This window comes from Ranitomeya imitator, chromosome 1, assembly GCF_032444005.1.
Source record: "Ranitomeya imitator isolate aRanImi1 chromosome 1, aRanImi1.pri, whole genome shotgun sequence".
Taxonomy (NCBI): Eukaryota; Metazoa; Chordata; class Amphibia; order Anura; family Dendrobatidae; genus Ranitomeya; species Ranitomeya imitator.
The window spans coordinates 1,223,812,000-1,223,956,178 of record NC_091282.1 but is presented as its reverse complement, the minus strand read 5'-3'; the positions used below and the strand labels follow the sequence as shown (position 1 = coordinate 1,223,956,178).

The following is a 144,179-nucleotide window of genomic DNA, read 5'->3' as shown; positions in this document are numbered from 1 at the left end:
GCTGGCGTGGGTTCCTCATTCAAGCTTTGAAATGCCATCTGCCTGCAACACTGGTCTCAGTCCATTACCATACTAAAGGGTCTTCATTCAAGTAGGAAAAAGATGGGGGCCAGGAGTGCTCATGTCCCTGCAGACGTGTGACCAGGTGAATTCTGATATGAGACATAATGGAGTCAGCCATAGGACCAGGTTCGCACATAGGGAGTCCTGCCTATAAATGGTTTGTTGCTCCCATCTGCCCACATACAGATTACTATAACTTGGTGCGAACCTGGTACCCCTGGTCATTCCCCATTGCTGGGAGTAGTTGTGCACTTCATATTGGAAATAGTTGTGTGTCAATATGAAAGCATGCAGTCTAAAATAAAAGAGACTTGATCCTCAGGTAGTGATTCCTGCTTTTCTAAAAAGAATTTTGCTGCTTCACAGCCACTGTCATGCTGTATGATGGTGTACAGTGAGGTGATGTCAAGCGTACCCATGATATAGTGGTCTTTCCATTCTATTGTTTCCAGAATTCTGAGAATATGTGTGCCGTCTTTTAGATAAGATGTGAGCGTGGGGACCAGTTTCTGTAGACTGACCACATTACAGGCCCTCGCTTGTTACACTCTATTCCAAATTTAATTCTAATGCTTTTGGTGTCTGGTAGAATCCAGTTTCCTGACATTGATCATCCAGCTCCCCAAATCCTGTATTATATTCACCTTACAGCGGCTTCACCCGCTATGACAGTGGCTCCATCCTAAAGTGATTGGGAATATATATTCCACTATCTTGCTATCTATTTGGCACGAGGGAAGGACCTCCCGAATGTAGGAGTGAGAATTCTCCCAAATGTATGATACAGGGCCACCTGAGGGCCCTTACCAAACTCAGGTTCCACGGCACCAACTGGCGCTCTGCATATTGTCAGCGAGAGCCGCGTAATGACATGGTGATGAACATGGTGGTGGTGGTGGGCAAAGCCCAAAATTCAAATGGGCATGTTTGAAATGGCATTGTAAAGGGATGGGGAATTTGTATTCCACTATATTGCTAAATATTAGACATGAGGGAGGGAACTTCCAAATATAGGAGTGAGCGCCATCACATTCGTTAAAGTAAAAAATAAAGCCAAAGCACTCGGTGCAAACATATGCTAAAGGAGAGGTATATATATATATATTTTATTTATTTATTTTTTTTTTATTATTTATTTTGCACTATAAAAAAGTAATTGTGAATGAAATAATGATTATTAGCATTTTTCTCTTTAAAAATATTTTTGGTTTGGTTTGGTTGGTCTTTTTTACAATCCATAAAACAGGCGCATTAGTCTGACAACATTATTCCCAGATCCCGTATGTGAGTCAGGCATGCCGGCATCTTCTCCATGCTGTTCCCATTTAGTTTTATCTCTTTCCCATTGATTTCAGCATTATTCTCCGGCCCCCCGACCTGTTTGTTGGGTCCAGCTGTAAAAATATTTAACTTTCCCATTGACTTGTATTGGATTTGTTATTCAATATGAACACTCTAATATTAGAAAGTATTTTCCCAAATCCCAATATTTCAGTATTCGATTATTACTGTAAACTGCCTTTTTGCTTAAATATATTGTGACTTGTGAAGGTGTTTTGCCGACACATTAATCCGTCGCCCCCAATGTGTCTTCCAGATCAGTTATGGATCCACCGATCGCTCAGTTTCTGATAGACGCCTCTATCCACATGTTTTCAGTACAGTCCAAAATCACCACATCCATTATATGGCAATCACCAAACTTCTGAAGCATTTTGACTGGACCTGGGTTGGGATTTTGGTATCAGATGATGATAATGGAGAGAATGAACTGCAGACACTAACAAAACTCACGAGAGAACACGGGATCTGTGTGGCCTTCACCATAAAGCTTAAAATGGATAGAGATTTGTATAACATGTTAGCGATTCTTAAGCATCCAGAAGTCAGTATCATTATAATATGTGGGAGCTTCTCTTTTCTGGTTGATGTAATACAGGATTTTTCTTCTCTGTTTATTGGCAAAACTTTCATCTTTCCACCATTCTGGGTCTCCAGTTATTTAATTATACGAAAAGACTTTCCATTATTGAACGGAAGTCTAGTAGTGGACATTTCATCACAACCTTTTCCTGGTGTGGAAGACTTTGTGAAAAACTGCAGTGAAATTCCCAATGTAGTCCACGATGAGAAATTGTTGGCGATGTTATATGCGCTATCATATTATGAACATCAGGATTACTGCATTGGAGTAGATTGGCCCAATTATTATAATTTTGAGCACATAATTCTGCCAAGTTTAAGGCATTTCCTCTCCTCAGGGTTTTCTCCGAGATTATATTATGCAGTAGAAGTTCTGGCTAAAGCTCTACAGGAAATGTTCTTGTTCGTAAAAGACAAATATCAAGAAGAAAATTCCACAACCAGATTTCTACAATACACACGGAAGCTACAGCGCTTCCTCCAAATGATGAAGACTTCACCGGATCCATCGAAGCCTACATATTACTTCAATGAACAAGGGGAAGCTGTACATTCATACAAGATAACAAACTGGATATTTACTGATAATCCCGGTCATACGGATGTACAGAATATCGAAGTAGGACATTTTACCCCATGGGCGGTCAGTGGCCAAGAGCTTCACATGAACACCCAGTCTATAACATGGAAACATGCAGAGGTGAGAAGCATTATATTTAGTGATGAGCGAGGACTAAAATGCTCGGGTGCTCGTTTCTCGGGTCAAGCAGATTGGAATACTCGGGTACTCATCCAGAACAACGAGCCCAATGTACTGTATTTTCTGGCGTATAAGACTACTTTTTAACCCCTGAAAATCTTCTTAAAAGTCGAGTATCGTCTTATACGCCAGGTGTCGTCTTATAGGGCAGGTGCGGAGTAATCTGCGGTCGCCGCATATTGTGGGGGGAGCGGTCCCAATGACGAGGTGAGGGGGTGCCTCATCGGGAAGGTGTAAGTGAAGCAGAGGCAGAGAAGGAGATAATAGGATACAAGGGCGAGCCAGATGAGTGAAAGAGGAGTGTTTTTCTAGGCACAGCATCGCGCTCTCTCTTTTTTGCATACCCCTGGCATCCCAGACGCTGACAGTTTGCTTCACTTACACCTTCCCGGTGAGGCGCTCCCTCACCTCGTCATCAGGACCACTCCCCCCCCACTATATACGTCGACCGCAAATTGCTCCGCACCCACCCTATAAGACGACACCCGGCATATAAGACAACCCCCGACTTTTGAGAAGATTTTATATTTTAACTGGAAAAGTTGGGGGTCGTCTTATACGCCGGAAAATACTAAGTCTATGGGAGACCCGAGTATTTTTACCGCGATTCACCCCCCCGGGGTCCTTTTAAGGTCTAAAAACATCTGAAAATGATGGAAACACTGCTCCAATGACACAGGGACCTCATGGGGATCGCCCCTGGAAGCATTCCTGACTCCTAGTTCACAGCTTTAACCCCTTTACCCCCAAGGGTGGTTTGCACACTAATGACAGGGCCAATTTTTACAATTCTGACCACTGTCCCTTTATGAGGATATAACTCTGGAACGCTTCAACGGATCCTGGTGATTCTGACAAAATTTTCTCATGATGACATATTGTACTTCATGATAGTGGTAAAATTTCTTTGATATTACCTGCGTTTATTTGTGAAAAAAACAGACATTTGGCAAAAATGTACAAAATTTCGCAATTTTTCAAATTTGAATTTGTATGCAATTAAATCACAGAGATATGTCACACAAAATACTTAATAAGTAACATTTCCCACATGTCTACTTTACATCAGCATGATTTTGGAACCAAATTTTTTTTTGTTAGGGAGTTATAAGGGTTAAAAGTTGACCAGCAATTTCTCATTTTTACAACACCATTTTATTTTAGGGACCACATCTAATTTGAAGTCATTTTGAGGGGTCTATATGATAGAAAAAAACCAAGTGTGACACCATTCTAAAAACTGCACCCCTCAAGGTGCTCAAAACCACATTCAAGAAGTTTATTAACCCTTCAGGTGTTTCACAGGAATTTTTAAATAAAAATGAACATTTAACTTTTTTTCACAAAAAAATTTACTTCAGCTCCAATTTGCTTTATTTTACCAAGAGTAACAGGAGAAAATGGACCCGAAATTTGTTGTACAATTTGTCCTGAGTACACCGAGACCCCATATGTGGGGGTAAACCACTGTTTGGGCGCATGGCAGAGCTCGGAAGGGAAGGAGCGCCATTTGACTTTTCAATGCAAAATTGACAGGAATTGAGATGAGACGCCATGTTGCGTTTAGAGAGCCACTGATGTGCCTAAACATTGAAAACCCCCACAAGTGACACCATTTTCGAAAGTAGACCCCCTAAGGAACTTATCTAGATGTGTGGTGAGCACTTTGACCCACCAAGGGCTTCACAGAAATTTATAATGCAGAGCCGTAAAAATAAAACAAAAATTTTTTCCCACAAAAATTATTTTTAGCCCCCAATTTTGTATTTTCCCAAGGGTAACCAGAGAAATTGGACCCCAAAAGTTGTTGTCCTATTTGTCCTCAGTACGCTGATACCCCATATGTTGGGGTAAACCCCTGTTTGGGCACACGGGAGAGCTCGGGAGGGAAGGAGCACTGTTTTACTTTTTCAACGCAGAATTGGCTGGAATTGAGATCGGACGCCATGTCGCGTTTGGAGAGCCCCTGATGTGCCGAAACAGTGGAAACCCCCAATTGTAACTGAAACCCTAATCCAAACACACCCCTATCCCTAATCCCAACAGTAACCCTAACCACACCCCTAACCCTGACACACCCTTAACCCTAATCCCAACCCTACTGTAAATGTAATCTAAACCCTAACCGTAACTTTAGCCCCAACCAAAACTGTAGCCTTAACCCTAGCCCCAACCCTAGCACTAACCCTAGCCCTAACCCTAACCCTAGCCCTAACCCTAGCCCTAACCCTAGCCCTAACTCTAACCCTAGCCCAAACCCTAGCCCTAGCCCTAGCCCTAACCCTAACCCTAGCCCTAACCCTAACCCTAGCCCTAACCCTAGCCCTAGCCCTAAACCCTAGCCCTAAACCCTAGCCCAAACCCTAGCCCTAGCCCTAGCCCTAACCCTAACCCTAGCCCTAACCCTAACCCTAGCCCTAACCCTAGCCCTAACCCTAGCCCTAATGGGAAAATGGAAATAAATACATTTTTTTAATTTTTCCATAACTAAGGGGGTGATGAAGGGGGGTTTAATTTACTTTTATAGCGGGTTTTTTAGCGGATTTTTATGATTGGCAGCCGCCGTCACACACTGATAGACGCTTTTTATTGCAAAAAATATTTTTTGCGTTACCACATTTTGAGAGCTACAATTTTTCCATATTTTGGTCCACAGAGTCATGTGAGGTCTTGTTTTTTCTCTTACGGTGTTTACTGAAGGGGTTAACTAGTGGGCGAGTTTTATAGGTCGGGTCGTTACGGACGCGGCGATACTAAATATGTGTACTTTTATTCTTTTTTATTATTATTTAGATAAAGAAATGTATGTATGGGAATAATTTATATATATTTTTTTTCATTATTTAGGATTTTTTTTTTATTATTTTTTTTACACATTTGGAAAATATTTTTTTTTACTTTCTTACTTTGTCCCGGGGGGGACATCACAGATCACTGATCTGACAGTTTGCACAGCACTCTGTCAGATCACCGATCTGTCTCAGAACACTGCAGCCTTACCAAGCGCCTGCTCTGAGAAGGCACTTGGCAAGCCACCTCCCTCCCTGCAGGACCCGAATGCCGCGGCCATATTGGATCCGGGCCTGCTGCAGGGAGGTAAGGAGACACATCGTGTTGTTGCGGGGGTCTCAGGGAAGCCCGCAGGGAGCACCCTCCCTGCGCGATGCTTCCCTATACCGCCGACACACCGCGATCATGTTTGATCGTGGTGTGCCGGGGGTAAATGTGCCGGTGGCGGTCCGTGACCGCTCCTGGCACATAGTGCCGGATGTCAACGGCCGATCGCGTATGACGGTGGTCATACGGGCCCACCCCACCTCGACGGGATAGTATGTCATATGGCAGAAAGGGGTTAAAAAAGGTACCCCCATTGGGGAATTGTTTGGCAGCTCATGCACTCCATTTTAAGTCTCAGTGACCCACACAACTACATTGGGCTTACTTCTTAGCTCTGTGTCCTGCAATGTCTCTTGTTTAACTGCCACTAGATCACCAGGGTGAACGTGCTTTGTACTCTTATAGGCTGGTGAAGTTTGGGCAAGGGACCTGCGATGGCACTAGTCTATTTTTAAAAAAGGTACCCCCATTGGGGAATTGTTTGGCAGATCATGCACTGCATTACAAGTCTCAGAGACCCACACCACTACATTGGGCCTAATTCTTAACTTTGTCTCCTGCAATGTCTCTTCTCTAACTGCCACTAGATGACCAGGTTGAACGGTCTTTGTACTGATATAGGTCGGTGAAGTTTGGGCAAGGGGAGCTGTGATGGCAATATTATATTTTTAAAAAAGGTACCCTCCATTGATGAAACCACATCCTTGTTGGCAAAGACTTCATAACATTTGTGCACCTTAAAGAGCTCCCTTAGAAAGCTCCTTTTTGTGTTGCCTGGTTGCTCACATTGGACACAACACACTTCATATAAATTTGATAAAGCAATGCTGTTAGTTTGGCTCAGTAGTTCAGTACAAATATAGCTGTGTCCACTATATTAGTTTTTCTCCTTGAGAGCCATAACTTTGGTTGCCTTAAATCTCCAAATGGTGAATATACAAATGGTGAATTGTAAACAAAATTAAAATACTGTATACGGAATGCATTCAGACAATCACATAGCTGCATTTCTTTTTTTTTATAAATCTGTTTATTACATTTTTTAAGATCAACAAGACAAATAATCAGCAGTCACAAGAACCCAAGAACCCAAACCCTCCCCATCCCCTCCCCACATCCCCTTCTCTGCGTGAACTTAACAACCTAGTTAGGTTATGGAATAGGTGTATGACCACTTATCCGCTGTAATAGATACCATTGGGTATTTTCAAACTGAGCTCGCAATTTTCCCTAACCCCCAAAGGAAGAGACGGAATAAAGACCATGTGGTTAAAAATTTGCCGGACATCTTCTCCCTATTGGATAGCGCGTCCAACCACTCCATTTTGAAAAGAAACATAATCTTGGCATGTATTAGAGAGTGTGGCGGGACAATCGGGCTCAACCAGTGTTGCAATATGCTTTTCCTAGTAGGCGACGCCCAAATCATGAGTGTTGCTTTGATATGTTTAGGCAGCCTATGATGTGCTTCCTCCAAAATGTTAAAAATGGCCCACTGTGGTGTGAGCGTGAAGCTAATCCCACACAGTCTCTGCAAATCATCATGTATAGTACCCCATAGCTCTTGAATCTTTGAACAGCTCCAAAGATGATGATAAATGTCAGTGTTGCGTTTTTTGCATTTGGAGCAAGAATATATAGTAGAAGGAGACATCCGAGACTGCAGATGTGGGGTGATATAAGCCCTGTGTAGAATCAAAAGAGCCATGTCAGTGTAGCTGCTATATGTCAAGGTTTTCCTCAGCGCTGTAGTGGCATCAAGGAAATCTCTGGCACCTAGGCCTGGAAGGTCTTTTGACAAATTTGCTAATCCCGTGTCTCTCCCCTCCCATGACCATTTTTTATATAATATAGAGAATAAATACTACTTATAGATGCCGGTTGTGATCTTGTATTTCTGATAAACCTGTCTAAATTGTTCCTCCCTTCCCCCATCCTCCTGTCTGCAAGCATTTTTGTAAAAAAGCTACGTGCCTGAAGGAAAAGAAATGGATTATTATCAAATAATGGGAAACGCTGTGATTAGGGTTGAGCGAAACGGGTCGGCCACTTTCAGAAGTCGCCGACTTTTGGCAAAGTCGGGTTTCATGAAACCCGACCCGACCCCTGTGTGGGGTCGGCCATGAAGTCGGCGATCTTCTGAATCTGGTATCGGAATTCCGATCCCGAGTTCCGATATGTTTGCAATATCGGAAATCGGTATCGGAATTTATATTTAAGTGTAAAATAAAGAATTTAAATAAAAAATATCGCTATACTTACCCTCTGACGCGCCCTGGTACTAACCGGGAACCTTTCTTCCTTCGAATCAGCGCTTGCAGGACCTTGCGGTGACGTCGCGGTGACGTCGCGGCTTGTGATTGGTCGCGCGAGCGGTCACATGGGCGGCCGCGCGACCAATCACAAGCCGCGACGTCACCGCGACGTCACCGCAAGGTCCTGCAAGCGCTGATTCGAAGAAAGGAAGGGCGCGTCAGAGGGTAAGTATAGCGATATTTTTTATTTTAATTCTTTATTTTACACTTAAATATGGATCGCAGGGCCTGAAGGAGAGTTTCCGCTCCTTCAGACCCTGGGAACCATTGAAAACCCAATGCACTGCATTGGGTTTCGAGTTTCGGCCGACCCCGACCCCGACTTTTTTATAGGATCGGCCGATTTCACTCGACCCGACTTTTTCAAAAGTCGGGTCGAGTGAAATCGGCCGATCCTATAAAAGTAAAAGTCGCTCAACCCTAGCTGTGATGCTACGTCAAAGGAGAACACAGAGAAATTAAGGTCCATCAAATCTACTGCCTGCCTACATCCCTGATCAGCCCGAAGCCTATAGAGTAATGATGGAGTACCCCTTAGAAACCCAGGGTTACCAAGAAATGGTTGAAACGGGGAAAAACCAGCCCATAAATTACAAAGCCTTCTACAACGTCTCCAAGTCAGTATTGTTTGCCACACTGTCGGGTGTTCCTGTAGCTCCGTCGGAAGCCCTTCCCCACCCAGATGTAGCATTGCCGACAATGTGATATGCGGACATATCTGCTGCTCTAAACTAACAATAGCGAAATGAGAGACACCCCGTATCCAATTGATGGCATACCTAAAATTGGCTGCCAGGTTATACCTTCCTATGTCAGGGAAGTTAATTCCGCCCTCTGCCCTTGATGCCTGCAGTTTTATGAGACCTATGCGTGATCTGCCCACAACACCCCAGATAAACTTCCGAAATGCTGAAATTAGTAGACTAAGATCTGTCCTAGACAGCAAAAGAGGCAGAGTCTGAAAGGCATACAGCAACTTAGGAAAGGCTATCATTTTTATCAAGTGGCGTCGGCCTGAAAATGATAATGTAAAATGTTTCCACGAATGAAGTAGATTGACTACTGAGGATATTAGTGGTTTGTAATTGACTCTATAAAAAATGGACGGATCTGCCGGTAGCCGTATCCCCAAATATTCAATAGACTCCTGGCTCCAATGAAATGGGAATAAGGGATCTCGCACTCTCCCAGTCCTGAATATAGCCAGAGCCTCAGATTTATTGTAATTGACTTTGAAGCCAGAGCATCTGCCAAATTCCTCCAAAGTTTTCATGATGGCCGGAACTGCCTGGGTTGGATTAGCAATAAATAAAAGTATATCATCAACAAAAGCTGGGATTTTTATTGAGGTGGCTCCTACTTTAACGCCTTTGAACGCCATCTCAGTCTGCAGCGTTCTCAGGAGCGGGTCTAGCGCCAAATTAAATAACAGGGGAGACAATGGGCAGCCCTGACGCGTTCCTCGTTGGATTTCAAAAGGCCTAGATGGAGTATTGTTTACAGAGATCCTAGATATCGGGTTTTTATAAATTGTTTTAACGGCATCACTGAACCAAGGGCCAAGATTTCTAAATGTTAGCAGATCGTTCAAATAATCCCATGCCACTCAAACACCTTATCGGCATTGAGGCTAACCACAATAGTTTTCATGTGTTTATGCGTTCTACTGTAAGATATAGCTCCCAAAGTCGTTCTAATGTTATATGTAATCTATTTTCCATGTACAAATCCAGTTTGCTGGGGCATGATCAGATTTGGAATTATTTTTTGGAGTCTGTCGGCTAAAATTTTTGTAAGTATCTTAAAATCAGAGTTGAGTAATGATATTGGTCTATAAGCCCTCAACTTGCATGTGGTCCTTGCCCGGTTTTGGAAGAACAATAATAACAGCCTCGTTAAACCGATCAGGTAGACGACCACTTTTGACTATATTGTTGTATAAATCCCTGAGACGAGATGCCAAGGAGATTCCCAAAATGTTATAATATTCATTGCTGAACCCATCCGGGCCAGGTGCCTTGGAGATTTTTAGTTTGTTGATGACCTGTAGAATTTCCGTGGGGGTAATGGGAGAGCTAATGGCCTCCCTCTCTTCCTCCATAATTGTTGGTGCTAAATGGCTTTTTATAAAGTTCCCATTTTCCCCTCCCTCTTTTGGCTCTAATTTATACAACTCACCAAAGAATGACCTAAATTCGTTCACTATTTCCTCATTTCCTGTTAATATGGGACCATTACGTTGCTGTATTTTGTGTATTCTTACGGCCGTCCTAAATGGTGGCATAAGGGATGCTAGCCCCCTCCCTGGTTTGTTACCCCATTTAAAATATTTATGTTTTTGATAGTCTAAATTATGCATGGCCTTCTCATGCGCTACGGCGTCTGCTTCCTCTTTAGCCTCCAAAAATTTCTGTTTTGTTATTGGTGTTTTGTTTAATTTGAATTCTTTTTTAAGCTTGGGTTAGTAATTTTTGTGTTTCCAACGTTCGTTTCATTAATTCTTTTCTTTTATGACTAACATAGGAAATAATCTGACCCCTTAACACGACCTTAGAAGTCATCCAAAATAAATGTGCATCGTCGCAATGACTGCGGTTGTCGTTTTTGTAAACCTCCCACGACAGTCGGAGATATTTTTTTAAATCGTCCGACTGATATAGGTATGAGGGGAAATGCCATCTCTTCTCTCGGTGTATCGGGGCTACTAAGCTTGATGTAAATGATACTGGGGCGTGATCTGATATATGAATATTCTGTATGTCTGTCTGCAGTAGCAATGGCAATAGTGACGAGTGTAACAGCCAACAGTCTATCCTGGAGTGAGAGTCGTGCACATGGGAGTAATGAGAGTAATCCCTTTCTATCGGGTGCTGCATTCTCCAGACATCCACCAAGTCATGTTGTTCTGACAACGATTGAATACAGTTCCCCTGTAATGTTTGTTGTGTAGTCCGCAGTCTAGATCTATCCATAGAGGTATCACATAGGTTTCACACTTGTGTTTTTGTCTGCAGCGTTTTTTGCACAAAAAAACGCATGCGTTTTTTTCCCTATATTTAATTGAAAACGCATGCGTTTTTTTGTGTACGCGTTTGGTCGCGTTTTCAATTGCATGCGTTTTTTTACTGCATGCGTTCATTTTCAAAAATGCAACTTGTAGTATTTTTGAGAGGCTTTTTTTGGACACAAAAAAACGCATGCGTTTTCATGCGTTTTTTGGGGATAAAAAAACACATTGGAGTCAATGGGAACGCATGCGTTTTTTGTGCATGGGTTTGCATACGTTAAAAACGCATGCGTTTTTTTAACATAAAAACACACTGATAAACCACCCCACACCATAAAATTGATAAAGGGATCCTACCCCTAACCCTACCCCTAACCCTACCCCTAACCCTAACCCTACCCCTAACCCTACCTCTACCCCTAACCCTAATCCCTTTAAGGGTAGGGTTAGGGTTAGGGGTAGGGTTAGGGTTAGGATCCCTTTAGGGTTAGGGTTAGGGGTAGGGTTAGGATCCCTTTAGGGTTAGGGTTAGGATCCCTACCCCTAACCCTAACCCTAGCTCTTTCTGTTTATAGTGGGTTTTTTACTTTATTTTGATGATTGGCAGCTGTCACACATTTATCTGCATGCGTTTAAAAAACGCAAACGCATGAAAAAACGCATGTAAATGCGTCAAAACGCCGCGTTTTTTTCACCACATGCAAAAACGCATGCGTCAAAAAACGCAGCGTTTGCACGCGTTTACATGCGTTTTTTCACCATGCAAGTGTGAAACCAGCCATACCTCATTGAAGTCGCCTCCCATAACTACTCGAGATGTGTCCCACCCCGCCATGCTCTCCAATAATTTAGCTTGAAATTGTGCGTCAGGAGTATTAGGGGCGTAAATATAAACTAGACTAAAGCTCATCCCCTCTATCACAATTCTAACCAAGAGAAATCTCCCCTGTGGGTCTTCCAACGTATCAAGAACTTCAAAATTAAGACTATTATGAATTAGTATGGCCACTCCCCGCTGCTTTTTTGAATATGAAGCTTCAGCACATAGGGTGCACTTCCTACTATACAGAGACGGGTGATTATTTTTTATCCAGTGTGTTTCCTGTAGAAAAATAATATGGAAATTTTTTTTATGTAAAAGATTTAGTCCACTTTTCCTCTTAATTGGGGTATTTAACCCGTTAACATTCCACGAGCACCAGTGTAGAGAGCGAATTGTGGTATCCTTAGAATTAACCTGATCTGTCATCAACCCACACCCATACGTTTAAACATTTGACCAGTATTCATAAGCTGTGAGTGAGACTCCCACCCATCCCAGCGAGTGGGCGCGAGAGCTCCCGAATCAAAAGTATTATGTTTGTGCATGCAGAGACCCTGCCCCCGTCCCATCCCACTAACAGTTTAAAATTTGTAACTATAACATTTATGCTCATAAGCACAATGAGCAAACCAAAGAGAGTAAACATGCCTTTGATAGGCGAACATAAAGTAACATAAACATCGACATCACCGAAGACTAATAAACTGAATCAGCATCTTTTGTTCAAGTATTGCCAGGGTCAGTTTGTGACTGGGGATCCCCTTGAAGGAATTTCAGAGCCTTTACTGGGTTGTTGAAGCACCAATTTTTCCCCTACATGCTGAATCGCAGAACTGTAGGGTACTGCAGACCAAAGCAGATATTTTTGTCTACCAGAATTTTGCAGGCCGGGTTGAAAGCCTTTTGTCTAGCTGCCAGAGCAGCCAAATAGTCCTGGAACAGGAGAATTTTATTTTGTCATAGAACAAGGATCGTTGTTTCCTGTATGCTGATAGAATGCGTACATTGTCCTGGAAGTCAAGGACTCTAAAGATGACCGGTCTTGGTCTGTCTCCCTCATCTCCCCTTGGAGGACCCAGTCTATTGGCTCTTTCAATGGCCATTGCACCCGATGTAGGTGAAATACCTAGGGATTTTGGAAGCCTTTCTGATGTTATCTTGACCAGCTCTGATGAGGGGATTGATTCTGGAAGGCCTATGATTCTTAAGATATTACGGTGAGACCTATTTTCAAGGTTGTAACGGGGTCTACCAAGCTGGGGTACCTCTTTCAGTACCACCCCGTGTTTCAGGAGGTCCACTCTGCTTTTCCTAGATTCTGAATGAAGGAACGCTGGCAGGAATTTCTTGATTACATGAGAGCATATAAAATCTGACTGCTTCTCCACGTATTTCCAGTCTAAAGAACACCCTTTATTTACAGCACACAGAATATATAACACAGATACACAGGACAGGCCAATAGAAACAACAGGCCAGACATACATTACAATAGCCGCAGGGGGCCGAAGCCTGCTGGTATTTACTTGTGGGAATTACAAAGGTGGGGGAGGTCAGAAAGAGAATATCTTGTCCAGGGGCGCAGCCTGTGGACTGATGCATTTCAGATGGAAACTATTATACATACATATACTGCATAACATATTCTTGATGCTGGGGGTTCTGTAACAAAGGTCATCCACCTTGTCCAGTAGATCTGGGATATCTTTTTCTTTATTGTCCAGTTTCTCCTCAAGGGTCTTGGTAGAGTCTTCTAAATCTGAAATTCTTTGCTCAGCTTCCTCCAAACGTGATCCCTGAGCATTGACCTGTGAAACAATCATGTCCAAGGAAGTTTGGAAAGCTGCCAGCCGAGGCATTAAACGAGGCATTAAACGTTCTATGATAGCATTTGCAATAGATTGTGGGTTATCGCCATTGACATCAGGGTTTTTTGATGTTGGAGAGGTGCTTGTCAGGTTACGTGCAGAGCTTCTGCCAGAATTGGCATTTTTGTCCACAAATTTGTCCATGATAGGTCAGGTGCTTGTAATAATGAGCAGAGGTGTCGGTGATGTCGCATGAATTGCTGACTACATTAGTATTTGCTTCAGGTGGGTTCTAATTCAGAATCTGCTGCCACCCACAGTGTAGAGATGGTATTGTCCCCAGTGACTTGTAAAAGCTCCACAAAGTATATAAGACCAGGGTTCCACTGTTCCTCACCACTCAACTCCCCCACACTTTCTGTCTCACACCCCCTCAATTGTCAGTCTGCATTGTGGCAAGCCCAGGGAAGTAGCGCAGAGAGGTCAGCCGAACCCGGATTCACTATAGCTGGGCGCGCAGCTCCCAGGCAAGATGCGCCGGCCCCCTTCAGCTTCCTTCACTACCGCTGCCAGCGGCCAAAGGCCACCTCGTTCCTCCCCCGTCACTGCTCACCTTCCTCCTGTGTTTTCCGGGTAAGTATGTCTCCTCTGGTCTGTAGCTAGGTGTGCCTCCTTGTCCTTCTAGGGATCGCGTGGCGCGCCCTTCCCCCACCGACTCCTGCTTCAGAGGGCTTTGCTGCGTACGGCTCTGCTTATGGCGCTGCCTGTGCTGTGGGGCTCCGGAGTATCTGGAGAGCTGGATCCTCTGATGTGGATCCTTGTCCGGTCCTTATCCCGGCCTTTCGGTGTCTCAGCACGGGGGATGTTGATTTATAAATCCCCTGTGGCCTAGGAGCTCCTTTACCATGCGGCCATCAACAGACTCCGCCTCCCGGAACTAGCTGCATTTGTTGTAAAACATTTACAGATGGCAAACATGGCAAATAAAATTGCCAAATTCTCCTGTAAATAATTCTGCAAAGAGGGATCCATCATACTATTAAAAAATACTAGTGGATTTTCATGGGCCCATCCAGCATGTGGGTTCAAAGGCCTAATGGGGTGCGTATGACAATGCAGCAGGGCTCGCCTTGCTACGAATGTGTAAAACAAAGGAGTACAGGAGTACAAAATGCATATTGTTCAGTGGATTTTCATGGGCCCATCCAGTATGTGGGTTCAAAAGCTTATTGGGGTGCATAGGAATTGCTAGCAGGGCAGGCCTTGAATTCAATGCAACACTTTTTCAGGAGTCCCCCCTGTTCATCTTATGAAAGGGGTATTGTGGTGCATCGTAATTCTTTCCAGCCAAGCCACTCACAGCCTAGGCTACAAAAGCTTAGGAGACCCACAGTTTAATAGTTGCCCTTCAAGAAGATTAATGCCGCCTGATGCACCAGTAAAAATAGGCTCTGTCACTTTAAGAGTCCCTCCTTCATAAATGAAACAAGATAGGTCTGCTTATCCGTCACACACCGCATGGCCAGCTAGGGGTGTTACATGTTACCATGACATTTCCCAGTGAATGCATTTTTAGTGGTTGAAAGCAATGTTAAAGTTGAAAAACGTTTAAAAAATGCTGCGTCTGAGCTAAGCCTAAATGGGGAGGAAATTTTTGGTCTGGGGATAGATGGCCTTACAGGCAAGTCATTAACCTGCAAAGAATGTACCCTGACTAGTGTTGAGCATTCCGATACCGCAAGTATCGGGTATCGGCCGATATTTGCGGTATCGGAATTCCGATACTGAATTCCGATACTTCCCGCGTATCGGATACCGGAATCGGAAGTTCCCAGAATTCAAATTGAACGCAGCAGCCAATGAGGAATGAATGAAAGTGTGGGCACATCCTGTTTAGCATGGTGGGCATGTAAGTACTGGCAAGGCTGGGATTGGCTGCTGAAATGATGTCACTCTGCACTATAAAAAAGCGCTGCCGCCATTTTGCGCTCACTCTGCTGTGATTTCAGTTAGGGACAGGACGCTGTGTTCTAACTGAGGGCCAGTTGAGCTTGCTAATTGCTTTATTTTCCTTTCCAAAGGCTAATTTAGCAAAACGCTGTGTGTTCTTCACTGTTCACCTTGCTCTTGCCTTGCAGCGCTGTTTTAACAGCGTTCTGCAAGGTCTCTGTGTGTGTGTGTGTGTGCAGCTCACTCTGTAGTCTGTGTGCAGCCATATACCCGGTTGTATTCAGCTCAGGGGGGGTTCACACTGCCTCACACAGTTGTTCTTTTTTGCTCTTAGTGCAGCCTGCTGCACATTTTTTCTCAAATTTCCTATTAGTGTTTTTCCACCAGTCTCCAGCTCTATTGTGGAAAAACACTACATAGGATAACCTAGAGGGGGGTTTTTGGGCCTTGCAGCGCCGTTTACGGCTGTCTGCACGGTCTCCGTGTGAGCCCAGCTCGCCCTGTAGTCTGTGTGCAGCCATAGCCGGTTGGATTCAGCTCAGGGTTCGTTACTGGCTCATACCTTGAGAAAAATTTTCCTTTTTTTCAAATAGTGCAGCCTGTTTAAAATTTGAAAAAAAAAATTCCTATTAGTGTCTTTCCACTCGTATCCAGCTAAATAGTGGAAAAACACTATATAGGATAACCTAGAGGAGGGTTTTTTGGCCTTGCAGCGCCGTTTACGGCTGTCTGCACGGTCTCCGTGTGAGCCCAGCTCGCCCTGTAGTCTGTGTGCAGCCATAGCCGGTTGGATTCAGCTCAGGGTTCGTTACTGGCTCATACCTTGAGAAAAATTTTCCTTTTTTTCAAATAGTGCAGCCTGTTTAAAATCTGAAAAAAAAAATTCCTATTAGTGTCTTTCCACTCGTATCCAGCTAAATAGTGGAAAAACACTATATAGGATAACCGAGAGGAGGGTTTTTTGGCCTTGCAGCGCCGTTTACGGCTGTCTGCACGGTCTCCGTGTGAGCCCAGCTCGCCCTGTAGTCTGTGTGCAGCCATAGCCGGTTGGATTCAGCTCAGGGTTCGTTACTGGCTCATACCTTGAGAAAAATTTTCCTTTTTTTCAAATAGTGCAGCCTGTTTAAAATTTGAAAAAAAAAATTCCTATTAGTGTCTTTCCACTCGTATCCAGCTAAATAGTGGAAAAACACTATATAGGATAACCTAGAGGAGGGTTTTTTGGCCTTGCAGCGCCGTTTACGGCTGTCTGCACGGTCTCTGTGTGAGCGCAGCTCGCCCTGTAGTCTGTGTGCAGCCATAGCCGGTTGGATTCAGCTCAGGGTGCGTTACTGCCTCATACCTTGAAAAACAATTTCCTTTTTTTCAAATAGTGCAGCCAGTTTAAAATTTGAAAAAAAAAATTCCTATTAGTGTCTTTCCACTCGTATCCAGCTAAATAGTGGAAAAACACTATATAGGATAACCGAGAGGAGGGTTTCTTGGCCTTGCAGCGCCGTTTACGGCTGTCTGCACGGTCTCCGTGTGATTTAAACTAGCTCTGTAGCCCGATCTGCACCAAAAAAAAGGTTAAGTTCACCAAACACAACTTACACTTGTGTAGGCCACATTTGAAAAATAATAAAGTTTAGTCCACAATTTACAACATTAGTGTTTCTTACACCTGTTAGGAGGAGCATTACAGGAATAAGCACACTAAGGCCTTAGTACTTTTCTGCTTATCTTTATCTGTCAACCAAGATGAAGAGGGCAGGGAGTAAGGCACGTGGGCGTGGGCGCGGAGCAGGGAGAGGAGCAGGGAGAGGACGTGGTGATTCTGTGCCTGCTGCGGGCGCCGGTGACTCGTCGTCACTCAGTTTCAGCAGGGAACAGTCCTTCATGCGCAGCTTTGTCGGAGAGCGCCGTGCACCGCTGCTGCGTGAAGACCAAATTGAAGCCGTTGTCGGGTGGATGGCAGCTAACGCCTCGGCATCGACTTCAGTTAGTGCCACATCCTCTCAGGCACAGAGCACTGGAGAGCAGCCATCTGTCTCTTCACCACCTGCCAAATTGGCCAGGCAGTCAGAGAGCCCAGGACAGGAGCCGTCTCTACTTCTGTTCTCTGAATCTCTTGGCTTGGAAACAGGGGGCCAGCCAAGCAGCATTGGAGAAATGGAAGAAGAGGCAGTGTGCAGTGATGCCCAACACCTTTTTCTCTCTGACTCTGAAGAGGCAGGTGGGCCAGTGCCTCCGGTGACCACAGCGCAGTACGCATCTGATGATGAAACTCAGGTGCCGCTTTCTCGTGCGTACTGTGCTGCTGAGACTACCCAGGAGGAGCAGTTGGTGGCAGAGGGTAGTGGAGATGATGAGGTCCTTGACCCATCGTGGCGTGAGGAACAGGAAGGTGGTGGGAGCAGCTCAGAGGAAGAGCTTCCTCTTACGGGCCAAAGAGGGAGAGGGAGGGGGAAGACTGCGGAGCCTGTAGCCTCCACTTTGGCACCCGTTAGGAGCCTGTCTCTTTCAAAAGCCAAAAAGGGCGCTCCCAAGACTTGCAGTGCCTGGTCCTTTTTTGACACAGTTGCAGATGACATTTGTTTTGTCAAATGCAAGCTGTGTCATCATAAAGTAAAAAGAGGGAAAAATGTCAGCAACCTCAATACCACAAATATGTGGAAACATGTGCGGACCAGGCACGCTGTGGAGTTACAGAAACACACTGAAGATGTAGGCCAACCAACAGCGGCAGCTACCACCTCTTCAGCTCGTGTTGCCTCTTCCTCCAGCTCACGCACAGCTGGTTTGGCTTCCTCCCAGAGACCTTGTGTAATTCCACCCACAGCACCACCTTCCCAGTCATCCTCACACTCCCAGTCTACTCTACAGCCATCGGTAGTACAGGCATGGGAGAAAAGGCGGGCATTCTCGGCCAACCACCCCCGAGCACAGGCTCTGAATGCAGGCATTGCCAAACTGTTGTCCCTGGAAATGCTCTCGTTCAGGCTGGTGGAGACTGACAGCTTCCGTGACTTGATGGCATTGGCAGTCCCACAGTACAAGGTGCCCAGCCGCTTTTACTTCAGCAGGCAGGCTGTCCCTGCCCTGCACAGGCATGTTGAGGCAAACATAAAACATGCGCTACTGAACGCCATCAGTAGCAAGGTCCACCTCACCACCGATGCGTGGACCAGTCAGCATGGACAGGGGCGATATGTTTCCCTCACTGCCCATTGGGTTAATGTTGTTGAGCCAGGTACAGATCGTGCGAGTGGCGCAGGACGTGTCCTGCCCACTCCAAGGATTGCAGGAATCCAGTCTGTACGCATCGACTCCTCCTCTTACACCAGTTCCTCTGATTCCTCTCTGCAGGATCCGTCACAGTCCACCCCCACATGGACCCGTGAACGTTTACCTATGACCGACATGAGCACAGCCGTGGCCAAACGTCAGCAGGCCGTCTTGAAACTAGTTTCATTGGGGCATCGAAGCCACACAGCGCAGGAGCTCTGGAATGCTATAAAGCAGGAGAGCGATGTGTGGTTACTGCCAGCGAATCTCCAGCCAGGCATGGTAGTGTGTGACAATGGCCGAAATCTGGTGGCAGCTTTGGCCCTTGGCAACCTCACTCACATCCCATGTCTGGCACATGTGCTCAATTTGGTTGTGCAGAGTTTTCTGAGGGACTATCCGGATCTTGATGCCCTGCTGCACAAGGTCCGCCTAGAGTGTGCTCACTTGCGGCGTTCCAGCTTGGCCAGATCCCGCATTGCTGCTCTGCAGCGCCGATTCCGCCTTCCGGAACACCGCATCATATGTGACCTACCTACCCGGTGGAATTCCACGTTACATATGTTGGAGCGGTTGTGTGAGCAGCAGCAAGCAGTTATGGAATACCAGCTGCATCAGGCGCAAAGAAGTCGCAGTCAGCGCCGATCAGACTTCACAACCACAGAGTGGGCCACTATGAAGGACGTCTGCCAGGTTTTGCGTCCTTTTGATTATTCCACGCGGATGGCAAGTGCAGATGATGCACTAGTCAGCATGACTGTCCCCCTTATCTGCCTGCTTCAGCAAACTTTGCAAGGGTTAAGGGATGATGTGGTGGAAGAGGTGGAGGATGAGGAGTCACCTTTTCCATCAGCTTCTGGAGAGTCAGCGCCACGTGGTTCCTCACAAAGGGGTACGCAGGGGCCAATTTGTGAGGAGGATGAGGAGGAGTCAATGGAGGAGGAAGAGCTCCGTCCAGAGGAGGGAGCGACACAATTGTCCAGTGGTCAGTGTGTACAGCGAGGGTGGGGTGATGACGAGCGGGCAGAGATCATGTCTCAAGCAGGGGACAGCGTTTCTGGGCCGGTTGGCACTCTGCAGCACATGGTGGATTTCATGCTGCAGTGCCTGAGAAACGACCGCCGCATCGACCACATTCTCAACATGCCTGATTATTGGGTGTTCACCCTCCTCGATCCTCGCTACCGGGACAACGTCCAAAACCTCATCCCTGCGTTGACCCGGGAGCGTAAATTGCGGGAGTACCACGACACACTGGTGAATTCCATCATCTTCTCCTGTCCAACTGAGAGGAGTGCTGCTAGTGCTTTACAAAGCAGCTCAGTGCGTCGAGGCAGTGGGGGAGGCTCTGCCCAAAGAGGGAGCAGAAGCAGTGCCTCTGCCCAAGGCAAGCCCAGTATGGCACAACTCTGGCACACTTTTGTGTGCCCGCCCCAAATGTCTACACCATCACCGGCGGCTCCAGTCAGCAGGAGGCAACGGTTCCGTCAGATGGTGACAGACTACATGGCTTGCCCTCTTACTGTACTCCCAGACGGCTCTTCCCCGTTCAAGTTTTGGGTCTCTAAGCTGGATACATGGCCAGAGCTAAGCCAGTATGCATTGGAGGTGCTGGCTTGCCCTGCGGCTAGTGTCTTATCGGAACGTGTCTTTAGTGCCGCAGGTGGTGTACTAACAGACCGTCGCATGCGACTATCCTCCGATAACGTTGACCGGCTTACTTTCCTGAAAATGAACCAGGCCTGGATCTCGCAGGAATTTGCCACTCCTCTGCCTGATTAAGTAATTGGGTGTCATCCAGGTCTCCTGCTGTGTTCATCTTTCTACCACCTGAACTGCTATTCCTGGGCTCCAACACCGCCAGTTGCGGCTCAGAAGTGCAGGCTGCACAGTAAAAACATACGACCCAGTGTTGTTGGGTTTCAGTAACGTCAGCTGATCCCCAGCTGTGTAGCCGGCAATGTGTCCTGCGACCGCCACGCTGGCACAACAACCTAAATGTAAGGGAACCTGTCCCCCCCCCCCCCGTCGTTTGTTACTGAAAGAGCCATCTTGTGCAGCAGTAATGCTGCACAAGGAAAAGGTAGCTCTTTTTTTTTAGCTCTTTGCACACGCAGAACTTAACACTTATAAAATGTGTTCACTGATACCGTTATACCGTCCCGGAGCTGGGACTTTCCTTCGTAATGTGACGCAGCACAGCCGTCATTCCTACCCCCTTGGTGCCATGCGCTGCCTCCTCAGCGTTGTTTTAAGCTGTCACGGAGCCTGCGCTGTTCTGTTATCCCTTGGGCATGCCCTATTTGCGCTGCCTGTCTTCTGACATAATTTGGTGTCAGGCTGGCTGCGCCTGTGCGGCCGCGGTGCCCGAGATCCCGCCTCGCAGTGTCTTCTGATTGAGTCACACTGCGGGCCTGGGATCCATGGGCATGCGCAGTGCATATCTTCCCCTCGGGCTCTCGCTCATTTCCCTCCGCCTTCTTTAGACTGTGCGCCGTCAGCTGATCCCTAGCATGCCACGGCCGTGACACCGCACAGTCTGAAGAAGAGGGAAGGAGGGGAGTGAGAGTCGAGGTTATGCACTGTGCATGCCCATGGTTCCAAGGCCCGCAGTGGGATTACGTTAGATGAGACTGCGAGGTGGGATCTGGAGCAGCGTGGACGCACAGGCACTGACAGCCTGACACCAAATTATGTCAGAAGACAGGCAGCGCTAATTGGGCATGGCCAAGGGCTAACAGAACAGCGCAGGCTCCGTGGCAGCTTAAAACAACGCTGAGGAGGCAGCGCACGGCATCAAGGGGATAGGAATGACAGCTGTGCTGTGTCCCATTACGAAGGAAATTCGCACCTCCGGAACGGTTTAACGGTATAAAGGGACACATTTTTAGTGTTTACTTCGGTGTTTGCAAGGAGCATAATTAAAAGAGCAACCTTTTCCTTTTGCATCCTTAGTGCTGCACAACATGGCTCTTTCAGCTACAAACGTCTTGGGGGGGGGGGGTTAAAGGTTTCCTTTCAACTTGCTCCAATCAGGCTTCGGCCTACACTCTGTTCCTCTGCTCCTCCTGCTGTCCCTGGGCTCTAACACCGCCAGTTGGTGCCTGGAAGTGCTGTGTGCACAGTCAACAGTCGCTCCTCTGTTATTGGGGTTCAGTAACGTCAGCTGATCCCCAGCTGTGTGTGCGGCAATACCTCCAATCTGCTCCTCCTGCTGTCCCTGGGCTCTAACACCGCCAGTTGGTGCCTGGAAGTGCTGTGTGCACAGTCAACAGTCGCTCCTCTGTTATTGGGGTTCAGTAACGTCAGCTGATCCCCAGCTGTGTGTGCGGCAATACCTCCAATCTGCTCCTCCTGCTGTCCCTGGGCTCTAACACCGCCAGTTGGTGCCTGGAAGTGCTGTGTGCACAGTCAACAGTCGCTCCTCTGTTATTGGGGTTCAGTAACGTCAGCTGATCCCCAGCTGTGTATCCGGCAACGTGTCATGCGACCGCCACGCTGGCACAACTAAAATGTAAGGGGACCTGTCCCCCCCCCCCCCCTAGGCGTTTGTTACTGAAAGAGCCACCATGTGCAGCACTAATACTGCACAAGGGAAAGGTCGCTCTTGAAATTATGCTCCTTGCAAACGCTGAACTACACACTCATGTAATGTGTCCCCTCACACCGTCCAACCGTCCTGGAGGTGGGACTTTCCTTTGTAATGTGACGCAGCACAGCCGTCATTGCTACCCCCTTGGCACCGTGCGCTGCCTCCTTAGCGTTGTTTGATTCCGTCATGGACCCTGCGCTGTTATGTTATCCCTTGGCCATGCACAGTTTGCGCTGCCCGTCCTCTGACATCATTTGTTGTCGTCCTGGCTGCGCCTGTGCGTCCACGCTGCCCGAAATCACACCTCGCAGTGTCGTCTAATGTGATCCCACAGTGGGCCTGGTATCCATGGCCATGCGCAGTGCATATACTAGCCTCTCACTCCCCTTCTTCACGCTTCTTCAGACTAGGCGGCGTCAGCTGATCCCTAATAGCATGCCACGGCCGTGACGCCGCACAGTCTGAAGAAGCAGGAAGGAGGTGAGTGAGAGGCGATGATATGCACTGCGCATGCCCATGGATCCCTGGCCCGCAGTGGGACTACATTAGATGACACTGCAAGGTTGGATCTCGGGCAGCTTGGACGCACAGGCACTGCCAGCCTGACACCTACATGATGTCAGAAGACGGGCACCGCTAACTGTGCATGGCCAAGGGATAACATTACAGTGCGGGCTCCGTGACAGAACCAAACAACGTTGAGGAGGTGGTGCCCGGCACCAAGGGGGTTGGAATGACGGCTGTGCTGTGTCACATTACAAAGGAAAGTCCCACTTCCGGGATGGTTTGACGGTGTGAGGGGACACATTATATGAGTGTGTACTTCAGCGTTTGCAAGGAGCATAATTTTCGGAGCCACCATTTTCCATGTGCAGTATTACTGCTGTACAAGATGGCTCTTTCAGCAACAAATGCCTGGGGGGGGGGGTTAAAGGTTCCCTTTCAACTTGCTCCACTGCAGGCTTCGGCCTACACTCTGCTCCTCTTTGATTCCCTGGGTTTCAACACTGTCAGTTGCCACCTGGAAGTGTTGTCTACACAGAAAAAAACACTAGGTGATGTGTCAGTGGGGTTCAGCACCGCCAGCTGTTCCCCTGCTGTGTAGTCGGCAACGTGTCCAGCACAAGCCACGCTGGCACAACAGAACAAAAGCTGCCACCAGTGCAGGCTTCGGCCTACACTCTGCTCCTCTCCTCCTCCTGCTGACCCTGGGCTCAAACACCGCTAGTTTTTGCCCGGAAGTGCTAGCTGCACAGAGAAAAACACCAGCCAATGTGTTAGTGGGGTTCAGCAACGCCAGCTGTTCCCCTGCTGTGTAGCCGGCAACGTGACCTGCAAACGCCATGCAGGCACAGGAACTGAAATTAAAAGGGAACCTGGCCCCACCCCCCCAGGTGTTTCTATGTATAACAGCCACCTTGTACAGCAGTACTGCTGCATTTGTACAAGGTGGCTGACTTTTTCTCCTTGCCCACGTGGAACTCAACACGTACAAAATGTGTCTCATTGAGACCATTCCACTGTCCCTGAGGTGTGACTTTCCTTTGTAATGATACGCAGCACCCCCCTTGGTAGCGTTTCCCGTCTTTTGTCATCATGGTTAGCTGGCTGCGCCTGTGCATCCGCCCTGCTAGAAACAACGCCCCTCGTTGTCATATTTATTTTGTCAGCGAGGGTGTGGTTTATGGGCACGAGCAGTGCATATGTTCACCTGTCTTAACTCATCTCCTTCCGCCTTCTTCAGACTGTGCGGCCTCCTGGCCGTGGTAGGCGATAAGGGATCAGCTGAGGCCGCCCAGTCTGGAGCAGGTGTAAGGACATGTGTAAGCGGCAAACCTATTTACTGCACAAGGCCACGAATCCCAGCCACGCAGTGTGATTTTTTGAAAACACACTGTGGGTCTGGGATTCATGTCCATCGCTAACCGCAACGGCCGACATGAAATGAGGTCAGAAGACAGGAAGCGCTCACAGCGCATGGCCAAGGGATCACAATAGCGCAGACTCCTGTACAGCAAATAACAACGCTCAGGAATCTGCGCCCAGTACCTAGGTGCAAATTTTGACACCTGTGCTGCGTCTCGTTAAAAAGACAAGTCACGCCTCCACAACTGTTTGACAGTATAATGGGCTAAATAGTGTACGTGTTTTAGTCAGCGTGTGCAAGGAGCAAAACAAATAGAGCAACCTTTTACTTGTGCAGCATTAATGCTGCACAAGGTGTGGCTCTTGTACCTTGCAACACCTGAGGGGGGGGTTAAAGGTAACCTTTGAAATTGGTTCAACTAGGCTTCGGCCTACACTCTGCTCCTCTACTCCTCCTGCTGACCCTGGGCTCAAACACCGCTAGTTTTTGCCCGGAAATGCTAGCTGCACAGAGAAAAACACCAGCCAATGTGTTAGTGGGGTTCAGCACCGCCAGCTGTTCCCCTGCTGTGTAGTCGGCAACGTGTCCAGCACAAGCCACGCTGGCACAACCGACCAAAAGCTGCCACCAGTGCAGGCTTCGGCCTACACTTTGCTCCTCTCCTCCTCCTGCTGACCCTGGGCTCAAACAACGCCAGTTTCTGCCCGGACATGCTAGCTGCACAGAGAAAAACACCAGCCAATGTGTTAGTGGGGTTCAGCACCGCCAGCTGTTCCCCTGCTGTGTAGTCGGCAACGTGTCCAGCACAAGCCACGCTGGCACAACCGACCAAAAGCTGCCACCAGTGCAGGCTTCGGCCTACACTTTGCTCCTCTCCTCCTCCTGCTGACCCTGGGCTCAAACAACGCCAGTTTCTGCCCGGACATGCTAGCTGCACAGAGAAAAACACCAGCCAATGTGTTAGTGGGGTTCAGCACCGCCTGCTGTTCCCCCGCTGTGTAGCCGGCATCGTGTCCAGCACAAGCCACGCTGGCACAACCGACCAAAAGCTGCCACCAGTGCAGGCTTCGGCCTACACTTTGCTCCTCTCCTCCTCCTCCTGCTGACCCTGGGCTCTAACACCGCTAGTTTTTGCCCGGACATGCAATCTGCACAGAGAAAAACACCAGTCAATGTGTCAGTGGGGTTCAGCAACGCCAGCTGTTCCCCTGCTGTGTAGCTTGCAACGTGACCTGCAAACGCCACGCAGGCACATGAACTGAAATTGAAGGGAGCCTGCCCCCCACCCACAGGTGTTTCTATGTATATCAGCCACCTTGTACAGCAGTACTGCTGCATTTGTACGAGGTGGCTGACTTTTTCTCCTTGCCCACGTGGAACTCAACACGTACAAAATGTGTCTCATTAGAGACCATTACAATGTCCCTGAGGTGTGACTTTCCTTTGTAATGACACGCAGCACCACCCTTGTTAGCGCTGCCCGTCTTTTGACATCATTGGTTAGCTGGCTGCGCCTGTGCATCTCCCCTGCTCGAAACAACGGCCCTCGGTGTCTTATTTTTTTGGACAGCGAGGGTGTGATTGATGGGCATGTGCAGTGCATATGTTTGCCTGTGTTCACTCATCTCCTTCCGCCTTCTTCAGACTGGGTGTCCTCATGGCCGCGGCAGGCGATAAGGGATCAGATGAGGCCGCCCAGTCTGAAGCAGGTGTAAGGACATGTGTGAGCGGCAAACATATTTAGTGCACCAGGGCACGAATCCCAGCACCGCAGTGTGATTTTTTAAAAACACACTGTGGGTCTGGGATTCATGTCCATCGCTAACCGCAACGGCCGACATGAAATGAGGTCAGAAGACAGGAAGCGCTCACAGCGCATGGCCAAGGGATCACAATAGCGCAGACTCCTGTACAGCAAATAACAACGCTCAGGAATCTGCGCCCAGTACCTAGGTGCAAATTTTGACACCTGTGCTGCGTCTCGTTAAAAAGACAAGTCACGCCTCCACAACTGTTTGACAGTATAATGGGCTAAATAGTGTACGTGTTTTAGTCAGCGTGTGCAAGGAGCAAAACAAATAGAGCAACCTTTTACTTGTGCAGCATTAATGCTGCACAAGGTGTGGCTCTTGTACCTTGCAACACCTGAGGGGGGGGTTAAAGGTAACCTTTGAAATTGGTTCAACTAGGCTTCGGCCTACACTCTGCTCCTCTACTCCTCCTGCTGACCCTGGGCTCAAACACCGCTAGTTTTTGCCCGGAAATGCTAGCTGCACAGAGAAAAACACCAGCCAATGTGTTAGTGGGGTTCAGCACCGCCAGCTGTTCCCCTGCTGTGTAGTCGGCAACGTGTCCAGCACAAGCCACGCTGGCACAACCGACCAAAAGCTGCCACCAGTGCAGGCTTCGGCCTACACTTTGCTCCTCTCCTCCTCCTGCTGACCCTGGGCTCAAACAACGCCAGTTTCTGCCCGGACATGCTAGCTGCACAGAGAAAAACACCAGCCAATGTGTTAGTGGGGTTCAGCACCGCCTGCTGTTCCCCCGCTGTGTAGCCGGCATCGTGTCCAGCACAAGCCACGCTGGCACAACCGACCAAAAGCTGCCACCAGTGCAGGCTTCGGCCTACACTTTGCTCCTCTCCTCCTCCTGCTGACCCTGGGCTCAAACAACGCCAGTTTCTGCCCGGACATGCTAGCTGCACAGAGAAAAACACCAGCCAATGTGTTAGTGTGGTTCAGCACCGCCAGCTGTTCCCCCGCTGTGTAGCCGGCATCGTGTCCAGCACAAGCCACGCTGGCACAACCGACCAAAAGCTGCCACCAGTGCAGGCTTCGGCCTACACTTTGCTCCTCTCCTCCTCCTCCTGCTGACCCTGGGCTCTAACACCGCTAGTTTTTGCCCGGACATGCAATCTGCACAGAGAAAAACACCAGTCAATGTGTCAGTGGGGTTCAGCAACGCCAGCTGTTCCCCTGCTGTGTAGCTTGCAACGTGACCTGCAAACGCCACGCAGGCACATGAACTGAAATTGAAGGGAGCCTGCCCCCCACCCCCCCAGGTGTTTCTATGTATAACAGCCACCTTGTACAGCAGTACTGCTGCATTTGTACAAGGTGGCTGACTTTTTCTCCTTGCCCACGTGGAACTCAACAAGTACAAAATGTGTCTCATTACAGACCATTACAATGTCCCTGAGGTGTGACTTTCCTTTTTAATGACACGCAGCACCCCCATTGTTAGCGCTGCCCGTCTCCTGACATCATTGGTTGGCTGGCTGTGCCTGTGCGTCCCCCCTGCCCGACACAACGCCCCCCGTTGTCTCATATATTTTGACTGCGAGGGTGTGATTGATGGGCACGAGCAGTGCATATGTTCCCCTGTTTTCACTCCCCTCCTTCCGCCTTCTTCTGACTGTGCGGCCTCATGGCCGCGGCATGCGATAAGGGATCAGCTGAGGCCGCCCAGTCTGAAGCAGGTGTAAGGACATGTGTGAGCGGCGAACATATTTACTGCACAAGGCCACGAATCCCAGCACCGCAGTGTGACTTTAGGAAAAGCCACTGTGGGTCTGGGATTTATGGCCATCGTTAACCGCACCGGCCAACATGAAATGAGGTCATGAGACGGCCTGCACTAACAGGGTATTGCCAAGGGATAACACAAGAGCGCAGACTCCTGTACAGCAAATAACAACGCTCAGGAATCTGCGCCCAGTACCTAGGTGCAAATTTTGACACCTGTGCTGCGTCTCGTTAAAAAGACAAGTCACGCCTCCACAACTGTTTGACAGTATAATGGGCTAAATAGTGTACGTGTTTAATTCAGCGTGTGCAAGGAGCAAAATTAAATAGAGCAACCTTTGACTTGTGCATCATTAATGCTGTTCAAGGTGTGGCTCTTGTACCTTGCAACACCTGAGGGGGGGGTTAAAGGTAACCTTTGAAATTGGTTCAACTAGGCTTCGGCCTACACTCTGCTCCTCTACTCCTCCTGCTGACCCTGGGCTCAAACACCGCTAGTTTTTGCCCGGAAATGCTAGCTGCACAGAGAAAAACACCAGCCAATGTGTTAGTGGGGTTCAGCACCGCCAGCTGTTCCCCTGCTGTGTAGTCGGCAACGTGTCCAGCACAAGCCACGCTGGCACAACAGAACAAAAGCTGCCACCAGTGCAGGCTTCGGCCTACACTTTGCTCCTCTCCTCCTCCTGCTGACCCTGGGCTCAAACAACGCCAGTTTCTGCCCGGACATGCTAGCTGCACAGAGAAAAACACCAGCCAATGTGTTAGTGTGGTTCAGCACCGCCAGCTGTTCCCCCGCTGTGTAGCCGGCATCGTGTCCAGCACAAGCCACGCTGGCACAACCGACCAAAAGCTGCCACCAGTGCAGGCTTCGGCCTACACTTTGCTCCTCTCCTCCTCCTCCTGCTGACCCTGGGCTCTAACACCGCTAGTTTTTGCCCGGACATGCAATCTGCACAGAGAAAAACACCAGTCAATGTGTCAGTGGGGTTCAGCAACGCCAGCTGTTCCCCTGCTGTGTAGCTTGCAACGTGACCTGCAAACGCCACGCAGGCACATGAACTGAAATTGAAGGGAGCCTGGCCACCACCCCCAGGTGTTTCTATGTATAACAGCCACCTTGTACAGCAGTACTGCTGCATTTGTACAAGGTGGCTGACGTTTTCTCCTTGCCCACGTGGAACTCAACACGTACAAAATGTGTCTCTTTGAGACCATTCCACTGTCCCTGAGGTGTGACTTTCCTTTCTAATGATACGCAGCACCCCCCTTGGTAGCGCTTCCCGTCTTCTGACATCATTGGTTGGCTACTTGCGCCTGTTCGTCCGCCCTGCCTGAATAAAATGCTCCTCGTTGTCTTAATTATTTTGACTGCGAGGGTGTGATTGATGGGCACGAGCAGTGCATATCTTCGCCTGTCTTAACTCATCTCCTTCCGCCTTCTTCAGACTGTGCAGCCTCATGGCCGCGGCATGCGAGAAGGGATCAGCAGAGGCCGCCCAGTCTGAAGCAGGTGTAAGGACGTGTGTGAGCGGCCAAAATATTTACTGCTCAAGGCCACGAATCCCAGCACCGCAGTGTGGCTTTATGAAAAGACACTGTGGGTCTGGGATTTATGGCCATCGTTAACCGCACCGGCCAACATGAAATGAGGTCATAAGATGGGCAGCGCTAACAGGGCATTGCCAAGGGATAACACAAGAGCGCAGACTCCTGTACAGCAAATAACAACGCTCAGGAAGCTGCGCCAAGCACCAAGGCGTTATTTTGGACACCTGTGCTGCGTCTCATCAAAAAACCAAGTCACGCATCCACTACAGTTTTACTGTAGAATGGGGTAAATTGTGTATGTCTTTCATTCAGCGTGTGCAAGTAGACAAATTAATAGAGCAACCTTTCACTTGTGCAGCATTAATACTGCACAAGGTGTGTCTCTTGTACTTTGTAACACCTGAGGGGGGGGTTAAAGGTTTCCTTTGAAATTGGTTCAACTAGGCTTCGGCCTACACTCTGCTCCTCTCCTCCTCCTCCTGCTTCAACACGGGCTCTAACATCGCAAGTTTTTGCCCGCAAGTGCTAGCTGCACAGATAAAAACACACGCCATTGTGTTAGTGGGGTTCAGTAACGCCAGCTGTTCCCCCAGTGTGTAGCCGGCAAAGTGTCCTGCAAACGCAACGCAGACACAAAGCTGCCTCCAGTGCAGGCTTCGGCCTACACTCATCTCCCCCTGCTTACCCTTTGCTCCAACACCGCTAGTTGGGGCTCTAGGAAGACAATCTTTAATAGGCAAGGCAACGCATCCGGGTTCCAGCACCGCCAGCTGGTTCTCGGCAGTGTTCTTGTCACAGGTACTCCCTCGTGCCAAGCCTGGTTTCAGCACCGTCAGCTGTTTCCGGGTTGTGTCAACTTCACTGAGACGCCTATGCTTGCCCCGTCGTGGGGCGGTCGAGTTAGCCAACTCCAGGGTGCCTCCAGTTTAGGAGCTTCCTATGTGGGCTGCGTGAACTGGTAGTCAAGGCTGGTTCTGTAGTGCCAGTAGGCCCAGCTCCCCCTGTAGGACTGTTGGGGTTCGGTAACTGCGGCTGCCTCGCGGCCTAGCTGTTCTCTCCTCTCCTGTGGGCCTTGGGGTCCACCACCTGGTTCCAGCACCGTCAGCTGGTTCCGGGCCGAGCCTTTGGCTAAGGTGCCTCCTCCTGGGTATCCGAGTTCCGCCAACGCCAGGCGGTCCTTGGTAGTGCTTTTAAGCGCGGGCACCTACAGCTTAGTAACCGGGTTCCAGCACCGTCAGCTGGTCCTCGGTCGTGCCATTGGCTCTTGCACACTGGGGCAACGCATCCGAGTTCCAGCACCGCCAGCTGGTTCTCGGCAGTGTTCTTGTCACAGGTACTCCCTCGTGCCAAGCCTGGTTTCAGCACCGTCAGCTGTTTCCGGGTTGTGTCAACTTCACTGAGACGCCTATGCTTGCCCCGTCGTGGGGCGGTCGAGTTAGCCAACTCCAGGGTGCCTCCAGTTTAGGAGCTTCCTATGTGGGCTGCGTGAACTGGTAGTCAAGGCTGGTTCTGTAGTGCCAGTAGGCCCAGCTCCCCCTGTAGGACTGTTGGGGTTCGGTAACTGCGGCTGCCTCGCGGCCTAGCTGTTCTCTCCTCTCCTGTGGGCCTTGGGGTCCACCACCTGGTTCCAGCACCGTCAGCTGGTTCCGGGCCGAGCCTTTGGCTAAGGTGCCTCCTCCTGGGTATCCGAGTTCCGCCAACGCCAGGCGGTCCTTGGTAGTGCTTTTAAGCGCGGGCACCTACAGCTTAGTAACCGGGTTCCAGCACCGTCAGCTGGTCCTCGGTCGTGCCATTGGCTCTTGCACACTGGGGCAACGCATCCGAGTTCCAGCACCGCCAGCTGGTTCTCGGCAGTGTTCTTGTCACAGGTACTCCCTCGTGCCAAGCCTGGTTTCAGCACCGTCAGCTGTTTCCGGGTTGTGTCAACTTCACTGAGACGCCTATGCTTGCCCCGTCGTGGGGCGGTCGAGTTAGCCAACTCCAGGGTGCCTCCAGTTTAGGAGCTTCCTATGTGGGCTGCGTGAACTGGTAGTCAAGGCTGGTTCTGTAGTGCCAGTAGGCCCAGCTCCCCCTGTAGGACTGTTGGGGTTCGGTAACTGCGGCTGCCTCGCGGCCTAGCTGTTCTCTCCTCTCCTGTGGGCCTTGGGGTCCACCACCTGGTTCCAGCACCGTCAGCTGGTTCCGGGCCGAGCCTTTGGCTAAGGTGCCTCCTCCTGGGTATCCGAGTTCCGCCAACGCCAGGCGGTCCTTGGTAGTGCTTTTAAGCGCGGGCACCTACAGCTTAGTAACCGGGTTCCAGCACCGTCAGCTGGTCCTCGGTCGTGCCATTGGCTCTTGCACACTGGGGCAACGCATCCGGGTTCCAGCACCGCCAGCTGGTTCTCGGCAGTGTTCTTGTCACAGGTACTCCCTCGTGCCAAGCCTGGTTTCAGCACCGTCAGCTGTTTCCGGGTTGTGTCAACTTCACTGAGACGCCTATGCTTGCCCCGTCGTGGGGCGGTCGAGTTAGCCAACTCCAGGGTGCCTCCAGTTTAGGAGCTTCCTATGTGGGCTGCGTGAACTGGTAGTCAAGGCTGGTTCTGTAGTGCCAGTAGGCCCAGCTCCCCCTGTAGGACTGTTGGGGTTCGGTAACTGCGGCTGCCTCGCGGCCTAGCTGTTCTCTCCTCTCCTGTGGGCCTTGGGGTCCACCACCTGGTTCCAGCACCGTCAGCTGGTTCCGGGCCGAGCCTTTGGCTAAGGTGCCTCCTCCTGGGTATCCGAGTTCCGCCAACGCCAGGCGGTCCTTGGTAGTGCTTTTAAGCGCGGGCACCTACAGCTTAGTAACCGGGTTCCAGCACCGTCAGCTGGTCCTCGGTCGTGCCATTGGCTCTTGCACACTGGGGCAACGCATCCGAGTTCCAGCACCGCCAGCTGGTTCTCGGCAGTGTTCTTGTCACAGGTACTCCCTCGTGCCAAGCCTGGTTTCAGCACCGTCAGCTGTTTCCGGGTTGTGTCAACTTCACTGAGACGCCTATGCTTGCCCCGTCGTGGGGCGGTCGAGTTAGCCAACTCCAGGGTGCCTCCAGTTTAGGAGCTTCCTATGTGGGCTGCGTGAACTGGTAGTCAAGGCTGGTTCTGTAGTGCCAGTAGGCCCAGCTCCCCCTGTAGGACTGTTGGGGTTCGGTAACTGCGGCTGCCTCGCGGCCTAGCTGTTCTCTCCTCTCCTGTGGGCCTTGGGGTCCACCACCTGGTTCCAGCACCGTCAGCTGGTTCCGGGCCGAGCCTTTGGCTAAGGTGCCTCCTCCTGGGTATCCGAGTTCCGCCAACGCCAGGCGGTCCTTGGTAGTGCTTTTAAGCGCGGGCACCTACAGCTTAGTAACCGGGTTCCAGCACCGTCAGCTGGTCCTCGGTCGTGCCATTGGCTCTTGCACACTGGGGCAACGCATCCGAGTTCCAGCACCGCCAGCTGGTTCTCGGCAGTGTTCTTGTCACAGGTACTCCCTCGTGCCAAGCCTGGTTTCAGCACCGTCAGCTGTTTCCGGGTTGTGTCAACTTCACTGAGACGCCTATGCTTGCCCCGTCGTGGGGCGGTCGAGTTAGCCAACTCCAGGGTGCCTCCAGTTTAGGAGCTTCCTATGTGGGCTGCGTGAACTGGTAGTCAAGGCTGGTTCTGTAGTGCCAGTAGGCCCAGCTCCCCCTGTAGGACTGTTGGGGTTCGGTAACTGCGGCTGCCTCGCGGCCTAGCTGTTCTCTCCTCTCCTGTGGGCCTTGGGGTCCACCACCTGGTTCCAGCACCGTCAGCTGGTTCCGGGCCGAGCCTTTGGCTAAGGTGCCTCCTCCTGGGTATCCGAGTTCCGCCAACGCCAGGCGGTCCTTGGTAGTGCTTTTAAGCGCGGGCACCTACAGCTTAGTAACCGGGTTCCAGCACCGTCAGCTGGTCCTCGGTCGTGCCATTGGCTCTTGCACACTGGGGCAACGCATCCGGGTTCCAGCACCGCCAGTTGGTTCTCGGCAGTGTTCTTGTCACAGGTACTCCCTCGTGCCAAGCCTGGTTTCAGCACCGTCAGCTGTTTCCGGGTTGTGTCAACTTCACTGAGACGCCTATGCTTGCCCCGTCGTGGGGCGGTCGAGTTAGCCAACTCCAGGGTGCCTCCAGTTTAGGAGCTTCCTATGTGGGCTGCGTGAACTGGTAGTCAAGGCTGGTTCTGTAGTGCCAGTAGGCCCAGCTCCCCCTGTAGGACTGTTGGGGTTCGGTAACTGCGGCTGCCTCGCGGCCTAGCTGTTCTCTCCTCTCCTGTGGGCCTTGGGGTCCACCACCTGGTTCCAGCACCGTCAGCTGGTTCCGGGCCGAGCCTTTGGCTAAGGTGCCTCCTCCTGGGTATCCGAGTTCCGCCAACGCCAGGCGGTCCTTGGTAGTGCTTTTAAGCGCGGGCACCTACAGCTTAGTAACCGGGTTCCAGCACCGTCAGCTGGTCCTCGGTCGTGCCATTGGCTCTTGCACACTGGGGCAACGCATCCGAGTTCCAGCACCACCAGCTGGTTCTCGGCAGTGTTCTTGTCACAGGTACTCCCTCGTGCCAAGCCTGGTTTCAGCACCGTCAGCTGTTTCCGGGTTGTGTCAACTTCACTGAGACGCCTATGCTTGCCCCGTCGTGGGGCGGTCGAGTTAGCCAACTCCAGGGTGCCTCCAGTTTAGGAGCTTCCTATGTGGGCTGCGTGAACTGGTAGTCAAGGCTGGTTCTGTAGTGCCAGTAGGCCCAGCTCCCCCTGTAGGACTGTTGGGGTTCGGTAACTGCGGCTGCCTCGCGGCCTAGCTGTTCTCTCCTCTCCTGTGGGCCTTGGGGTCCACCACCTGGTTCCAGCACCGTCAGCTGGTTCCGGGCCGAGCCTTTGGCTAAGGTGCCTCCTCCTGGGTATCCGAGTTCCGCCAACGCCAGGCGGTCCTTGGTAGTGCTTTTAAGCGCGGGCACCTACAGCTTAGTAACCGGGTTCCAGCACCGTCAGCTGGTCCTCGGTCGTGCCATTGGCTCTTGCACACTGGGGCAACGCATCCGAGTTCCAGCACCGCCAGCTGGTTCTCGGCAGTGTTCTTGTCACAGGTACTCCCTCGTGCCAAGCCTGGTTTCAGCACCGTCAGCTGTTTCCGGGTTGTGTCAACTTCACTGAGACGCCTATGCTTGCCCCGTCGTGGGGCGGTCGAGTTAGCCAACTCCAGGGTGCCTCCAGTTTAGGAGCTTCCTATGTGGGCTGCGTGAACTGGTAGTCAAGGCTGGTTCTGTAGTGCCAGTAGGCCCAGCTCCCCCTGTAGGACTGTTGGGGTTCGGTAACTGCGGCTGCCTCGCGGCCTAGCTGTTCTCTCCTCTCCTGTGGGCCTTCGGGTCCACCACCTGGTTCCAGCACCGTCAGCTGGTTCCGGGCCGAGCCTTTGGCTAAGGTGCCTCCTCCTGGGTATCCGAGTTCCGCCAACGCCAGGCGGTCCTTGGTAGTGCTTTTAAGCGCGGGCACCTACAGCTTAGTAACCGGGTTCCAGCACCGTCAGCTGGTCCTCGGTCGTGCCATTGGCTCTTGCACACTGGGGCAACGCATCCGGGTTCCAGCACCGCCAGCTGGTTCTCGGCAGTGTTCTTGTCACAGGTACTCCCTCGTGCCAAGCCTGGTTTCAGCACCGTCAGCTGTTTCCGGGTTGTGTCAACTTCACTGAGACGCCTATGCTTGCCCCGTCGTGGGGCGGTCGAGTTAGCCAACTCCAGGGTGCCTCCAGTTTAGGAGCTTCCTATGTGGGCTGCGTGAACTGGTAGTCAAGGCTGGTTCTGTAGTGCCAGTAGGCCCAGCTCCCCCTGTAGGACTGTTGGGGTTCGGTAACTGCGGCTGCCTCGCGGCCTAGCTGTTCTCTCCTCTCCTGTGGGCCTTGGGGTCCACCACCTGGTTCCAGCACCGTCAGCTGGTTCCGGGCCGAGCCTTTGGCTAAGGTGCCTCCTCCTGGGTATCCGAGTTCCGCCAACGCCAGGCGGTCCTTGGTAGTGCTTTTAAGCGCGGGCACCTACAGCTTAGTAACCGGGTTCCAGCACCGTCAGCTGGTCCTCGGTCGTGCCATTGGCTCTTGCACACTGGGGCAACGCATCCGAGTTCCAGCACCGCCAGCTGGTTCTCGGCAGTGTTCTTGTCACAGGTACTCCCTCGTGCCAAGCCTGGTTTCAGCACCGTCAGCTGTTTCCGGGTTGTGTCAACTTCACTGAGACGCCTATGCTTGCCCCGTCGTGGGGCGGTCGAGTTAGCCAACTCCAGGGTGCCTCCAGTTTAGGAGCTTCCTATGTGGGCTGCGTGAACTGGTAGTCAAGGCTGGTTCTGTAGTGCCAGTAGGCCCAGCTCCCCCTGTAGGACTGTTGGGGTTCGGTAACTGCGGCTGCCTCGCGGCCTAGCTGTTCTCTCCTCTCCTGTGGGCCTTCGGGTCCACCACCTGGTTCCAGCACCGTCAGCTGGTTCCGGGCCGAGCCTTTGGCTAAGGTGCCTCCTCCTGGGTATCCGAGTTCCGCCAACGCCAGGCGGTCCTTGGTAGTGCTTTTAAGCGCGGGCACCTACAGCTTAGTAACCGGGTTCCAGCACCGTCAGCTGGTCCTCGGTCGTGCCATTGGCTCTTGCACACTGGGGCAACGCATCCGAGTTCCAGCACCGCCAGCTGGTTCTCGGCAGTGTTCTTGTCACAGGTACTCCCTCGTGCCAAGCCTGGTTTCAGCACCGTCAGCTGTTTCCGGGTTGTGTCAACTTCACTGAGACGCCTATGCTTGCCCCGTCGTGGGGCGGTCGAGTTAGCCAACTCCAGGGTGCCTCCAGTTTAGGAGCTTCCTATGTGGGCTGCGTGAACTGGTAGTCAAGGCTGGTTCTGTAGTGCCAGTAGGCCCAGCTCCCCCTGTAGGACTGTTGGGGTTCGGTAACTGCGGCTGCCTCGCGGCCTAGCTGTTCTCTCCTCTCCTGTGGGCCTTCGGGTCCACCACCTGGTTCCAGCACCGTCAGCTGGTTCTCGGCAGTGTCTTTTGCTCTTGTACCTTCTGCTCCCCATCCTGGTTCCAGTACCGTCAGCTGGTTCCGGGCAGAGCCTTTGGCTTAGGTGCCTCCTTCTGGGTATCCAAGTTCCACCAATGTCAGGTGGTCCTTGGTAGTGCTTTCAGGCACGGGTACCTCCTGCTTAGTAACCGGGTTCCAGTAACGTCAGCTGGTCCTTGGTAGTTCCATTGGCTCTTGGACATTCGGCTACCCATCCGGGTTCCAGTACCGTCAGCTGGTTCTCGGCAGTGTCTTTTGCTCTTGTACCTTCTGCTCCCCATCCTGGTTCCAGTAACGTCATCTGGTTCCGGGCAGAGCCTTTGGCTTAGGTGCCTCCTTCTGGGTATCCGAGTTCCGCCAACGTCAGGCGGTCCTTGGTAGTGCTTTTTAGCACGGGTACCTCCTGCTTAGTAACCGGGTTCCAGTAACGTCAGCTGGTCCTCGGTAGTTCCATAGGCTCTTGAACCTTCGGGTAGCCATCCGAGTTCCAGTTCCATCAGCTGGTTCTTGGCATTTTCTCAGCCTTCTTGTACCTTCTGCTACATTTCCAAGTTGAAGACCCTAACGTCGACAACCCGGAAGACCACCCCGATGACGACGACCCGGAAGACCACCCCGATGACGACGACGACGACGACGGCGGAGACGACGACGGCTGAGACGACGACGGCGGAGATGACGACACTGGAGACGAAGACCCTGGAGACGACAACATGGAAGACCGAGAAGCAGAAGAACAAGAGGCTGCAGAACAAAGAGCAGAAGAACATTAAGCATAAGACTTAATATCAGAGCAAAAGATATTATCTAAATTATATGCAGAAGAAGACTAAGCAGTGTATGGGGGTGAGTCCGTTCCTCCTCGTGGTGCCCCTGGATAAAGCCTGATGCTGCAGGCCAAACTGAACGCGGACAAATGTAACTTTTGTGACTGGCAGAACGGAAGGTGTAATCTTCCAACTTTTATAGATAACAACTACGGGAATGCCTGTCACAAATGAGAATATGATGAAGAAGTAGAATAGGAAGAATAATAACAGTGGAATAAAAAGAATATGTAGAATAGGAAGAATAATAATAGTTGAAGAAAATGAATATGAAGAATGTAATAAAAAAAAAAATAGGTAGAAGATGAAGAAGAAGATGAATAAGGTGAAGAAGTTGATGTCAAGGATGCTGATGATGATGAAGATGAAAGTGTGGGAAAAGAAAAAAAAAAAAAAGAAAAAAAAGAAGGGGAAGGGCGTGGAATAGTGAAACATCAATATCTGACAAAATAAAAAAAATTTACATACTCAATATCTTTTTCAATCCGAACTTCTTTAAAAAAAAAAAAAAAACATGCTATTCTATTTGATTGGACTAATCCTCATTGCCTTTAATGTCTCCGCCACCTCCCCCATACATCCTACATTATTCTTAGTTGTTTTCCTTCAGGTAGAATGAACCTACAAGGAAAGAAAGGGTTTATTTTAATTCCGATATTTTGGTCCCATTGACTTGCATTGGGATCGGGTATCGGTATCGGCGATATCCGATATTTTTTGAATATCGGCCGATCCAAACCGATACCGATACTTTCCGATATCGGAAGGTATCGCTCAACACTAACCCTGACATATTTCCCAGCAAAACCCGTTTTGGTTTTGTTTTAATGTGTTTTTTGTGGCATCGGGAAAAATGGCATAAATCTCGGAAAAAATTGATTAAAGCTGTGAACTAGAAGTCAGGAATGCTTCCAGGGGCGATCCCCATGATGTGCCTGTGTCATTTGAGCAGTGTTTCCATCATTTTCAGAAGTTTTAGACCTTAAAAGGACCCCCGGGGGGATCGCGGTAAAAATACTCGGGTCTCCCATAGACTTACATTGGGCTCATTGTTCTGGCCGAGTACCCGAGTATTCCAATCTGCTCGACAAGAGCAACGAGCACCCGAGCATTTTAGTGCTCGCTCATCACTAGTGTTGAGCGATACCTTACGATATCCAAAAGTATCGGTATCGGATTGGATCGGCCGATATTCAAAAAATATCGGATATCGCCGATGCCGATACCCGATACCAATGCAAGTCAATGGGACCAAAATATCGGAATTAAAATAAACCCTTTCTTTCCTTGTAGGTTCATTCTATATGAAGGAAAACAACTAAGAATAATGTAGGATGTATTGGGGGAGGTGGAGGAGACATTAAAGGCACAGAGGTTTAGCCCAATCAAATAGAATAGCAGGAATTAAGTTTTTATTTCAAGACGTTCGGAGTTACAAAGATATTGACTATGTTAAGATTTTTTATATTTTGTCAGATATTGATGTTTCACTAATTCCATGCTCTTCACCTTCTTTTTTACTTCTCCGACTCTTTCTTCTTCATGATCCGAAGCAGCAGCATCTTTTACATCAACTTCTTCTTCACCTTCTTCATCTTCTTCTTCATCTTCTATCTATTATTCTTTTTTGTTACATTCTTCATATTCTTTTTATTCAACTATTATTCTTCTTCATATTCTACTTCTTCATCGTATTCTTATTTGTGACAGGCATTCCTGTAGTTGTTATCTATAAAAGTTTGAAGATTACACCTTCCGTTCTGCCTGTCACAAAAGAGTTACAACAGGATTTGTCCGCGTTCAGTTAGGCCTGCAGCAGCAGGCTTTTTCCAGGGGCACCACGAGGAGGAACGGACTCACCCCCATACACTGCTTAGTCTTCTTCTGCTCATAATTCAGATAATATCTTTTGCTCTGATGTTTAGTCTTATGCTTAATGTTCTTCTGCTCTTTGTTCTGCAGCTTCTTGTTCTTTTTCTTCTTGGACTTCATCGTCTCCAGGGTCGTCGTCTCCAGGATCGTCGTCTCCGGGGTTGTCGTCATCTTTGGGGTGTTCTTCAGGGTCATCGTCATCTTAGGGGTGGTCTTCAGGGTTGTCTCTAGGGTCTTGAACTTGGAAATGTAGCAGAAGGTACAAGAAGGCTGAGGAAATGTCGAGAACCAGCTGACGGTACGGGAACCCGGATGGCTACCCGAAGGTCCAAGAGCCAATGGAACTACCGAGGACCAGCTAATGGTACTGGAACCCAGTTACTAAGCAGGAGGTACCCGTGCCAGAAAGCACTACGAAGGACCACCTGATGTTGTTGGAACTCGGATACCCAGAAGGAGGCACCTAAGCCAAAGGCTCTGCCCAGAACCAGCTGACAGTACTGGAACCAGGATGGGGAGCAGAAGGTATAAGAGCCAAAGACACTGCCGAGAACCAGCTGACGGTACTGAAACCCGGATGGGTAGCCGAAGGTACAATAGCCAATGGAACTACCGAGGACCAGCTGATGTTACTGGAACCCGGTTACTAAGCAGGAGGTACCCGTGCCAGAAAGCACTACCAAGGACCACCTGACGTTGGTGGAACTCGGATACCCAGAAGGAGGCACGTAAGCCAAAGGCTCTGCCCAGAACCAGCTGACGGTACTGAAACCAGGATGGGGAGCAGAAGGTACAAGAGCAAAAGACACTGCCGAGAACCAGCTGACGGTACTGGAACCCGGATGGGTAGCAGAAGGCAAAAGAGCCAATGGAACAACCGAGGACCAGCTGACGGTACAGGAACCTGGTTACTGAGCAGGAGGTACCCTGCCAGAAAGCACTACCAAGGACCACCTGACGTTGTTGGAACTCGGATACCCAGAAGGAGGCACCTAAGCCAAAGGCTCTGCCTGGAACCAGCTGATGGTACTGGAACCAGGGGGACCTATTCAAAATTGTCTTCCTAAGAACCAGCTAATGGTGCTGGAACTCAGATAGGTAGAAGGTCCACAGGAAAAACAAAAGTTGCTAGGCCGCGAGCCGGCCGTGGTTACCGAAAATCCACAGTCCTACAGGGGGAGCTTGTCCTATTGGCACTACCGAACCAGCCTTGATTGCCAGTTCCCGCATCCAACATAGGAAGCACCTAAACTGCAGGCACCATGGAGTCGGCTAACCTGACCTCAACCTGACAGGACAACTTATTGGAGGCCAAGTGTTGTGATAGGCAATTCAGGAACACAATGTGCATAGCGATCAGAGCACATACAGTGATCTGACAATAACCCAAAATAATAGAACGAGCTCTGAGACGTGGAAACTCTGCAGACCGCAATCCCTGATCCTCTCCAAACACAACTAGAGGCAGCTGTGGATTGCGCCTAACGCTACCTATGCAACTCGGCACAGCCTGAGAAACTAACTAGCCTGAAGATAGAAAAATAAGCCTACCTTGCCTCAGAGAAATACCCCAAAGGAAAAGGCAGCCCCCCACATATAATGACTGTGAGTAAGATGAAAAGACAAATGTAGGGATGAAATAGATTCAGCAAAGTGAGGCCCGATATTCTAGACAGAACGAGGATAGGAAAGATAACTTTGCGGTCTACACAAAACCCTAAAGAAAACCACGCAAAGGGGGCAAAAAGACCCTCTGTACCGAACTAACGGCACGGAGGTACACCCCTTGCGTCCCTGAGACGAGCGGTGGACACCGCGTCTGCTGGCAGCTTCATACACCTCTTCTCGCCTATCCAGTACTGGCCACACATATTCGGCTTTAACTTAAGACGCTGCTACTTTTAGTGCCCCATGACTGTATGGTCTCACATTCTACACAATAGTACGTTTACTGATGAAGGTCCATTGTTCAGGACCGAAACGTTTGGGTACTACTACAATAAATTAAGCACTAAAAGCATCCAGTTGAGTGCTAGGTTCTTTTTATTCAACTCCTGAAAAGCCTCCACAGCAGCAGAAGACCAATTGACCAAATCAGCACCCTTCTTGGTCAAATCGGTCAATGGTTTGGCAACACTAGAAAAATTGCAGATGAAGCGACGATAAAAATTAGCAAAGCCCAGGAACTTTTGCAGACTTTTCAGAGATGTCAGCTGAGTCCAATCATGGATGGCTTGGACCTTAACCGGATCCATCTCGATAGTAGAAGGGGAAAAGATGAACCCCAAAAATGAAACCTTCTGCACACCAAAGAGACACTTTGATCCCTTCACAAACAAAGAATTAGCACGCAGGACCTGAAAAACCGTTCTGACCTGCTTCACATGAGACTCCCAATCATCCGAGAAGATCAAAATGTCATCCAAGTACACAATCAGGAATTTATCCAGGTAGTCACGGAAGATGTCATGCATAAAGGATTGAAACACTGATGGAGCATTGGCAAGTCCGAACGGCATCACTAGATACTCAAAATGACCCTCGGGCGTATTAAATGCAGTTTTCCATTCATCGCCTTGCCTGATTCTCACCAGATTATACGCACCACGAAGATCTATCTTAGTGAACCAACTAGCCCCCTTAATCCAAGCAAACAAATCAGATAACAATGGCAAGGGGTACTGAAATTTAGCAGTGATCTTATTAAGAAGGCGATAATCTATACACGGTCTCAGCGAACCATCCTTCTTGGCTACAAAAAAGAACCCTGCTCCTAATGGCGACGATGACGGGCGAATATGCCCCTTCTCCAGAGATTCCTTCACATAACTGCGCATAGCGTTGTGCTCAGGCACGGATAAATTAAACAGTCGACCTTTTGGGAATTTACTACCAGGAATCAAATTGATAGCACAATCACAATCCCTATGCGGAGGTAGGGCATCGGACTTTGGCTCATCAAATACATCCCGGTAATCAGACAAGAACTCTGGAACCTCAGAAGGGGTGGATGACGAAATTGACAGAAATGGAACATCACCATGTACCCCCTGACAACCCCAGCTGGACACCAACATGGAATTCCAATCCAATACTGGATTATGGGCTTGTAGCCATGGCAACCCCAACACGACCACATCATGCAGATTATGCAACACCAGAAAGCGAATAACCTCCTGATGTGCAGGAGCCATGCACATGGTCAGCTGGGTCCAGTATTGAGGCTTATTCTTGGCCAAAGGTGTAGCATCAATTCCTCTCAATGGAATAGGACACTGCAAGGGCTCCAAGAAAAACCCACAACGTTTAGCATAATCCAAGTCCATCAAATTCAGGGCAGCGCCTGAATCCACAAACGCCATGACAGAATACGACGACAAGGAGCATATCAAGGTAACGGACAGAAGAAATTTTGACTGTACAGTACCAATGGCGGCAGACCTAGCGAACCGCTTAGTGCACTTTGGACAATCAGAGATAGCATGAGTGGAATCACCACAGTAGAAACACAGCCCATTCAGACGTCTGTGTTCTTGCCGTTCAACTCTGGTCATAGTCCTATCGCACTGCATAGGCTCAGGTTTAATCTCAGGTAATACCGCCAAATGGTGCACAGATTTACGCTCACGAAAGCGTCGACCGATCTGAATGGCCAAAGACATAGACTCATTCAAACCAGCGGGCATAGGAAATCCCACCATGACATCCTTAATGGCTTCAGAGAGACCCTTTCTGAAAATGGCTGCAAGCGCAGATTCATTCCATTGAGTGAGCACGGACCATTTTCTAAATTTCTGGCAATATAGCTCTATCTCATCCTGAGCCTGACAAAGAGCCAGCAAATTCTTTTCTGCCTGATCTACTGAATTAGGCTCATCGTACAGCAATCCAAGCGCCAGGAAAAACGCATCGATATTACTTAATGCAGGATCTCCTGACGCAAGAGAAAATGCCCAGTCCTGAGGGTCGCCACGCAAAAAAGAAATGACGATCCTAACCTGTTGCGCTGGGTCACCAGAAGAGCGAGGTTTCAAAGCCAGTAACAGTTTACAATTATTCTTGAAACTCAGAAATTTAGTTCTATCTCCAAAAAACAAATCTGGAATAGGAATTCTCGGTTCTAACAAAGAATTCTGAACCACAAAATTTTGAATATCTTGAAATCTTGCCGTGAGCTGATCTAACATAGTAACATAGTAACATAGTTAGTAAGGCCGAAAAAAGACATTTGTCCATCCAGTTCAGCCTATATTCCATCATAATAAATACCCAGATCTACGTCCTTCTACAGAACCTAATAATTGTATGATACAATATTGTTCTGCTCCAGGAAGACATCCAGGCCTCTCTTGAACCCCTCGACTGAGTTCGCCATCACCACCTCCTCAGGCAAGCAATTCCAGATTCTCACTGCCCTAACAGTAAAGAATCCTCTTCTATGTTGGTGGAAAAACCTTCTCTCCTCCAGACGCAAAGAATGCCCCCTTGTGCCCGTCACCTTCCTTGGTATAAACAGATCCTCAGCGAGATATTTGTATTGTCCCCTTATATACTTATACATGGTTATTAGATCGCCCCTCAGTCGTCTTTTTTCTAGACTAAATAATCCTAATTTCGCTAATCTATCTGGGTATTGTAGTTCTCCCATCCCCTTTATTAATTTTGTTGCCCTCCTTTGTACTCTCTCTAGTTCCATTATATCCTTCCTGAGCACCGGTGCCCAAAACTGGACACAGTACTCCATATGCGGTCTAACTAGGGATTTGTACAGAGGCAGTATAATGCTCTCATCATGTGTATCCAGACCTCTTTTAATGCACCCCATGATCCTGTTTGCCTTGGCAGCTGCTGCCTGGCACTGGCTGCTCCAGGTAAGTTTATCATTAACTAGGATCCCCAAGTCCTTCTCCCTGTCAGATTTACCCAGTGGTTTCCCGTTCAGTGTGTAATGGTGATATTGATTCCCTCTTCCCATGTGTATAACCTTACATTTATCATTGTTAAACCTCATCTGCCACCTTTCAGCCCAAGTCTACACATGAAGACAGACCTGTAATGTCCATTGTAACACCTGTGTCCTGAAGCACCCAAATGTCTAGGGGAAAAAAAAGACAAATCACAGTGCAAAGGAAAAAAATGGTCTCAGAACTTCTTTTTTCCCTCTATTGAGAATCATTAGCACTTTTGGCTTCCTGTACTGTTGTGATAGGCAATTCTGGAACACAATGTGCATAGCGATCAGAGCACATACAGTGATCTGACAATAACCCAAAATAATAGAACGAGCTCTGAGACGTGGAAACTCTGCAGACCGCAATCCCTGATCCTCTCCAAACACAACTAGAGGCAGCTGTGGATTGCGCCTAACGCTACCTATGCAACTCGGCACAGCCTGAGAAACTAACTAGCCTGAAGATAGAAAAATAAGCATACCTTGTCTCAGAGAAATACCCCAAAGGAAAAGGCAGCCCCCCACATATAATGACTGTGAGTAAGATGAAAAGACAAACGTAGGGATGAAATAGATTCAGCAAAGTGAGGCCCGATATTCTAGACAGAACGAGGATAGGAAAGATAACTTTGCGGTCTATACAAAACCCTAAGAAAAACCACGCAAAGGGGGCAAAAAGACCCTCCGTACCGAACTAACGGCACGGCGGTACACCCCTTGCGTCCCAGAGCTTCCAGCAAAACAAATAGACAAGCTGGACAGAAAAAATAGCAACAAATAGCAAAGAAGCACTTAGCTATGCAGAGCAGCAGGCCACAGGAATGATCCAGAGATACACAAGTCCAACACTGAAACATTGACAGGAAGCATGGATCAAAGCATTAGGTGGAGTTAAGTAGAGAAGCAGCTAACGAGCTCACCAGATCACCTGAGGGAGGAAACTCAGAAGCTGCAGTACCACTTTCCTCCACAAACGGAAGCTCCCAGAGAGAATCAGCCGAAGTACCACTTGTGACCACAGGAGTGAACTCTGCCACAGAATTCACAACAGCCAAGTGACCTTGACACTACCCGGAAACAGCTGGCGTGCTGGAATCAGGCTGTGCAGGAGGGAGTACCTGTGCCAAAGACACTTTTGAGCAGCAACTAGCGGTGTCGGAGCCCAGGGACAGCAGGAGGAGCAGGGTAGAGTTATTGCCGCAACACAGCAGGGGCACAGCTGGTGTTACTGAACCCCACTAACACAGGAGCGAGTGTTTTTTTCTGTGCAGACAGCACTTCCGAGCAGCAACTAACGGTGTTGGAGCGCAGGGACAGCAGGAGGAGCAGAGTGTAGGCCGAAGCCTGCACTCAAGGCAGTTTTAAATCTGTTGTTCTGTCAGCGTGGCGGTCGCAGGACACATTGCCGGATACACAGCTGGGGATCAGCTGACGTTACTGAAACCCAATAACAAGGCAGCAAGTGTTGACTGTGCAAACAGCACTTACGGGCAGCAACCAGCGGTGTTGGAGCCCAGGGTCAGCAGGAGGAGCAGAGTTTATGCCGAAGCCTGCACTCGAGGCAGTTTAATATCTGTTGTTGTGTCAGCGTGGCATTAGCAGGACACATTGCCAGATACACAGCAGGGGAGCAGCTGACGTTACTGAACCCCACTAACACAGGAGCAAATGTTTTTCACTGTGCAAACAGCAATTCTGGGAAGCAACTGGCAGTGTTGGACCCAGGAAATGCAGGAGGAGCAGAGTGTAGGCCGAGGCCTAATTGAAGCAAGTTGAAATGGAACCTTTAACCCCCCCCCCACAGGCGTTAGAAACTGAAAGAACCACCTTGTGCAACACTAAGGCTGCACAAGGAAAAGGTGGCTCTTTTAATTATGCTCCTTGCAAATGCTGAACTAAACACATAAAATGTGTCCCCTGATACCGTGAAACCGCCCCTGAGGTGGGACTTTCCTTCATAATGAGACGCAACACAGCCGTCATTCCTACCCCCTTGGCGCAGTGCGCCGCCTCCTCAGCATTGTTTGAATCTGTCCCGGAGCCTGCGCTGTTATGTTCAACCTTGGCCATGCGCAGTTAGCGCTGTCCGTCTTCTGACATCATTTGGTGTTAGGCTGACTCTGCCTGTGCGGCTGCGCTGCCCGAGAACCCGCCGCGCAGTGTTTTCTGATTTAATCACACTGCAGGCCTGGGATTCATGGGCATGCGCAGTGCATACCTTCGACTCTCACTCATCTCCTTCTGGCTTCTTCATACTGTGCGTCGTCACAGTCGTGGCATGTGATTAGGGATCAGCTGATGCCGCACAGTCTGAAGAAGGCAGAAGGAGATGAGTGAGCGGCGAAGGTATGCACTGCGCAAGGCCATGAATCCCAGGCCCGCAGTGGGATTAAATCAAAAGACACTGAGCTGCTTTGTAAAGCACTAGCAGCACTGCTCTCAGTTGGACTGGAGAAGATGATGGAATTCACCAGTGTGTCTTGGTACTCCCGCATTTTACACTCCTGGTTCAACGGTGTTATGAGGCTTTGTAAGTTGTCCCGGTAGCGAGGATCTATGAGGGTGTACACCCAATAATCAGCTGTGTTCAGAATGTGGGCGATGCGGCGGTCCTTTCTCAGGCCAACTGGCCAAGAAATGCTATCCCCTGCTTGAGGCTGATCTCTGCCAGCTCTGCATCACCACACCCTCGCTCTACACACTGACTACTGGAGAATTGTGTAACTCCCTCCTCTGGACCGATGTCTTCCTCCTCCATTGACTCCTCCTCATCCTCCTCACAAAGTGTCCCCTGCCTAGGCCTTTGTGAGGAACCACGTAGCGCTGACTGTCCAGTAGCTGATGGAATTGGTGACTCCGCATCCTCCACCTCTTCCACAACATCATCACTTACCGCTTGCAGTGTTTGTTGAAGCAGGCAGATAAGGGGGACAGTCATGCTGACTAGTGCATCATCTGCACTCACCATCCGTGTGGAATCATCAAAGGAACGCAAAACCTGGCAGACGTCCTCCATAGTGGCCCACTCAGTGGCTGTGAAGTCTGAACAGCGCACAGTGCGACTTTTTTGCGCCTGATGCAGCTGGTACTCCATTACTGCTTGCTGCTGCTCACACAACCGCTCCAACATATGTAACGTGGAATTCCACCTGGTAGGTAGGTCACATATGATGCAATGATCTGGAAGGCGGAATCGGCGCTGCAGAGCTGCAATGTGCGATCTTGCCATGCTGGAACACCGCAAGTGAGCACACTCTAGGCGGACCTTGTGCAGCAGTGCATCAAGATCTGGATAGTACCTCAAAAAACTCTGCACGACCAAGTTGAGCACATGTGTCAGACATGGGATGTGAGTGAGGTTGCCTAGGCCCAGAGATGCCACCAGATTTCGGCCATTGTCAAACCACACATTGCTCTCCTGCTTGATGGCATTCCAGAGCTCCTGCGCTGTGTGGCTTCGATTCCCCAAAGAAATTAATTTCAATACGGTCTGTTGATGTTTGGCCACGGCTGTGCTCATATCGGTCGTAACAGGTAAACGTTCACGGGTCCATGTGGAGGTGGACTGTGATGGCTCCTGCAGTGATGATTCTGAGGAACTTGAGTATGAGGAGGAGTCAATGCGTACAGACTGGATTCCTGCAATCCTTGGAGTTGGCAGAACACGTCCTGCGCCACTCGCACGATTTGTACTTGGCTCAACAACATTAACCCAATGGGCAGTGAGGGAAAGGTATCGCCCCTGTCCATGGTGACTGGTCCATGCATCGGTGGTGAGGTGGACCTTGCTACTGACGGCGTTCACTAGCGCGTGTTTTACGTGAAAACGTGTTTTTCAATATGTGGTCTGTATTTTGTAAAACATTTTAAAACAAAAAATTATGTATACAGCATGGGTAGCAGACTAAGGCTGGTTTCACATTTGCGTTTTTTGCCGCTGCATTTTAGCGCAAAAAAGCATGCATTTTTTTTCCATAATTAACATTAAAAACGCATGCGTTTTGCCGTGTTTTGACGACGCATGCGTCGTTTCTATGCTTGCGTTTTGTTGCGGAAATGCAACATGTAGTAAATTCTAGCGGCGTTTTTTTGCTGCAAAAAAACGCATGCTTTTTTTGCAGCAAAAAAACGTATTGCTGTCTATGTAAATGAATGCGTTTATAAGCACATACGTTTGCTTACATTTTTAAATGATTCAATAGAAAAACACAAGAATACACACTGATAAGCCACCCCCTAACCCTAACCCTAAAGGGATCCTAACCCTAACCATAACCCTAGGGATCCTAACCCTATCCCTAACCCTAGGGATCCTAACCCTAATCCTAACCCTAGCTATTTCTGTTTATAGTGGGTTTTCTAGTTGATTATGATGATTGGCAGCTGTCACACACTTCTCATCATGCGTTTCAAAAACGTAAACGCAGGAAAAAACGCATGTAAACGCGTCAAAACGCCACTTTTTTTACCACATGCAAAAACGCATGCGTCTAAAAAACGCAGCGTTTGCACGCATTTACATGCGTTTTTTCACCACCTGCGTTTGCGTTTAAAACGCTGCATTTTTAAACGCAAATGTGAAACTAGCCTTAAAGAATGCAATGTATGCCTGCAAAGAAAGAATGTTGACACCACAGATACACCTTGCATCTGACGACGATAACAGACTGATCCAAATGTGGCCTTGATTTTTTGGGAACAACAAAATTGTGTCAATAAGTAGGCTATGACAATAACATAAAAAATTTGGAGTACTAAAATTGCACAATATTTAGCTCAATGATATGTGATGCATGTGGTGTACAAATCACAGTGTTAAATATAAGAACTGTAGCTAAATATTTTTTTACCAGCTAAAGATTTTTTACACAAGAAATGTTCACCAAAAATATTGTAAGACACGCCAAAACAAAATATAGTACACCAAAAAAAAAGGCCAGAATTTTATGCGCACTCACATCTGATGCCTAGGATTGTTAGATTTTAATGCTCTTGTATTAAAATTATCAGGCTGTAGATTGCAGTGTGATCAAGCAAATAAATGCAGACAAAAATGGGGCTCTGGATTTATTTGTACTAAAATTTGCAGCTATAAGGTGGCAAAGAAAAATAAAAAATCCTGGCCACGGATACCTGCAGCTAGGTATATATAAAATACTCAGCAGCAGACAGTAATGGAGCCATTTGATGTATGCAGGGAGATCTATAGACTCACAAGCAGTGGTTGCATGCCTTGCAGTGATGTGGATATGTTAACATAGGCTCCTCTGGCTACCTAGCACAATGATCTATATACCCACGAAATTGCCCTAAAGAGTACTGTTGGTTTATCAGGATTTGTGGATTGAACACCAGTAGACCCACACTAAATGATAAAAGAACAAATCTGACCCTATCTCAGTGGTAGCTCTCCCTATACTGAGTCCGGAGCAGAATGCGCCAAGCAGGGCGGTGCCAGGTCTCTTATAGACCTGATGCCTCTGTGCGGCCAGCCAATCACTATAATAACATAACAAAGATGGCTGCCGTATTACAGTGAATGGCAGACAATTACTCGATGCTCATTGGCGCTGTAAAGAACGCCAAAATTGCAGGGAGGAGACACAATCTCCTGCCTAATCATTCCCCGAGTACACCGAGCACAGTGATACTCGGGCAAGTACAGAGTAGTGGCGAGCACGTTCGCTCATCAGTGATCACTAGCGGTGGATGACGAGACGCGGAGGAAGACCTCATTAAAAACTAGGCCCTATGTAAAGGAGTGTCTCTCCTAGACTTGTAATGCCCATACATGAAGTGCATGGGCAAACATTTCCCCATGGGTGTGCATTTAAAAAAATATATTTATGGGCATCATAGACTCCCTTGCCCAAAAATTGAATGGCTGTAGCAGCACAGAACACATTCACCATGGTGTTCTAGTGGGGGAGAATGATAACATTTCCCCATGGGGGGTACATTTAAAAAATATATATTTTAAGGGCAGCATAGACACCCTTGCACAAACAACGAGTGACTTTTGCATCACGGAATACGTTCACCCTGGTGTTCTTATGTTTGTGGATGATGAGGATAAGGAAGAGGATAACACCAAACAGACAACATCAGGAAGCATATACCCATGTGTCATTGTGAAGGGGTGCATGAGAATACACCTCCAGAAAAAAGACAATGTATTTCACTGATTTCACTTGGTGGTGTACAGTCGTCTTGCCTAATCCAGCCCTTGTTCATTTTTATAAGGGTCAGACTGTCACATTTTCTGTTGACAGGTGGATGCACTTATCTGTTCTAATTCCACCAGCGGCACTAAAAACCATTCTGACAGAACGCTAGCAGCAGGGCAGGGCAAGGTGTAGAGAGCCAGTTCATGCCACGTGTCCAACTTGGATGGCCAATAATTAAAAGGCACAGAGCAATCCCGGAGGACGTATGTACAATCTGCAATGTACTCCCACAGCATCTTCCCAAACATTGCACTTCTTGTGACAGCACCCCTTGCATCTGTGCTGGCACGATGGGAGGGTCTGAAAAAACTGTCCTAGAACTTTGCTATTGCTCCCAAGCCTGAGCTAGATTGTACTTCTATTTCTTTTGCTTGGACTCCTTGGTTGTACAACAAACTCAAACATCTGCTGCCAGTGTATTTTAAGTAATTCCCCTACAAGGGCCCTCTGGCACTGCAACATTTTAGTACACCTATCTGCCTCTGGAAGAAGATATCGAAAGTTCTCCTTGTAGCATGGGTCTAGAAGTGTGACCAACCAGTAATGAGTGTCACTGAAAATTTTAATAATGCGAGGGCCACAGAAAACGTAGGGCAACATTTAGTCAACCATGCGTGCCAGATTGCTTACAGGCAAGACTTCTGTGTCGTCACCAACAGGATGACTGATCATACTGTCCGTCTCCTCCTCCCTGTCCTCAGGCCATCCCCGCTGAACAGCTGTGCTTGTAGTACCGTCTATAGCGCATGAAAGTAGCTCCCGTTCCTCCTCCTCCTCCTCCTCATTGTCCATCAATTCACGTTGGGACAACATGAAGCTGGGCTGAGTGTTATCACCCTGTATGGTTCCTTGCTCCATGTCCTCTTGCTCTGCCTGCAATGCATCCTCTTTCATTGTGAGCAGAGAGGTTTTCAGAATGCAGAGAAGTGGGATTGTGATGCTAATTATGGCATCATTGCCGCTCACCATCTTGGTGCCGTCATCAAAGTTTTGGAGGATGGTACATATGTCTGACATCCATGTCCACTCCTGAGGTCTTATGTGTGGAGTTTGAACGGAATATCGATGGCCTTGTTGATGCTGGTAGTCAACAACTGCCCTCTTCTGCTCACAAATAAAAAAAACGGATAGTGGGTGGACAGTTGGATCCAGGATGCAAGAGAAGGCAGGAACCCTCCCCTATCCCTTAAATAACCATACACCACCAAAAAGCCCAGTTAACCCCTTCACTCCCACCCTCTAGATTGTCATGCGGCCCGTCCACCCTGCGGCACCTTCATTGTCTCATTTATCAGCATTCAGTCTTTGCCCCTCCGGTAATGTTCTCCTCTGTTTCTCAGGTCCCAGTATCCCGCTGCTCAGATCCCTGCTCACCTGGAAGCTGGAAAAAGGCGAAACCGACAATTCACACCTGCTGCTATGACTGCATCCCGTGTTCAGAAGGCGAGATCTCCAATATAAGCGGTATGTACAGTCTGACGGGTGTAACCGGCGTTCTGCACTTTCTTATAGGAGATGGACTCCACATCGACCACATTCACACAGGAAGATGGACTTTGCATCAACCACATTCACACAGTGCAGAGCAGGATTGGTGTGCAGGATTTCAGTACTAGCACTGTCTGCAGCGATCACTGCCCAACACTGTCTGCAGTGGTCACTGTTCACTGCCACCATCACCGCCCAGCAGTATCTCGAGCAGTCACCATCTAGCTCTGTCTGCAGCAGTCACTGCCTAGCACTATCTGCAGCGGCCCCCCCCCAGTTTCTTCCAAGGGGGGACTGGAGTGCCTGCAAATTTAGGTCAAGGCGGCCCTTGCATTCAATGCATAAGGAAACAGTATGGCAGGACCAACTGAAGAGTGTGAAGTGGGTTTTCCTGTGGCCATCCAGTATAGGGGTTCAAAGGCTTATTGGGGTGCATATGACTTGGTAGCAGGGCAGGCCTTGCATTCAATGCAACATTTTTTCAGGAAGCCCACCTGTACCTCTCGTGAAAGGGGCATTGGGGTGTGTTTTAATTCTTGGCAGCCCAGCCACTCACTGCATAGGCAGTAACAGCATAGGAGACCCACTGTTTAATAATGGCCCTCTAAGAAGATTAATGCCGCCTGATGCCCCTCTAAAAATAGGCTTTGTGACTTTAAGAGTTCCTCCTTCAGAAAATAAACAAGATGTGTCTCCTTATGTGTCACACACCACATGGCCAGCTAGGGTTGTTAAATGTTACAATGACATTTCCCAGTGAATGCATTTGTATTAGTTGAAAGCAATGTTAAACTTGAAAATACATAAAAAAACAATGCGTGTGAACATAGCCCAAGTGGTGGAGGAACATTTCGGTCTGGGGTTAATTATTTTGACTTCTATACAAGTCATTACTAGGGTTGAGCGACTTTTAGTTTTTTAGGGTCGAGTCGGGTTTCGCGAAACCCGACTATCTCAAAAGTCGAGTTGAGTGGAATTGGCCGATTATCGCGAAAAGTCGGGGATCGACCGAAACACGAAACCCAATGCAAGTCAATGGGGGAGCATAGTCAGCAGTGAGTGGAGGCCAGGAAAACATGTACAGTGCTCATTTTAATGGCAAAAACATACATTCTTGTTACTGAAGCTTGTCAATCTTAATTTACCTTAGGTAAGGCATTGGAAATTGGGGATCATTTGGCTAAAGTTGTGGGGGGTAGGGCTGGTTCAAGTATTTAGTGGGCCCAGGAAATCTGGACCACATCACGGCAGTGGAGCAGGGCGAGGTAAGTATTTCAACTTTGCAAGTGCTGTGATCCTGAGCAAGCAGGGGGGGCCCACTCGTTGGCATTGGCACTGGCACAGGGCCCCTCAAAGTACGGCGGTGTGTTTGCACGGCGGGGGCGCCTCCCACCGGCAGCGACACTTTTGCATACTATGAGGGGCCCTGTGCCAGTGACGTCGCCAACGAGTATTCCTCCCCCTACCTGATGAAGGAACCTGCACTTTCATCTGCACCTTCCTCTTTGTCCCCGTGTAAGGTGGTATGGTATGTGGGAAGAGGAACCTGACTTTCAGCAGGGTCACAATCTTGCTGTGTAGCGTGCACGAGGAATGTTGCGTTATGGGTCAATGTACCAGCAGACTCATCTATCACTGGCTGGGCAATGGGCAGGATGACGAGGAAACACAGATATAGGCCCAAAGAATAAAGTGGGCTAAATGCAGTTCAAAATTGGTAACAGGACTAACCAGGGGGCATTGCAGTGGAGGACAACTGGAATGAGAGGCTGACACAGAGAGTAGGCCCAAATCAGTAAGTAGTCTAAATGAAGTTCAAAATTGGTAGCAGAAGTAAACAGGCGGCACTGGTTTGTTCAGTGGAGGAGAACATCAAGGAGCGGCAGACACCGATAGTAGGCCCCAACCCAACTAGTAGGCCAAATGCAGTCTAACATTAACAACTACTTAACAAGAGCCTGAAGATAGAAGTTCAGGAAAGGCAACCAGGAGAACACCTTGGAGCGGCAGACACTGTTAGTAGGCCCCAACCAAACTAGTAGCCCCACTGCAGTTTTAAAATTCCGATTGGCTGAAAACCTGATAATTGCAGGTCATTTTGTTAAAGAGGACAGCTGTATTGAGTGGCACAGCCAGACACTGCAAGTAGGCCTTACACCACAAAGTTGGCTCGACGCAGGTTTATAAAAGGTTACATGGGTACACGGTCTTCATTGGTGTGCTCAGTGGAGGACAATTGGAAGGAGGGTGTTGTGAATTCTGTGGCAGAGCTCCCTCCTGTGGTCACAAGTGGTACTTCGGCTGGTTCTCTCTGTGAGCTTCCGTTGGTGGAGGAAAGTGGTATTGCGGCTTCTGTGTTTCCTTCCTCAGGTGATGTGATGAAGTTGTTAGGTGCTGCTCTATTTAACTCCACCTAGTGCTTTGATCCTGGCCTCCAGTCAATGTTCTAGTATTGGACCTGTTTCCTCCTGGATCGTTCCTGTGGCCTGCTGCTCTGCATAGCTAAGTTCCTCTTTGCTATTTTATTGCTGTTTTTTTCTGTCCAGCTTGTCAATTTGTTTTTTTCTGCTTGCTGGTAAGCTCTGGGACGCAGAGGGTGTACCTCCGTGCCGTTGGTTCGGTGCGGAGGGTCTTTTTGCCCCCTTTGCGTGGTTTTTGTGGGGTTTTATGTTGACCGCAAAGTTACCTTTCCTGTCCTCGCTCTGTTCAGAAAGTTGGGCCTCACTTTGCTGAATCTATTTCATCTCTACGTTTGTCTTTTCATCTTAACTCACAGTCATTGTGTGTGGGGGCTGCCTTTTCCTTTGGGGTATTTCTCTGAGGCAAGGTAGGCTTGTTTTCTATCTTCAGGCTGGCTGGTTTCTCGGGCCGTGCCAAGTTGCATGGGGAGCGTTGGGCGCGGTCCACGGCTGCCTTTAGTGTGTTGGAGAGGATTGGGGATTGCGGTCAGCAGAGTTCCCACGTCTCAGAGCTCGTTCTTGTTTTTTGGGTTATTGCCAGGTCACTGTATGTGCGCTGACCTCTATGTCCATTGGGGTACTGAATTACCTTTCATAACAGGAGGGACCGCAGAAAGACTTAGTAGGCCTAAAATAACAAAATAGGCTCTATGCAGCTTCTATTATGTGGCAACCTGGAGAACACCTTGGAGCGGGAGACATCGTCTCTTCAAGCAAGACCCAACTTGTAGGCCTAATGCAGTGTTGTTTCAACAACTATTTACGAGAGCTAGAAGATAGAAGCTATGGAGAGGCAACCTGGAGAACACCATGGAGAGGCAACCTGAAGAACACCTTGGAGCGGCAGACACCGTCTCTACAACCCAGACCCAACTTGTAGGCCTAATGCAGTGTTGTTTCAACAACTACTTAACAAGAGCATGAAGATTGAAGCTATGGAGAGGCAACTTGGAGAACACCTTGGAGCGGGAGACACCGTCTCTACAACCCAGACCCAACTTGTAGGCCTAATGCAATGTTGTTTCAACAACTACTTAACAAGAGCATGAAGATTGAAGCTATGGAGAGGCAACCTGGAGAACACCTTGGAGCGGGAGACACCGTCTCTACAACCCAGACCCAACTTGTAGGCCTAATGCAGTGTTGTTTCAACAACTACTTAACAAGAACATGAAGATTGAAGCTATGGAGAGGCAACCTGGAGAACACCTTGGAGTGGCAGACACCGTCTCTACAACCCAGACCCAACTTGTAGGCCTAATGCAGTGTTGTTTCAACAACTACTTAACAATAGCTTCAAGATAGAAGCGAAGGAGAGGCAACAGAGAGAACACCTTGGAGCAGAAGACTCAGTATGTAGACCACAACTAAACTTGTGGCCCCAATGCAGTTTCTATAATTCTTACAAGCTGAAAATTCGCCATTTTTTTTTTAGAGGAGGACAGCTTTATTAAGTGGCGCAGACAGACATTGCTAGTAGGCCTTACACCACAAAGTAGGCTCACTGCAGGATGACAAAAAGTTACATGGGTACACGGTCGGCATTGGTGTGCTCAGCGGAGGACAAATGGAAGGAGGGACCGCAGACAGACTTAGTAGGCTTAAAATAAAAAAAAATAGGCTCAAGGCAGTTTCAATTATCTTGCAGGGGTACACAGGCAGCATTGGTGTGTTCAGCGGAGGACAATTGGAAGGAGGGACCACAGACAGACTTATTAGGCCTAAAATAACAAAAAATAGGCTCAAGGCAGTTTGAATTATCTTGCAGAGGTACACAGGCAGCATTGGTGTGGTCAGCGGAGGACGATTGGAAGGAGTGTCTGACACAGTTAGTACTCCCAAAAAATAAATAAATGTTAATGTCTCGCAAAACAATAAAACCAAAAAACAAAAGGGTGGCATACTTAGGTACAGGGGTGGGCTCCTCTGCTGAGTTTCAAACATGGTAATTTGGCGCTAAGTATTTACTGGTGTCAATATAGGACACTGACCCTGACTGTTTTAACTAGCATCATACATGTCAACAAATTGGTATTGTCAGTGCCAGGATGTCAGCACATAGACTAAACATTGGTGGAGCTGTGAGAGATAATTTTGCAAGTGGTAGAGCACTGTTTGATCTGGGGGGGGAACTCTCTTGTGGCCGGCGGTTCAGGCCCAGGGCCCCTCATGTTACAATGGTGTGTCTGACATTGGATGCGCGCCACCACCACCAGAGACACTTTATTGTACTATGAGGTACCCAGTTGCAGTGCCGTTGACCAAAAGCGGGCACACCCACCTCTTCAGACAAACGGCACTCTCACGGGTGCTTGCGCCAAGTGGCGTGACCACGGCCCCATGGGGGGAGTTAGCCCATTTAGGGAAGTGTAAACATGTTGTATACTGGACAAACAGCTGCTGCAAATTAAGAGATTGGAACAGTCAGTAAGACGAGTCCACAAACAAGACCTTTTTATAGGAAAGCTAGGTGTCAGCCGGGAAAGGTGGGGCAAAATAATTCGAAATCCATGAGTGGTTCATTTTAATGAAGGTTAGATTATCAACATTTTGGGTAGCCAGACGAGTCCTTTTTTTGGTCAATAATGAACAAGCAGCACTGAATACTCTTTCTGATAGCACACTAGCTGCTGGGCAAGCAAGCTCCTGCAATGCATATTCTGCCAATTCAGGCCAGGTGTCTATTTTGGAAGCCTAGTAATCAAATGGTAATGACGGTTGAGGGAGAACATCGATAAGGGATGAAAAATAGTTAGTAACCATACTGGACAAATGTCTCCTGTCACTTTGAATTGATGCTGCAGTACCTGTCCTGTCTGCGGTCATGGCGAATTCACTCCACAATCTGGTCAGAAAACCCCTCTGTCCAACGCCACTTCTGATTTGTGCAACTCTAACACCTCTGCTCTGTTGCCCCCTGCAGCTCGTGTGAGAACCATCACCGGCGCTGGGTGCTGGGAATGCCTGAATCAAACGGTCTACAAGACTTGCTTGTTTGGTTGCTAATATTTGTTCAAGGTTCTCATGTGGCATGATATTATGCAATTTGCCTTTATAGCGAGGATCAAGGAGGCATGCAAACCAGTAATCGTCATCGGTCATCATTTTAATAATGCGTGGGTCCCTTTTGAGGATACGTAAGGCATAATCCGCCATGTGGGCCAAAGTTACAGTTGTCAAATCTGCGGTTGTGCTGGGTTGAGGGGCAGTTTCAGGCAAATCTACGTCACTTGTCTCCCTAAAAAACCCTGAACCCGGCCTTGCAATGCCACCAGTTGCTATTGGCCCCGGAGAAGCTTCCTCATACAAAAAATACTCATCCCCATCATCCCCCTCATCCTCCTCCTCTTCGCCCGCTACCTCGTCCTGTAGACTGCCCTGACCAGACAATGGCTGACTGTCATCAAGGCTTTCCTCTTCCTCGGCTGCAGACGCCTGCTCCTTTATGTGCATCAAACTTTGCATCAGCAGACGCATTAGGGGGATGCTCATGCTTATTATGGCGTTGTCTGCACTAACCAGCCATGTGCATTCCTCAAAACACTGAAGGACTCGACACAGGTCTTGTACCTTCGACCACTGCACACCTGACAACTCCATGTCTGCCATCCAACTGCCTGCCCGCGTATGTGTATCCTCCCACAAATACAAAACAGCACGCCTCTGTTTGCACAGTCTCTGAAGCATGTGCAGTGTGGAGTTCCACCTTGTTGCAACGTCGATGATTAGGCGATGCTGGGGAAGGTTCAAAGACCGCTGATGGTTCTGCATACGGCTGGAGTGCACAGGCGAACGGCGGATATGTGAGCAAAGTCTGCGCACCTGGAGGATAACTTTTCAGGAAGCACTGCACCACCAGGTTTAAGGTGTGAGCCAGGCAAGGAATGTGTTTCAGTTGTGAAAGGGCTATGGCAGCCATAAAATTCCTTCCGTTATCACTCACTACCTTGCCTGCCTCAAGATGTACAGTGCCCAGCCATGACTGAGTTTCTTTCTGCAAGAACTCGGACAGAACTTCCGCGGTGTGTCTGTTGTCACCCAAACACTTCATTACCAATACAGCCTGCTGACGCTTGCCAGTAGCTGCCCCATAATGGGACAACTGGTGTGCAACAGTGGCAGCTGCGGATGGAGTGGTTGGGCGACTGCGGTCTGTGGACGAACTCTTGCTTCTGCAGGAGGACGAGGAGGAGGAGGACGGGGGGCAAACACCTACAGCCAACTGTTTCCTAGACCGTGGGCTAGGCAGAACTGTCCCAATATTGCTGTCCCCTGTGGACCCTCCATCCACCACATTAACCCAGTGAGCCGTGATGGACACGTAACGTCCCTGGCCATGCCTACTGGTCCATGCATCTGTTGTCAGGTGCACCTTTGTACTCACAGATTGCCTGAGTGCATGGACGATGCGGTCTTTTACATGCTGGTGGAGGGCTGGGATGGCTTTTCTCGAAAAGAAGTGTCGACTGGGTAGCTCGTAGCGTGGTTCTGCATAGTCCCTCAGGGCTTTGAAAGCTTCGCTTTCAACTAACCGGTAGGGCATCATCTCTAATGAGATTAGTCTAGCAATGTGGGCGTTCAAACCCTGTGTACGCGGATGCGAGGATGAGTACTTCCTTTTCCTATTGAGAGTCTCATGCAGGGTGAGCTGGACTGGAGAGCTGCAGATCATGGAACTAGCGGGGGTGTCGGTGGACATGGCAGACTGAGAGAGGGTTGGAGATGGTATTCTTGCTTGTGCCCTACATGCAGTGTTTCCTACTACGAAACTGGTGATTCCCTGACTGCTTTGGCCTGGCGACGAAATCGGCACATTTGCTGCAGGTGGTGCGGGAAATGGTGGGCTTACAGTGAGGGAAGGGATGTAGCGTTGCTGACTAGCTTCCTTGGCCGAGGGTGCTACAACCTTAAGGGACGTTTGGTAGTGAGTCCAGGCTTGCAAATGCATGGTGGTTAAATGTCTACGCATGCAACTTGTATTTAGATTCTGACCTCTGCTTAAGGTAGTTGAACATTTTTGACAGATGACTTTGCGCTGATCATTTGGATGTTGTTTAAAAAAATGCCAGACTGCACTCTTTCTACTATCAGATACCTTTTCAGGCATTGCAGACTGAGCTTCTTTAACCGGATATCCACGCTGTCCTACAACTGGTTTTGCCACGCGTTTTTGGCCAGATACGGGCCTGGCAGATGGAACCTGTTGCGATGTTGATGTCTTCTGCGGCTCCTCCTCCTCCGCTTCAGAGCTACTGCCGCCTGCACCCTGTTCCCCAATGGCTGCCAATCGGGGTCAACAACTGGGTCATCTATGACCTCCTCTTCTATCTCGTGTGCAGCTTCGTCTGTGTCACCGTGTAAGCCGGTGGTATAGCGTTCGTGACGGGGCACCATAGTCTCATCAGGGTCTGAATCTGGATCAGTACCCTGCGAGGGCAATGTTCTGGTCTGAGTCAAAGGAACAGCATAGTAATCTGGCTGTGGCTGTGCATCTGTGCACTCCATGTCTGATTCATCTTGTAATGGGCATGGCCTGTTAACTGTTTCACTTTCTAACCCAGGAACGGTATGTGTAAAGAGCTCCATGGAGTAACCCGTTGTGTCGCCTGACGCATCCTTCTCTATTGTTCTTGGTGAAGAAGACAAGGAAGCGACTTGTCCCTGACCGTGAACATCCACTAACAACGCACTGCTTTTACATTTAGCAGTTTCAGAAGAGGAGGCGAAAGAGCTAGAGGCTGAGTCAGCAAGGAAAGCCAAAACTTGTTCTTGCTGCTCCGGCTTTAAAAGCGGTTTTCCTACTCCCAGAAAAGAGAGCGTTCGAGGCCTTATGTAGCCAGATGATGAACCTGGCTCAACAACTCGAGACTTAGGTGCTATATTGCTTTTCCCACGACCACCTGATGCTCCACCACCACTACCATCATTACCAGCTGGCAATGACCGCCCACGGCCACGACCTCTTCCACCAGACTTCCTCATTGTTTGAAAAACATAACCAAACTAACGGTATTTGTTACTGTAAAACCAGTTACAAGGTGAACTCAAACTTCTGTTGGATTAATATATATTCCTTTATAGGAGGGGCAGACTGCAGGGAAAATCAGGCCCAATGTATAACAGTACACAGCTTCAGTGGCAGACAGATATGCCACTAACAGGAATGACGCTGATGCAGACACTAACAATTCAAATCTCCCCCTTTTTATTTTTTCTGGGAGAATATTGAAGAAATGTGGCCCACTCTCATACAGTATATGTTCTGTGGCACAAAATTTGAGACAGGTGGCACACACAGGAGTGGCACTGAAGCAGAAATGCCAATCTTAATCTCCCACTATTTTTTTTTTAAGGGAGAATTTAAAAGAAATCTGACCCAGTATTACACACTAGGTTTAATGTGGCACACAATTTGAGACAGGTGGCACACACAGGAGTGGCTCTGAAGCAGAAATGCCAATCTTAATCTGCACTCTTTTCTTCTTCAGGGAGACTAGTGAATAAATCTGGGCCACTGTTAGGACTGGCGGAACGCACCAAGAGAGATGTAATGGATGCGTTCGCAGTCCGGGGTCCACCGTGCAGTTGAAACCTGCTGCTAGGACATGACAGACGATTTGGCGGTACTCATAAGTATACACGCATGGGTTAAACCTCACCCAGCGTGAAGAAAGCGATCCTGTTGCGTCACAGGATCGCGGTACCGCACATAGGGCGCGAGCAAGTGGTCAGCGAACTAGACCCCAACAGGGATAGTAGTCCGATTAGACCCTTGCTGGCACTACACCACAACTGGGTGTGAAAAGTATATGCAATAGAGGCACCGAAGTGCGAACTGTGCCGTGCTGGCAGGCACCACTAAGTACCCAGACGTGGGTCAGGAAGCGCACACAGGTGCGTGGCGCCGCACTGGCGGTCACAGCAGAGGACGCTGACACGTGTGTGACACGTTGAGTGTTAAGTCGGGCGCTAGATAGCAGCCATACACCATACGCGAACAATCATACAGTAGGGTAGGGGTATTTAAAGAACGACTTGCACTCACAACAAACACACGTATAAAGTTGTACACTAGCACATGGCCGTGCGGTCATGCGCAGTTTATATAGCTGCAGGACAGGAAGCGGCCACAGAAACTTTGCCCTTCCAAGACCTGCCAAGAGGACCAATAGAATGCGCTGCAGAGTCTGAGCACATGACCCTCGATCTCCAACGGGAGATCTTGCCCTGGGCATGCTCAGTGTGCGCAGACAAGGACTTAGTCCCAGAGAAGTCCACTCGCTGCTGACCAGTATTGGCTTTAAAGGCAGAAGCTGGAGAAGCAGCAGTAACTCTTCTCACAGAGTCAGACTGAGCGAGACGCTGGGATCGACGTCCCTGCTGAGCAGGCTCCACTGCGGCTGGAGGAGAATGGGAGACCGCAGCGGAGACGGATCGAGATTCCCCCTGTGCAGCAGAGGAAACTCGACTCCTAACAGCCACTGTATTAGAGTATATTTTCTGTGGCAGAAAGTGGCTTGAAGAGATATAACGAAACAAACAAATAAACAGGGACTGTCCTACAATTACTATCTCCCTGCAGTAATCTCAGCAATGTATGGCAGGCAGCAATAACAAGGAGTGGACTGCTGCACAAAAAAGTCAACAGTGTGGACAAACAAACAAGGAAGCTGTGCAGAAAGGAAGGAGCAACAGGATTTGTGCTTTGAAAAAAGCAGTTGGTTTGCACAGCGGCGTACACACAGCAATGCAGCTATCAGGGAGCCTTCTAGGGCAGCCCAATGAGCTACAGCGCTGAGGAAAAAAAAATGTAGCCTCCACTGTCCCTGCAAACAAAAGGTGGTGTTGGACAGTGGAAATCGCTACAGCACAAGTGGTTTGGGGGTTAATGTACCCTGCCTAACGCTATCCCTGCTTCTGACGAAGCGGCAGCAACCTCTCCCTAAGCTCAGATCAGCAGCAGTAACATGGCGGTCGGCGGGAACGCCTCTTTGTGATGCCGCAGACAGCAAGCCAGTCACTGCAATGCCCTTCTCTAAGATGGTGGGGACTGAGACCTAAGTCATCACTGCATCCACCTTCATTGGCTGAGAAATGGCGCTATTTGCGTCATTGAAACGCGACTTTGGCGCGAAAGTCACGTACCGCATGGCTGACCCCAAACAGGGGTCGGGTTTCATGAAACCCGACTTTGCCAAAAGTCGGCGACTTATGAAAATGACCGACCCGTTTCGCTCAACCCTAGTCATTACCCTTGTAAGGATGTACCTTTGCATATTTCTCAGCAAAATCCATTTTGGTTTTGTTTTTGTATGTTTTTTGGTGCACCTGTAAAAAGGTGTGAAACTCTGACAACATTGCTCACAGCTGTGACCTAGAAGTCAAAAATGCTTCCAGGGGTGATCCCCATGATGTCCCTGTGTCATTTGAGCAGTGTTTTCATCATTTTCAGACATTTTTAGACCATAAAAGGACCCCCAAGGGGGATAGCAGTAAAAATACTTGTGTTTCTCATAGACTTACATTGAGCTCATTGCTCGGGTCGAGTACCCAAGTATCCCAATCTGCTTGACCCAAGCAACCAAGCATTTTAGTACTCGCTCATCACTAGTCATCGCTTAATTCTGTGAGCATGCAGCTTTTCTCTTCTTCTCTATCCATTGCGTATTAGCATGCTATTGCAGAACCCCTAACTCTAATATTGCTTAGTGGTGCCCTCCATATTCAATTCTCTTAAAGGATATTCCAGGTTGGGACAATCGGGTCACCTGGCCACATACCTCAAAAGACTGTCAGCTTTTTAAGCTTGGTTCCCGCCAAATGCGGGTTGCCACTGATGGGTATAGCTGGCTCTGAAAGACCCAAAAGTCGCAGCAGCTCGAATTCCAGTGTGCCATTGAAGAGTGAGACTGTACTTTGCATCATCTTGAATATTTACTGGGACAGTTCTATATGTTACTGTCTGTTGGTGGTCCAATAAACTATTGCCACACTGTTTTACCCTCACCCTGTGTTATCTGAGTAGTATTCTGCCCATGAGAAAGAAGTTTGTACATTAAGTGGGATGAGCCCTGGTCCATGCAGTCTTTTTAAAGACATCTGAGCCAGCGGACGAGAGCACCCACTGACCTTCATGTTGCCACCAGTGTTGAGCATTCCGATACTGCAAATATTGGGTGTCGGCCGATATTCGCGGTATCGGAATTCCAGTTTGATTTAATTCAGCCAATGAGGAATCCTAAGAAGTATGGGCACATCATGTTATGCATGTTTGGCATGTAAGTAAGGGCATGGCTATGATTGGCTGCTGAAATGATGTCATGATGCACTATAAAAGCCGCTGCCCCAATTTTGGGTTCACTCTGCTGTGAACTCAGTAAAGGAGAGGACGATGTGTTCTGACTGAGGGACAGTTTGAGATAGCGATTTGCTTCATTGTGCGTTACCCAAGCTATTTTAGCAACCGCTGTGTGAGAACCTTGTTTTTTCCTTGCAGCGCTGTTCACGGCTGTCGGCAAGGTGTCTGTATGTGAGTGCAGCTCACTCTGTAGTCTGTTCTGCAGCCACAGCTGGTTATAGTCAGCTCAGGGTGGTTCACTGCGTCATACTGTTCCATTGTCCTTTTTTCAATTAATGCTGCCTGCTGCTCATTTTTTCAGATTTATCCTATTAGTGGGTTTCCATCCATATCCTGCTAGATTGTGGAAAAACACTATATAGGAGTACATAGAGAAGCATTTTTTGGTCTTGCAGCGCTGTTCACGGCTGTCTGTAAGGTCTGTGTGCGAATGCAGCTCACGCTGTAGCCTGTTCTGCAGCAACAGCTGGTTTAGTCAGCTCAGCATGCGTCAAGGCCTCATACTGTTTCATTGTCCATTTTTTCAATTAGTGCTGCCTGCTGCACATTTTTTCAGATTTATCCTAGTAGTGGGTTTCCATCCGTATCCTGCTAGATTGTGGAAAAACACTATATAGGAGTACATAGAGGAGCTTTTTTTGGCCTTGCAGCGCCGATCACGGCAGTCTGCAAGGTCTCTGTGTGAGTTCAGCTCATGCTGTACTCTGTTCTGCGAAAAAAACAAAAAGTTAATAAAGTTCACCAAACACTGCACTTTACAGTTGTGTAGGCCACATTAGTTCATATTAAAGTGTAGTCCACACTTTATAAAATTAGTGTTTCTTATACCTGTTAGCAGTTGTTCAGGAATAAGCACACTAAGCCCTAAGTACTTTTCTGCCTATCTTTATCAGTCTACCAAAATAAAGACGGCAGGGAGTAAGGCACGTGGTCGTGGGCGTGGAGTTTCTGCAGGATGAGGACGTGGGGATTCTGTGCCTGCTGCGGGCACCGGTGACTCATCATCCCCCAGTTTTAGCAGGGAACAGTCCTTCATGCGCAGCTTTGTAGGAGCTCGCCGTACCCCACCGCTGCGGGACGAACAAATTGAAGCCGTTGTCGGATGGATGACAGCTAACGCATCGACTTCAATTAGTGCCACATCCTCTCAGGCACAGAGCACTGGAGAGCACCCATCTGTCTCTTCACCACCTGCCAAATTGCCCAGGCAGTCAGAGAGCCCAGGACAGGAGCCATCTCTACTTCTGTTCTCTGAATCTCTTGGCTTGGAAAGACGGGGCCAGCCAAGCAGCATTCGAGAAATGAAAGAAGAGGCAGTACGCAGTGATGCCGAACTGCTTTGTCTCTCTGAATCTAAAGAGGCGGGTGAGCCAGTGTCCGGTCAGCACACCTCAGTACGCATCTGATGATAAGATTCAGGTGCCACTTTCTGGTGCATACTGTGCTGCCGAGACTACCCAGGAGAAAAAGTTGTTGGAAGAGGGTAGTGTAGATGATGAGGTCCTTGACCCATCATGGCGTGAGGTACAGGAAGGTGGTGGGAGCAGCTCTGAAAAAGAGATTCCCCGAACGGCCGAAATGGAGGGAGAGGGAGGCGGAAGACTGTGTTGCCTGTAGCCTCCACTTCGGCACCCATTAGGAGCATGCCTCTTCCAAAAGCCAAAACGGGCGCTCCCAAGACTTGCAGTGCCTTTTTTGACACAGTTGCAGATGACATTTGCTTTGTCAAATGCAAGCTGTGTCATCAGAAAGTCAAAAGAGGGAAAAGTGTCAGAAACCTCAATACCACAAATATGTGGAAACATGTGCGGACCAAGCACATGGTGGAGTTACAAAAACACACTGAAGACCTAGGCCAACCTACAGCGCCACCTCCCACCTCTTCAGCTCATGTTGTAGCCTCTTCCTCCAGCTCACACACAGTTGGTTCGGCTTCCTCACGGGATCACCATGCAAGAACCTCTGGTACTGTTATACAGAGACCCAGTGTAATTCCACCCGCAGCACCACGTTTCCTGTCATGCTCACATTCCCAGCCCAGTCTACAGCCATCGGTAGCACAGGCATGGGAGAAAAGGCGGACATCTCGGCAAACCACCCCCAAACACAGGCTCTGAATGCTGGCATTGCAAAACTACTGTCACTTGAAATGCTGTCATTCAGGCTGGTGGAGACTGACATCCTGGCCCTGCAAAAGCATGTTGAGGGAAACCTTAAACATGTGCTACTAAACGCTGTCAGTAGCAAGGTCCACCTCACCATCGTTGCGTGGACAAGTTGCCATGGATAGGGACGATACCTTTCCCTCACTGCCCATTGGGTAAATGTTGTGGAGCCGGGTACAGATCTTGAGAGTGGTGCTGTATGTGTTCTGCCAACTCCAAGGATTGCAGGAATCCAGTCTGTACACATTGACTCCTCCTCATACTCCAGTTCCTCTAAATCAGCACTGCAGGAGCCGTTACAGTCCACCTCCACATGGACCCGTGAATGCTTACCTGTTACGACTGATATGAGCACAGCCATAGCCAAATGTTAACAGGCCGTATTGAAATTAATTTCTTTGGGGAATCAAAGCCACACTGCGCAGAAGCTCTGGAATGCCATCAAGCAGGAGAGCTACGGCTGGTTTGTGCCAGTGAATCTCCAGGCCAATTAGGCCTCAGCCTCTACTCTGCTTCTCCTGCATTCCCTGGACTCCAACACCGCCAGTTGCTGCTCAGAAGTGCCGTCTGCACAGTCAATAGTTGCTCCTCTGTTCTAGGGGTTCAGTAACGTCAGCTGATCCCCTGGTGTGTGTGCGGCAATGCCTCCACTCTGCTTCTCCTGCCTTCCCTGAGATTCAAAACCACCAGTTGCTGCTTGGAAGTGCAGTCTGCACAGTCAACACTTGCTGCCGTGTTATTGGGTTTCAGTAATGTCAGCTGATCCCTTGCTGTGTATCTGGCAATGCCTCCACTCTGCTTCTCCTGCATTCCCTGGGCTCCAACACTGCCAGTTGCTGCTCGGAAGTGCCGTCTGTACAGTCAACAGTTGCTCCTCTGTTATAGGGGTTCAGTAACGTCAGCTAATCCCCTGCTGTGTATCTGGCCATTGCTCCTGCTACCTCCACACTCACACTGCTTCAGATATTAAACTTGCTCCAATTAGGCCTCGGCCTACACCCTGATTGACCCTGGGCTCCAACACCGCTAGTTGCTGCTCGGAAGTGCCGTCTGCACAAAGAAAAATACTAGCTCCTGTGTTAGTGGGGTTCAGTAACATCAGCTGCTCCCCTGCTGTGTATCCGGCAATTGCTCCTGATTAGAGTTGAGCGACCTTGACCTTTTTAGAGTCGAGCCGGGTTTTGCAAAACCCGACTATGTCCAAAGTCGGGTCGAGTGAAATCGGCCGATTATGACGTAAAGTCGGGATCGACCGAAACACGAAACCCAATGCAAGTCAATGGGGCAGCATAGTCGGCAGTGAGTGGGGGCCAGGAAAACACCTAGAGTGCCCATTTTAATGTCAAAACCATCCATTCTTCTTAATGAAGCTTGTCAAGCGTAATTTACCTTATAATAATTGGAAGGCATTTGAAATTGGGGGTCATTTGGCTAAAGTTGTGGGGGGTAGGGCTGGTTCAAGTATTTAGTGGGCCCAGGAAATCTGGACCACGTCACAGCAGTGGAGCAGGGAGAGGTAAGTATTTCAACTTTGCAAGTGCTGTGAACCTGAGCAAGCAGGGGGGGCCCACTCGTTGGCATTGGCACTGGCACAGGGCCCCTCAAAGTACAGCGGTGTGTTTGCACGGCGGGGGCGCCTCCCACCGGCAGCAACACTTTTGCGTACTATGAGAGGCCCTGTGCCAGTGACGTCGCCAACTAGTATTCCTCCCCCCACCTGATGAAGGAACCTGCACTTTCATCTGCACCTTCCTCTTTGTCCCCGTGTAAGGTGGTATGGTATGCGGGAAGAGCAACCTGACTTTCAGCAGGGTCACAATGTTGTTGTGTAGCGTGCACGGGGAATGTTGCGTTATGGGTCAATGTACCAGCAGACTCATCTATCACTGGCTGGGCAATGGGCACGATGAAGTGGAAACACAGATATAGGCCCAAAGAAGAAAGTGGGCTAAATGCAGTTCAAAATTGGTAACACAGGAATAACCAGGGGGCATTGCAGTGGAGGACAACTGGAATGAGAGGCTGACACAGAGAGTAGGGCCAAATCAGTAAGTAGTCGAAATGCAGTTCAAAATTGGCAACCGTAGTAAACAGGCGGCACAGCTTTGTTCAGTGGAGGAGAACAGCAAGGAGTGGCAGACACCGATAGTAGGCCCCAACCCAACTAGTAGGCCAAATGCAGTCTAACATTAACAACTACTTAACGAGAGCCTGAAAATGGAATTTCAGGACAGGAAACCAGGAGAACAGCAAGGAGTGGCAGACACCGATAGTAGGCCCCAAACCAACTAGTACGCCAAATGCAGTTGTTCCATTTAACCACAATTTAATGAGAGCCTGAAGATAGAAGCTCAGGAAAGGCAACCTGGGGAACACCTTGGAGTGTAACACACCATCTCTCTCCACCCCATACCCATTTTTTAGGCCTAATGCAGCGTACTTTTCTACAACTACTAAACGAGAGCATGAAGATCGAAGCTCAGGAAAGGCAACCTGGTGAAAACCTTGGAGTGTAACACAACCTGTCTCTACACCCCATACCAAATTTGTAGGCCTAATGCAGCGTAGTTTCCACCAACTACTAAACGAGAGCCGGAAGATCGAAGCTCATGAAAGGCAACCCGGGGAACACCTTGGAGTGTAACACAACCTCTCTCTACACCACGAAAGGGCTGATTCTTAGGAAGGAAGGCTGTTGTAAATAAGCATTGCGCGTCCGAGGGTGATTATATTCTTATTAGGTATCTACTCACCCTCGGACGCGCCATGCTTCTTGATTTGTAATTAATGTTTATTTGCAATGTGCTTTTGACTTACTCAATTATTTTTTTAATTATTGATTTTATTAAATTAATAGTTTAACATCTTATTGGAAATAATTTAAAGGAGACGCGACAGGACAACACTCGGTGGATGCCATATCTGTGTTAACAACTCCAAAAAACTTTCAGTTAACTTCTTGCAGGAGAAAGTAATTGTAGCTGTTGGACCTTTTTAGAACAGTTCCAGATTTTTGTTGTGTGTTTGTTTTTATTGTTAAAATGTCTGCATTTGAGATCTCAACACGATCTTATTTTTTATAATCAAATTAATTTTTTTTATATTTAATGATGTTGGTTCAAGGGGTACACGGGCAGCAGTAGACAGGTCAGTGGAGGCCTAGTGGAAGGAGTGACGGCAGACAGGCATCAAAGGCCTAACATTGGGCTGGCTGTAGGCAAGTTAAAATTGGTTCCAGGGGAACACGGCCATCAGTGGCCTGGTCAGTGTAGTTGTAGTTGAAAGAACGGGACGCAGACAGGCTTCGAAGGCCTAACATAACAAACTTGGGCTGGCTGTAGGCACTTTTAAATTTGTTCCAGGGGTACATGGGCAGCAGTGTATGGTCAGTGGAAGTCTAGTGGAAGGAGTGACGGCAGACAGGCTTCGAAGGCCTAACATAACAAACTTGGGCTGGCTGTAGGCACTTTTAAATTGGTTCCAGGGGTACACGGGCAGCAGTGGTCTGGTCAGTGGAGGCCTAGTGGAAGGAGTGACGGCAGACAGGCATCAAAGGCCTAACATAATAACATTGGGCTGTTGGCAATTTAAAATTGGTTCCAGGGGTACACGGGCAACAGTGGTCTGGTCAGTGGAAGTCTAGTGGAAGGAGTGACGGCAGACAGGCTTCGAAGGCCTAACATAACAAACTTGGGCTGGCTGTAGGCACTTTTAAATTGGTTCCAGGGGTACACGGGCAGCAGTGGTCTGGTCAGTGGAAGTCTAGTGGAAGGAGTGACCGCAGACAGGCTTCGAAGGCCTAACATAACAAACTTGGGCTGACTGTAGGCACTTTTAAATTTGTTCCAGGGGTACATGGGCAGCAGTGTATGGTCAGTGGAAGTCTAGTGGAAGGAGTGACGGCAGACAGGCTTCGAAGGCCTAACATAACAAACTTGGGCTGGCTGTAGGCACTTTTAAATTGGTTCCAGGGGTACATGGGCAGCAGTGTATGGTCAGTGGAAGTCTAGTGGAAGGAGTGACGGCAGACAGGCTTCGAAGGCCTAACAGAACAAAATTGGGCTGACTGTAGGCACTTTTAAATTTGTTCCAGGGGTACATGGGCAGCAGTGTATGGTCAGTGGAAGTCTAGTGGAAGGAGTGACGGCAGACAGGCTTCGAAGGCCTAACATAACAAACTTGGGCTGGCTGTAGGCACTTTTAAATTGGTTCCAGGGGTACACGGGCAGCAGTGGTCTGGTCAGTGGAGGCCTAGTGGAAGGAGTGACGGCAGACAGGCATCAAAGGCCTAACATAATAACATTGGGCTGTTGGCAATTTAAAATTGGTTCCAGGGGTACACGGGCAACAGTGGTCTGGTCAGTGGAAGTCTAGTGGAAGGAGTGACGGCAGACAGGCTTCGAAGGCCTAACATAACAAACTTGGGCTGGCTGTAGGCACTTTTAAATTGGTTCCAGGGGTACACGGGCAGCAGTGGTCTGGTCAGTGGAAGTCTAGTGGAAGGAGTGACCGCAGACAGGCTTCGAAGGCCTAACATAACAAAATTGGGCTGGCTGTAGGCACTTTTAAATTGGTTCCAGGGGTACATGGGCAGCAGTGTATGGTCAGTGGAAGTCTAGTGGAAGGAGTGACGGCAGACAGGCTTCGAAGGCCTAACATAACAAACTTGGGCTGGCTGTAGGCACTTTTAAATTGGTTCCAGGGGTACACGGGCAGCAGTGGTCTGGTCAGTGGAAGTCTAGTGGAAGGAGTGACGGCAGACAGGCTTCGAAGGCCTAACATAACAAACTTGGGCTGGCTGTAGGCACTTTTAAATTGGTTCCAGGGGTACACGGGCAGCAGTGGTCTGGTCAGTGGAAGTCTAGTGGAAGGAGTGACCGCAGACAGGCTTCGAAGGCCTAACATAACAAAATTGGGCTGGCTGTAGGCACTTTTAAATTGGTTCCAGGGGTACATGGGCAGCAGTGTATGGTCAGTGGAAGTCTAGTGGAAGGAGTGACGGCAGACAGGCTTCGAAGGCCTAACATAACAAAATTGGGCTGACTGTAGGCACTTTTAAATTTGTTCCAGGGGTACACGGGCAGCAGTGGTCTGGTCAGTGGAAGTCTAGTGGAAGGAGTGACGGCAGACAGGCTTCGAAGGCCTAACATAACAAACTTGGGCTGGCTGTAGGCACTTTTAAATTGGTTCCAGGGGTACACGGGCAGCAGTGGTCTGGTCAGTGGAGGCCTAGTGGAAGGAGTGACGGCAGACAGGCATCAAAGGCCTAACATAATAACATTGGGCTGTTGGCAATTTAAAATTGGTTCCAGGGGTACACGGGCAACAGTGGTCTGGTCAGTGGAAGTCTAGTGGAAGGAGTGACGGCAGACAGGCTTCGAAGGCCTAACATAACAAACTTGGGCTGGCTGTAGGCACTTTTAAATTGGTTCCAGGGGTACACGGGCAGCAGTGGTCTGGTCAGTGGAAGTCTAGTGGAAGGAGTGACCGCAGACAGGCTTCGAAGGCCTAACATAACAAAATTGGGCTGGCTGTAGGCACTTTTAAATTGGTTCCAGGGGTACATGGGCAGCAGTGTATGGTCAGTGGAAGTCTAGTGGAAGGAGTGACGGCAGACAGGCTTCGAAGGCCTAACATAACAAACTTGGGCTGGCTGTAGGCACTTTTAAATTGGTTCCAGGGGTACACGGGCAGCAGTGGTCTGGTCAGTGGAAGTCTAGTGGAAGGAGTGACGGCAGACAGGCTTCGAAGGCCTAACATAACAAACTTGGGCTGGCTGTAGGCACTTTTAAATTGGTTCCAGGGGTACACGGGCAGCAGTGGTCTGGTCAGTGGAAGTCTAGTGGAAGGAGTGACCGCAGACAGGCTTCGAAGGCCTAACATAACAAAATTGGGCTGGCTGTAGGCACTTTTAAATTGGTTCCAGGGGTACATGGGCAGCAGTGTATGGTCAGTGGAAGTCTAGTGGAAGGAGTGACGGCAGACAGGCTTCGAAGGCCTAACATAACAAAATTGGGCTGACTGTAGGCACTTTTAAATTTGTTCCAGGGGTACATGGGCAGCAGTGTATGGTCAGTGGAAGTCTAGTGGAAGGAGTGACGGCAGACAGGCTTCGAAGGCCTAACATAACAAACTTGGGCTGGCTGTAGGCACTTTTAAATTGGTTCCAGGGGTACACGGGCAGCAGTGGTCTGGTCAGTGGAAGTCTAGTGGAAGGAGTGACCGCAGACAGGCTTCGAAGGCCTAACATAACAAAATTGGGCTGGCTGTAGGCACTTTTAAATTGGTTCCAGGGGTACATGGGCAGCAGTGTATGGTCAGTGGAAGTCTAGTGGAAGGAGTGACGGCAGACAGGCTTCGAAGGCCTAACATAACAAAATTGGGCTGACTGTAGGCACTTTTAAATTTGTTCCAGGGGTACATGGGCAGCAGTGTATGGTCAGTGGAAATCTAGTGGAAGGAGTGACGGCAGACAGGCTTCGAAGGCCTAACATAACAAACTTGGGCTGGCTGTAGGCACTTTTAAATTGGTTCCAGGGGTACACGGGCAGCAGTGGTCTGGTCAGTGGAGGCCTAGTGGAAGGAGTGACGGCAGACAGGCATCAAAGGCCTAACATAATAACATTGGGCTGTTGGCAATTTAAAATTGGTTCCAGGGGTACACGGGCAACAGTGGTCTGGTCAGTGGAAGTCTAGTGGAAGGAGTGACGGCAGACAGGCTTCGAAGGCCTAACATAACAAACTTGGGCTGGCTGTAGGCACTTTTAAATTGGTTCCAGGGGTACACGGGCAGCAGTGGTCTGGTCAGTGGAAGTCTAGTGGAAGGAGTGACCGCAGACAGGCTTCGAAGGCCTAACATAACAAAATTGGGCTGGCTGTAGGCACTTTTAAATTGGTTCCAGGGGTACATGGGCAGCAGTGTATGGTCAGTGGAAGTCTAGTGGAAGGAGTGACGGCAGACAGGCTTCGAAGGCCTAACATAACAAAATTGGGCTGACTGTAGGCACTTTTAAATTTGTTCCAGGGGTACATGGGCAGCAGTGTATGGTCAGTGGAAGTCTAGTGGAAGGAGTGACGGCAGACAGGCTTCGAAGGCCTAACATAACAAACTTGGGCTGGCTGTAGGCACTTTTAAATTGGTTCCAGGGGTACACGGGCAGCAGTGGTCTGGTCAGTGGAAGTCTAGTGGAAGGAGTGACCGCAGACAGGCTTCGAAGGCCTAACATAACAAAATTGGGCTGGCTGTAGGCACTTTTAAATTGGTTCCAGGGGTACATGGGCAGCAGTGTATGGTCAGTGGAAGTCTAGTGGAAGGAGTGACGGCAGACAGGCTTCGAAGGCCTAACATAACAAAATTGGGCTGACTGTAGGCACTTTTAAATTTGTTCCAGGGGTACATGGGCAGCAGTGTATGGTCAGTGGAAATCTAGTGGAAGGAGTGACGGCAGACAGGCTTCGAAGGCCTAACATAACAAACTTGGGCTGGCTGTAGGCACTTTTAAATTGGTTCCAGGGGTACACGGGCAGCAGTGGTCTGGTCAGTGGAGGCCTAGTGGAAGGAGTGACGGCAGACAGGCATCAAAGGCCTAACATAATAACATTGGGCTGTTGGCAATTTAAAATTGGTTCCAGGGGTACACGGGCAACAGTGGTCTGGTCAGTGGAAGTCTAGTGGAAGGAGTGACGGCAGACAGGCTTCGAAGGCCTAACATAACAAACTTGGGCTGGCTGTAGGCACTTTTAAATTGGTTCCAGGGGTACACGGGCAGCAGTGGTCTGGTCAGTGGAAGTCTAGTGGAAGGAGTGACCGCAGACAGGCTTCGAAGGCCTAACATAACAAAATTGGGCTGGCTGTAGGCACTTTTAAATTGGTTCCAGGGGTACATGGGCAGCAGTGTATGGTCAGTGGAAGTCTAGTGGAAGGAGTGACGGCAGACAGGCTTCGAAGGCCTAACATAACAAACTTGGGCTGGCTGTAGGCACTTTTAAATTGGTTCCAGGGGTACACGGGCAGCAGTGGTCTGGTCAGTGGAAGTCTAGTGGAAGGAGTGACGGCAGACAGGCTTCGAAGGCCTAACATAACAAACTTGGGCTGGCTGTAGGCACTTTTAAATTGGTTCCAGGGGTACACGGGCAGCAGTGGTCTGGTCAGTGGAAGTCTAGTGGAAGGAGTGACCGCAGACAGGCTTCGAAGGCCTAACATAACAAAATTGGGCTGGCTGTAGGCACTTTTAAATTGGTTCCAGGGGTACATGGGCAGCAGTGTATGGTCAGTGGAAGTCTAGTGGAAGGAGTGACGGCAGACAGGCTTCGAAGGCCTAACATAACAAAATTGGGCTGACTGTAGGCACTTTTAAATTTGTTCCAGGGGTACATGGGCAGCAGTGTATGGTCAGTGGAAGTCTAGTGGAAGGAGTGACGGCAGACAGGCTTCGAAGGCCTAACATAACAAACTTGGGCTGGCTGTAGGCACTTTTAAATTGGTTCCAGGGGTACACGGGCAGCAGTGGTCTGGTCAGTGGAGGCCTAGTGGAAGGAGTGACGGCAGACAGGCATCAAAGGCCTAACATAATAACATTGGGCTGTTGGCAATTTAAAATTGGTTCCAGGGGTACACGGGCAACAGTGGTCTGGTCAGTGGAAGTCTAGTGGAAGGAGTGACGGCAGACAGGCTTCGAAGGCCTAACATAACAAACTTGGGCTGGCTGTAGGCACTTTTAAATTGGTTCCAGGGGTACACGGGCAGCAGTGGTCTGGTCAGTGGAAGTCTAGTGGAAGGAGTGACCGCAGACAGGCTTCGAAGGCCTAACATAACAAAATTGGGCTGGCTGTAGGCACTTTTAAATTGGTTCCAGGGGTACATGGGCAGCAGTGTATGGTCAGTGGAAGTCTAGTGGAAGGAGTGACGGCAGACAGGCTTCGAAGGCCTAACATAACAAACTTGGGCTGGCTGTAGGCACTTTTAAATTGGTTCCAGGGGTACACGGGCAGCAGTGGTCTGGTCAGTGGAGGCCTAGTGGAAGGAGTGACGGCAGACAGGCATCAAAGGCCTAACATAATAACATTGGGCTGTTGGCAATTTAAAATTGGTTCCAGGGGTACACGGGCAACAGTGGTCTGGTCAGTGGAAGTCTAGTGGAAGGAGTGACGGCAGACAGGCTTCGAAGGCCTAACATAACAAACTTGGGCTGGCTGCAGGCACTTTTAAATTGGTTCCAGGGGTACATGGGCAGCAGTGTATGGTCAGTGGAAGTCTAGTGGAAGGAGTGACCGCAGACAGGCTTCGAAGGCCTAACATAACAAACTTGGGCTGGCTGTAGGCACTTTTAAATTGGTTCCAGGGGTACACGGGCAACAGTGGTCTGGTCAGTGGAAGTCTAGTGGAAGGAGTGACCGCAGACAGGCTTCGAAGGCCTAACATAACAAACTTGGGCTGGCTGTAGGCACTTTTAAATTGGTTCCAGGGGTACACGGGCACCAGTGGTCTGGTCAGTGGAAGTCTAGTGGAAGGAGTGACCGCAGACAGGCTTCGAAGGCCTAACATAACAAAATTGGGCTGGCTGTAGGCACTTTTAAATTGGTTCCAGGGGTACATGGGCAGCAGTGTATGGTCAGTGGAAGTCTAGTGGAAGGAGTGACGGCAGACAGGCTTCGAAGGCCTAACATAACAAAATTGGGCTGACTGTAGGCACTTTTAAATTTGTTCCAGGGGTACATGGGCAGCAGTGTATGGTCAGTGGAAGTCTAGTGGAAGGAGTGACGGCAGACAGGCTTCGAAGGCCTAACATAACAAACTTGGGCTGGCTGTAGGCACTTTTAAATTGGTTCCAGGGGTACACGGGCAGCAGTGGTCTGGTCAGTGGAAGTCTAGTGGAAGGAGTGACCGCAGACAGGCTTCGAAGGCCTAACATAACAAACTTGGGCTGGCTGTAGGCACTTTTAAATTGGTTCCAGGGGTACACGGGCACCAGTGGTCTGGTCAGTGGAAGTCTAGTGGAAGGAGTGACGGCAGACAGGCTTCGAAGGCCTAACATAACAAAATTGGGCTGGCTGTAGGCACTTTTAAATTGGTTCCAGGGGTACATGGGCAGCAGTGTATGGTCAGTGGAAGTCTAGTGGAAGGAGTGACGGCAGACAGGCTTCGAAGGCCTAACATAACAAAATTGGGCTGACTGTAGGCACTTTTAAATTGGTTCCAGGGTAACACGGCCAGCAGTGGCCTGGTCAGTGTAGTAGTTGTAGAAAGAAGGGACCGCAGACAGGCTTCGAAGGCCTAACATAACAAAAATGTCAAAACAATGGTATTGTCAGTGCCAGGCATTGAAGGATGTCAGCGCCTAGACTACACATTGGTGAAGCTGTGAGAGATAATTTTGCTAGTGGTAGAGCACTGTTTGAGCTGGGGGGGGAACTGTCTTGTGGCCGGCGGTACAGGCACAGGGCCCCTCATATTACAACGGTGTGTCTGACGTTGGGTGCGCACCACCACCGCCAGAGACACTTTATTGTACTATGAGGGACCCAGTGGCAGTGCCGTCGACCAAAAGCGGCCACACCCACCTCTTCAGACAAACAGCACTCTCAAGGGTCCAAGCGCAAAGTGGCGATAGCACGGCCCCGTGTGGGGAGTTTGGCCATTTCGTGAGGTCGAAACATGTCGTATGCTGGACAATCAGGTGAAGAAAATTACGAGATTGGAAAAGTAATTCAGAATAGTCCACAGGCAAGACCTTTTCATAGGAAAGCTAGGTGTCAGCCGGGCAGGGTGGGGCAAAAGATTTTGAAATCCAGTTGTGGTTCATTTTAATGAAGGTTAGATCATCTACATTTTGGGTAGCCAGACGAGTCCTTTTTTCTGTTAGTATTGAACCTGCAGCACTGAATACTCTTTCTGATAGGACACTAGCTGCCGGGCAAGCAAGCTCCTGCAATGCATATTCTGCCAATTCTGGCCAGGTGTCTAATTTGGATGCCCAGTAATCAAATGGGAATGACGGTTGAGGGAGAACGTCGATAAGGGATGAAAAATAGTTTGTAACCATACTGGACAAATGTTGTCTCCTGTCACTTTGAATTGATGCTGCAGTACCTGTCCTGTCTGCGGTCATAGAAAAATCACTCAACAACCTGGTCAGAAAACCCCTCTGGCCAACGCCACTTCTGATTTCTGCCCCTCTAACACCTCTGGTCTGCTGGCCCCTGGAGCTCGTGTGAGAACGATCACGGGCGCTGTGTGCAGGGAATGCCAGAAGCAAACGGTCAACAAGAGTTGATTGTTTTGTTGCTAATATTAGTTCCAAGTTCTCATGTGGCATAATATTTTGCAATTTGCCTTTATAGCGAGGATCAAGGAGGCAGGCCAACCAGTAATCGTCATCGTTCATCATTTTTGTAATGCGTGTGTCCCTTTTGAGGATACGCAAGGCATAATCCGCCATGTGGGCCAAAGTTCCCGTTGTCAAATCTGCGGTTGTGCTTGGTTGAGGGGCAGTTGCAGGCAAATCTACGTCACTTGTGTCCCTCAAAAAACCAGAACCCGGCCTTGCCACGCCACCAATTTCCCGTGCCCCCGGGAAAGCTTCCTCATAAAAAATATACTCATCCCCATCATCCTCCTCATCCTCCACCTCCTCTTCGCCCGGTACCTCGTCATGTACACTGCCCTGACCAGACAATTGCTGACTGTCATCAAGGCTTTCCTCTTCCTCTGGTGCAGACGCCTGATCCTTTATGTGCGTCAAACTTTGCATCAGCAGACGCATTAGGGGGATGCTCATGCTTATTATGGCGTTGTCTGCACTAACCAGCCGTGTGCATTCCTCAAAACACTGAAGGACTTGACACGTCTTGAATCTTCGACCACTGCACACCTGACAACTCCATGTCTGCCATCCTACTGCCTGCCCGTGTATGTGTATCCTCCCACAAAAACATAACAGCCCGCCTCTGTTCGCACAGTCTCTGAAGCATGTGCAGTGTTGAGTTCCACCTTGTTGCAACGTCTATGATTAGGCGATGCTGGGGAAGGTTCAAAGAACGCTGATAGGTCTGCATACGGCTGGAGTGTACAGGCGAACGGCGGATATGTGCGCAAAGTCCACGCACTTTGAGGAGCAGGTCGGATAACCCCGGATAACTTTTCAGGAAGCACTGCACCACCAGGTTTAATGTGTGAGCCAGGCAAGGAATGTGTTTCAGTTGGGAAAGGGAGATGGCAGCCATGAAATTCCTTCCGTTATCACTCACTACCTTGCCTGCCTCAAGATCTACAGTGCCCAGCCACGACTGCGTTTCTTGCTGCAAGAACTCGGACAGAACTTCCGCGGTTTGTCTATTGTCGCCCAAACACTTCATAGCCAATACAGCCTGCTGACGTTTGCCAGTAGCTGCCCCATAATGGGAGACCTGGTGTGCAACAGTGGCAGGTGCGGATGGAGTGTTTGTGCGACTGCGGTCTGTGGACGAGCTCTTGCTTCTGCAGGAGGACGAGGAGGAGGAGGAGGAGGAGGGGGTGCCAACGGCTACAGCCAACTGTTTACTAGACCGTGGGCTAGGCAGAACTGTCCCAAACTTGCTGTCCCCTGTGGACCCTGAATCCACCACATTTACCCAGTGTGCCGTGATGGACACGTAACGTCCCTGGCCATGCCTACTGGTCCATGCACCTGTTGTCAGGTGCACCTTTGTGCTCACAGATTGCCTGAGTGCATGGACGATGCGCTCTTTAACATGCTGGTGGAGGGCTGGGATGGCTTTTCTGGAAAAAAAGTGTCGACTGGGTAGCTCGTAGCGTGGTACAGCGTAGTCCATCAGGTCTTTGAAAGCTTCGCTTTCAACTAACCGGTAGGGCATCATCTCTAACGAGATTAGTCTAGCTATGTGGGCGTTCAAACCCTGTGTACGCGGATGCGAGGCTAAGTATTTCCTTTTTCTAACCATAGTCTCATGTAGGGTGAGCTGGACTGGAGAGCTGGAGATCGTGGAAGTAGCGGGGGTGCCGGTGGACATGGCAGACTGAGAGACGGTGGGAGATGGTATTGTTGCCGCCGGTGCCCTAGATGCAGTGTTTCCTACTACGAAACTGGTGATTCCCTGACCCTGACTGCTTTGGCCTGGCAAAGATACCTGCACAGATACAGCAGGTGGTGCGCTAAATGGTGGTCCTACACTGCCGGAAGGGATGTTGCGTTGATGACTAGCTTCATTGGCCGAGGGTGCAACAACCTTAAGGGACGTTTGGTAGTTAGTCCAAGCTTTCAAATGCATGGTGGTTAAATGTCTATGCATGCAACTAGTATTGAGACTTTTCAGATTCTGACCTCTGCTTAAGGAAGTAGAACATTTTTGACAGATGACTTTGCGCTGATCAATTGGATGTTGTTTAAAAAAATGCCAGACTGCACTCTTTCTAGCATCGGATACCTTTTCAGGCATTGCAGACTGAGCTTTAACCGGATGGCCACGCTGTCCTCCACCAGGTTTTGGCTTTGCCACGCGTTTTGGGCAAGATACGGGCCCGGCAGATGGAACCTGTGGCGATGTTGATGCCTGCTGCGGCCCCTCCTCCTCCTCTGCTTCAGAACTGCTGCCGCCTGCACCCTGTTCCCCCAATGGCTGCCAATCGGGGTCAAGAACTGGGTCATCTAATAACTCTTCTTGTACCTCCTGCGCAACTTCGTCTGTGTCACCGTGTCGTTCGGTGGTATAGCGTTCGTGATGGGGCAACATAGTCTCATCAGGGTCTGATTCTTGATCAGCACCCTGCGAGGGCAATGTTGTGGTCTGAGTCAAAGGACCAGCATAGTAGTCTGGCTGTGGCTGTGCGTCAGTGCACTCCATGTCAGATTCAACTTGTAATGGGCATGGACTGTTAACTGCTTCACTTTCTAAGCCAGGGACGGTATGTGTAAAGAGCTCCATGGAGTAACCCGTTGTGTCGCCTGCTGCATTCTTCTCTGTTGTTGTTTTTGCTGAAGAGGACAAGGAAGTGACTTGTCCCTGACCGTGAACATCCACTAACGACGCGCTGCTTTTACTTTTACCAGTTTCACGAGAGGAGGCAAAAGAGCTAGAGGCTGAGTCAGCAAGATAAGCCAAAACTTGCTCTTGCTGCTCCGGCTTTAAAAGCGGTTTTCCTAATCCCAGAAAAGGGAGCGTTCGAGGCCTTGTGTAGCCGGACGACGAACCTGGCTCCACAGCTCCAGACTTAGGTGCAATATTTTTTTTCCCACGACCACCTGATGCTCCACCACTACCACTACCCTCATTACCAGCTGACAATGAACGCCCCCGGCCACGACCTCTTCCACTAGACTTCCTCATTGTTTTAAAAACGTAACCAAACTAACGTTATTTGTTGCAGTCACACAACTTACACGGTGAGCTATAACTTCAGTATGATTTAGCTACCCCTTTACAGGTTGGTGAGACCACAGCGAAAATCAGGCCCAATGTTACACACTCTGTTTTTGGTGGCTGCAAATTAGAGAGATGCCCCACACGCAGGACTGTCACTGAAGCACAAATGTTAATATTAATGTCACACTATTATTTTTTTTTTATTTTTATTTTTTTCAGGAACACTTTAGAAACCCAAAAAAAAAAAAATATATATTTTTGCAGGGAGAATTTAGAAAACAAATGTAACAAACTATATGCTTTCTATGGGCCACTGAGTGAGAGATGACGCATACAGGAATCAGGAGTGGCACACAAGCCCAGAGGCCAATATTTTTCTACCAATGATTGATGTAGTTATTTTCTCTGGTAGATTTTGGAAACCAAATCAAGGAAAAAAAATATAGGCTTTCTATGGACCACAACTGGAGAGAGAGAGAGAGAGAGAGAGAGAGAGAGAGATGGCACACCCAGGAGTCAAGACTGGCACACAAGCAGAAAGGCCAATATTAATCTCCCACTGTTTTTTTTTTTTTTTTTTTTCAGGGAGACTTTAGAAAAAAAAATAATAAAAAAAATATGATTTTATCAGGAAGAATTTAGAAACCAAATAAAATAAAATGATTTTTTCAGGGAGAATTTAGAAAACAAATAAAACCAAAAATAGGCGTTCTATGGCCCACTGACTGAGAGATGACGCACACAGGAGTCAAGAATGGCACACAAGCAGAAAGGCCAATATTAATCTCCCACTGTTTTTTTTGTTTTTTTTTTTCAGGGAGACTTTAGAAAAAAAAATAATAAAAAAAATATGATTTTATCAGGAAGAATTTAGAAACCAAATAAAATAAAATGATTTTTTCAGGGAGAATTTAGAAAACAAATAAAACCAAAAATAGGCGTTCTATGGCCCACTGACTGAGAGATGACGCACACAGGAGTCAAGACTGGCACACAAGCAGAAAGGCCAATATTAACCTCCCACTGTTTTTTTTGTTTTTTTTTTTTGTTTTTTTTTTTCAGGGAGACTTTAGAAAAAAAAATAATAAAAAAAATATGATTTTATCAGGAAGAATTTAGAAACCAAATAAAATAAAATGATTTTTTCAGGGAGAATTTAGAAAACAAATAAAACCAAAAATAGGCGTTCTATGGCCCACTGACTGAGAGATGACGCACACAGGAGTCAAGACTGGCACACAAGCAGAAAGGCCAATATTAATCTCCCACTGTTTTTTTTGTTTTTTTTTTTTGTTTTTTTTTTTCAGGGAGACTTTAGAAAAAAAAATAATAAAAAAAATATGATTTTATCAGGAAGAATTTAGAAACCAAATAAAATAAAATGATTTTTTCAGGGAGAATTTAGAAAACAAATAAAACCAAAAATAGGCGTTCTATGGCCCACTGACTGAGAGATGACGCACACAGGAGTCAAGACTGGCACACAAGCAGAAAGGCCAATATTAATCTCCCACTGTTTTTTTTGTTTTTTTTTTTTTGTTTTTTTTTTTCAGGGAGACTTTAGAAAAAAAAATAATAAAAAAAATATGATTTTATCAGGAAGAATTTAGAAACCAAATAAAATAAAATGATTTTTTCAGGGAGAATTTAGAAAACAAATAAAACCAAAAATAGGCGTTCTATGGCCCACTGACTGAGAGAGAGAGAGAGAGATGGCACGCTTAGTACTGGCACACAAGCCCAAAGGGCAATATTAATCTCCCTTTTTTTTTCAGGGAGAATTTCTAAAACCCCCCAAAAAAAAAAAATAGGCTTTCTATGGCCCACTATTTGTGAGAGAGATGGGACGCTCAGGACTGGCACAGATGGCACGCTCAGGACTGGCACAGAAGCCCAGAGGCCAATATTAATCTCCCTTTTTTTCTGGGAGAATTTATAAAACCAAAAAAATATTTAAATAGGCTTTCTATGGCCCACTATTTGTGAGAGAGATGGCACGCTCAGGACTGGCACAGATGGCACGCTCACAACTGGCACACAAGCCCAGAGGCCAATATTAATCTCCCTTTTTTTCAGGGAGAATTTATAAAACCAAAAAAAAAATTAAATAGGCTTTCTATGGCCCACTATTTGTGAGAGAGATGGCACGCTCAGGACTGGCACAGATGGCACGCTCACAACTGGCACACAAGCCCAGAGGCCAATATTAATCTCCCTTTTTTCAGGGAAAATTTATAAAACCAAAAAAAAAATTAAATAGGCTTTCTATGGCCCACTATTTGTGAGAGAGATGGCACGCTCAGGACTGGCACAGATGGCACGCTCACAACTGGCACACAAGCCCAGAGGCCAATATTAATCTCCCTTTTTTCAGGGAAAATTTATAAAATCAAAAAAAAAATTAAATAGGCTTTCTATGGCCCACTATTTGTGAGAGAGATGGCACGCTCAGGACTGGCACAGATGGCACGCTCACAACTGGCACACAAGCCCAGAGGCCAATATTAATCTCCCTTTTTTTCAGGGAGAATTTATAAAACCAAAAAAAAAATTAAATAGGCTTTCTATGGCCCACTATTTGTGAGAGAGATGGCACGCTCAGGGCTGGCACAAATGGCACGCTCAGGACTGGCACACAAGCCCAGAGGCCAATATTAATCTCCCTTTTTTTCAGGGAGAATTTATAAAACCCAAAAAAAAAAAAAAATAGGCTTTCTATGGCCCACTATTTGTGAGAGAGATGGCACACTCAGGACTGGCACACAAGCCCAAAGGCCAATATTAATCTCCCACTGTATTTTTATCAGGGAGAATTTATACACCCCACAAAAAAAAATACAGAAAAATGAAAAGGCTTTCTATGGCCCACTATGTGAGAGAGATGGCACACACAGGGATGGCACTCTAGCAGAAATGCCAAATTGCCAATCTTAATCTCCCACCAAAAAAAAAAAAAAACAGGGAATGTCCTACAATTACTATCTCCCTGCCTGCAGTAATCTCAGCCAGGTATGGCAGGCAGCTACTATCTCCCTGCCTGCAGTAATCTCAGCCAGGTATGGCAGGCAGCAATAAGGAGTGGACTGATGCACAAATGAAATAAAAAGTGTGGACAAACAAACAAGATAGCTGTGCAGAAAGGAAGGAACAAGAGGATTTGTGCTTTGAAAAAAGCAGTTGGTTTGCACAGCGGCGTACACACAGCAATGCAGCTATCAGGGAGCCTTCTAGGGCAGCCCAATGAGCTACAGCGCTGAGGGGAAAAAAAAAAAAAATAACTTCCACTGTCCCTGCACACCGAGGGTGGTGTTGGACAGTGCAAATCGCTGCAGCACAAGCGGTTTTGTGGTTAATGGACCCTGCCTAACGCTATCCCTGCTTCTGACGAAGCGGCAGCAACCTCTCCCTAAGCTCAGATCAGCAGCAGTAAGATGGCGGTCGGCGGGAACGCCTCTTTATAGCCCCTGTGACGTCGCAGACAGCAAGCCAATCACTGCAATGCCCTTCTCTAAGATGGTGGGGACCAGGACCTATGTCATCACGCTGCCCACACTCTGCGTTTACCTTCATTGGCTGAGAAATGGCGCTTTTCGCGTCATTGAAACGCGACTTTGGCGCGAAAGTCGCGTACCGCATGGCCGACCCCGCACAGGGGTCGGATCGGGTTTCATGAAACCCCGACTTAGCCAAAAGTCGGCGACTTTTGAAAATGTTCGACCCGTTTCGCTCAACCCTAGTGTTCAGTAATACAAGCTGCTCCCCTGCTGTGTGTGCGGCAATTTCTGCCATCAGTTTCTAGCATTGACCCTGGGCCCCAACACCACCAGTTGCTGCCCGGAAGTGCTGTCTGAACAGTAAACAGTTGCTCCTCTGTTATTGGGGTTCAGTAACACCAGCTGCTCCCCTGCTGTGTGTGCAGCAATTTCTGCCATCAGTTTCTAGTAGGGTTGAGCGAAACTGATCGGACAAATTCAAAAATCGCCGACTTTCGGCAAAGTCAGGTTTCATGACCCGATCCTAGTGTGGGATCGGCCATGAGGTTGTCGATCTTCGCGCCAAAGTTGCGTTTCATATGACGCGTTCAGCACCATTTTTCAGCCAGTGAAGGAGGACGCAGAGTGTGGGCAGCGTGATGACATAGGTCTCGGTCCCCACCATCTTAGAGAAGGGCATGACAGTGATTGACTTGCTTTCTGTGGCGTCACAAGGGCTATAAAGGGGCGTGCATGCCGACCGCCATCTTACTTCTGCCGATCGCAGCATAGGGAGAGGTTGCCGCAGCTTCATCAGAAGAAGGGATATAGTTAAGGAGGGAAGATTAAGCCCCGAAACTGCTGCTGTAGCGATTTCCACTGTCCAACACCACCATTTGTTTGCAGGGACAGTGGAGGCTATATTTTTGTGCATCAGCTCTGTAACTTATTAGGCTGTCTTATAAGGCTCCCTGATAGCTGCATTGCTGTTTGTACGCCGCTGTGCAAACCAACTGCTTTTTTAAAAGCAAAATCCTGTTGCTCCTTTCTGCACAGTTATCTTGTTTATTTGTCCACACTTTTGTGTGCAGCAGTCCTTTTTATTAACATAGTAACATAGTTAGTAAGGCCGAAAAAAGACATTTGTCCATCCAGTTCAGCCTATATTCCATCATAATAAATACCCAGATCTACGTCCTTCTACAGAACCTAATAATTGTATGATACAATATTGTTCTGCTCCAGGAAGACATCCAGGCCTCTCTTGAACCCCTCGACTGAGTTCGCCATCACCACCTCCTCAGGCAAGCAATTCCAGATTCTCACTGCCCTAACAGTAAAGAATCCTCTTCTATGTTGGTGGAAAAACCTTCTCTCCTCCAGACGCAAAGAATGCCCCCTTGTGCCCGTCACCTTCCTTGGTATAAACAGATCCTCAGCGAGATATTTGTATTGTCCCCTTATATACTTATACATGGTTATTAGATCGCCCCTCAGTCGTCTTTTTTCTAGACTAAATAATCCTAATTTCGCTAATCTATCTGGGTATTGTAGTTCTCCCATCCCCTTTATTAATTTTGTTGCCCTCCTTTGTACTCTCTCTAGTTCCATTATATCCTTCCTGAGCACCGGTGCCCAAAACTGGACACAGTACTCCATGTGCGGTCTAACTAGGGATTTGTACAGAGGCAGTATAATGCTCTCATCATGTGTATCCAGACCTCTTTTAATGCACCCCATGATCCTGTTTGCCTTGGCAGCTGCTGCCTGGCACTGGCTGCTCCAGGTAAGTTTATCATTAACTAGGATCCCCAAGTCCTTCTCCCTGTCAGATTTACCCAGTGGTTTCCCGTTCAGTGTGTAATGGTGATATTGATTCCTTCTTCCCATGTGTATAACCTTACATTTATCATTGTTAAACCTCATCTGCCACCTTTCAGCCCAAGTTTCCAACTTATCCAGATCCATCTGTAGCAGAATACTATCTTCTCTTGTATTAACTGCTTTACATAGTTTTGTATCATCTGCAAATATCGATATTTTACTGTGTAAACCTTCTACCAGATCATTAATGAATATGTTGAAGAGAACAGGTCCCAATACTGACCCCTGCGGTACCCCACTGGTCACAGCGACCCAGTTAGAGACTATACCATTTATAACCACCCTCTGCTTTCTATCACTAAGCCAGTTACTAACCCATTTACACACATTTTCCCCCAGACCAAGCATTCTCATTTTGTGTACCAACCTCTTGTGCGGCACAGTATCAAACGCTTTGGAAAAATCGAGATATACCACGTCCAATGACTCACCGTGGTCCAGCCTATAGCTTACCTCTTCATAAAAACTGATTAGATTGATTTGACAGGAGCGATTTCTCATAAACCCATGCTGATATGGAGTTAAACAGTTATTCTCATTGAGATAATCCAGAATAACATCCCTCAGAAACCCTTCAAATATTTTACCAACAATAGAGGTTAGACTTACTGGCCTATAATTTCCAGGTTCACTTTTAGAGCCCTTTTTGAATATTGGCACCACATTTGCTATGCGCCAGTCCTGCGGAACAGACCCTGTCGCTATAGAGTCCCTAAAAATAAGAAATAATGGTTTATCTATTACATTACTTAGTTCTCTTAGTACTTGTGGGTGTATGCCATCCGGACCCGGAGATTTATCTATTTTAATCTTATTTAGCCGGTTTCGCACCTCTTCTTGGGTTAGATTGGTGACCCTTAATATAGGGTTTTCATTGTTTCTTGGGATTTCACCTAGCATTTCATTTTCCACCGTGAATGCCGTGGAGAAGAAGGTGTTTAATATGTTAGCTTTTTCCTCGTCATCTACAACCATTCTTTCCTCACTATTTTTTAAGGGGCCTACATTTTCAGTTTTTATTCTTTTACTATTGATATAGTTGAAGAACAGTTTGGAATTAGTTTTACTCTCCTTAGCAATGTGCTTCTCTGTTTCCTTTTTGGCAGCTTTAATTAGTTTTTTAGATAAAGTATTTTTCTCCCTATAGTTTTTTAGAGCTTCAATGGTGCCATCCTGCTTTAGTAGTGCAAATGCTTTATTTTTACTGTTAATTGCCTGTCTTACTTCTTTGTTTAGCCACATTGGGTTTTTCCTATTTCTAGTCCTTTTATTCCCACAAGGTATAAACCGCTTACACTGCCTATTTAGGATGTTCTTAAACATTTCCCATTTATTATCTGTATTCTTATTTCTGAGGATATTGTCCCAGTCTACCAGATTAAGGGCATCTCTAAGCTGGTCAAACTTTGCCTTCCTAAAGTTCAATGTTTTTGTGACTCCCTGACAAGTCCCCCTAGTGAAAGACAGGTGAAACTGCACAATATTGTGGTCGCTATTTCCTAAATGCCCAACCACCTGCAGATTTGTTATTCTGTCAGGTCTATTAGATAGTATTAGGTCTAAAAGTGCTGCTCCTCTGGTTGGATTCTGCACCAATTGTGAAAGATAATTTTTCTTGGTTATTAGCAGAAACCTGTTGCCTTTATGGGTTTCACAGGTTTCTGTTTCCCAGTTAATATCCGGGTAGTTAAAGTCCCCCATAACCAGGACCTCATTATGGGTTGCAGCTTCATCTATCTGCTTTAGAAGTACACTTTCCATGGTTTCTGTTATATTTGGGGGTTTGTAACAGACCCCAATGAGAATTTTGTTACCATTTTTCTCTCCATGAATTTCAACCCATATGGACTCGACATCCTCATTCCCTTCGCTAATATCCTCCCTTAAAGTGGACTTTAGACAAGACTTTACATAGAGACAAACCCCTCCTCCTCTCCGATTTTTACGATCCTTTCTAAACAGACTGTAACCCTGTAAGTTAACTGCCCAGTCATAGCTTTCATCTAACCATGTCTCGGTTATTCCCACTATGGCAAAGTTACCTGTAGATATTTCTGCTTCTAGTTCTTCCATCTTGTTTGTCAGGCTTCTGGCGTTTGCGAGCATGCAGTTTAGAGGATTTTGTTTTGTTCCAATCTCCTCACTGTGGATTGTTTTAGAAATGTTCTTACCTCCCTTCTGAGTATGTTTTCCTGGGTCGTCTTTGTTCGAGTCTAATGTTTTTCTTCCCGTCCCCTCTTCTTCTAGTTTAACGCCCTCCTGATGAGTGTAGCGAGTCTTCTGGCGAATGTGTGTTTCCCAGGTTTGTTGAGGTGTAGTCCGTCTCTGGCGAGGAGTCCATCATACCAGTAATTCACACCGTGGTCCAGGCTGCCACACTTGTCCTGAGATCATTGTAGGGAGATTGAAATTGTATTACAGTCCTTGTATTTTTTCACATATCTTCCTGCCACTTTCTGCCACTTACATTGTGTTGTTTTATGCACAGGGCCTGGGGTTTGGTTTAGTCTCCCCCCAAAAAAGTAAGATTCAAATGATCACAAAGTGGATATATTTCAGTCCTTTTAGTTTGTGGTATATCAGCCAGCCACTTTCTGCTACTTACATTGTGTTGTTTTTTTGCACAGGGCCTGATTTTTTGTTCAGTCTCCCCCCCAAAAAAGGGAGATTTACAATCTCAACACGTTTATATACACCTTCTACCTTTTTTTTTATAGTACCATATAACGGTTGTTATTTTGGTTAGATTTTCCAAAAAATGAGGAAGTCAGGTGGAAGAGGTCGTGGGCGATGGTTGCGAGCTGGTACTGATGGTGGTGGTGGTGCATCTGGTGGTAGTGGCAAAAGCACAATAGCACCTAAGGCTGGAGGGTGTTGAGCCAGCGTCATTGGCTGGCTCAGACCACTCCATCGGCTTCTGCCAGTGTTGCACACGGTGTCCCATTATCGAACAGCTAGCGGTAAGCGTCAGCAGGCTGTGTTAGAAATGAAGTGTTTGGGTGGCAACAGACACACCGCGGAAGTACTGGCCGAGTACTTGCAACAACAAACTCAGTCATGGCAGGGCAGTGTACATCTTGAGGCAGGCAAGGTAGTCAGTGATAACGGAAGGAATTTTATGGCTGCCATAGCCCTTTCAGAACTGAAACACATACCTTGCCTCGTTCACACCTTGAACCTGGTGGTGCAGTGCTTCCTCTAAAATTATCCAGAGTTATCAGCCCTGCTCCTGAAGGTGCGAAGACTTTGCTCGCACATCCGCTGGTCGCCCGTACGCTCCAGCCGTATGCTGAACCATCAGCGATCGCTGAATCTTCCCCAGCACCGCCTAATAATCGACATTGCAATAAGGTGGAACTCCACACTGCACATGGTTCAGAGGCTGTGTGAAGAGGCATGCTGTAATTAATTTGTGGGAGAATACACATACACGGGCAGGCAGTTGGATGGCAGACATGGAGTTGTCTGGTGTGTAGTGGTCGAAGCTCCAAGACCTCTGTCAAGTCCTTCAGTGTTTTGAGGAATGCACACGGCTGGTAAATGCAGATGATGTCATCATAAGCATGAGCATCCCACTAATGCGTCTGCAGATGCAAAGTTTGACGCACATCAAGGAGCTGGCATCTGCAGCCGAGTAGGGAAGCCTTGATGACAGTCAGCCATTGTCTGCTCAGGGAACTCTCCTGGACGAGGTTGCGGATGAAGAGGAGGAGGAAGAGAATGATGGGGATGAAAATTTATGGGAGGAGGATGCTCCACAGGGGCAATAGAAACTGGTGGCATTGCAAGGTCAGGTACAGGGTTTTTGCAGGACACAAGTGATGTTGATTTGCAGGAATGTGCTCCTCAACCCAACACAAGCAGTGAATTGACACCTGGAACATTGGCCCACATGGCTGAGTATGCCTTGTGGATCCTAAAAAGGGACCCCTGCATTATCAAAATGATGACCGATGACGATTACTGGTTGGCCTGCCTCCTGGATCCACGATATAAAAGAAAATTACAAAATATCATGCCACATGAGAAAATTGAGCAAATATTGGCTACCAAACAAGCAACTCTTGTAGACCGTTTGGTTCAGGCATTCCCAGCACACAGCGGCGGTGATGGTTCTCACACGAGCCGTAGGGGTCAACATGGCAGGGGTGTTAGAGGTGCACAAATCCAAAGTGGCATTGGACGGAGGGGTTTTATGACCAGGTTGTGGAGTGATTTCGCAATAACCGCTGACACGACAGGTGCTGCTGCATCGATTCAAAGTGACAGGAGACAGCATTTGTCCAGTATGGTTACGTACTACTTTTCCTCCCTTATCGATGTTCTCCCTCACAGGTCATTCCCCTTTGATTACTGGACATCTAAAATAGACACCTGGCCTGAATTGGCAGAATATGCATTACAGGTGCACAACCAACGTCAGACACACCGTCGTAATATGAGGGGCCCTGTGCCAGTACTGCCGCCCACGAGAGAGTGTTCCCCCCCCAACTCGAACAGTGCTCTACCACTTGCAATACTTACCTCTCCCTGCTCCACCACTGTGTGGTCTGTCCTGTTAAATCCTTCAATGGCACTGCCAATACAAATTTGTTAAAATGATTATTATTATTATTTTTTATTTATATAGCACCATTGATTCCATGGTGCTGTACATGAGAAGGGGTTACATACAAGTTACAAATATCACATACAGTAAACAAACTAACAATGACGGACTGATACAGAGGGGCAAGGACCCTGCCCTTGCGGGCTTACATTCTACAGGATTATGGGGAAGGAGACAGTAGGTTGAGGGTTGCAGGAGCTCCGGTGTTGGTGAGGCGGTAGCTCCGGTGTTGGTGAGGCGGTAGCTCCGGTGTTGGTGAGGCAGTAGCTGATAGTTAAAATATACAGGGGCCCTGGCCTCCATTTAGACTAGTTAGTACTTGCACCTACTACCACTGTCTGCTACACAGCAGAGGAGCCCACCCCAGTACCTAGCTATGACGCCTGTTTAGTCCTGTTACCAATTTTGAACTGCATTTAGCCTACTTTATTATTTGAGCCTACAAACTGTGTCTGCGCAACTCATTACAGTTGTCCTCCACTGAACAAAGCTAGGCCGCCTGTTTAGTCCTGTTACCAATTTTGAACTGCATTTAGCCTACTTTATTATTTGGGCCTACTAACTGTGTCTGCGCCACTCATTACAGTTGTCTTCCACTGAACAAAGCTAGGCCGCCTGTTTAGTCCTGATACCAATTTTGAACTGCATTTAGCCTATTTTTGTATTGGCATACTAACTGCTTCTGCGCCAATCATAACAGTTGTCCTCCACTGAACAAAGCAATGCCGCCTGTTTAGTCCTGTTACCAATTTTGAACTGCATTTAGCCTACTTTTGTATTGGCATACTAACTGCTTGTGCGCCAATCATAACAGTTGTCCTCCACTGAACAAAGCAATGCCGCCTGTTTAGTCCTGTTACCAATTTTGAACTGCATTTAGCCTACTTTTGTATTGGGCATACTAACTGTGTCTGCGCCACTCATTACAGTTGTCTTCCACTGAACAAAGCTAGGCCGCTGTTATGACCCGGTGACCTAGGAGCTGCATGAGAACTTTCACTGGAGAAAGTGGCCACTGTACTTACCGCAATCCTGAACTTAACACCGCAACTAGAAGTAGCCGTGGAGTGTACCTAACACACCTAGACACCTCGTCAAAGCCGGAGAACTAAATACCCCTCAAGATGGAAATAGGAATACTATCTTGCCTCAGAGAAAATCCCCAAAGGATAGACAGCCCCCCACAAATATTGGCGGTGAGTCGGAGAGGAAAAAACATACACAGGCAGAAAAACAGGATTAGCACAGGAGGCCAATCTAGCTAGATAGGACAGGATAGGACAGAGTTCTGTGCGGTCAGTATAAAAACCCTTCAAAACATCCACAGCAGAATATACAAAAACTTCCTACATCTTTACTAAAAAATGTAGGAGCGTAAATCTGCAACTCCAGTGAATCCTACAATCAGAGCAGGAATAAAACTGAAACAAGCACACTGGCAGTGTGCCACAGAAACAAAAACCAAACACTTATCTTTGCTGAAATAGGCAGCGAGCAGGAGAAGCCAGAAAGTGATCCAACACTTCACAATGAACATTGACTACTGGCAAGGGCTAAAGGATCCTGCCCACTTAAATATCCCAGTCAGAATTGTAATCATCCGATACACCTGGCCAGGTCTGTGACTCAGAGACAACTGCATTCCCACCTACAACCACTGGAGGGAACCCAAGAGCAGAATTCACAACAGTACCCCCCCTTGAGGAGGGGTCACCAAACCCTCACCAGGGCCCCCAGGATGATCACGATGAGCCAGATGAAAGGCACAGACCAAATCAGCAGCATGGACATCAGAGGCAAAAACCCAAGAATTATCCTCCTGGCCATAACCCTTCCATTTGACCAGGTACTGGAGCTTCCGCCTCGAAAAACGGGAATCTTCTCAACAACATATTCCAACTCCCCATCAACCAACACAGGGGCCGAAAGATCAACAGAGGGAACAACGGGCTCCACATATTTCCGCAACAAAGATCTATGGAAGACATTATGGATAGCAAAAGAGGCCGGAAGCGCCAGTCGAAAAGACACAGGATTAATAATCTCAAAAAATCCTATAAGGACCAATAAACCGAGGCTTAAACTTAGGAGAAGAAACCTTCATAGGAACATGACGGGAAGACAACCAGACCAGATCCCCAACCCGAAGCCGGAAACCAACACACCGACGACGATTAGCAAAACGTTGAGCTTCCTCTTGAGACAACACCAACTTGTCCACCACATGAGCCCAAATCTGCTGCAACCTGTCCACCACAGAATCCACACCAGGACAGTCAGAAGGCTCAACCTGCCCAGAAGAAAAACAAGGATCAAAACCAAAATTACAAAAGAAAGGCGAAACCAAGGTAGCAGAACTAGCCTGATTAGTAAGGGCAAACTCGGCCAATGGCAAGAAGGCCACCCATTCATCCTGATCAGCAGACACAAAGCATCTCAAATAAGTCTCCAAGGTCTAATTAGTTCGCTCGGTCTGGCCATTTGTCTGAGGATGAAATGCAGAAGAAAAAGACAAATCAATGCCCAGCCTAGCACAAAAGGCCCGCCAAAACCTAGAAACAAACTGGGAACCTCTGTCGGACACAATATTCTCCGGAATACCATGCAAACGAACCACATGCTGAAAGAACAATGGAACCAAATCTGAAGAGGAAGGCAATTTAGGTAAGGGCACCAAATGAACCATCTTAGAGAACCGGTCACAAACAACCCAGATAACAGACATCTTCTGGGAGACCGGAAGATCAGAAATAAAATCCATCGAAATATGCGTCCAGGGCCTCTCAGGGACTGGCAATGGCAAAAGCAACCCACTAGCACGGGAACAACAAGGCTTGGCCCGCGCACAAGTCCCACAGGACTGCACAAAAGAACGCACATCACGTGACAATGAAGGCCACCAAAAGGACCTACCAACCAAATATCTGGTACCAAAAATACCAGGATGACCAGCCAACACGGAACAGTGAACCTCAGAAATCACTCTACTAGTCCATCTGTCAGGAACAAACAATTTCCCCACAGGACAGCGGTCAGGTTTGTCCGCCTGAAATTCCTGAAGAACCCGTCATAAATCAGGGGAAATGGCAGAAAGGACCACCCCCTCTTTCAGAATACCGACCGGTTCTAAGACCTCAGGAGAATCAGGCAAAAAACTCCTAGAGAGGGCATCAGCCTTAATATTCTTAGAACCCGGAAGGTACGAGACCACAAAATCAAAACGGGAAAAAAAACAAGGACCATCGAGCCTGTCTAGGATTCAGCTGTTTAGCAGACTCGAGGTAAATCAAATTCTTATGATCGGTCAAGACCACAATACGGTGCATAGCTCCCTCAAGCCAATGTCGCCACTCCTCAAACGCCCACTTCATAGCCAACAACTCCCGATTGCCAACATCATAATTGCGTTCAGCAGGAGAAAACTTATGGGAAAAGAAGGCACACGGTTTCATTAAGGAACCAACAGGATCCCTCTGAGACAAAACGGCCCTGCCCCAATCTCAGAAGCGTCAACCTCAACCTGAAACGGAAGAGAAACATCCGGTTGGCGCAACACTAGAGCAGAAGTAAATCGACGTTTAAGCTCCTGAAAGGCAGAGACAGCCGCAGAGGACCAATTCGCCACATCAGCGCCTTTCTTCGTCAAATCGGTCAAGGGTTTAACCACGCTGGAAAAATTAGCAATGAAACGGAGATAAAAATTTGCAAAACCCAAAAATTTCTGAAGGCTCTTCACAGATGTGGGCTGAATCCAATCATGAATGGCCTGAACCTTAACCGGATCCATCTCTATAGACGAAGGAGAAAAAATGAAGCCCAAAGAAGAGACTTTCTGCACCCCAAAGAGACACTTAGACCCTTTCACAAACAGGGCATTGTCACGAAGGATCTGAAATACCATCCTGACCTGTTGCACATGAGACTCCAAATCATCGGAAAAAATCAAAATATCGTCCAAATATACAATCAAGAATTTATCAAGATAAGTCCGGAAGATATCATGCATGAAGGACTGAAAAACAGATGGAGCATTAGAGAGTCCGAATGGCATCACAAGGTATTCAAAATGGCCTTCGGGCGTATTAAATGCAGTTTTCCATTCGTCACCCTGCTTAATACGAACAAGATTATATGCCCCCCGAAGGTCAATCTTCGTAAACCAACTAGCTCCCTTAATCCTAGCAAACACATCGGAAAGCAAAGGTAAAGGGTATTGAAACTTGACCGTGATTTTATTCAAGAGGCGATAATCTATACAGGGTCTCAAGGAACCATCTTTTTTTAGCAACAAAAAAGAACCCCACTCCCAACGGTGAAGAAGATGGCCGAATATGCCCTTTCTCCAAAGACTCCTTAATATAGCTCCGCATGGCGGTATGTTCAGGCACAGATAGATTAAAAAGTCGACCCTTAGGAAACTTACAGCCTGGAATCAAGTCAATAGCACAATCGCAGTCCCTGTGCGGTGGAAGGAAACTGGACTTGGGCTCATCGAATACATCCTGAAAATCAGACAAAAACTCTGGAATTTCAGAAGGTGAAGAAGAGGAGATTGACATCAAAGGAACATCATTATGAACCCCCTGACAACCCCAACTAGTCACAGACATGGACTTCCAGTCCAACACAGGATTATGTACCTGCAACCATGGAAAACCCAGCACGATAGCATCATGCAAGTTATGCAACACCAGGAATCGGCAATCATCCTGATGGGCTGGCGCCATGCGCATGGTCACCTGTGTCCAAAACTGGGGCTTATTTTTAGCCAAGGGTGTAGCATCAATGCCTCTTAAAGGAATAGGGTTCTGCAAAGGCTGCAAGGGAAAACCACAATGCTTGGCAAACTCAAAATCCATTAAATTCAAGGCAGCGCCTGAATCCACAAACGCCATGACAGAAAATGATGACAATGAGCATATCAAGGACACAGATAACGGAAATTTAGGTTGTACAGTACTGATGGTAATTGAACTGGCGATCCTAGGGCAGACAAAAATGGCATGAGAAGCGTCACCACAATAATAACACAACCTATTTTGATGTCTGAAACCTTGTCGTTCCGTTCTAGGCAGAATTCTATCACATTGCATAGGCTCAGAAATTTGCTCCGAGGATAACGCCACAGCGCACACAGTTCTGCGCTCCCGCAGGCGTCGGTCAATCTGAATGGCCAGAGACATAGAATCACTCAGACCGGAAGGCGTGGGAAACCCCACCATAACATCTTTAACGGATTCAGAAAACCCCCTTCTGAAAATTGCCGCCAAAGCATCATTATTCCATTTAGTCAACACAGACCATTTTCTGAATTTCTGACAATACAATTCTGCCGCCTCTTGACCCTGAGACAGGGCCAACAAGGTCTTCTCAGCTTGATTCACAGAATTAGGTTCATCATATAATAGTCCTAAAGCCTGAAAAAAGGAGTCAATATTAAGCAAAGCCGGATTCCCAGATTCCAGGGAAAACGATACACCTGGCCAGGTCTGTGACTCAGAGACAACTGCATTCCCACCTACAACCACTGGAGGGAACCCAAGAGCAGAATTCACAACAGGCCGCCTGTTTAGTCCTGTTACCAATTTTGAACTGCATTTAGCCTACTTTATTATTTGGGCCTACTAACTGTGTCTGCACCACTCATTACAGTTGTCCTCGACTGAACAAAGCTAGGCCGCCTGTTTAGTCCTGTTACCAATTTTGAACTGCATTTAGCCTACTATTTTATTGTGGGCCTACAAACTGTGTCTGCGCCACTCATTACAGTTGTCTTCCACTGAACAAAGCTAGGCCGCCTGTTTATTCCTGTTACCAATTTTGAACTGCATTTAGCCTACTTTTGTATTGGGCATATTAACTGTGTCTGCGCCACTCATTACAGTTGTCCGCCACTGAACAAAGCTAGGCCGCCTGTTTAGTCCTGTTACCAATTTTGAACTGCATTTAGCCTACTTTATTATTTGGGCCTATGTCTGTGTTTCCTCCTCATCCTGCCCATTGCCCAGCCACTGCTATATGAATCTGCTGGTACATTGACCCAGACCACTACATTCCCCTTGCACTCTACACAGCCAGAATCTGAGCCTGCTGAAAGTCAGGTTCCCCTTCCCGCATACTACTATACCACCTTACACGGGGACAAAGAGGAAGGTGCAGATGAAAGTGCAGGTTCCTTCATCAGGTGGGGGGGCATACTCGTTGGCACTGGCACAGGGCCCCTCATAGTACGCAAAAATGTCTCTGGCAGTGGGAGGCGCTGCCCGCCGTCAAACACACCGCCATACTATGAGTGGCCCTGTGCCAGTGCCAATGAGTGCCCCCCCCCCTGCTTGCTCAGGATCACAGCACTTGCAAAGTTGAAATACTTATCTCTCCCTGCTCCACCACCGTGACGTGTTCCGCATTTCCTGGGCCCTCGAAAATCTTGAGCCAGCCCTACCCCCCACAACTTTAGCCAAATGACCTCCTGTTTTCAATGACTAACTATTTTTATAAAGTAAATTAAGATTGACAAGCTTAAGAATTAAGAATTGATGTTTTTGGCATTAAAATGGGCACTGTAGGTGTTTTCCTGTCCTCCACTCACTGCCGACTTTGATTCCCCATTGACTTACATTGGGTTTCGTGTTTCGGTCGGCCCCCGACTTTTCGCAATAATCGGCCGATTTCACCCGACCTAACTTTTGAGAAAGTCGGGTTTCGCAAAACCCGATTCGATCCTAAAAAAGTTAAAGTCGCTCAACTCTAGTTTCTAGCATTGACCCTCAGCTCCAAAACCGCCAGTTGCTGCCCGGAGGTGCTGTCTGCACAGTAAACAGTTGCTCCTCTGTTATTGGGGTTCAGTAATGCCAGCTGCTCGCCTGCTGTGTTTGCAGCAATTTCTGCCATCAGTTTCTAGCATCGTCCCTGGGCTCCAACACCGTCAGTTGCTGCCCGGAAGTGCTGTCTGCACAGTCAAAACCTGTTCCAGTGTTATTGGGGTTCATGAACGCCAGCTGCTCCCCTGCTGTGTGTGCGGCAATTTCTGCCATCAGTTTCTAGCATTAACCCTGGGCTTCAACACCGTCAGTTTGTGCCCGGAAGTGCTGTCTGCACAGTCAAAACCTGCTCCAGTGTTATTGGGGTTCAGTAATGCCAGCTGCTCACCTGCTGTGTGTGCGGTAATTTCTCCTGCTACATCCACACTCACACTACTACTTGCTCCAATTAGGCCTCGGCCTGCACTCTGTTTCTCCTGTAATCCCTGGGCTCCAACACTGCCAGTTGCTGCTTGGAAGTGCTGTCTGCACAGTCAACACTTGCTGCCATGTTATTGGGGTTCAGTAATGTCAGCTGATCCCCTGCTGTGTATCCAGCAATTTCTCCTGCTCCCTCCACACTCACACTACTGCAGAAATTGAAGGGAACCTGCCCCCCCCCAGGCCTTTGTAACTAAAAGAGCCACCTTTTGCAGCATTATGCTCCTTGCACACGCTGAACTAAACACTTATAAAATGTGTCCCCTCATACCGTGAAAGTCCCGGATGCAGGACTTTCCTTCCTAATCAGACGAGGCACAGCTTTCATTCATACCCCCTTGATGCCATGCGCCGCCTCCTGAGCATTGTTTGAATCTGTCCCAGAGCCTGCGCTGTTATGTTATCCCTTGGCCATGCACAGTTAGCGCTGCCCGTCTTCTGACATCATTTGATGTCAGGCTGACTGCGCCTGTGCGGCCGCGCTGCCCGAGATCCCGCCCCACAGTGTCTTCTGATTTATTCACACTGCGGGGTTGGGATTCATGGGCATGCACAGTGCATATCTTTGCCTCTCACTCATCTCCCTCTGCCTTCTTCAGACTGTGCGGCGTCAGCTGATCTCTAATCACCGTGGCATGTGCTTAGTGATCAGCTGACGCCGTACAGTCTGAAGAAGGCGGAAGGAGACGAGTGAGAGGTGAAGATATGCACTGCTCATGCCCATGAATCCCAGCCCCGCAGTGTGAATAAATCAGAAGACACTGCGGGGCGTGATCTCGGGCAGCGCGGCCGCACAGGCGCAGTCAGCCTGACATCAAATGAAGTCAACAGACGGGCAGTGCTAACTGCACATGGCCAAGGGATAACATAACAGCGCAGGCTCTGGGACAGATTCAAACAACGCTCAGGAGGCTGTGCATGGCGCCAAGGGGTATGAATGACAGCTGGAAAGAAAGGGTTTATTTTAATTCTGATATTTTTGTCCCATTGACTTGCATTGGTATCGGGTATCGGTATCGGTGATATCCGATAATTTTTGGATATCGGCTGATCCAAACCGATACAGATATTTCCGAATATCGGAAGGTTTCGCTCAACACTAGTCGTCATATCTACTTTAAGAAAAGTTGTCCCCAAATGCTTTTACACATGTAAAATAACAAACAGAGCTCATCTTCCTCGGGTCCAGCACAAGTAGATGGCACAAACCACTGAGCTTTGTGTTTGGCTGCAGTGATGATGGGCACTTAAGTAGTAACAAGTTATCTGTGTTTTATCGCTGCTGCCAAAAAATGTTTATCTTAATGACCAAACTAATGTCAATGTCTTTGTGATTCCATGACCTATTTTGAGGGTGTGAAGGGTTGTGTGGTCTAAAAAGTCCACCTTACTCTTTAAAGGGACACTGTCACCTGAATTTGGAGGGAACAATCTTCAGCCATGGAGGCGGGGTTTTGGGGTTTTTGATTCACCCTTTCCTTACCCGCTAGCTGCATGTTGGCTGCAATATTGGATTAAAGTTCATTCTCTGTCCTTCATAGTACACACCTGGGCAATGCAAGATTGCCTTGTGCAGGCATGTACTACAGAGGACAGAGAATGAACTTCAATCCAATATTGCAGCCAACATGCAGCTAGCGGGTAAGGAAAGGGTGAATCAAAAACCCCAAAACCCCGCCTCCATGGCTGAAGATTGTTCCCTCCAAATTCAGGTGACAGTGTCCCTTTAAGTAATTTTTGTAGTGCTGCTTCCCATTTGTTGTCTTTATATATTTGACAAGTATACAGGTTGTTTGCTGGGAGATCTGGGCAGCCACCTATTTGGAAAGTGTGCTGCTCCATTATTTCTAAAATAGATGGATAATAGATAGATAATATATACATAAACAGAACGATAATAGTTAAATAATAGTTATTCTTCCCACAATTAATATTATGTTATGTAATTTTCCTACAGACAGCGAGATCTGCACGAAATGCCAAAATGACGAGTGGCCAAATGAGAAGAGAGACCAGTGTCTGCCTAAAGTGATGGAGTTCATCTCTTACCAGAATGACACAATGGCTTCTGTATTTTCCTGTATCTCGGTCTTCGGATGTCTTGTGACCGGCTTCACATTTGGGATATTTATTTCCTACCGGGACACTCCTATTGTTAGAGCCAATAACCGGAACCTGAGTTACCTCCTCCTGGTCTCCATCTTTCTCAGCTTTCTCTCTGTGTTTTTGTTCCTTGGTCGTCCCAATGATGTGACTTGTAGATTACGTGAAACCAGTTTTGGATTTTTCTTCTCAGTAGCCGTCTCCTCACTTCTCGCCAAGACTGTCATGGTTTGTGTTGCTTTTAAGTCCACCAAGCCTGGAAGCGCCTGGAGAAAATGGCTGAATGTGAAACTGCCCTATACCATAGTGTTGTTGTGTTCATTCCTTCAGGTTGTAATCTGTGTTTTGTGGTTGTCTATTTCTCCCCCATTCCAAGATCTGGACTCTGAGACTTATCCTGGGATTCTCATCATTCAGTGTAATGAAGGCTCAGATATCTGGTTCTACTCCATGTTGGGTTATCTGGGGCTCCTGGCAGCTATGAGCTTTGTTCTGGCTTTCATGGTGAGGACATTACCGGACAGTTTCAACGAGGCCAAGTACATCACCTTCAGCATGCTGGTGTTCCTCAGTGTCTGGATTTCCATGATCCCGGCGTATCTGAGCACCAGAGGGAAGAACATGGTGGCTGTGGAGATATTTGCAGTGATGGCTTCCAGTGCTGGACTTTTAGGTTGTGTGTTTTTCCCTAAATGTTTTATTATTTTGTTTAAATCTGGAATGAATAATAAAGCGGAGCTGCTCGGAAAAAGAAAGGAATGACTGAAAATATTAGGAACCACTGATAATAGTGACTAATTCTGTACATTAGACCCATAGAAACCATTTTAAAGTAAGATGCAAGATTCTCTATCAACCTGTGTATGAAATAAACGTATAAAAATGTATTATCCCGTTATCTCCATTAATTGATGTATTTATCAGGACTTCCCATATTTGTATTAGAGTTTGGGAAATGTAGAAATTTCTCTGTGGTTTTGGTAAATTATCTGCTTCCTCCTTAAAGAGAATCTTTTCCCAGTTTCTCCATGTTAAACTGGACTCATCGTGGAATAGCGGCTGCAGAGCTGAACACAACACAGCTTTTATCTTATAATTTCTCATCTCTATTGTGGAGATATGAGTTTAGGAATATAGGTTATAATTTATGAAGAGCACAAATGGGCATCACCCACGCTCTGGGAGCGTGCAGGAAAAGAAGGAACATGTCTCTAGAATGTTAACGGAACATGCTTTCTCCTGTGAGATGTAATGACAGATAGTCCTGCTCTCTGCCCTGATCTCTGCCTAAAATCTACTGCAGAGTGGGATTACAAACATCTTTAGCTTTAATCTCTCAGCAGTGAGTGTGGGAGAAGGAATTACAGCTGTACTGACAGTCCATTGAGGGGAGAGCTGCAACTGCAGGGGTGTTTGTAATCACAACCACCTCACCTCTACTCCTCTTTCCCCCTCACTGACTGCTGTGAAATGAAAGTTAGAGGTGTTTGTAATGAGATTCAGATCTTTTTTATATTCCACAGTATCTGCAGAGATCAGGGCTGAGACCAGGGCTCCCTATCATTACATCCCACAGGAGAAGGAATGTTCTTCTGACCTTCTCGGGACCTGTTCTTTTTACCCCTGCATGTCAATCCTGCTTATGATTGCTCAGTGTCATGCAGGGGAAAAAGTACAAACCCCCCCAGAGGGGAATCTCTGCTAATGCTCCATTGGGCTTGTAATAAATTACAGCTTAAACTTCACAACCTTTTATCTATGTAATGGGGAGGAGAAATTAATAAATAAAAACGACATTATGTTCATCTGTGTAAACACTATTCCATGATTTGGCTTAACATTCAGAAACTGGGGAAAAGTCCTCGTTATCAATTTTATTAGTAAGATTTTAATGCTTATGAGAAATAAAAGAATACATGTAGATTGTAATCCCTCGCGGGCAGTGTCCTCTCTCCTCCTGTACCAGTCGTGAATTGTATTGTTTCCAGTTATTGTACTTGTTTTTGTTATGTACACCCCTCCTCACATGTAAAGCGCCATGGAATAAGTGGCGCTATAGTAAATAATAATAAAAATAACAATATAATGTACTGAATACTCAGGGAGTGATGCCATAGTAAGTGATTGTTCTTTCTGCATCACCTTGCCCATCTCTGGGCTGCACTTTTGCTTTACTGTTATAGCACTTGCTTTCGGTGGTTCATATAGCGGTAAGTGCATCAACAGAACACATTTTTGAGGAACTATTCTAAGGTAATCAAATTGCTTAGAATTTCCCATCATTTTTGAATTCTGGTGAATTAGAATTTTGCCATTGTGCTGGATTTATATGTAACAATATAATATCACATTGTCCTTGCCATCCACCGGTCCATGCTGCCAAATCTCCTTGCTCGGTCTCCACCCAGGCCATAAGTTCCAGCTTTGGTTTTCTCTTTACTCTTTGCTGGGTTTTACCGGTGCCAACTAGGCCTTAATCACTCTATGGTGTAATGTCATCCTAAGGGGTGTTGCACCATACAGCCAGATAGGACGATGTGACAAATGGAGCGATGCTTCTCACGGCTTGGTTGAGGCCTAGTTGATACAGCAGCCTGGTGAAGAGTGAAGAGAAAACGGGAAATGGAGGTCTGGGAGCGAGGAGAGGACAAGAGGAACTGCAGGAGCATGGAACGATCAAAGGTGAGCAGAGAATGGTATTTTATTATCCATTAACCCCTTCCAAGATGACCCATATGACTACGCTCTGCAGTTTGTTTGGAGGCCCCAGAGCAGACACGCCATGTTATACAGCAGTCGGAGCACATACATTTCATATCAAATACATTTCATGCAAATTGTTTTTCCTGGACAAAGTTTAATTTTGTCAGTTTCACTCATATTTTTTTACCTAAAAGAATGTAGTGAAAACACAAAAAAATCCTAATGAAAAACACAGGGAAAGGCAAAAAGTCCTATATGTCCCCCAAAGCGATAACATAAGGTACAGCCACAATAACACTGCAGCCGAGAGTCAGGACTGGCAGAGACCACCGGAGCATCGGGGCTGGAGCTGAGGGGATTTATCAATTCAGGCTCTTTTTTGTATTCTCAAAATAATCCTTTAGGATTTGATCATAAGCTCTATCTCTCCTACTGATTGTTCTGCATCAAAAACCACAGTGTTGGCAGGAGAAATTCTGTGCAGAGTCCACACATTTTATATCTGTTATTGAAGGGGGTTTGCTCCATTTTCACTAGAGTTTTTGTCTCCCATTCATTTGAATACAGAAAAAAAAAACACTGAAAGAATTGACAATCTGCAGATTTAAAACAAAGACACGTGCGTCCATACTGGGGTAGGGTGGAATAGTAGAGGAGATGGGACTTTTTCCTACAGTAGATTATTAATGAGGTTGTCCGCTACATTTCATGCGCTGCAATTCAGTTTATGTCACTAAAACAAGCAGTTCTTTAACCTCTTCATGACTTTGGCATGTATGCGAGCAAGGTGTACACAATATATGTAGGACGTACACAGTATCCAAACAAGGTGTACACAATATATGTAGGATGTACACACACCGTACCCTAACAAGGTGTACACAATATATGTAGGGCGTACACCGTATCCTAACAAGGTGTACACAATATATGTAGAGCGTACACAGTTTCCAAACAAGGTGTACACAATATATGTAGGGCGTACACGGTATCCTAACAAGGTGTACACAATATATGTAGAGCGTACACGGTATCCTAACAAGGTGTACACAATATATGTAGGACGTACACGGTATCCTAACAAGGTGTACACAATATATGTAGGACGTACACGGTATCCTAACAAGGTGTACACAATATATGTAGGACGTACACGGTATCCTAACAAGGTGTACACAATATATGTAGGGCATACACCGTATCCTAACAAGGTGTACACAATATATGTAGAGCGTACACGGTATCCTAACAAGGTGTACACAATATATGTAGGACGTACACGGTATCCTAACAAGGTGTACACAATATATGTAGGACGTACACGGTATCCTAACAAGGTGTACACAATATATGTAGGACGTACACCGTATCCTAACAAGGTGTACACAATATATGTAGGACGTACACCGTATCCTAACAAGGTGTACACAATATATGTAGGACGTACACCGTATCCTAACAAGGTGTACACAATATATGTAGGACGTACACGGTATCCTAACAAGGTGTACACAATATATGTAGGATGTACACGGTATCCTAACAAGGTGTACACAATATATGTAGGACGTACACCGTATCCTAACAAGGTGTACACAATATATGTAGGACGTACACGGTATCCTAACAAGGTGTACACAATATATGTAGGACGTATACAGAATCCTAACAAGGTGTACACAATATATGTAGGACGTACACCGTATCCTAACAAGGTGTACACAATATATGTAGGACGTACACGGTATCCTAACAAGGTGTACACAATATATGTAGGATGTACACGGATTCCTAGCAAGGTGTACACAATATATGTAGGACGTATACAGAATCCTAACAAGGTGTACACAATATATGTAGGACGTACCCAGTATCCTAACAAGGTGTACACTACAAATGTAGGGTGTACACAGTATCCTAACAAGGTGTACACAATATATGTAGGATGTACACGGTATCCTAACAAGGTGTACACAATATATGTAGGACGTACACCGTATCCTAACAAGGTGTACACAACATATGTAGGACGTACACGGTATCCTAACAAGGTGTACACAATATATGTAGGACGTACACGGATTCCTAGCAAGGTGTACACAATATATGTAGGACGTACACGGTATCCTAACAAGGTGTACACAATATATGTAGGACGTACACCGTATCCTAACAAGGTGTACACAATATATGTAGGACGTACACGGTATCCTAACAAGGTGTACACAATAATTGTAGGGCGTACATGGTATCCTAACAAGGTGTACACAATATATGTAGGGCGTACACCGTATCCTAACAAGGTGTACACAATATATGTAGGACGTACACGGTATCCTAACAAGGTGTACACAATAATTGTAGAGCGTACACGGTATCCTAACAAGGTGTACACAATATATGTAGAGCGTACACAGTATCCTAACAAGGTGTACACAATATATGTAGGACGTACACGGTATCCTAACAAGGTGTACACAATATATGTAGAGCGTACACGGTATCCTAACAAGGTGTACACAATATATGTAGGACGTACACGGTATCCTAACAAGGTGTACACAATATATGTAGGATGTACACGGTATCCTAACAAGGTGTACACAATATATGTAGAGCGTACACGGTATCCTAACAAGGTCTACACAATATATGTAGGACGTACACAGAATCCTAACAAGGTGTACACAATATATGTAGGGCGTACACCGTATCCTAACAAGGTGTACACAATATATGTAGGACGTACACGGTATCCTAACAAGGTGTACACAATATATGTAGGACGTACACAGTATCCTAACAAGGTGTACACAATATATGTAGGACGTACACAGTATCCTAACAAGGTGTACACAATATATCGAGGGCGTACACGGTATCCTAACAAGGTGTACACAATATATGTAGGACGTACATGGTATCCTAACAAGGTGTACACAATATATGTAGGACGTACACGGTATCCTAACAAGGTGTACACAATATATGTAGGACGTACATGGTATCCTAACAAGGTGTACACAATATATGTAGGACGTACATGGTATCCTAACAAGGTGTACACAATATATGTAAAGCGTACACGGTATCCTAAAAGGTGTACACAATATATGTAGGACGTACACCGTATCCTAACAAGGTGTACACAATATATGTAGGACGTACACGGTATCCTAACAAGGTGTACACAATATATGTAGGACGTACACGGTATCTTAACAAGGTGTACACAATATATGTAGGACGTACACGGTATCCTAACAAGGTGTACACAATATATGTAGGACGTACACGGTATCCTAACAAGGTGTACACAATATATGTAGGACGTACACGGTATCCTAACAAGGTGTACACAATATATGTAGGACGTACACGGTATCTTAACAAGGTGTACACAATATATGTAGGACGTACACAGTATCCTAACAAGGTGTACACAATATATCTAGGGCGTACACGATATCCTAACAAGGTGTACACAATATATGTAGGACGTACATGGTATCCTAACAAGGTGTACACAATATATGTAGGACGTACACGGTATCCTGACAAGGTGTACACAATATATGTAGGACGTACATGGTATCCTAACAAGGTGTACACAATATATGTAGGACGTACATGGTATCCTAACAAGGTGTACACAATATATGTAGGACGTACACGGTATCCTAACAAGGTGTACACAATATATGTAGGACGTACACGGTATCCTAACAAGGTGTACACAATATATGTAGGACGTACACAGTATCCTAACAAGGTGTACACAATATATGTAGGACGTACACGGTATCCTAACAAGGTGTACACAATATATGTAGGACGTACACGGTATCTTAACAAGGTGTACACAATACATGTAGGACGTACACAGTATCCTAACAAGGTGTACACAATATATCTAGGGCGTACACGGTATCCTAACAAGGTGTACACAATATATGTAGGACGTACATGGTATCCTAACAAGGTGTACACAATATATGTAGAGCGTACACGGTATCCTAACAGGGTGCACACAATATATGTAGGACGTACACGGTATCCTAACAAGGTGTACACAATATATGTAGGACGTACATGGTATCCTAACAAGGTGTACACAATATATGTAGGGCGTACACGGTATCCTAACAAGGTGTGCATATTATATGTAGGACGTACACGGTATCCTAACAAGGTGTACACAATATATGTAGGACGTACACGGTATCCTAACAAGGTGTACACAATATATGTAGGACGTACACGGTATCCTAACAAGGTGTGCACAATATATGTAGGACGTACACGGTATCCTAACAAGGTGTGCATATTATATGTAGGACGTACACGGTATCCTAACAAGGTGTACTGTTGTGATCTGGTGATTCAAAGCCACAATGGGTCTAGTGGTTAAGAGCACACAAAGTGACCTGACAGTTAGCAATAACATAGGACGAGCTCTGAGACGTGGGAACTCTGCTGACCGCAATCCCTAATCCTATCGTACCACACTAAAGGCAGCCGTGGAGCGCTCCTATCCAAGGCCTAGGCGCCTCGAGCATAGCCTCAGAAACTAACTAGTCCTAAGAGAGGAAAATAAGCCTACCTTGCCTCAGAGAAATTCCCCAAAGGAAAAGGCAGCCCCCCACAAATAATGACTGTGAGTTGAGATGAAAATACAAACACAGTGATGAAATAGATTTTAGCAAAGTGAGGCCCGACTGACTAAACAGACTGAAGATAGGAAAGATAGCTTTGCGGTCAACACAAAACCCTACAAACAACCACGCAGAGAACGCAAAAAGACCCTCCGTACCGACTAACGGTACGGAGGTACCCCCTCTGCGTCCCAGAGCTTCCAGCAAGCAAAAATGACAAAACACAAGCTGGACAGAAAATAGTAAACAAAAGTGAAACCAGCAAAACTTAACTTATGCAGGTAAGACAGGCCACAGGAACAATCCAGGAGGGAACAAGACCAACACAGGAACATTGACTGGAGGCAATAAGCAAGGCACTAGGTGGAGTTAAATAGAACAGCACTTAACGACCTCACCTCATCACCTGAGGAAGGAAACCCAGAAGCCGCAGTACCACTCACATCCACAGGAGGGAGCCTGACCACGGAATTCACAACAGTACCCCCCCCCTTGAGGAGGGGTCACCAAACCCTCACCAGAGCCCCCAGGCCGACCAGGATGAGCCATATGAAAGGCATGAACCAGATCGGCCGCATGGACATCAGAGGCAAAGACCCAGGAATTATCTTCCTGACCATAACCCTTCCACTTAACCAGATACTGGAGTTTCCGTCTCGAAACACGAGAATCCAAAATCTTCTCCACAATATACTCCAACTCTCCCTCAACCAAAACCGGGGCAGGAGGATCAACAGATGGAACCATAGGTGCCACGTATCTCTGCAACAATGACCTATGGAATACGTTATGGATGGAAAAAGAATCTGGAAGGGTCAAAAGAAAAGACACAGGATTAAGAACCTCAGAAATCCTATACGGACCAATGAAACAAGAATTGAACTTAGGAGAGGAAACCTTCATAGGAATATAACGAGATGACAACCAAACCAAATCCCCAACACGAAGTCGGGGACCCACACAGCGCCTGCGGTTAGCGAAACGTTGAGCCTTCTCCTGGGACAAAGTCAAATTGTCCACTACATGAGTCCATATCTGCTGCAACCTATCCACCACAGTATCCACACCAGGACAGTCCGAAGACTCAACCTGCCCTGAAGAGAAACGAGGATGGAACCCGGAATTGCAGAAAAATGGCGAAACCAAAGTAGCCGAGCTGGCCCTATTATTAAGGGCGAACTCAGCCGAAGGCAAAAAGGACACCCAATCATCCTGATCTGCAGAAACAAAACATCTCAGATATGTTTCCAAGGTCTGATTGGTTCAGTCTGGCCATTTGTCTGAGGATGAAAAGCCGAGGAAAAAGACAAACCAATGCCCATCCTAGCACAAAAGGCTCGCCAAAACCTCGAAACAAACTGGGTACCTCTGTCAGAAACGATGTTCTCCGGAATGCCATGCAAACGAACCACATGCTGGAAGAACAATGGCACCAAATCAGAGGAGGAAGGCAATTTAGACAAGGGTACCAAATGGACCATCTTAGAGAAGCATACACAAACCACCCAAATGACCGACATCTTTTGAGAGACGGGGAGATCTGAAATAAAATCCATAGAGATATGTGTCCAAGGCCTCTTCGGGACCGGCAAGGGCAAAAGCAACCCACTGGCACGAGAACAGCAGGGCTTAGCCCGAGCACAAATCCCACAGGACTGTACAAAAGAACGCACATCCCGCGACAGAGACGGCCACCAAAAGGATCTAGCCACCAAATCTCTGGTACCAAAGATTCCAGGATGACCAGCCAAGACCGAACCATGAACTTCAGAGCTAACTCTTTTCGTCCACCTATCAGGGACAAACAGTATCTCCGCTGGGCAACGGTCAGGTCTATTAGCCTGAAATTTTTGCAGCACCCGCCGCAAATCAGGGGAGATGGCAGATAATATTACCCCCTCTTTGAGAATACCCGCCGGCTCAGGCAAACCCGGAGAGTCGGCCACAAAACTCCTAGACAGGGCATCCGCCTTCACATTTTTAGAGCCAGGAAGGTACGAAACCACAAAGTCAAAACGGGAGAAAAACAGCGACCAACGAGCCTGTCTAGGATTCAACCGCTTGGCCGACTTGAGATAAGTCAAGTTCTTGTGATCAGTCAAGACCACCACGCGATGCTTAGCTCCTTCAAGCCAATGACACCACTCCTCGAATGCCCACTTCATGGCCAGCAACTCTCGATTGCCAACATCATAATTTCGCTCAGCAGGCGAAAACTTCCTGGAAAAGAAGGCGCATGGTTTCATCACCGAGCCATCAGAATTTCTTTGCGACAAAACAGCCCCTGCTCCAATTTCAGAAGCATCAACCTCGACCTGGAACGGAAGCGAAACATCTGGTTGGCACAACAGAGGGGCAGAAGAAAAACGACGCTTCAACTCTTGAAAAGCTTCCACAGCAGCAGAAGGCCAATTGACCACATCAGCACCCTTCTTGGTCAAATCAGTCAATGGTTTAGCAACACTGGAAAAATTACTGATGAAGCGACGATAAAAATTAGCAAAGCCCAGGAACTTTTGCAGACTCTTCAGAGATGTCGGCTGAGTCCAATCATAAATGGCCTGGACCTTAACAGGGTCCATCTCGATAGTAGAAGGGGAAAAAATGAACCCCAAAAATGAAACCTTCTGAACACCAAAAAGACACTTTGACCCCTTCACAAACAAAGAATTAGCACGCAGGACCTGGAACACCATTCTGACCTGCTTCACGTGAGACTCCCAATCATCCGAGAAGACCAAAATATCATCCAAGTATGCAATCAGGAATTTATCCAGGTACTCTCGGAAGATGTCATGCATAAAGGACTGAAATACTAATGGAGCATTGGCAAGCCCGAATGGCATAACCAGGTACTCAAAATGGCCCTCGGGCGTATTAAATGCAGTTTTCCATTCATCGCCCCATTTTATACGCACAAGATTATACGCACCATGAAGATCTATCTTGGTGAACCAACTAGCCCCTTTAATCCGAGCAAACAAATCAGATAGCAGCGGCAAGGGGTACTGAAATTTGACCGTGATTTTATTTAGAAGGCGGTAATCAATACAAGGTCTCAGTGAACCATCCTTCTTGGCCACAAAAAAGAACCCTGCTCCCAATGGCGATGATGACGGACGAATATGACACTTCTCCAAGGACTCCTTTATGTAACTCCGCATAGCGGCGTGCTCAGGCACAGATAAATTAAACAGATGGCCCTTAGGAAACTTACTACCAGGAATCAAATCGATAGCACAATCACAATCCCTATGCGGAGGTAGGGCATTGGACTTGGGCTCATCAAATACATCCCGGTAATCCGACAAGAATTCTGGGATCTCCGAAGAGGTGGATGACGCAATAGACAGAAATGGAATATCACTATGTACCCCCTGACAACCCCAGCTGGACACAGACATAGATTTCCAATCCAATACTGGGTTATGGACTTGTAGCCATGGCAACCCCAACACGACCACATCATGCAGATTATGCAATACCAGAAAGCGAATATCCTCCTGATGAGCAGGAGCCATGCACATGGTCAGCTGGGTCCAGTATTGAGGCTTATTCTTGGCCAAAGGAGTAGCATCAATTCCTCTCAATGGAATAGGACACTGCAAGGGCTCCAAGAAAAACCCACAACGCTTAGCATACTCCAAGTCCATCAAATTCAGGGCAGCGCCAGAATCCACAAATGCCATAACAGAATAGGATGACAAAGAGCAAATCAGAGTAACGGACAAAAGAAGTTTAGACTGTACCGTACCAATGGTGGCAGACCTAGCGAACCGCTTAGTGCGTTTAGGACAATCAGAGATAACACGAGTGGAATCACCACAGTAGAAACACAGCCCATTCGGACGTCTGTGTTCTTGCTGTTCAGCTCTGGTCAAGGTCCTATCGCACTGCATAGGCTCAGGTTTATACTCAGATGATACCGCCAAATGGTGCACAGTTTTATGCTCACGCAAGCGTCGACCGATCTGAATGGCCAAAGACATAGACTCATTCAAACCAGCAGGCATGGGAAATCCAACCATGACATCTTTAAGGGCTTCAGAGAGACCCTTTCTGAAAATCGCTGCCAGCGCACATTCATTCCACTGAGTGAGCACAGACAACTTCCTAAACCTCTGACAATATACCTCTACCTCATCCTGACCCTGACACAGAACCAGCAAATTTTTCTCTGCCTGATCAATGGAATTAGGTTCATCATAGAGCAAACCGAGCGCCAGAAAAAACGCATCAATATTACATAATGCAGGATCTCCTGGCGCAAGAGAGAATGCCCAGTCCTTAGGGTCGCCACGTAAAAAAGAAATAATGATCTTAACTTGTTGAACTGGGTCACCAGAGGAGCGAGGTTTCAAAGCCAGAAACAGTTTACAATTATTTTTGAAACTTAGAAACTTAGTTCTATCTCCTAAAAACAAATCAGGAATAGGATTTCTTGGTTCTAACATAGAATTCTGAACCACAAAGTCTTGACTATTTTGTACTCTTGCAGTGAGATGATCCACACATGAAGACAGACTTTTAGTCTCCATCACTACACCTGTGTCCTGAATCACCCAAATGTCTAGGGCAAAAAAAAGGCAAAACACAGTGCAAAGAAAAAAAAAATGGTCTCAGAACTTCTTTTTTCAGTCTATTGAGAAGCATTAGTACTTTGGGCCTCCAGTACTGTTGTGATTTGGTGATTCAAAACCACAATGGGTCTAGTGGTTAAGAGCACACAAAGTGACCTGACAGTTAGCAATAACATAGGACGAGCTCTGAGACGTGGGAACTCTGCTGACCGCAATCCCTAATCCTATCGTACCACACTAAAGGCAGCCGTGGAGCGCTCCTATCCAAGGCCTAGGCGCCTCGAGCACAGCCTGAGAAACTAACTAGCCCTAAGAGAGGAAAATAAGCCTACCTTGCCTCAGAGAAATTCCCCAAAGGAAAAGGCAGCCCCCCACATATAATGACTGTGAGTTGAGATGAAAATACAAACACAGTGATGAAATAGATTTTAGCAAAGTGAGGCCCGACTGACTAAACAGACTGAAGATAGGAAAGATAGCTTTGCGGTCAACACAAAACCCTACAAACAACCACGCAGAGAACGCAAAATGACCCTCCGTACCGACTAACGGTACGGAGGTACTCCCTCTGCGTCCCAGAGCTTCCAGCAAGCAAAAATGACAAAACATAAGCTGGACAGAAAATAGTAAACAAAAGTGAAACCGGCAAAACTTAACTTATGCAGGTAAGACAGGCCACAGGAACAATCCAGGAGGGAACAAGACCAACACAGGGACATTGACTGGAGGCAATAAGCAAGGCACTAGGTGGAGTTAAATAGAACAGCACTTAACGACCTCACCTCATCACCTGAGGAAGGAAACCCAGAAGCCGCAGTACCACTCACATCCACAGGAGGGAGCCTGACCACGGAATTCACAACAGTGTACACAATATATGTAGGACGTACACGGTATCCTAACAAGGTGTACACAATATATGTAGGACGTACACGGTATCCTAACAAGGTGTACATAATATATGTAGGACGTACACGGTATCCTAACAAGGTGTACACAATATATGTAGGACGTACACGGTATCCTAACAAGGTGTACACAATATATATAGAGCGCACACGGTATCCTAACAAGGTGTACACAATATATATAGGACGTACACAGTATCCTAACAAGGTGTACACAATATATGTAGAGCGTACACGGTATCCTAACAGGGTGCACACAATATATGTAGGGCGTACACGGTATCCTAACAAGGTGTACACAATATATGTAGGACGTACACGGTATCCTAACAAGGTGTACACAATATATGTAGGACGTACACGGTATCCTAACAAGGTGCACACAATATATGTAGGACGTACACCGTATCCTAACAAGGTGCTCACAATATATGTAGGACGTACACGGTATCCTAACAAGGTGTAGACAATATATGTAGGACGTACATAGTATCCTAACAAGGTGTACACAATATATGTAGGACGTACACCGTATCCTAACAAGGTGTACACAATATATGTAGGGCATACACCGTATCCTAACAAGGTGCAGACAATATATGTAGGACGTACACCGTATCCTATCAAGGTGTACACAATATATGTAGGGCATACACCGTATCCTAACAAGGTGCACACAATATATGTAGGACGTACACCGTATCCTAACAAGGTGTACACAATATATGTAGGACGTACACGGTATCCTAACAAGGTGTAGACAATATATGTAGGACGTACACCGTATCCTAACAAGGTGTACACAATATATGTAGGACGTACACAGTATCCTAACAAGGTGTAGACAATATACAGTGGGGCAAAAAAGTATTTAGTCAGTCAGCAATAGTGCAAGTTCCACCACTTAAAAAGATGAGAGGCGTCTGTAATTTACATCATAGGTAGACCGCAACTATGGGAGACAAACTGAGAAAAAAAAATCCAGAAAATCACATTGTCTGTTTTTTTTAACATTTTATTTGCATATTATGGTGGAAACTAAGTATTTGGTCAGAAACAAAATTTCATCTCAATACTTTGTAATATATCCTTTGTTGGCAATGACAGAGGTCAAACGTTTTCTGTAAGTCTTCACAAGGTTGCCACACACTGTTGTTGGTATGTTGGCCCATTCCTCCATGCAGATCTCCTCTAGAGCAGTGATGTTTTTGGCTTTTCGCTTGGCAACACGGACTTTCAACTCCCTCCAAAGGTTTTCTATAGGGTTGAGATCTGGAGACTGGCTAGGCCAATCCAGGACCTTGAAATGCTTCTTACGAAGCCACTCCTTCGTTGCCCTGGCGGTGTGCTTTGGATCATTGTCATGTTGAAAGACCCAGCCACGTTTCATCTTCAATGCCCTTGCTGATGGAAGGAGGTTTGCACTCAAAATCTCACGATACATGGCCCCATTCATTCTTTCATGTACCCGGATCAGTCGTCCTGGCCCCTTTGCAGAGAAACAGCCCCAAAGCATGATGTTTCCACCACCATGCTTTACAGTAGGTATGGTGTTTGATGGATGCAACTCAGTATTCTTTTTCCTCCAAACACGACAAGTTGTGTTTCTACCAAACAGTTCCAGTTTGGTTTCATCAGACCATAGGACATTCTCCCAAAACTCCTCTGGATCATCCAAATGCTCTCTAGCAAACTTCAGATGGGCCCGGACATGTACTGGCTTAAGCAGTGGGACACGTCTGGCACTGCAGGATCTGAGTCCATGGTGGCGTAGTGTGTTACTTATGGTAGGCCTTGTTACATTGGTCCCAGCTCTCTGCAGTTCATTCACTAGTTCCCCCCGCGTGGTTCTGGGATTTTTGCTCACCGTTCTTGTGATCATTCTGACCCCACGGGGTGGGATTTTGCATGGAGCCCCAGATCGAGGGAGATTATCAGTGGTCTTGTATGTCTTCCATTTTCTAATTATTGCTCCCACTGTTGATTTCTTCACTCCAAGCTGGTTGGCTATTGCATACTCAGTCTTCCCAGCCTGGTGCAGGGCTACAATTTAGTTTCTGGTGTCCTTTGACAGCTCTTTGGTCTTCTCCATAGTGGAGTTTGGAGTCAGACTGTTTGAGGGTGTGCACAGGTGTCTTTTTATACTGATAACAAGTTTAAACAGGTGCCATTACTACAGGTAATGAGTGGAGGAAAGAGGAGACTCTTAAAGAAGAAGTTACAGGTCTGTGAGAGCCAGAAATCTTGATTGTTTGTTTCTGACCAAATACTTATTTTCCACCATAATATGCAAATAAAATGTTAAAAAAAACAGACAATGTGACTTTCTGGATTTTTTTTTCTCAGTTTGTCTCCCATAGTTGAGGTCTACCTATGATGTAAATTACAGACGCCTCTCATCTTTTTAAGTGGTGGAACTTGCACTATTGCTGACTGACTAAATACTTTTTTGCCCCACTGTATGTAGGACGTACATAGTATCCTAACAAGGTGTACACAATATATGTAGGACGTACACGGTATCCTAACAAGGTGTACACAATATATGTAGGGCATACACCGTATCCTAACAAGGTGCAAACAATATATGTAGGATGTACACCGTATCCTAACAAGGTGCTCACAATATATGTAGGACGTACACGGTATCCTAACAAGGTGTAGACAATATATGTAGGACGTACATAGTATCCTAACAAGGTGTACACAATATATGTAGGACGTACAACGTATCCTAACAAGGTGCACACAATATATGTAGGACGTACACCGTATCCTAACAAGGTGCACACAATATATGTAGGATGTACACCGTATCCTAACAAGGTGTACAAAATATATGTAGGACGTACACGGTATCCTAACAAGGTGTACACAATATATGTAGAGCGTACACGGTATCCTAACAAGGTGTACACAATATATGTAGGACGTACACCGTATCCTAACAAGGTGTACACAATATATGTAGGACGTACACGGTATCCTAACAAGGTGTACACAATATATGTAGGGCGTACACGGTATCCTAACAAGGTGTACACAATATATGTAGGACGTACACGGTATCCTAACAAGGTGTACACAATATATGTAGGACGTACACGGTATCCTAACAAGGTGTACACAATATATGTAGGACGTACACGGTATCCTAACAAGGTGTACACAATATATGTAGGACGTACACGGTATCCTAACAAGGTGTACACAATATATGTAGAGCGTACACAGTATCCTAAAAGGTGTACACAATATATGTAGGACGTACACCGTATCCTAACAAGGTGTACACAATATATGTAGGACGTACACAGTATCCTAACAAGGTGTACACAATATATGTAGAGCGTACATGGTATCCTAACAAGGTGTACACAATATATGTAGGACGTACACCGTATCCTAACAAGGTGTACACAATATATGTAGGACATACACGGTATCCTAACAAGGTGTACACACTATATGTAGGACATACACGGTATCCTATAAAGGTGTGCACAATATATGTAGGACGTACATCGTATCCTAACAAGGTGTACACAATATATGTAGGGCGTACACCGTATCCTAACAAGGTGTACACAATATATGTAGGACGTACACAGTATCCTAACAAGGCGTACACAATATATGTAGGACGTACACGGTATCCTAACAAGGTGTACACAATATATGTAGGACGTACACGGTATCCTAACAAGGTGTACACAATATATGTAGGACGTACACGGTATCCTAACAAGGTGTACACAATATATGTAGGACATACACGGTATCCTATAAAGGTGTACACAATATATGTAGGACGTACACCGTATCCTAACAAGGTGTACACAATATATGTAGGACATACACGGTATCCTATAAAGGTGTACACAATATATGTAGGACGTACACCGTATCCTAACAAGGTGTACACAATATATGTAGGGCGTACACCGTATCCTAACAAGGTGTACACAATATATGTAGGACGTACACAGTATCCTAACAAGGCGTACACAATATATGTAGGACGTACACAGTATCCTAACAAGGCGTACACAATATTTGTAGGACGTACACAGTATCCTAACAAGGTGTACACAATATATGTAGGACGTACACAGTATCCTAACAAGGTGGACACAATATATGTAGGACGTACACCGTATCCTAACAAGGCGTACACAATATATGTAGGACGTACACCGTATCCTAACAAGGCGTACACAATATATGTAGGACGTACACAGTATCCTAACAAGGTGTACACAATATTTGTAGGACGTACACCGCATCCTAACAAGGTGTACACAATATATGTAGGACGTACACCGTATCCTAACAAGGTGTACACAATATATGTAGGACGTACACAGTATCCTAACAAGGTGTACACAATATATGTAGAGCGTACACGGTATCCTAACAAGGTGTACACAATATATGTAGGACGTACACTGTATCCTAACAAGGTGTACACAATATATGTAGGACGTACACGGTATCCTAACAAGGTGTACACAATATATGTAGGACGTACACCATATCCTAACAAGGTGTACACAATATATGTAGGACATACACTGTATCCTAACAAGGTGTACACAATATATGTAGGACATACACCGTATCCTAGAAAGGTGTACACAATATATGTAGGACGTACACCGTATTCTAACAAGGTGTACACAATATTTGTAGGTTGTATATCGTTTTAAAGAATTACTACATAAAAGAACTCGCACATGGTGGAACCATGAGTTTTTGGACATGTATATTCAGAAAGACCTGATTCTGCGTGGGTTCCGCATCCAGGTTTTTCCGTCATTCCCAATCTTGGATGATAAGTTCAAAAACAATTGGGAAGAATTGACTAACACCTGCTCCAAGGGGTTCATGGTTCTACTGAAACAGATGAACCATGAATCCCTTGAATTAATGGAGAAAGAAATTGACAGTTTACAGGTGTGTCTACAGAAGGACATGTCAAGTGATGCACTAAAGAAATTGAATGAGGAAATTGATGCGGACCTACAAAAATGGGCCCATGACATTCAAACTACTAAGACAAAAAAATTCAATCGTGATATCAAGGACAAACAACAAGCTAGGGTCTATAGATGGCGAAACCCATGGGGCCGATCACGTCCGAGATCTAGGAATACTTCTTATTCCCGATCTAGATCCACCTCAGTACTTTCTGGTAGATCCAACTATGAGGAAGATATGAGGCCCAATACGTCCCAATCTGAACAGGCTTCTACGTCGGAGTCCAATGACAAAAGGATGACCACTAGACAACACGCCAGGAGCAAGGGAGCCGGGGGGAGTCACGGTTCGGGGTGGCCGCCAGGGAGGACTCCAGGTATTAAATTTGTCAGCAAATGTTCTTACTGAGTCTCAGTTGGATGTCCTGAGCAGGGGTCTGACCTTCTCTCCAACTAATTCATTTGATTATTTTACAGCCCTCAAGGACCTCCACCTGTTCTCCCGCAAGCTAATCCTAAAAAAATTACATGCTAAAAATTCTACATCACAGCCCATGAGTGAAATTGAGGCACAGGCACTTCGTGATCTGGAGGATTTGCTTGAGGAACAGGAGTCTCCGAGTACCGTTAAGTTCCCCTCTTCTGTCTTGCCCAGATCCGCGAGGTTCCCCCCCTTGTCCTTAAGTCCGGCGGTTGAAATATTTACCAAATTGGTGATTGATGATTTTAAAAAACTATCGACGCGGCGGACTTTTGATAACTTAACCGATAAACAACGGCAGGCGATTTCGCAGTTGCAATCAATGCGGGATGTTGTATTCAAACCTGCAGACAAGGGGGGAGCATTGTGGTCTGGCCAAGCGGGAAATATGAGCGGGATGCATTTCGCCAGCTTCAGGACTCCAACACTTACCTCAAGCTGTCCTTCAATCCGATGGGCACCTACTTGCGGGAGCTGGAGAGGATTCTTGTTGGTGCTTTGGAGGGGGGTATTATCCCCAAAAATGTTTTCGATAGCCTGATGGTCAGGTCCCCCAGGACCCCAACGTTTTATTTATTACCAAAAGTCCACAAGGATGCCCTCAACCCCCCGGGGCGTCCTATTGTGTCCGGCATTGGCGGTTTATGTGACCATGTGTGTCGATTTATAGATTTCTACTTAAAACCCCTGGTCCAAATCCTACCGTCATACGTTCGGGACACAACTGATGTCCTGGCGCAAGTGGATGGCATCCTTGTGGACGATGCAACCCTCCTCGTCACCGCTGACATAGAGGGTTTATATACCTGCATAGAACATTCTTATAGCCTAGAGGCGGCTCGCTTCTTCCTGGGGACCTCCGACCTGGACGGCCCACTACGTGGATTAGTCCTCGAGCTGCTGGACTATGTCCTTACCCACAACTTTTTCATTTTTAAAGACGTTTTTTATTTACAGAAGCGTGGCACAGCCATGGGTGCGGCCTGTGCACCCTCGTACGCTAATCTCTTCCTGGGTTACTGGGAGAGATTCGTTTTTGGCGACGAGGGCCCGCGGGCCGCCTCCCATGTGCTGTGCTGGTATCGCTTCATTGATGATATTTTCTTTTTGTGGGACGGGACGGTCCGGCAGCTCGAGGACTTTATGGGTACCTTGAACAACAATATGTTTAATATAAAATTGACATATACGTATAGTGATGTTACGGTCGACTTTTTGGACATCCGCCTGGAGGTCGATCACTCTCGACGTATCCAGGTGGATGTCTTCAGAAAGTCGACCTCTGTTAATTCACTCTTACATGCTTCATCGGCACATGACCCATCCACGGTGAGGGCCTTCCCGGTCGGACAGTTCCTCAGGATGCGGCGAATCTGTTCCTCTGAGCCCAGATTCGAGGCACAAGCCTCTGATCTGAAAGGTCGTTTTCTGGCCCGGGGCTATAGCCGGAGATCCATTAAACATGGCTACGATCGCACCAGAAGAACCCCACGTGAGACTCTATTACATCCGCCCAGTAAGCGGGCCAACAGGGATGGGGCTGGTCCCATTCGTTTTATTTCAACTTATAATCACGAGTGGGGAAATATGCGCTCCATCCTTGCCAAACATTGGTCCATCTTGGGGACTGAGCCCTCCCTGGCGGCCTTCCTTGGCCCTAACCCACAGATGACATTGTGGAGGTGTTAAAATTTAAACGATCTATTGGTGCGTAGCCATTATGTCCCCACCCAGAACAACCCATTTGGTACAAGGGGTCCTAACGTGGGATGCTTCCCATGCGGGCACTGTCTTGCCTGCACTAATGTCCTGCGATGCTCTAGTTTTACATCCACGGATGGGACTAGAAAATATGACATCAGTGAACGGATTTCTTGTGGCACAACCAATGTGGTTTATTATGCCACGTGTCCCTGTCCCATGGTTTACGTGGGTTTAACTACCCAAGAACTAAGAGTCAGGGTCCGTGAGCATGTGCGGGACATTGGTGCAGCCAGGACGGTGCCTGACATTGCTGAACTCAAATCAATTCCCCGCCATTTCAGATTGCACCACAAATGTGATGCAAAATTACTGAGGGTGAGAGGTATCGACGTCCTGCATCTGGGAGTTTGGGGTGGGGACAATAAAAAGTTGCTGGCACAAAAAGAAACAAAATGGATAGTGCAACTTGGCACATTGGCACCAAACGGCCTAAATGAGGCACTGAGCTTTGCCCCCTATTTGTGGACATTGCTCCACTTTGCTCATGGCATGTGTATTACACTTTGTACCTTCTGCTTACTCCTGATGCTATTATAGTATCTACAATCCTCCTCATCTGGGCCTCTACACCCGATTGCAGTCGGGTGGTTGTTTTTATGCTGTTTTAATTTCTTTTTTTATATGTGATTTTAATTTTTGTTTTTTCTATATATCTATATTAATAGTGAACCGAAGTGATGTTATGCCTAGAGGTGTACCTTGTTATGTTGCCCTGTGGCCCTGTTAACTTCCATCACCATCCCTACCATGATGTAAAGACCCCATCGACTGCCACCACGGTGCAACTGAACATGACGTTCCCCATTCAACATCTTGGACAATATATGCATGAAGCGAGGAACACGTTCACCGCACCAGTCAATTGGCGCACAGAGACTGAATCATTTCAATTTATTTTCTCTTAGCAATTTTGTTGTATGTGTTCCTGCGTGCGCCTTTGTGTCCCATATATGTGGGTTGTGGGATTGAAGTCTGATGGGTTTCTTGATCGGATTGGGAGGTGGACTTTGGATCAGGGCATTGGCACTTGACCGCTTAGAATTACCATTTTATATCTACATCGGTGGCAGTGCTTTTCCTGCATGTGCGTGCTTGCCTTGACACTGGATTGCACTGCCAGGACCTGCCAGACGCAGTGCGCATGCGCCGACAGCGCCACTGCTATTGGCCGCCGGGCGTCATGTGGCCGGGGTCAGGGGCTATTTCAAGGTCCTTCTGGGCACATTAGAGTTATCCCCTTGAGAAAGCGGCGTTCTGTGGCCGCGAAACGCGCGTCGGGGACCACCTCCCGGCTGCCTCTCCACCCTGCCCTGTTACTAGGTAAGCTCCTGTCCCCATGCTGGCTTCCATGATCTTTAACTTGTTTTTTATAGTGTCAGCATAGATGGCACCGCTGTGTGCATGGGCGCTTACCTCCTAGGTTAGCTACACTGGCATTTTTTCTATCTGCCTCCAGACCGGTTAAGCCCCTGTTATTGCCCCCATGTTAGTTTTATGATATTTGGCACCATATGGGGTCCTAACTTATTATTCTACATGGCACATAGGGCTAGGTGTTTTTCTGGGTGGACACATTTGTGCTTTTATTGACATCTTTACCAGTGTCTAGTACCTTACCTTTTTTCTTTCCTCCCTCGCTCCTGGGGGGGAAGGGGGTGGGCAGGGATCCGCTATGTGTAGATACGTTAGGGGATGGAGTAGGGGTATGGGGGCTATGTTTTCAGCATATCTCTAACATTCATCTTTGTTCATATTACTTTAGTATATTTGAAATGAAATTACATGTTATTTGTAGTCTTTGAATAAAGTTTATTGAAATTGCTCATCGATGCTCAGTTTCTCCTCCTGGTAATATAATATTTGTAGGACATACACCGTATCCTAAGAAGGGGTACACAATATTTGTAGGACGTACACGGCATCCTAACAAGGTGTACACAATATATGTAGGACATACTGTTATGAAGGCAATCCAGTGACACAGTGTGCCAGCAATCAGAGCACATACAGTGATCTGACAATAACCCAAAAACAATAGAACGAGCTCTGAGACGTGGAATCTCTGTAGACCGCAATACCTGAACCTATCCTAAACACAACTAAAGGCAGCTGTGGATTGCGCCTGACACTACCTATGCAACTCGGCACAGCCTGAGAAACTGACTAGCTTGAAGATAGAAAAACAAGCCTGGCTTGCCTCAGAGAAATACCCCAAAGGAAAAGGCAGTCCCCCACATATAATAACTATGAGTAAGATGAAAAGACAAAACGTAGGGATGAAATAGATTCAGCAAAGTGAGGCCCGATATTCTAGATAGAGCGAGGATAGCAAAGAGAACTTTGCAGTCTACAAAAAACCCTAAAGCAAAAACCACGCAAAGGGGGCAAAAAGACCCACCGTGCCGAACTAACGGCACGGCGGTACACCCTTTGCGTCTCAGAGCTTCCAGCAAAACGAATAGACAAGCTGGACAGAAAAAAATAGCAACAAAAGCAAAGAAGCACTTATCTAAGCAGAGCAGCAGGCCACAGGAAAGATCCAGAAGCTCAGATCCAACACTGGAACATTGACAAGGAGCAAGGAAGACAGAATCAGGTGGAGTTAAATAACAAAGCAGCCAACGAGCTCACCAGAACACCTGAGGGAGGAAGCTCAGAAGCTGCAGTACCACTTGTGACCACAGGAGTGAATTCAGCCACAGAATTCACAACAGTACCCCCCCCCCTTGAGGAGGGGTCACCGAACCCTCACCAGAGCCCCCAGGCCGACCAGAATGAGCCACATGAAAGGCACGAACAAGATCTGGAGCATGGACATCAGAGGCAAAAACCCAGGAATTATCTTCCTGAGCATAACCCTTCCATTTAACCAGATACTGGAGTTTCCGTCTAGAAACACGAGAATCCAAAATTTTCTCCATAATACACTCCAATTCCCCCTCCACCAAAACCGGGGCAGGAGGCTCAACAGATGGAACCATAGGTGCCACGTATCTTCGCAACAACGACCTATGGAATACATTATGTATGGAAAAGGAGTCTGGGAGGGTCAGACGAAAAGACACAGGATTGAGAATCTCAGAAATCCTATACGGACCAATAAAACAAGGTTTAAATTTAGGAGAGGAAACCTTCATAGGAATATGACGAGAAGATAACCAAACCAGATCCCCAACACGAAGTCGGGGACCCACACGGCGTCTGCGATTAGCGAAAAGTTGAGCCTTCTCCTGGGACAAGGTCAAATTGTCCACTACCTGAGTCCAGATCTGCTGCAACCTGTCCACCACAGAATCCACACCAGGACAGTCCGAAGACTCAACCTGTCCTGAAGAGAAACGAGGATGGAACCCAGAATTGCAGAAAAATGGAGAGACCAAGGTAGCCGAGCTGGCCCGATTATTAAGGGCGAACTCAGCCAACGGCAAAAAGGACACCCAATCATCCTGGTCTGCAGAAACAAAACATCTCAGATATGTTTCCAAGGTCTGATTGGTTCGTTCGGTCTGGCCATTAGTCTGAGGATGGAAAGCCGAGGAAAAAGATAGGTCAATGCCCATCCTACCACAAAAGGCTCGCCAAAACCTTGAAACAAACTGGGAACCTCTGTCAGAAACAATATTCTCAGGAATGCCATGCAAACGAACCACATGCTGGAAGAACAAAGGCACCAAATCAGAGGAGGAAGGCAATTTAACTAAGGGCACCAGATGGACCATTTTAGAAAAGCGATCACAGACCACCCAAATGACTGACATCTTTTGAGAAACGGGAAGGTCAGAAATGAAATCCATCGAAATATGTGTCCAAGGCCTCTTTGGGACCGGCAAGGGCAAAAGCAACCCACTGGCACGTGAACAGCAGGGCTTAGCCCTAGCAAAAATCCCACAGGACTGCACAAAAGTACGCACATCCCGTGACAGAGATGGCCACCAGAAGGATCTAGCCACTAACTCTCTGGTACCAAAGATTCCAGGATGACCAGCCAACACCGAACAATGAAGTTCAGAGATAACTTTACTAGTCCACCTATCAGGGACGAACAGTTTCTCCGCCGGACAACGATCAGGTTTATTCGCCTGAAATTTTTGCAACACTCGCCGCAAATCAGGGGAGATGGCAGACACAATGACTCCTTCCTTGAGGATACTCGCCGGCTCAGATAAACCCGGAGAGTCGGGCACAAAACTCCTAGACAGAGCATCCGCCTTCACATTTTTAGAGCCCGGAAGGTACGAAATCACAAAATCGAAGCGGGCAAAAAGTAACAACCAACGGGCCTGTCTAGGATTCAAGCGCTTGGCAGACTCGGGATAAGTAAGGTTCTTATGATCAGTCAATACCACCACGCGATGCTTAGCTCCTTCAAGCCAATGACGCCACTCCTCGAATGCCCACTTCATGGCCAGCAACTCTCGGTTGCCCACATCATAATTACGCTCAGCAGCCGAAAACTTCCTGGAAAAGAAAGCACATGGTTTCAACACTGAGCAACCAGAACCTCTCTGTGACAAAACCGCCCCTGCTCCAATCTCAGAAGCATCAACCTCGACCTGGAACAGAAGAGAAACATCTGGTTGACACAACACAGGGGCAGAACAAAAACGACGCTTGAACTCCTGAAAAGCTTCCACAGCAGCAGAAGACCAATTAACCAAATCAGCACCCTTCTTGGTCAAATCGGTCAATGGTTTGGCAATGCTAGAAAAATTACAGATGAAGCGACGATAAAAATTAGCAAAGCCCAGGAACTTTTGCAGACTTTTCAGAGAAGTCTGCTGAGTCCAATCCTGGATGGCTTGGACCTTAACCGGATCCATCTCGATAGTAGAAGGGGAAAAGATGAACCCCAAAAATGAAACTTTCTGCACACCGAAGAGACACTTAGATCCCTTCACAAACAAAGAATTAGCACGCAGGACCTGGAAAACCATTCTGACCTGCTTCACATGAGACTCCCAATCATCTGAGAAGATCAAAATGTCATCCAAGTAAACAATCAGGAATTTATCCAGATACTCACGGAAGATGTCATGCATAAAAGACTGAAACACAGATGGAGCATTGGCAAGTCCGAACGGCATCACTAGATACTCAAAATGACCCTCGGGCGTATTAAATGCAGTTTTCCATTCATCTCCTTGCCTAATTCTCACCAGATTATACGCACCACGAAGATCTATCTTAGTGAACCAACTAGCCCCCTTAATCCGAGCAAACAAGTCAGATAACAATGGCAAGGAATACTGAAATTTAACAGTGATCTTATTAAGAAGGCGGTAATCAATACACGGTCTCAGCGAACCATCCTTCTTGGCTACAAAAAAGAACCCTGCTCCAAGTGGTGATGACGATGGGCGAATATGTCCCTTCTCCAGGGATTCCTTCACATAACTGCGCATAGCGGCATGTTCAGGCACGGATAAATTAAATAATCGACCTTTAGGGAATTTACTACCAGGAATCAAATTGATAGCACAATCACAATCCCTATGCGGAGGTAGGGCATCGGACTTGGGCTCTTCAAATACATCCTGATAATCAGACAAGAACTCTGGGACCTCAGAAGGAGTGGATAACGAAATTGACAAAAATGGAACATCACCATGTACCCCCTGACAACCCCAGCTGGATACCGACATAGAGTTCCAATCCAATACTGGATTATGGGTTTGCAGCCATGGCAACCCCAACACGACCACATCATGCAGATTATGTAGCACCAGAAAGCGAATAACTTCCTGATGTGCAGGAGCCATGCACATGGTCAGCTGGGCCCAGTACTGAGGTTTATTCTTGGCCAAAGGTGTAGCATCAATTCCTCTCAACGGAATAGGACACCGCAAAGGCTCCAAGAAAAACCCACAACGTTTAGCATAATCCAAATGCATCAGATTCAGGGCAGCGCCTGAATCCACAAACGCCATAACAGAATACGATGACAAAGAGCATATCAAGGTAATGGACAGAAGGAATTTGGACTGTACAGTACCAATGACGGCAGACCTATCGAACCGCTTAGTGCGCTTAGGACAATCAGAAATAGCATGAGTGGAATCTCCACAGTAGAAACACAGCCCATTCAGACGTCTGTGTTCTTGCCGTTCAACTCTGGTCATAGTCCTATCGCACTGCATAGGCTCAGGTTTAATCTCAGACAATACCGCCAAATGGTGCACAGATTTACGCTCGCGCAAGCGTCGACCGATCTGAATGGCCAAAGACATAGACTCATTCAAACCAGCAGGCATAGGAAAACCCACCATGACATCCTTAAGAGCCTCAGAGAGACCCTTTCTGAACAAAGCTGCCAGCGCAGATTCATTCCACAGGGTGAGTACTGACCACTTCCTAAATTTCTGACAATATACTTCTATATCATCCTGACCCTGGCACAAAGCCAGCAAATTTTTCTCAGCCTGATCCACTGAATTAGGCTCATCGTACAGTAATCCGAGCGCCAGGAAAAACGCATTGACATTACTCAATGCAGGGTCTCCTGGCGCAAGAGAAAATGCCCAGTCCTGAGGGTCGCCGCGCAAAAAAAAAATAATAATCAAAACCTGTTGAACAGGATTACCAGAAGAATGAGGTTTCAAGGCCAGAAATAGCTTACAATTATTTTTGAAACTAAGAAACTTAGTTCTATCACCAAAAAACAAATAAGGAATAGGAATTCTTGGTTCTAACATAGATTTCTGATCAATAGTATCTTGAATCCTTTGTACATTTGTAACGAGATTATCCATTGAAGAGCACAGACCCTGAATATCCATGTCCACACCTGTGTCCTGAAACACCCAAATGTCTAGGGGGAAAAAAAGACTGAACACAGAGCTGAGAAAAAAAAATGATGTCAGAACTTCTTTTTTCCCTCTATTGAGAATCATTAGTTGGGCTCCTTGTACTGTTATGAAGGCAATCCAGTGACACAGTGTACCAGCGATCAGCGCACATACAGTTATCTGACAATAACCCAAAAACAATAGAACGAGCTCTGAGACGTGGAATCTCTGTAGACCGCAATACCTGAACCTATCCTAAACACAACTAAAGGCAGCTGTGGATTGCGCCTGACACTACCTATGCAACTCGGCACAGCCTGAGAAACTGACTAGCCTGAAGATAGAAAAACAAGCCTGGCTTGCCTCAGAGAAATACCCCAAAGGAAAAGGCAGCCCCCCCACATATAATGACTGTGAGTAAGATGAAAAGACAAAACGTAGGGATGAAATAGATTCAGCAAAGTGAGGCCTGATATTCTAGATAGAGCGAGGATAGCAAAGAGAACTTTGCAGTCTACAAAAAACCCTAAAGCAAAAACCACGCATAGGGGGCAAAAAGACCCACCGTGCCGAAGTAACGGCACGGCGGTACACCCTTTGCGTCTCAGAGCTTCCAGCAAAATGAATAGACAAGCTGGACAGAAAAAAATAGCAACAAAAGCAAAGAAGCACTTATCTAAGCAGAGCAGCAGGCCACAGGAAAGATCCAGAAGCTCAGATCCAACACTGGAACATTGACAAGGAGCAAGGAAGACAGAATCAGGTGGAGTTAAATAACAAAGCAGCCAACGAGCTCACCAGAACACCTGAGGGAGGAAGCTCAGAAGCTGCAGTACCACTTGTGACCACAGGAGTGAATTCAGCCACAGAATTCACAACAACATACACGGTATCCTAGAAAGGTGTACACAATATATGTAGGGCGTACACCGTATCCTAACAAGGTGTACACAATATATGTAGGACGTACATGGTATCCTAACAAGGTGTACACAATATATGTAGGGCGTACACCGTATTGTAACAAGGTGTACACAATATATGTAGGACGTACACCATATCCTAACAAGGTGTACACAATATATGTAGGGCATACACCGTATCCTAACAAGGTGTACACAATATATGTAGGACGTACACGGTATCCTAACAAGGTGTACACAATATATGTAGGACGTACACGGTATCCTAACAAGGTGTACACAATATATGTAGGACGTACACGGTATCTTAACAAGGTGTACACAATATATGTAGGGCATACACCGTATCCTAACAAGGTGTACACAATATATGTAGGACGTACACAGTATCCTAACAAGGTGTACACAATATATGTAGGACGTACACCATATCCTAATATGGTGTACACAATATATGTAGGACGTACACCGTATCCTAACAAGGTGTACACAATATATGTAGGACGTACACAGTATCCTAACAAGGTGTACACAATATATGTAGGACGTACACGGTATCCTAACAAGGTGTACACAATATATGTAGGACGTACAAAGTATCCTAACAAGGTGTACACAATATATGTAGGACGTGCACAGTATTTTAACAAGGTGTACACAATATATGTAGGGCATACACCGTATCCTAACAAGGTGTACACAATATATGTAGGACGAACACCGTATCCTAACAAGGTGTACACAATATATGTAGGACGTACACGGTATCCTAACAAGGTGTACACAATATATGTAGGACGTACACAGTATCCTAACAAGGTGTACACAATATATGTAGGACGTACACCGTAACCTAACATGGTGTACACAATATATGTAGGACGTACACAGTATCCTAACAAGGTGTACACACTATATGTAGTACGTACACAGTATCCTAACAAGGTGTACACAATATATGTAGGACGTACAACGTATCCTAACAAGGTGTACACAATATATGTAGGACGTACACGGTGTCCTAACAAGGTGTACACAATATATGTAGGACGTACACGGCATCCTAACAAGGTGTACACAATATATGTAGGGCGTACACGGTATCCTAGAAAGGTGTACACAATATATGTAGGACGTACACCGTATCCTAACAAGGTGTACACAATATAAGTAGGACATACACGGTATCCTAGAAAGGTGTACACAATATATGTAGGACGTACACGGTATCCTAACAAGGTGTACACAATATATGTAGGACGTACACAGTATCCTAACAAGGTGTTCACAATATATGTAGGGCATACACCGTATCCTAACAAGGTGTACACAATATATGTAGGACGTACACCGTATCCTAACAAGGTGTACACAATATATGTAGGACATACACAGTATCCTAACAAGGTGTACACAATTTATGTAGGATGTACACAGTATCCTAACAAGGTGTACACAATATATGTAGGACGTACACGGTATCCTAACAAAGTGTACACAATATATGTAGGACGTACACGGTATCCTAACAAGGTGTACACAATATATGTAGGGCGTACACAGTATCCTAACAAGGTGTACACAATATATGTAGGACATACACGGTATCCTAACAAGGTGTACACAATATATGTAGGACGTACACAGTATCCTAACAAGGTGTACACAATATATGTAGGACATACACGGTATCCTAGAACGGTGTACACAATATATGTAGGACGTACACTGTATCCTAACAAGATGTACACAATATATGTAGGACGTACACAGTATCCTAACAAGGTGTACACATTTTATGTAGGACGTACACAGTATCCTAACAAGGTGTACACAATATATGTAGGAAGTACACGGTATCCTAACAAGGTGTACACAATATATGTAGGACGTACACTGTATCCTAACAAGGTATACACAATATATGTAGGACGTACACACACCGTACCCTAACAAGGTGTACACAATATATGTAGGACGTACACGGTATCCTAACAAGGTGTACACAATATATCAACAAAAATACACCAACAGAAATAACATGGGACACACACACTCGGTGTGTTATAGAAAAAAGACGTACGTCAGCGCCCATGTATCTATCAGGACAATAACGTATACTCCGAATATACATAAATACAAAAAGGAAATGGAGTTCTATACGGAGAACATTTAAAACAGCAATATTTATTAAAGAATCATTTTAAAATTTACAACAGTAGCAAAAATACAAAAGAAGGGAAGACCCTAGAAAATACACATCCAAGTCATAGGTACCTAGAGAACGTATGAAACATCATGGTATATCATGATATATGTAACCATCAATGGTAGCACACAATACTACGGTATATTTGCTGGCTCTCGTATGGACAAGTGTCCTTCATGCATACCATTAGCAGAGAGACCAGTATATAAATGGCATATCAAGAATCAAATTTCTTACCCATGATGAAATGGAAGGCACCTAATGACTCCGGAGAGCCCCCTGACGCGCGTTTCGCGTTGCTTTCTCAAAGAGGGAGTGAAATAATGGCCCCTGACACCGGTGTTTTTATAGCGATGTTCCTGGACTACAAGAGTCCAATATGCGCAGGCGCACCACAGCCGATCCGGAAGTGACCCTCCTTCCCCAGCATACACCGGGAGCGCACGTCAAGGGGAAATCCCCCGGTGACGTCATGGACATGCGCTCTCGGATAAATGAAGCCGGCGAACAAGAGGATCAGTTACCCAGCGTGGAGCGCATGCGCAGTAGCTACTCAGGAACGTAGCAAGGAAATAATATACCCTGAACACTACGGCGGCGATGTCCACACCCACAGCCACCCAATGATGATCCAATTGTGGATGACGGACATCGCCGCAGGCGCCCAGGTAAAAATAAAAAATAAACCAAGGAACCAGCAAGAATTGAAATAAATAAAGGCGGATTATAACCGCATACAGTACGTGACCAAAACCTTATAGTCTATAAGTATAATATTAAAAACCACTTATTGTGTATTATCAAGTGCATATTGTGCAATAAATTTTGCATAAAGATATTAACATTGAGGCATAAAAAATACAAAAACATACTATAAAGAACATTATACATAGATATACCCCCCAAAACAGATAAAGTAAACAGTCTTCTGGTGATAAGAAGTGACATAATTCATCCATGCTTTTGTCCTTAATAATTCCTTGCGTGTTCAAGATGTTATAGCCACAAAAACACCCGAATCTCAAGGGCAATTAAGTCTAGGGATGCAAGAAATAAAGAAAAGAATTTTAAACAGAAAAAATAAAATAAAAACTAACAATTAAAATGTAAGAACAGATGGATTTAAATCTGCAACGCAAAGAGAAGAACATAGAGGAAAAAGGTTCTCATAGAAAAGGGGCGAAACTGATTGTCTCGTTCAGTCCCACCGGAGACATAGAATTTAGAGTCACAATCCATTTGCACTCTATTTGTGCAAGTAAACGTTTCATGTTTCCTCCCCTACTACCACCGTGAACCTGGTCAATCCCAATGATCCGCAGACCAGTTGGATCGCATCCATGAAACTTGTGAAAATGTTTCGGGATGGTTTTAAGGGCATTCACGTCCTCAGTCTTACGCGCATTTGTAATATCTCTCACGTGCTCTCTCACACGTACACGGAGCTGACGTGACGTGAGCCCCACATATATTTTGGAGCAAGGACATGTGGCCAGATATATGACAAAAGTACTATTGCAACGTATGTGATGCCGAATTTGAAACCTCTTCTCCTCACCCGATGACGAAAAATGGGTACCCCTAACAAGATTCTTATCTCTGCAGGCCAAGCAATCGCCACAGGGATAACACCCCCATGTAGGACCCCTTCCAGTTGGATTAAGAGGATTAGTAACCTTTGCCACATAGTGGCTTTTTACTAGTAGATCCTTAATACTTTTACCTCGTTTTGCTGTGAAGCTGGGTCTTTGGGGGATATTGGACGCCAAGATAGAGTCAGTGAGAAGAACTGGCCAATGTTTATTGACTATCTCCTGCATACGTTTCCAGTAGCAGTTATATGTGGAGACAAATCTAACATTGTTTTCCGAACTCCCACCCATCTCATTTTTATACAGCAATTGCTGTCTCTCTGTTTTCTTGGCTCTAATGTATCCTTGTTTAATACTGCGATTGCTATAGCCACGAGCTTTGAATCTGTTTTTGAGGTCTTCAGACCGAACTTCAAATTTTTGTTCAGTCGAGCAGATCCGCTTCATCCTGAGGAATTGGCCAACTGGGATGGCCTTAATAGTATGTGAGGTATGAGATGAGGACGCGTGCAACAGGGAGTTGACAGAAGTGGTTTTCCTAAATACATCTGTATGCACCGCCCCCATCTCATCCACCTCAATAAGAATATCTAAAAAATCGATCCTTCGTTTGTGTGCCTTATACGTCAATCTAATATTATGAGAATTACAATTGAGTTGACCCACTAATTCCTTGATACCAATCTCGCTGCCTTGCCATATAAAAAAGATGTCATCGATATACCTATGCCAACACTGCACCCGGTCCACAGAAGAGACCACATCCTGGTGGAATATGGATCTCTCCCATAGGCCGAGAAACAGGTTGGCATAGGCTGGGGCACAAGCTGCCCCCATGGCAGTTCCACATCGTTGAAGATAGTATCTATCTTTGAAAAGGAAGACATTGTGGGTCAAGACAAAATGCAATAAGGTCACAACAAACTCACAGATCGGACCATCCCAGTTGCCATTCCTCAGGAAGAAGCGGACCGCCTCCATTCCGTCATCGTGCGCAATACAAGTATACAATGACTCGACATCAGCCGTTACTAGCCACATGTCCTGCTCCAAAACCATCCCCTCTAACTTAGTTAGCATGTCAGTGGTATCCCTGATATATGAGGGTAATGTCTCCACCATAGATTTCAGATAGAAGTCAATATATCTACAGATTGGGTCACACAGGCCCCCAATCCCGGAGACTATAGGTCTCCCTGGAGGACTTGTCATATCTTTGTGCACCTTAGGCAATAGGTACAGTGTGGGAGTTTTGGGAAATTCTACCACCAAACCATCAAATACCTTTTTATTGATGGTTCCCTGATCCAACGCGTTCCGTAAGATCCCATCCAATTCCAACTTATATTTTTCTATGGGGCTGTGAGACAGTCGAGTATAGGTGTCCTTACAATTCAGCTGTCTCAGAGCCTCCTTTTCGTATTTAACCGTAGGCCAAATGACGACATTCCCTCCTTTGTCCGCCGCCTTGATGACAATGTCATCTAAATTGCCAAGTTCTTGCAATGCTCGTCGCTGTGATTTAGTCACATTATCTTTTGTGACAAATTCAGGGATCTTTTTAAAATCCTCTAATACTAGCTTGGTGAAGATCTCCACTTGAGGGCATAAAGACAAAGGAGGGAACTTGGTCGATTTGGGTAGGATAGATCTAGGGAACATACCTTTGGACTCAGGTTCTTGTTCTTTTAACAAATCCTCCAGGTTGGCCAAAATCTCTTTATCAACTTCAGATATCAGTCCATAGCTTTCATCTTCCCTTTTGTTGTGTAACTTTTTTAAAATTAATTTACGGGAAAAGAGATATACATCTTTCATGGCTGAAAAATAATTAAACGGGTTATTAGGCACAAATGTGAGACCAAGAGATAATACTTCATGCTGTGCATCTGTCAATCTATGGTGGGATAAATTAATCACCTCCAATGTTCCAGGTTTCTTTTTCTTGTCATCAGATTGATGCAGTGGAGAAATTTTACGTTTAACAGAGGATTTACCCTTCCCTTGTTCAAATTGTTTCTGGCTAGATCTTGTTTGTCTGGTATTACCCAAACTGGATGTGTGCGGGACATCACTGTCATGTTCCTCCCCCGATGTCACAGAAGAACAAGATTCATTACGAACTCTTGATATCGAGCGACCTCTTCTCCCATATTTTTGTCTCCATCTATAAACTTGATTATTCTGAAAATCCACTTCTGTCAACTCCCTGTTGCACGCGTCCTCATCTCATACCTCACATACTATTAAGGCCATCCCAGTTGGCCAATTCCTCAGGATGAAGCGGATCTGCTCGACTGAACAAAAATTTGAAGTTCGGTCTGAAGACCTCAAAAACAGATTCAAAGCTCGTGGCTATAGCAATCGCAGTATTAAACAAGGATACATTAGAGCCAAGAAAACAGAGAGACAGCAATTGCTGTATAAAAATGAGATGGGTGGGAGTTCGGAAAACAATGTTAGATTTGTCTCCACATATAACTGCTACTGGAAACGTATGCAGGAGATAGTCAATAAACATTGGCCAGTTCTTCTCACTGACTCTATCTTGGCGTCCAATATCCCCCAAAGACCCAGCTTCACAGCAAAACGAGGTAAAAGTATTAAAGATCTACTAGTAAAAAGCCACTATGTGGCAAAGGTTACTAATCCTCTTAATCCAACTGGAAGGGGTCCTACATGGGGGTGTTATCCCTGTGGCGATTGCTTGGCCTGCAGAGATAAGAATCTTGTTAGGGGTACCCATTTTTCGTCATCGGGTGAGGAGAAGAGGTTTCAAATTCGGCATCACATACGTTGCAATAGTACTTTTGTCATATATCTGGCCACATGTCCTTGCTCCAAAATATATGTGGGGCTCACGTCACGTCAGCTCCGTGTACGTGTGAGAGAGCACGTGAGAGATATTACAAATGCGCGTAAGACTGAGGACGTGAATGCCCTTAAAACCATCCCGAAACATTTTCACAAGTTTCATGGATGCGATCCAACTGGTCTGCGGATCATTGGGATTGACCAGGTTCACGGTGGTAGTAGGGGAGGAAACATGAAACGTTTACTTGCACAAATAGAGTGCAAATGGATTGTGACTCTAAATTCTATGTCTCCGGTGGGACTGAACGAGACAATCAGTTTCGCCCCTTTTCTATGAGAACCTTTTTCCTCTATGTTCTTCTCTTTGCGTTGCAGATTTAAATCCATCTGTTCTTACATTTTAATTGTTAGTTTTTATTTTATTTTTTCTGTTTAAAATTCTTTTCTTTATTTCTTGCATCCCTAGACTTAATTGCCCTTGAGATTCGGGTGTTTTTGTGGCTATAACATCTTGAACACGCAAGGAATTATTAAGGACAAAAGCATGGATGAATTATGTCACTTCTTATCACCAGAAGACTGTTTACTTTATCTGTTTTGGGGGGTATATCTATGTATAATGTTCTTTATAGTATGTTTTTGTATTTTTTATGCCTCAATGTTAATATCTTTATGCAAAATTTATTGCACAATATGCACTTGATAATACACAATAAGTGGTTTTTAATATTATACTTATAGACTATAAGGTTTTGGTCACGTACTGTATGCGGTTATAATCCGCCTTTATTTATTTCAATTCTTGCTGGTTCCTTGGTTTATTTTTTATTTTTACCTGGGCGCCTGCGGCGATGTCCGTCATCCACAATTGGATCATCATTGGGTGGCTGTGGGTGTGGACATCGCCGCCGTAGTGTTCAGGGTATATTATTTCCTTGCTACGTTCCTGAGTAGCTACTGCGCATGCGCTCCACGCTGGGTAACTGATCCTCTTGTTCGCCGGCTTCATTTATCCGAGAGCGCATGTCCATGACGTCACCGGGGGATTTCCCCTTGACGTGCGCTCCCGGTGTATGCTGGGGAAGGAGGGTCACTTCCGGATCGGCTGTGGTGCGCCTGCGCATATTGGACTCTTGTAGTCCAGGAACATCGCTATAAAAACACCGGTGTCAGGGGCCATTATTTCACTCCCTCTTTGAGAAAGCAACGCGAAACGCGCGTCAGGGGGCTCTCCGGAGTCATTAGGTGCCTTCCATTTCATCATGGGTAAGAAATTTGATTCTTGATATGCCATTTATATACTGGTCTCTCTGCTAATGGTATGCATGAAGGACACTTGTCCATACGAGAGCCAGCAAATATACCGTAGTATTGTGTGCTACCATTGATGGTTACATATATCATGATATACAATGATGTTTCATACGTTCTCTAGGTACCTATGACTTGGATGTGTATTTTCTAGGGTCTTCCCTTCTTTTGTATTTTTGCTACTGTTGTAAATTTTAAAATGATTCTTTAATAAATATTGCTGTTTTAAATGTTCTCCGTATAGAACTCCATTTCCTTTTTGTATTTGTGTACACAATATATGTAGAGCGTACACAGTATCCTAACAAGGTGCACACAATATATGTAGGACGTACACGGTATCCTAACAAGGTGTACACAATATATGTAGGACGTACACGGTATCCTAACAAGGTGTGCACAATATATGTAGGATGTACACCGCTCTGCTTAGCTTCTGTTGCTGTGCTATCTCTCACTGCTCTACCGCACCTATCCACAGCCTTGCAGTTCTCTTCCTGTGTGAACAGGTCCAAACCTGTTCCTTCATACTCTTTTCCTTCCGGCTTCTTTCTGTACCTGCATCTCCTGTGTGAACAGGTCCCAACCTGTTCCTTCATACTTCATTCCTTCCTGCTTGTTTCCTTACCTTCACCTCCTGTGTGAACAGGTACTAACCTGTTCCTTCATACATCATATCCGTACCTGCACCTCCTGTGTGAACAGGTCCCTAACTGTTCCTTCATACACCACACCAAACTGCCCTGTCTCTGCCATGCCTGCCAGCCCTGTGTCTCTGCTGTGCCAGCCAGCCCTGTGTCTCTCCCGTGGCTGCCAGCCCTGTGTCTCTGCCGTGGCTGCCAGCCCTGTGTCTCTGCCGTGCCTGCCAGCCCTGTGTCTCTGCCGTGCCTGCCAGCCCTGTGATTCTGCTGTGCCTGCCAGCCCTGTGTCTCTGCTGTGCCTACCAGCCCTGTGTCTCTGGCGTGCCTGCCAGCCCTGTGTCTCTGCCGTGCTTGCCAGCCCTGTCTCTGCTGTGCCTGCCAGCTCTGTGTCTCTGCTGTGCCTGCCAGCCCTGTGACTCTGCCGTGCCTGCCAGTTCTGTCTCTCTGCCTGCCTGCCAGCCCTGTGTCTCTACTGTGCCTGCCAGCCCTGTGTCGTTGCCTTGCCTGCCAGCCCTGTGTCTCTGCAATGCCTGCCAGCCCTGTGTCTCTGCCGTGCCAGCCAGCCCTGTGTCTCTGCTGTGCCAGCCAGCCCTGTGTCTCTGCCGTGCCAGCCAGCCCTGTGTCTCTGCCGTGCCTGCCAGCTCTGTGTTTCTGTTGTGCCTGCCAACCCTGTGTCTCTGCCGTGCCTGCCAGCCCTGTGTCTCTGCTGTGCCTGCCAGCCCTGTGTCTCTGCCATGCCCGCCAGCCCTGTGTCTCTGCCATGCCTGCCAGCCCTGTGTCTCTGCCATGCCTGCCAGCCCTGTGTCTCTGCTATGCCTGCCAGCCCTGTGTCTCTGCCGTGCCTGCCAGCCTGTGTCTCTGCCGTGCGTGCCAGCCCTGTGTCTCTGCTGTGCCTGCCAGCCCTGTGTCTCTGCCGGCTGTGAGTTTGTCATGCCATCCTGTTCATCTGAGTTTCATCCGTGCTCATCTGCTAGTCCTGCCTGATGCCCGTACCACATCAAACTGCCCTGTCTCTGCTGTGCCTGCCAGCCCTGTGTCTCTGCCATGCCTGCCAGCCCTGTGTCTATGCCGTGCCATCCCGCCCTGTGTCTCTGCCGTGCCAGCCAGCCCTGTGTACCTGCCATGCCTGCCAGCCCTGTGTTTTTGCCGTGCCTGCCAGCCCTGTGTCTCTGCCGTGCCTGCCAGCCCTGTGTCTCTGACATGCCTGTCAGCCCTGTGTCTCTGCCGTGTCTGCCAGCCCTGTGTCACTGCTGGCTCTGTGTCTGTTATGCCATCCTGTTCGTCCTGAGTTTCATCCGTGCTCATCTGCTAGTCCTGCCTGATGCCCGCACCACACCAAACTGCCCTGTCTCTGCTGTGCCTGCCAGCCCTGTGTCTCTGCCATGCCTGGCAGCCTTGTGTCTCTGCCGTGCCAGCCAGCTCTGTGTATCTGCCATGTCTGCCAGCCCTGTGTGTCTGCCGTGCCTGCCAGCCCTGTGTCTCTGCTGTGCCTGCCAGCCCTGTGTCTCTGCCGTGCCTACCAGTTCTGTCTCTGCCATGCCTGCCAGCCCTGTGTCTCTGCCGTACCTTCCAGCCCTGTGTCTCTGCCGTGCCTGCCAGCCCTGTGTCTCTGCCATGCCTGACAGCCCTGTGTCTCTGCCGTGCCTGCCAGCCTGTGTATCTGCGTGCCTGCCAGCCCTGTGTCTCTGCCGTGCCTGCCAGCCCTGTGTCTCTGTCGTGCCTGCCAGCCCTGTGTCTCTGTCGTGCCTGCCAGCCCTATGTCTCTGCCGGCTCTGTGTCTGTCATTCCATCCTGTTCATCTGAGTTTCATCCGTGCTCATCTGCTAGTCCTGCCTGATGCCCGCACCATTCCTGATGGTCTTGTTTCCCAAGTGGGATCAGCAGCTGAAGCCAGACACCACCCTGGAGTAGCACCTGGCAGCTGTCATAGTCACACACCTTCCAGTGTAGTCTGGTTCATGGCAGAGTGGGTCCACAAATCCCCTTGACTCACGCCCATCAGTCAGGGCGTGAGTGCGACACATAACATATGTAGGACGTACACAGCATTCCAAAAAAGAACACACAATATACTGTATGTAGGACGTACAAAACATCCTTTCAAGGTGTACACAATATATGTAGGGCATACACAGTATCGTAACAAGGTGTACACAATATATGTAGGACGTACACCGTATCCTAACAAGGTGTACACAATATATGTAGGGCGTACACAGTATCCTAACAAGGTGTACACAATATTTGTAGGACGTACACCGCATCCTAACAAGGTGTACACAATATATGTAGGATGTACACCGTATCCTAACAAGGTGTACACAATATATGTAGGACGTACACGGTATCCTAACAAGGTGTACACAATATATGTATGACGTACACGGCATCCTAACAAGGTGTACACAATATAGGTAGGACATACACGGTATCCTAGAAAGGTGTACACAACATATGTAGGACGTACACGGGATCCTAACAAGGTGTACACAATATATGTAGGACGTACACAGTATCCTAACAAGGTGTACACAATATATGTAGAGCGTACACGGTATCCTAGAACGGTGTACACAATATATGTAGGACGTACACTGCATCCTAACAAGGTGTACACAATATATGTAGGACGTACACCGTATCCTAACAAGGTGTACACAATATTTGTAGGACGTACACAGTATCCTAACAAGGTGTACACAATTTATGTAGGACGTACACAGTATCCTAACAAGGTGTACACAATATATGTAGGACGTACACCGTATCCTATCAAGGTGTACACAATATATGTAGGATGTACACGGTATCCTAACAAGGTGTACACAATATATGTAGGACGTACACTGTATCCTAACAAGGTATACAAAATATATGTAGGATGTACACACACTGTACCCTAACAAGGTGTACACAATATATGTAGGATGTACACAGTATCCTAACAAGGTGCACACAATATATGCAGGACGTACACGGTATCCTAACAAGGTGTACACAATATATGTAGAGCGTACACAGTATCCTAACAAGGTGCACACAATATATGTAGGACGTACACGGTATCCTAACAAGGTGTACACAATATATGTAGGAGGTACACGGTATCCTAACAAGGTGTGCACAATATATGTAGGATGTACACCGCTCTGCTTGGCTTCTGTTGCTGTGCTATCTCTCACTGCTCTACCGCACCTATCCACAGCCTTGCAGTTCTCTTCCTGTGTGAACAGGTCCCAACCTGTTCCTTCATACACTTTTCCTTCTGGCTTCTTTCTGTACCTGCATCTCCTGTGTGAACAGGTCCCAACCTGTTCCCTCATACTTCATTCCTTCCTGCTTGTTTCCTAACCTTCACCTCCTGTGTGAACAGGTACTAACCTGTTCCTTCATACATCATATCCGTACCTGCACCTCCTGTGTGAACAGGTCCCTAACTGTTCCTTCATACACCACACCAAACTGCCCTGTCTCTGCCATGCCTGCCAGCCCTGTGTCTCTGCTGTGCCAGCCAGCCCTGTGTCTCTGCCGTGGCTGCCAGCCCTGTGTCTCTGCCGTGGCTGCCAGCCCTGTGTCTCTGCCGTGCCTGCCAGCCCTGTGTATCTGCCGTGCCTGCCAGCCCTGTGATTCTGCTGTGCCTGCCAGCCCTGTGTCTCTGCTGTGCCTACCAGCCCTGTGTCTCTGGCATGCGTGCCAGCCCTGTGTCTCTGCAGTGCTTGCCAGCCCTGTCTCTGCCGTGCCTGCCAGCTCTGTGTCTCTGCTGTGCCTGCCAGCCCTGTGACTCTGCCGTGCCTGCCAGTTCTGTCTCTCTGCCTGCCTGCCAGCCCTGTGTCTCTACTGTGCCTGCCAGCCCTGTGTCGTTGCCTTGCCTGCCAGCCCTGTGTGTCTGCCATGCCTGCCAGCCCTGTGTCTCTGCCGTGCCTGCCTGCAATGTGTCTCTGCCATGCCTGCCAGCCTGTGTCTCTGTCGTGCCTGCCAGCCCTGTGTCTCTCACTGCTCTCCAGCTCCTATCTGCAGCCTTGAGGTTCTCTTCCTGTGTGAACAGATCCCAACCTGTTCCTTCATACTCTTTTCCTTCCGGATTCTTTCCGTACCTGTATCTCCTGTGTGAACAGGTCCCAACCTGTTCCTTCATACTTCATTCCTTCCTGATTGTTCCCTTATCTTCACTTCCTGTGTGAACAGGTACCAACCTGTTCCTTCATACATCATATCCGTACCTGCACCTCCTGTGTGAACAGATCCCTACATGTTCCTTCATACACCACACCAAACTGCCCTGTGTCTCTGCTGTGCCTGCCAGCCCTGTGTCTCTGCCGTGCCAGCCAGCCCTGTGTCTCTGCTGTGCCAGCCAGCCCTGTGTATCTGCCGTGCCAGCCAGCCCTGTGTCTCTGCCGTGCCTGCCAGCTCTGTGTTTCTGCTGTGCCTGCCAACCCTGTGTCTCTGCCGTGCCTGCCAGCCCTGTGTCTCTGCTGTGCCTGCCAGCCCTGTGTCTCTGTCGTGCCTGCCAGTTCTCTCTGCTGTGCCTGCCAGCCCTTTTTATTTGCCGTACCTGCCTGCCTTGTGACTGTCGTGCCTGCCAGCTCTGTGTCTCTGCCGTACCTTCCAGCCCTGTGTCTCTGCCATGCCCGCCAGCCCTGTGTCTCTGCCATGCCTGCCAGCCCTGTGTCTCTGCCATGCCTGCCAGCCCTGTGTCTCTGCCATGCCTGCCAGCCCTGTGTCTCTGCCGTGCCTGCCAGCCTGTGTCTCTGCCGTGCCTGCCAGCCCTGTGTCTCTGCTGTGCCTGCCAGCCCTGTGTCTCTGCCGGCTCTGAGTTTGTCATGCCATCCTGTTCATCTGAGTTTCATCCGTGCTCATCTGCTAGTCCTGCCTGATGCCCGTACCACACCAAACTGCCCTGTCTCTGCTGTGCCTGCCAGCCCTGTGTCTCTGCCATGCCTGCCAGCCCTGTGTCTATGCCGTGCCAGCCAGCCCTGTGTCTCTGCCGTGCCAGCCAGCCCTGTGTACCTGCCATGCCTGCCAGCCCTGTGTTTTTGCCGTGCCTGCTAGCCCTGTGTCTCTGCCGTGCCTGCCAGCCCTGTGTCTCTGCCATGCCTGTCAGCCCTGTGTCTCTGCCGTGCCTGCCAGCCCTGTGTCCCTGCTGGCTCTGTGTCTGTTATGCCATCCTGTTCGTCTGAGTTTCATCCGTGCTCATCTGCTAGTCCTGCCTGATGCCCGCACCACACCAAACTGCCCTGTCTCTGCTGTGCCTGCCAGCCCTGTGTCTCTGCCATGCCTGGCAGCCTTGTGTCTCTGCCGTGCCAGCCAGCCTCATGTCTCTGCCGTGCCAGCCAGCTCTGTGTATCTGCCATGTCTGCCAGCCCTGTGTCTCTGCCGTGCCTGCCAGCCCTGTGTCTCTGCTGTGCCTGCCAGCCCTGTGTCTCTGCCGTGCCTACCAGTTCTGTCTCTGCCGTGCCTGCCAGCCCTGTGTCTCTGCCGTACCTTCCAGCCCTGTGTCTCTGCCGTGCCTGCCAGCCCTGTGTCTCTGCCATGCCTGACAGCCCTGTGTCTCTGCCGTGCCTGCCAGCCTGTGTATCTGCGTGCCTGCCAGCCCTGTGTCTCTGCCGTGCCTGCCAGCCCTGTGTCTCTGTCATGCCTGCCAGCCCTGTGTCTCTGCCATGCTTGTCAGCCCTGTGTCTCTGCCGTGCCTGCCAGCCCTATGTCTCTGCCGGCTCTGTGTCTGTCATTCCATCCTGTTCATCTGAGTTTCATCCGTGCTCATCTGCTAGTCCTGCCTGATGCCCGTACCATTCCTGATGGTCTTGTTTCCCAAGTGGGATCAGCAGCTGAAGCCAGACACCACCCTGGAGTAGCACCTGGCAGCTGTCATAGTCACACACCTTCCAGTGTAGTCTGGTTCATGGCAGAGTGGGTCCACAAATCCCCTTGACTCGCGCCCATCAGTCAGGGCGTGAGTGCGACACATAACATATGTAGGACGTACACAGCATCCCAAAAAAGAATACACAATATACTGTATGTAGGACGTACAAAACATCCTTTCAAGGTGTACACAATATATGTAGGGCATACACAGTATCGTAACAAGGTGTACACAATATATGTAGGACGTACACCGTATCCTATTAAGATGTACACAATATATGTAGGACATACACGGTATCCTAACAAGGTGTACACAATATATGTAGGACATACACGGTATCCTAGCAAGGTGCACACAATATTTGTAGGACGTACACGGTATCCTGACAAGGTGTACACTACAAATGTAGGGTGTACACAGTATCCTAACAAGGTGTACACAATATATGTAGGACGTACACAGTATCCTGACAAGGTGTACACTACAAATGTAGGGTGTACACAGTATCCTAACAAGGTGTACACAATATATGTAGGGCGTACACGGTATCCTAAAAAGGTACACACAATATATGTAGGACCTACACCATATACTGACCAGGTGTACACAATAAATGTAGGGTATACACAGTAACCTAACAAGGTGTACACAATATATGTATGGCGTACACGGAATCCTAACAAGGTGTACACAATATATGTATGGCGTGCACAGTATCCTAACGAGGTGTACTCAATTTTGAGGACGTACCTCGTATCCTAGCGAGGTGTACACAATATATGTAGAGCGTACACAGTATCCTAAAAAGGTGTACACAATATATGTAGAGCGTACACAGTATCCTAAAAAGGTGTACACAATATATGTATGGCGTACACGGTATCCCTACAAGGTGTACACAATATATGTAGGGCGTACCCAGGATCCTAACAAAGTGTACACAATATATGTAGGGTGTGACAATTCTAAACAAAAAGGTGGACCCTCTGGACTGTGACGACGAACTCCCCATGGGCGAGTAACCAGGTGGACTGCCCCCTATACAGGGAGAGTTAGGGGCAGGCCCGTGAGGGACTATCGCCATGGAAGCTGGGGGACCAGGATGGAAAAACTACAGAGATACCGGAGCTGCTGAGGTATAGCTGCGGATCGTAGACTGACCAGGTATAACAGCGGCACATGGACAGACTGGAATAGTACGGAGACACAGAGATTGCAGTGGCACAGGAAGAGACCCGGTACTGCAGCGGAACAGCAGAGACACGACAAACAGCGAGGTTCTGTGGAAACAATAACAAGCCTAAGTCAGAGGAAATAGAACCCACAAAGACCTAGGACGGTCACGAGAACTTGCAAAGCACAAATGATCATCAGGCACAGAGGGGCGGCAGGAAACTGTTTAAGTACCTGATGCAGCGTGGGAGTTCTGGGAGCGAGTCCTCCCACACCATAGAGAGGTCCTTTTTATTGCTGCCATACTTGTCCTGATTGTAGGGAGATTGAAATTGTACTACAGCCCTTGAATTTTTTGATATATCTTCCAGCCACGTTGTGCCACTTACATTGTGTAGTGTTATACACTGGGCCTGAGTTTTGTTGCAGTCCCCCCAAAAAAAGGGAGAATGAAATTGGCACTAAGTGGATCTACGTCACAGTTGTGTTAGTTTGTCGTACATCTTCCAGCCACGTTCTGCCACTTACATTGTGTAGTATAATACACAGGGCTTGTATTTTGCTGCAGTCTCCCCCTCAAAAAAGGGAGATTAAAATTGGCAACAAGTTTATATACGTCAGTTCTGTTTAACATAGTTAGTAAGGCCGAAAAAAGACATTTGTCCATCCAGTTCAGCCTATATTCCATCATAATAAATCCCCAGATCTACATACTTCTACAGAACCTAATAATTGTATGATACAATATTGTTCTGCTCCAGGAAGACATCCAGGCCTCTCTTGAACCCCTCGACTGAGTTCGCCATCACCACCTCCTCAGGCAAGCAATTCCATAATCTCACTGCCCTAACAGTAAAGAATCCTCCTCTATGTTGGTGGAAAAACCTTCTCTCCTCCAGACGCAAAGAATGCCCCCTTGTGCCCGTCACCTTCCTTGGTATAAACTGATCCTCAGCGAGATATTTGTATTGTCCCCTTATATACTTCTACATGGTTATTAGATCGCCCCTCAGTCGTCTTTTTTCTAGACTAAATAATCCTAGTTTCGCTAATCTATCTGGGTATTGTAGTTCTCCCATCCCCTTTATTAATTTTGTTGCCCTCCTTTGTACTCTCTCTAGTTCCATTATATCCTTCCTGAGCACCGGTGCCCAAAACTGGACACAGTACTCCATGTGTGGTCTAACTAGGGATTT

At 47.3% G+C, this 144,179-nt stretch overlaps 1 protein-coding gene across 1 annotated transcript; it reads left to right on the top strand.

Moving 5' to 3' along the window:
• Positions 1-51,526: 51,526 nt before the first annotated feature.
• On the top strand, positions 51,527-100,691 carry LOC138657236 (vomeronasal type-2 receptor 26-like). The gene is made up of 3 exons (XM_069744894.1): positions 51,527-51,544; positions 51,802-51,925; positions 99,454-100,691. Exons 1-3 carry the CDS (start codon positions 51,527-51,529, stop codon positions 100,359-100,361), a joined length of 1,050 nt encoding a protein of 349 aa, XP_069600995.1. The 3' UTR covers positions 100,362-100,691.
• The last annotated feature ends 43,488 nt before the right edge of the window (positions 100,692-144,179 follow it).

Coding starts and splice junctions, on each gene's coding strand:
- LOC138657236 (XM_069744894.1), top strand. Junction 51,926..99,453: donor CGAGATCTCCAATATAAGCG/GTATGTACAGTC, acceptor ATTTTCCTACAG/ACAGCGAGATCTGCACGAAA.